Genomic DNA, 144,179 nt, shown 5'->3' with positions numbered 1-144,179 from the left:
TTTTCATTGCTCCATGTCTTCAGCAAAGCATGGCAACACTTATTTTTTTAATGGTTCACAGGCAGTATTATTTGACCTTATAAGGTTTTGAGGAATTGAGACATGAGTCAACACACAGTAACCAAGTCAACACTGAAACACAGTTGTCTGCAATTGGCCAAGTGCGGTTGTTTTGACACAGCTCATGTCATAACAGAGAATGTACCAGGCCGCAGCTCAGCTTGCTGAGCAGATTTCTGGGTGAAGAGTTTTGGGAAATATCCTTAAAAATATCTAAGAAACTAAATACCTAATTATCTAATACCTTGATGTAAAGCCTGAAGAAGTGAATGGTGAAATTATTGCACTGGATCTTGCTCATCTATGAATAAATATGTAAATAATATCAAAGTATGGATTTATATGAAAAATAACCATGTTTTTTGCTTTTCTTGTTTTACCCTCCAGAAAACAATTTAATCAAAACTAGTGTTTTAATCCCTGATTTCTCTGTGAAGTACTCAATATATTCTTCACTAAACCACAGTCCTGTCTGTGATATTCATTACTTCCAAGAGATGTTATTAAGCTTAGTTTCAGTAATGCAGGCATAATATTTAGTGACCACAAACAGTACTTTTTGACCCTGAATCCTATCATTCTATGACTCCTCGGTAGTTACCAGATGGTTTTGCTCTGTAACTGCTGAACATTTCACAGGATAAAACATTTTACCATAGGATCTAATCCAACATCTCTTGCCATTAATAAAAAAATATTCCTTGAAAGTATTTTTCCCTTTTTTGACATTTCTTGCAACATTGTGAAGGTGAAATGATAAAAAATAGAACACAATTATGAATTATTGTTGTAATTAAATATTATTTTTGACTATACTACCATTTATAATTTTGATTGTTTAAATACAATTTCAGTATTCTTAGATGAAGTAATGATTCATTTTGACATAGCAATGTATCTGCAAGTAATTTATAATTCTAAAGTATTATCTAAAGAATTTAATCTTGCAGAACAATAAATATAGCATTAATAGACTTGTCTAAAAAATAAATTGAGTTTCAATATTCATCCCGAATGAGGGAGGTAATTTTTTCTTATAGTTAAAAAGTAAGCAGAAAATAACAGGAAAAAAAAATGAAACACATCCCAGGATTTAGCTATACTTCTCAGCAATGCTAATTAAGATAAACTCGAGCAATACCCCGAGATAACTGTGATGACCTTATTACAGTGGAAAGTATAATATGACTAACTCAGGGGTGGGAGAGAGATTAAGAGGCCAATACACTCTTTATCAGAGAGCTATTAGAAAAGTAGTAACTGCACATGAATAGTAAATAAAGTACATAATCACAGTATTCATGTCCTGAAAAAATATTACTAGACACAGATAAGTCCAGTGTCTTTTGACAACAATTTAAAGCTTATTTTTGCTTGTTGTGACTAACATTCGGCTTTTTTCCTTGATTTTCATTTGAAAAACATGTATCAAAGTATTTTCTTTCTTTTTTTTTTCCTTTTTTTTTTCTTTTCTTCTTATTTACATATTCATAAAATAGTTAAATGGTTAGTTTTGGAAGGGACCTTAAAGATCATCTAGTTCCAACCCACTGCCATGGGCAGGGACACCTTCCACTAGACCAGCTTGAGCAAAGCCTGACCCAGCCTCTCCTTGAACACTTTCAGGGATGGGGCATTCTTATGTTTTCTTACATTCTTATTTTTTTTTCTGACATTCTTATAGTTTTTCTTATGCTCTCTATATGTTTTGTTACATAGCAACACTTCTTGTCTAGGACTTTCTTTTACTTGATGTATGCCACCAACTTCACAGGGTAAACAAAACCCAAGCACTTAGTGTGTGCTGATCAGGCCTCAGCTGAGGGTAAGCTGGTTTATAACAAAGTTTGCTACAAGTTCAGCTTAGGCAATGCTCAAAATAAAAATCAGCACTAATGATTTTCAGGTTGAAGCTGATGAATACCTGTTGTGGTTTAACCCCAGACACGAACCGAGGACCACACAGGTGCTGTCTCACTCACCTTTGACTTGGGAAGGTGAGAGTATTGGAAAAAAGGTAAAGAAGCATGGGCTGAGATAAGAACAGTTTAATAATTGAAATAAAACCAACAATAATAATAGTAACCAAGGATATAAAACAGAGGAAGGAATAAAACACAATAAACACAAGTGATGCACAACACAATCGCTCACCACTTGCTGACTGATGCCCCGCCCCACCCTGAGCAGCCGTTGACCCATTCCAGGTAACTCCCCCCAGCTTATATACTGGGCATGATGTGCTGCGGTATGGAATACCCCTTTGGATAGTTTGGGTCAGGTGTCCTGTCTCTGCTACCTCCTAGCTTCTTATGCCCATTCTCACTGTCAGAACATGAGACTAAGAAGTCCTTGATCAGGTCAAGTGCTACTGAGCAGCAGCTAAAATGCTGGTGTGTTACCAGCACTGTTCTGAGACTAAAGCCAAAACAGAGCACTGCACCAGCTACTAGGGACAAAATTAACTCTACCCCAGCTGAAGCCAGGACAACACCATATAAATGTACCAATATTGATTCAGACTGGTACAAGGATCAGTCTGGGTCTGGTCAAATCCAAATATATACCACTTGCCAATGTCAAAAGCGGAAGGTAGTGCTAGACCTAAAATTTTTTGTATGCCTTCAGAACAAACGTGATTGTTTACCCATAGCCTTCTTGAGGAGCCTGGTAATTTCTGAGCCTGCAAACACAGATGAGATTGGTGAAATCCAAATAGCTCATGAGATCTAGACACTGATGAGCTTATGTAGCTATGAAAGATGCCTGACCTGAAAACCTGGCAGATATGCCGTGCTTTTAGAAATCTGCAAAACAAATGGCAGATCCTGACTGAGAGGTTGCATCTACCTTCCTACAGGACTCTGGATACTAAGATTGTCTTAGTACCGAACATTGTACATTGTACATTGTCTTGTACCAAAATGGTACAGCTGTTACTAAAAACTGTGTGGAGAAATGAAAGAAGTCTGACTGCTGACCACTTATCAACATCCTTTGGACACATGACAAATCTGCATTATCAAATGTAACACTTTGGCTTCTGTGTAGCTTTCATTGATTTAATAAAACCAAGTGCAAGCTTAGCCAGCAGAGCCGTGTGAAGACCTTCCCATACGGTTTCTGAAGCTTCTGAAATGTAGCCTGTGATGCCAGAATAAATTCTGGGAGAACCCTATTCCGCTTCTTTGCATGCATAATATGTTGTGCATATCCCATTTCCAATGTATTGTGAAAAAATCATATGGTAGCTCTGTTACTGATGTTAGCAGTCATTGGGTTAAGACTGCCAGAAAGAAAAAAATAAATTCTTATACGCAGACACTTATATGCTGATGATGAGCCACCCTGAACAGGACTGATTTGCTAGCTTTATAATAGGCTTTGGATTGTATTTCCATTTGAGGAAAGGCAATAATATGCATAGAACAACATTTGGAAGGAAGAGATGAGTGGAAATGACATCCAAGTCAGCTTTGAAGAAACTACAGATGAAGAAGTCATCTCTCATTTCTACAAAGACATGCAAGTAAAATTTGTGCGGTCCTTACACAATCTCATTCTCATTCACATTAAAGCTTTTGCATTGGTATTGTAGACTGGAATATTGAGAGACTGAACATTATTTCACAGACATTTGTCCATTAGATAGCAACTACTCCTCAGAAGACTGCAAGACACTGCTACAGTCAGCCTGTGGCTGAGTGGTCTGAGAAGTTAAAAAAAAAAGGTTATTAATGGTTCAAAAAGATGAATCTTGAATCCCTGAACAGCTCCTGTGTGGCGTAACTAAGTATATACCTATACCAAGCTCAATTCATCTATTCTTATACCCCACTGTCTTCTTTGATCACAAGGCTGACAAACACTAAATATTGAGGATAAATACTAGTGAAGAAAATCAGTCTTAATTCATACATATCATTAGTTTTATTGCCACCAACTTAAACAATGATAATTTGATTAAGTACTTCAATTTCATTCAGGTACCTCTAATCACTTAACAAGAAAGACCAGATATCTTCAGGGATAAATTAGAGCAAACAGTTTTCTGCTTCTTATGCAATCTTTTCCATTCAAGTTCTGTAAAGTTTCAGTTTTATTTCAGTTTCCAAGGAAACAAGGTCACTTCCCTTCAGCTGATTTTGCAGATTCGTTCTCCAATCAGCTTTTCCCCTGTTCAACCAAAATAAAGGCAGTCATTTTAAAGTTAGTTGTATTTTCTGACAAAAGAGCTGTTGTGATTAAGTGTAATAACCCTTTGTAATGTCACAACTCTTCATGTGCCTTCAAGTCCTGTAGGCCCAACACAGTATTTAATTATTTATTTTTAGTTCTAAGACACATTTAGTGACCAGCTTAAAAAGCAATTTCCTCAGACACCCTCTGCAGAAGACTGTCTTTGCAGTATGTATATTACCCAGGAAAAGAAACATAGCAGTTAAAGAATAGCTTGATTATTTAAGCACTGCAAGACTTTTTCTATCACAGTAATATAATCATAAAGTTACTTAAGTGAGTAAAATTGCCCAAGTGAATGATTTTTTTCCTTTTAAGGCTCTACTGTAAAACCACAAACACTCAATTCATTTTATAAGCACAAGAAAAAACCATTTGTTTCCATTGCAGCTGAGTGAAAGTTATAATAATTAAAATGAGTAAATTATATGGTATGCATTAACATTTAGCACACGGTTGGTTACCACATGAATTTGTTGGTAAACAATAATATCCAATGAAATTGGATGTTAAATCTACCATAGAATAGATAATTAAACATGCTTTGCTGGACAATGTTGTGGTCCTAACGTGAAATGGTAGCCAAGATTGATAAAATAGCAGCGGTTTAGTGCCAAACTAAGGTCACTGAAGAGCATATTTTGCTCCTTTATGCAGTTTTTAATTTTGCTTGTGAATGTTTTCCAGGATACAAAGATATGTAGTAACAGTAAAAACCAAGAGTGGTCAATAATTCCCATTGTGTATTTCCAGAGGCAAATATGACCCACCATGCAAAGGTAAAATAAGTTTTCGCTGTGTAAAAACATAGCGAAATGCCTGATCATGTCACTTATTCTCCTGTATGCTTATGCAGGGATTTATATGAGAGCTGTGGAACTTGAGCAAACTATTTTCTCATAATCACAGGGCATTTTAGGGCATAATCAATTTGCACCCTGTTTTCACTCTTCATTTAGCTCCTGCTAACTTTCATACAATTTAACTTTTTCTTTAATATCTTTTCCCTAACCCTGTCCAGCAGATTACAAAATACCTGCTATTAAAACGCATTTTAAAAATACACATAAAGCTAAATTGACTTTCATTTTTCAATAGTAGACTGTCTTCGAAGTGTTTCTGTTGCTAAACATCCAAATAAGTAACAGGAACATTTTTAGACAGAGCAGCACTAATAGTTGTGCTGATAGCCTTGTAGTGGCTCAACACCTCATTATTAAATGTCAAGTTCCAGACCATTATATATGTAAATTTTAAATATATATATATAAAAAACTATAACTGCTTCAAAGTCTTACATGTTTTCATGTATGATTTGAAAATTATTATTACCTTCATCTCTGTGAAAACACTGTGAAATGTACTGGTTTCATGCACTGAACAATGGAAAGATCTCTGAGCAGTCTTCTCTGTATCAGCCTGCCTACACCTCCTCCAGTAAGACATGGCAGGTAACAGCCTGACAACTGTTTCACAGTGAATTGATTTTATTAGCATAGTAGAATATCCCACTCATTTTCTTGTATTTGTTTTGACTCATATGGTATTTTAGAAAGGAAATTACCAGAGTAATACGTTGGAACTGAACAAAATATTTCCTGCTTTTAAAAATAAGCAGCTTAACTTTACCTACACAGAGGCAAACCTCTTCACATATGATAAAAACCGAGGTATATTAGTATTAAGTGGAAAGGTAGCTCACAGAATGAAACGTGATAATTTCTGTGGCATCATTAACAGTCTTTGTGAACCCAGAACTTTACAGGCCTGTTAGCTTAGCTGATACCTAAGACTGGTTTTACACTGTGTAATACTGAAATTGTCCATAACTCAGACAAACATGAGGTGCTGACTCAGTACTTCTACTCTTTAGCCTAAATTCCAGCTAGACTGAGGTGTCTGTCAGCTAAATATTGCAGGATGTGCCAAAATAAAGAGTATGGTTTATTTATGTAAATGTCCAATATGTCATTTGAGATCCTAAAAGAAATCATGTTTAAACAAGGCTTCAAGTAAGAGCAGCATTTCTTCATTACAATGGAACCAGTCTTCTCAGTGTCACCTCTGGAACTGGTAGATGCTCTCTGTATCCAACTACCTTAGTTTATTCATCTCCTGCCTGTGGAAGTGTTAAGGGTTATGTATAACCCATATCTTCCTTCATAACTGAAAACTGTGTAATTACAAATAGCAATTGGCATAAGTATATGGGGCGCTGCCCACTCCTATTGATCTTCTAACACACTTGTAAGTTTAGTTCACTTTTGCTCTTTCTAGTCCCTAGATACCAGCACAGCCACAGCGGATTTGATCAAAGCTCCATCTTGTACTATATGACATTTCCAACTGGGATAAATGCTAAATACTTCAAGAAGAATGAACAAGCATGTTGTGATATTTGCTGTGTGATTCTTGTCCTCCTGCCTTGCAGTTATTTTTTCCTTAGGCTGTAAGCAAAACTAGTCATCTTTGACCATCATTTGCATCTTCCTCTGGACAATGTGGCAGCATATTTATGAATTGCTTTCCGCCTCTGTTGACCCTGAATTTAAATGTTGACAAACAGTTGCATTTCCAACCCTAACTATTCTATAAGTCTATGATTCTATGATTCCTCATCCCTCTCTGCACTGGTTTCCAAATTCTGACATTATTTCACAATTGCTAACAGGAATAATTGTTCTTTATTTACCTTCTCCATTATATACATGATTATACTGGGTTCTGCAGTGCATTGTCCCCCACTTACTTGTGTCCTGGAGTGCACGGTTATTTAACCCTTTTTTTTTTTTTTTGAGACGTCTTTCTTGCCACTGATTGCAGAGGTAGCCTAGGCATCTAGCTTAGAAGATGTAATTTACTTTTTCAACAACTGAAGACAAGATGAATGCCACTCAAGGTTTCTATGCAGTTTTAATTTGTTGCATTTTGCACTGCCACTCATCTCTTTACTCTTTGTCTTCCTGATTCTGCTTCTCTTGCTCTGGCATGTGAATTCTTCTAAAGCTGTTGTACTTATTACTGTTTTCACAGTTTTTTCCGAATTCCAGATATTATTTGAGCCTGCATGTTCCCGATGCCTGTGGACTTTGGTTTTGTGACTTCTTTGATCTAAGTATTTCTGCTTTATAGGATGTTTTCTATCTGCCTGTCTCACTGCTCAATCTGCTTGGGGTACCCACATCTTCCTTTCCTTCTTGTACTGCAAGCCTCTCCTAAATGATTTCTGCAGATTAATGCAGATTGACATGAGCTTTGCATGTGCTTAAATCTGTTTCTTCCAAGAGTCCTGTCTGTAGTTTTGGATCTTTAATTCCAATTACTACCTGATTTGTGATAACTAAAGCTGGCAAATTGCTACTGTTAACACTGTTCTTTTTAATTTAGGATCAGACAGGAATTCCTCAGAGAATTCTCCCTGCTTTTGCAATTTCAAATAAAGTCTGATCTCACAGGGATTTCATTTTATTCCTGGGTACACAATATACCTTAAAACTCCTCACTTTTAGATTTCAAGCTATCATTCTACTTTGTCATTTTATTAGAAGTAAATATTAATAACTTCAAGTCCAGCAAAATAGAAGGATATATAATAGATAATGATTTGCTTCTGGTTCTAGTTATCTCTAACATTTCTTTGGGAACCTATATGATGGAAAAGAAGGGCTTGTATATACAAGAGTATGCAAAGAAAGCATAGGATGACAAAGTAGTCAGAAGACAGGATTACGAATTGACTTTGACAAACTGGAGAAATAGTCTGAAAAAATGGAGCACAATAAGAACAAATACAAGACTTTGCACTCATGAAGGAATAATCAACAGCAGAAAACCGGCTGTAAAGCAAGCTGTTAGCAGTTCTTTGTGAAAGAATGTTAACATACATGTGGAGCTAACATGAGTCGACTGTATCATGCTGTTGTAGGAGAAGCACACAACATATTGAGAAACATAAACAAAACCAAGAAATGTTAAGTAATTCTTCAGTCAGTTCAGCATTGCTACATCCTTATCTAGAATAATGTGTCCAGTTTTAGACACAACACATCAGGAAGACAAAAAGCAACTCATTCAAGAGTTATAAAATCTGCTTTAGAGCAAAGAGATTGAAAATGAGCTTGTTTTGACTAGAGGAAAAAAAAAAAAAAAGGTAGGACATTATCCTAGTCCCAAAGAAAGCAAAAACTGTTTCACTTTAGTCAGTAAAGAAGCAAGGAAAAAAAACCCTGTGTTCCAAGTTAATGGGCACAAGCAAGATGACATGAATTTCAGCTACAAAGTGATTCAGGTTAGTTGCTAGAAGAAATTCCTAGAATTAAGGAGAGATAAAAAGAATAATATGCCAGAGGTTTTTATATGGTTTCAATTGCTCTCTGCCTTTCTGGGCAGATCAGACAAGCACATGTACAGATCCTACTGAGGGATAAGAGGGAAAAATTAGAACCTGTGCAAAACTTGTCCAACCCTATTTTTCTTAAATGCTGGATAAAAGGCAAGATAAAAGCCACCTTTTGTGGCTTTTTTCATGTCATTAAATCTAACTGTTCATGTGCATGTTTCAGTTTTTGCCAGGATCTTCTTCCAATGTTCTGCAGCAATGCTGGAGAGCTTCAGTCTTCTATGCCCTTCTTGCCAGAGAGTCACACTTACTGCCTAGCCACATCAGGCTGTCCATTTTTCCTAGATACATTAGTCTCTATACTGCCTTTTAGGTGGCTTATCGTTGCTCTGAACTGACAACCTAGAATTAAACCTTGAGGATCCATAAGGGTAAGATTTACAGCACCATTTCCACAAAACTAAAGTGGACAGGGAACTACCTATGCCTCTTGAGAAGTGCTGTGCACAAGATAGGACTGAAATTATATCCTTCTCCAGTGTTTGAATGTGTGACTCAGGGACTGGGAGAGGCTATTCTGTTTAGTCAGGATTGAGAAACATTATCTGAAAGATCCAGTGGTCTCTTTTCTGAGATACTGATGCTAAAACAATAGGAACGGATGCCCTGTCAGTAACAACAGACTCCTAGTGAAAGCACTTATTTAGAAAGTAGTGCACCAGGATTCAATCCCCTCCTCTGCTCAAGAAGTGATAAATTCACATTTTCCTTCTTCTAGGAAAGAAGACCTAACCACTGGGATCTAAGTCTAAGGGACAGAAAAAGGGAAAACAAATTGTTTTATTCCAATGTCTATTTAATTAAAGAATGTGTGGACGTTCTGGGACCAGGGACAGAATACAGACATGAGCTGGAAACAGAAAAGTAGCAAATAGAAATCGTACTGGAGACAGGGACTGGGTCCAATGGCTTCCTTTTCTTCACTGTGTACTTGAACTGTCAGACACTGCACAGTTCAGGGATAGCTCTGCCAGCCTCCCTGATCCCAGAATGGAGTGCAGGGAGAGCGGGCATCTAGGTGCCCAGGCTGGGACAGTTCCCAGTCCTGAATAACTACAGCAGCAGAATATGTCTATAGGGGCCAAAGAAGAAGATGTTAAATGATTTCAGGTGACTTTTGTGTTAGTTGTCATGGATCGTGTTTTTCTTGCATTACTGTCAGCCTTTAGTGCCCAAAATTTAATTAGATGGGACCTAAAACAAAATTCTTTTGAAAATTTGCATTCTCAGATAAGGGCACAATCACATTACATCTTAATTTACAATTTTCATTCATTCTTATCAAGTCAGTGGGATTGCATAGCTGCAATAAAAACAATATTTTTCTCAGTTATGCAACTGACCTGGCATTTGGATTTCTGTCTCTTTGTTCTTCCATATGTAAAAGTGGAATAATGATCCTTTTCCTAAAAAAAATTTGAAGATATGAGGATTTTGCATTCTTGTTGTTATGAGAGCAATGACAGAAGCCAACTACCAAATTAGTAGAAAGGAAGCTCCATTGATCTGGAAGAGTTCACCCACAAGGACATTTTCACATCAAACGAAGGGTAGTGGCTTATGCATCCAAAGTATAGCTTGAAAACAAGAGGTCATGCCACTGCATTTCTTTGTTTTCCTCATGATCTTTTTTGCTTGGTGACTTGCAGTATCCCAGAACTTTTGACAGACACAGTCAGTAAGGTTACATCAGCAGATGAAACCAACAATGGTCCTGGAAACTAAATGTGTAACAGGGCTTATGTCATTTATTGAAGTGTTCTTCCTATTAAGATAAGTAGGTTTATATCTGTTATGTATATAAAAGGATTTTTTTTTTGTATGTTACAGAAATGTGCTGCACATTAAAAAAAAGGTAGTTAGTTCTAGATATGCAGTATTCTGTGAAATGTTTTTTGCCATCCCAGGCATATTAACTCCCAGCTTTCAATCTTATTAGTGGAAATTTTCACAGTTATTTGCTTTCTTTTTTTTCTTATTCTGTTTATCCCACACCCACAGTTAGATGTTTTCCAATTGTGGAAAGTCCTCAAATGTACTGGAAATCGCTCAGGTTCTGGCAAACTAAAAGTAATCCTTAGAGACTGAATTTTCATGCACTGTGTGCATAGTCCTATAAATTTGCTCATTGTGCAAAGAAGTTTGACAATGGTGGAATTGTTTTATGAAGCACATACCATATGTTCAGTTCATAACTATGGAAGTGTCAGAACCAGGGCAACAAGTATAAGATTACTGCAACCCTTGTCAGTGTTACACACTTACCATATTTTATATACACAGATCAAATGGAGAATCTGTGTTTCATTCTTTCCCCCATGCACTACATTAATTATCCTGCTTTAATATTGTTTAAAGCAGCAGGTGGTCCTATTTTAATAGATTTCTTTCATGTATGTGTGGTGTTTAAGTCATATGTACACCCCCTGCTTAATGCTAGTAACTGGTGCTGTTAAATACATTAACAGAAAATGTTACCATAACACTAATTAGGTATAACACATAATGTATGAAAATTATTAGAGTAAAATCATTGCAGACCAAAAATAACATTAGGAACACCTTTTTATTTAATCTCTGGCTCAGATCAACCACATACCAAATTTACATGTCACAATGTTGTATTAAAATTAACCTGGTATAAACAGTCTGGTATAAAAGTATGCAACTCTTCAGCCCTGATGAAAGTACATAGCTTGACATAATTCATCCTGTTTGCCATCTAAAATGCGTAGGAACCACAGTTCTCTTCCCAGGTGATAACAAGAACATGCCATCTCAACAACTTGTTATGAACATGGTATTTAGTGTTCAACATCAGAATTTCATTAGTTCAGGACTCCTCAAAGCCTCAACCTTCATTTTCAATCTACAGTGCCAAGATCTAAGACATGGGTGGATGGATTTGTTATTTGCTGGTGTGCCAATTCTTTACTTCTGTCCTTTGTGCTTGTTTCTTTTTATTTAATGCTATCTAAATATGCACTATCTTACCACTAATTTTAAATGGTTCTTTCTGATATGAGCTTACAAATCAGTGTAAAGCAGAAAAAGGAGACAAGAGAAAGGAAAGGAAATTACTTTGCATCTTTGCCTCACTGTTTTTGCCTTCATGATTTTTTACATTAGGATATTTAATCTTTTCTTTTTCTGATAAATTCTTTCTCAGATACCTGCAGACATTTGAAAGACCCCTACATTTTTTTCTTTTTTAATGCAGAAACAGTCAAAGCAGTATTGGTCTCCTGAATAAGAACACTACAGTGCCTATTTCTCCCGGGAGAGGTACTGTTACTGGCTGCTTTGAGATGACAGTGGTACCTGATGGGTCCCAGCTGCTGACAGCAGGCTCTCTGACAGGGAGTACTTCATTCACTATGCAGGAGGTGCAAGTAACAGTGTGCCATTCTGACATCAATGGAATCAACCTGTCTCTAAGGCTGTCCATAATGGTACGTAACTGGTAAATCAAATTTTGATCTCTGCAGAGCTGAATGTAAAAGGGGAGAAAAATATTGAAATTTTTACCTTACCAAATGGAAGGAAAGAGATGGGCTATACCTCGGATTCATCTGCTTTACAAAATGTAAAGGAAAACAGTTACCTTTCAGGGCCTCATCTAGAATTCAGAAGTGATGTTTATACATGTTAATGTACCACAGTTGAAACTTCATGCCCAACTGTTACAATACGATGTATTACTTGTAGCAAACACAGTGTCTTCACACAGCTTTCTTTTGCTTTCAGTGTTATAAATGTCCACCCCCATGGGCCAAAAAACAGTGTCATCAGCTTGTTAATGGTCCTCAAGCTCATTAGTGGCAAAATACAGAGGCCTCTGGAGGGGCTGAGGAGCACAGGTCTTTGCAGAAGACCCTCGGGTCCCGTAGCCCTCCTTGCCACAGTGCAAGGAACATGTGAGTGGGGAGAAGAGATGAGAGCAAGCCCCCCCACACTGCAGAGACCCCGTATACGTGCTTGAGATGTATTAACAAGCAAAACAGGTAACTGAACCTCAGAAAGGTCAGTGTGCCTTTTATTCCAATTCAAAATATGACTTTAAATCCCCAAATGAAGGCAGATTTGCTTAGTCAGTTTCTGAGTCCAGAGGACAGATGAGACAGTCTCCCTCATCTATAAACACAGAAATAAAATAAAAAATTAAAAACATTTAATGTTTGTTTTATCCTCCTCCTGTTTTGAGATCTCAGAATAGCACAGTATCCTTTCCTAATAATACAGTAACGTCCCTCCCTTGCAACTAAAATATCCAGAGGTGGAAACAACTGGCAATTTTTTGTCCCTTCCCTTCATTATTTTAACTCACTCACTTCCTCTGGGAATCACAAAAGAGGAAAGCTGGGATTTTGCTAGGATTGTAAAAAAGGGAGTTCCAGCTTGCTGCATGTGGGTCAGGGGTCATCTTGCCCATCAGGAACAACAGAAAGAGGAGAAAGGACTTGCACGTGGTGAAACACTGTGCTGAAGAGTTAGTTACTGGGGATTCAGATGCAAAAGGATGCATTGATCCTAACACCAAATCTGTGCAAGTTGTTGGAATAAGAAATAGCAAAACTAGAGGAAACACATAATGGTGCTCCAGAAGAACTGAAGGAGGTAAAAGCAGAGACAGTAAGTTAAAGGGTCAGTCTAGGGAAAGGGATTAGTAACAGGGAAGTAATGAGCTGAGGAGTTTCTGGAAAGCAGGGGCCAGAAAAAAATGCTCTGCTGACTTTAGCAGAAGTTATACATTCATATGAAGGAGAAATAAAAGATTCATTGAAAAATTATTTCTGGAGGAAAGGCCTTGTCAAAAAACAGTCTGCAGGTAGACGATTCAAAAAAACAAGAGATGGAAAGTGCCAAAGGAAAAGTTACAAATAAAACTACAGTAGTGAACAAACTTTCAATTGTTTGCTTAACTCAGGTGTGGGAGGAACCCATATTTTTAACACCATACAAAATTCACATGTGGGTTGTGTTTTTTTTTCCTTTGAACAATGAAAACCAAATAAACAATCAAAAATGTCAGCTTAACTTAACTTCAGATCCAGGTTTGATTTTTTTAAACTCTTAAAAGACTGTGTGAATTTATATTCATTATTTTTAAACTTAGGTACTGTGAATAAAACATGAAAACTGCAAGAGATCTAAAAACTATAGATCTGCTTTGAGGCCAGAAATGAAATCTTTCAACTTTCTGAATCACCCCTGGAAGAAAACTTGTTGCTTAAATTTCACTAAATTCTGTAATGATTTTAGATGTCAGAAAATGATGACTGTGTAAGTAATCAGCTGTTTGTAGCAAAAATTAAAGGTGCATTTTCCAAAGCTAAACTATGAGGAGACAAAATATTTTTCATCCCTATTTTAAAACATGAACTCCCACACATATTATATCATCCATTAAAATAAATGGATACGGATTTATGATCAAAGCTATTTGAACTGAAAACAAAAACACCAACAAAACCAAAACAAAACCAGTTTTAGAAGTGGGCACTCTGGGCAACCTGTGCCAGTTCCTCACCACCCTCATAGTGAAGAATTTCTCCATAATATCTAATCTAAATGTACACTCTTTCAGTTTAAAGCCATTCTCTCTTGTCCTGTCACTACACACTCTTGTAAAAAGTCAGTCTCCAGATTTCTTGTAGGACACCTTTAAGTATTGGAAGACTGTTACAGAGGTCTCCTCTGAGTCTTCTTCAGACTGAACAATCCCATCCCTCTCAGCCTCCTTTCATAGGACAGGTGCTCCAGCCCTCAGGTTATTTTTGTGGCCCCCTCTAGACTTGCTCCAACAGATTAATGTCCCTCTCATGTCTGGGGCCTCAGAGCTGGACACAGTACTGAAGGTGGGGTCTCACAATAGTGGAAGAAAATCACCTCCCTCGAACTTCTAGCAACATCTCTTTTGGTGCAGCCCAGCATACAGCTGACCTTCTGGGATGGGAGCTCACACTGCCATAAAAGGAAGACATAAAACACAAACTGTAATTGTTGCTCAAGGTAGTATCCCCTTGACAGCAAGATAAGCTCAATTTGAAATTTGGCACCAGCACGGCATTTATGTGTTGCTGATTATCACTTATGGTTTGGTAATTAGAGAAAACACTCATCTAGGGAGGCAAAATTTCTCTATGTGGTGAGTTTGAGAGCAAAGGAAAGAGAAGGCAGCTCCACGTGTGTGAATGGAATGAGTGATAACCAGCTCTTTCCCCACATCTTTTCCCTCACATAGATTCACTTTCCAATATGCAAGCAACATTTAGCTCTGACAGGAGTACAATCATCAAATCGGCTGACTGCTTTCAAGAACTTGATGCCAAATATCCAGAGGATGCTTTGAAAATACAGGACAGCATTTGTGATAAATGGTAGTATCCCACTGAAGAGTAGGGATTACTCTGTAATAAATCATAAATACTTTTGCTACCCCCACTTATGATTTATGTCTTGATCAGTATCTATGCCGGAATTCGCCATTCTGTTATTGTCTAGAGGTATTACACTTGGCACCAGTCTAATACTCCTTATGCTATCATCTTACGCTAAGGTTTTGACTTTTCAGAAAAGAAAGAACATGCAGGAGCAACATTTGATCTCTATCCCTTTCATGAATCACCCAATCTTCTTAAAGGCAGTCTGTTCATTATATTTGACCGTTGCATTTTACCTGAGAGAGCACAGATCATGAACATAATGATGTTGCAACACAGAGATCATCAGTGATTTAACAATCCTTCAGTGTCTATGAACTTCAATATGAGTTTAAATTTCTTAGTAACTTCATGCATTAAATTTATCTCAAATGAGGACAAAGACAATAAATCTTAAAATTTAACATCCTCTTTGACTATCTCACACTGTTAAAGGTGCAGCAGTTCGAAACTGATATGCACTTCAAGTATGAATCAGTCGAGGAATAACCAAGAGAAACAAAGGCTGATTCCAGTTAAAAACTATTTTTTCATATAAAATGGAAGAAATGTGAAAGTGCGAGATTCAGCTACGTTTTAATAGGAGTCTCATTATGACTTTAGTGACTGCCACGTGATCTTATGTGAAAAATATTACTTGGTACATATTGGTATTTTTAATCCTTCCACTGTGGCTAAGAACGTGGCCTAAATGTAAAAATTTTGAGAATATAAACCTCAGTACTCTATAGAGAATATTCCAAATGGAAACAAGAGAAAGAAAAGAAAAAAACCCAACTTAGGGGGAAATCTGAATTCTAGTATCTTATATTAGAAATTTCCTAATATAGCTTTAAATTTCCCATATGAAAACCATAAAAAAATGTAAAGGTAACCATGAATCTTACTGTCTGGGTTGTAGGAATCTATACATATGGTTTTGCTGGGTCCAAACGAATCGTATCATTGACACATATATGGACCAAACATCTGCCCAACTAGTTGCGTGTGTAAATATATATCTATCTATCTTATGAATCTAGATAAATATAGATAAATATAGACGTATATATATCTATCTTATGAATCTAAATGGTCCACTGCTTAAAAAAAAATGAAATAATTTGCACTTGGGATTTCAGGATTCTGACACTAACAAAGGACTCAATATTACAGGATGCTCTGTATTGTCAATTACTATTTAGCTGGGATTCATGTGTGGATAAAGAGAAGGGGTAGAGATGGAAAATTACGTATATGCAGCTTCTGCCACAGAAAAAACTTTTCTAATTTTTTTTTTTTTTAGTGTGATACCTGCAGAAATTTTTGTATTATAAGTAGTTAGCTAAGTGACTGAACAGAACATTTTCCTTGAAAATCCTAAAGACTTTAAGTGAAGAGCTAGCTCCAATGAAAGTAATTGCAATACATCATAAATTCAATTACTACTTTGGTGTTAATTATTCTTTGTTAAAATTGTATGGTCTTCTCTCAGAAGGCACATATTTGGAAACACAAAGCAGACTACTTTGCTATTTTTATTATTTTTAAAACTAACATTTGTCCTGGGTTTAGCAGTAGCGGTCATTTTTTTCCTTCTTGGTAGCTGGTGCAGGGCTGTGTTTTGACTTTCGGCCTGGGAGCAGTGCTGATAACAATGACACTTTGGTTTGGCCAAGGACTCTGTGGGCCTCATGCTCTGCCAGGGAGGAGGGAAGCCAGAAGGAAGCAGAGACAGGACACCTGACCCAAACTGACCAAAGAGGTATTCCATACCACAGCACGTCATGCCCAGGAGGTAACTGGGAGTTACCCAGAAGGGCTGGGACAGCCGGGTTGGAGGAGGTATCGGTCGGTGCTTGGTCTGGCTGGGGATGGGGGCGAGTTATCGATGGCCTGGTGCTGAGGTGTTGTATTCTTTTCCCTTGTTATTTCCTTTTTCATTGTTATTATTGGTGGCAGCAGTAGTGATCTGTGTTATACCTTAGTTACTAAACTGTTCTTATCTCAACCCGTGGGAGTTGCATTCTTTTTGATTCTCCTCTCCGTCCCTTCGGGAGTAGGGGGAGGGCAAGAGGTGGGGGGAGTGAGTGAAAAGCTGTCTGGCTGGGGTTAAACCATGACACATTAAACCCAGTTCACTTTATATAATTAACAGAGAAAGAACCTTTCATGTAGTGAGATCATAATTTTATACTTACCAACCTTTCATTTGTTGTCATGAACATGTGCACAACTGTGTCACTGGAAATGAATGAAAAAGAAAAGAAAACCAATTTTCAAGAAAATCCTTTCTTTGCAAATTTTGCAAAAAACAATTCATGAGAAAGTGATGTGCAAATGGAATGTGGTTTAGATTTTCCCCTGGGAAAGAAATCTGATTTTTCTGAGGTGTATGGTGGCCCCTAGTGGCTCCTGCCTTCAGACAAAAATATGACAGATGCCATATTTTAAAAAGTACTTCTTGGGATGGTTTATTTCAAGCATATTATGTTAAGCTAAATGACATATTTATTAGCTCTGTATGTTTATAACTGCACTTATGTGCCAGACGTTAATTTTCTGGAAGGAAAGCTGCCTATAATAGAAATACATAGTTACATATATGTAAGATACATAGTTATACATATATTTGTATACAGGCACTATATGTAAGATACCTATAAAACAAAGATAGGCCTGAATCCAACCCCTTAATTTAAATGTTATTATAAAAAGATTAGATTGGGTTCACCCTAGAAGCTTTTAGCTCCAAAAAGCCTGCACCTCAAATAGCCATGTGATATTCCTTCATCTTATTATTGCAATGTAAACAACAGTTGAATAGAGAAAAAATTGCAGATGATGGGCCTCCAAGACCAAAGTATAAATTCTCAACATTTTTGCTTCAATCTCATGTAATCCAAGAGGTGCATAAAGCTGGGGAGCCTTGAGTCCTTTCTATTACATATCCTAAAGATCTTCACAGTTCTGATTTGGGGCACACAAACAGTCACCTGAGTCCTGCAGTGCTGAGCAGTGTAAGAGTATCATATATTGAGCTAGAACACATAAACTAGGTATGGATTTGCCTTGCTTACTTCAAGGGAAAAGAGGTTTTCTTCACAGAGTACCACTTGCCAAAATAATCTTCATGCAACATGCAGTGGGAACTACCTCTTTACTCTTAATTTCCTCCTTTTATTTCTTATTTCAGTTGGAAGGTCTCACCAAAAGTAAAGCCCTTGGTAAATATGGGAAGTCAAAGAAGCAAGTGTGACACCATTGGGCACCTTCCTGCTCTGTATGAAAGGATTCAGACTGATCTCTTAGCTCCCACAAATGGCCAACTATCCATTCTCTTCTGTGGTAGTGTGGAAGTGCTTCCTGTACTTACTGATGAATCTGATAGTTACTGAAATTCATCTTGGATGCCAAATGGTGTCAGAAAAGCAGCCAAAGCAACTCTGACTCTCATAGCCCCTAAGCCCACTGTGGACTTAGGACATGATGCAGTCATGCATTTTTAAAGCCCTCTCAGCACCGTAACAGCTAGGTCAAAGTGCCTGAAACACAAAACCACTAACATTTTTAGTATTGTTGGAATATAAACGTTTCCCTAAAACTAGGATTAAACCTTGCTGGGCTGAAGTGACATATACCTTGGCCCATTTAAGATATGTACAGGAAAGTCACTGAGTGGAGCCAATCACTTGGGGAATCCACAGTCATCAACAGAGGGAAATGGGTGCTCCTAGGGAATGGTTCATCAACTGGTTAGAGAACTTCAAAGGGATAATCTGAATAGGACATCAGTGCAAGTGTTCAATTAATTTTACTATTATTCAGCAATTTTTATAATTCACAAACAAACAGGATTTGAGCCCTGCAGGAGCAGAGTATGGAGGCAGTTAAGTCTATAGACATAATAGTAAATTCCCACAAACTTGTTATTGGTGTGAAGTTGGTGTCTTGGTAGGCTGAAAAGTAATATATCAATTATTTATGCATCCCTGTGGAATCCAATGAAAAAAAAGTAGTTAATCTGAAATAAATATATTCAGATTTTTCCTTCTGGGTGCAAATTATTATTATTATTATTTTTAAATCTGAGAATACTGAATCATACAAGTCATACAACTCTCTCCTTTACCTCTTCTGCCAGCCTAAATTGTATTTTACGCAGTTCTGTCTGGATGAGCACTGCTGGACACGTTACAGAACATCTCCTCATATGGAGATTTTTATCTCAAAAGCAGAGGCAACAAAAGCTATCATTGTCATCCCTTGGTTGTTTCTGTGTTCAGCACTATACACTGATGAATGTCTGAGTGTGTATCTTCTCTTTCAATCATGCTAACATATTGGCCATACTGCTCTGTCTACAACATAGGTCTTTCACATTTTATTCACTCTGAACTAAAAAAAAAGTCATAGGCAATTCCCAGGAGATCAGGGGAATATATGTGCCCAGGAATGAGTTGAGAATGAACTGGGATCTTCAGTGGTAAATATTTTGACCTTTACTTCTAGAAAACAAAAGACAAAACAAGTGACATCTGCACCTTTGAGCTTCAACAGACCTTACCGTACAGACAAAACTTAGCCCCTAGTAAGTGTGTGAGGGCTGTGTCTTTCACAGTGGTTGCATATCCAATGGAGCTCCTTACCTCAAGATACAAGTGTCCTAACTTGCCTCTGGATGCCCACCAGTGGTAGTGCCCTGCCCGGCAGCTGCGTGCTTTGTTCCTGGTCCAAGGCAGAAGAGAGGTCCCAGTGCCATGCCATGAGCTTGGCTACCTGCAGAGCTCCACACAGAGATCTGTGGCCACATCTCTTCTGCCATCTTCTGTTCTCCTTCCCACCTCCCCCCCCATGCAAATGGGCAAATGGGTCATGAGTATTTTGAGAAATTTAATAAGTCTGTTTACATCTGCTCAATTACATCACTTACTTACAAGATGAAATCTCTTCCCTTTTGAGATTTCTTTGGTATGTATGCAATCAATTATCATTGTAGGTTCATAATTTCATAGAATCAGCCCAACATCAGTTCATACTCTGTATCGACTTCTCCATAAAACTATCTTCCCCAAGAAATTCACAAACTCCTAAGCCCTCAACACTCTGTGATGATAAACAGTTGGCTGTTAAAGCAGAAAAATTCTACAGTTATTCTGAAATATGTGTTTTCTGCATATAAATATCTTTCACATTAATACATACTCTATCACCCCATATCACATCATGAGGAAAATCAGTAAAATATGTAATAATTTCAAAACACTAGAGGTAGCACCACATTCCCTGGTGTAGCTACCTAGTAGTGTTTACAGAAACAGTTCCAGGGATAGTATCCAAACTTTTTAAAAGAATGCAAGAAGACAAGTTTTGGATATGCCTTCACGAAATTAATACCACTTCTTGCATTTCAACATCATATCCACATAAAAAAATTAAATTGATATGGGAAAAGCTCAGATTTATAAACTCACTGGTAAAATAGATTTCTACTGCATACTGAGGCATATAATTCAAAACTGGTCTCTTACAGTATTTAGGAAATGTGGAATGTGTTTCTGGCATACTTGAATGGAAATTCAATCATTTCTAGTGAGCTTGCTCAGAAAAATAACTCCCTCCAAAGTGTTTGGGTGTGCCTGCTCATACATGAATTCTGTACTTGCAAGTGTCCACATATAAATGCCCAGTAACAGAGACCTACAAATCCTGCTATGACTATCTAAAAATAGAACCTATAGACAGTACTTATCAAAAAAAGCCTTTGTTTTTTGACAAATTTTCCCAGTTTCTGTGGGCAAATCCATGACTAGGCTTTGTAACTTCCACAGTCAGCCCCCTGTAACTATTGTTTGTCTATCTAAAAAGAGAAAAAAAAGTGGCTGAAAAGCGGGGTGGGGGGGGGGAAAGCAGGAAATATAACTTAAGCATATATGTTGAGGTTGTGATGGCTTATATCTATTCTAGTGGAGATATTTTTGTTTTGTTTTGCTTTTTTTTAATTTGAAAATGCTGTTAAGTCTTCCATAATGATATTAGTAAATACCACACAAATCCTGTTTCTCCCCTGCTTTTCACTTTAAGAAACTGTGACATAAAATGGATAAGCAGAAGGTGTCAGACACCACTTAATCACAATGGGAGCACAGTGACCTTCCTGCTGAGTGGTGTAATGACTATTCCAGGTGTGCCTTAATGGTGAATTAAATTAACATCTTTTCAACATGCTTATTTGAAATAGCTCCAGGGGGATTTTCTATTAGCTATTTCTTTGTCATTTTCTCCAAGTATCATTAACACTTATGCTGTATTAGCGTACAGTTTATACCTATCAGGAATTTTAAGAGAACTCGTGCAGGTCCATATCTGAGACAGCACCACTTCACCTACTTTTAACAGAGAAGCATTGTCTCAGGTAGCTGTTGGCCAGGGCCCACACAGCTAGCACCAAATCTCAGTCTGCGTTAAATAATTTGTAATACAAATGATGCTGGGAAGAAAATGATGATCACTATTGTCCACCATCAGTTGGAGTGCAAGGAAAATCACATGGACACTATTCTTACCTATGCTGGATACATCACCCTCACAATTGCTGAAGTAGTAGACTACTGCTGCACATGGTCAGCTTCATCAGTTCTGACAAACACATGCTGGCCAAGTCCCAGTAGGTGCTGACTCAGGCAAACAATATCCATGACAACTCACTGTTGTGTATTATCATACTTCGCAGCTAAAGATCTTATCTCATAAACAGTCAACATACCCACCCCCACCCCACCCCAATATGATATCTTCAGTAATAAGTTTTTTCAATATTGCCACTGTGAGCCTGGGAGGATTCTGATGATGAAATTTTTAATTCACCATCCTTAAAATGAAACTAGAATTTCAGAATATAACTGAAGGAGAAACTCTGATTTGGCATTATTTAAAAAGGTCAGTAGAATTCAATTTAGGAAGAAAGCCCTTAGACAGTTATAGACTTCTGTGTATATATGTAGATAGACGTCATTGATATATATATATATGTGAAATTACATTAATTCAACATCTACTTCTGCTATGATAAATGCACACAGTTGGGGTTTCAAATATGCTGATAGTTGGGGTTTCAAATATGCTGATAGATGAAACAGACCTGTTTTCCTACACACCTTGACTGCTCAAAATATATCTATGCTTTCATTCTGTGATCATCATCTTGCAACCCAAGCAACTGTATATTTCATTTAAATATCATATTTTGAGTGTTAGCACTAAGGAGAACAGAAAAATTTCTTCCCAAAAGCTTTTATGACCTTTAGGAGGTACAGGTCCTTCTCTCATCTCTCTCTTAGCTCTTGTGTAGCTCTTGTGTATCAGTGTACAGTTTCTTAAAAAACAAAATGAAAATAAAGCCTCTCCTGAGATATTAGAGTCTGCAAGCTGCAAATGATTTTATGAGTCTTCATATGTCACAATTGCTGCTACACAGCATCTCCACAAGTAGCAATAACTTATTTTTATCACTGTGGGAGGATAAAGGACAACAATGAAAAAACACTTTCTTCTCAAAAAACACTGCAAAGTATTTCTGTAATCTCTTCTATTGAAAGTATGTGTATTTAACATCTACTCTTTTTGAAGGTAATCTTATTATTCCTGTTTAGTCATTTTTCTGCTGCACAGTCTGTGAGATCTAATGTGCCAAATATGTCAGACGGTTGTATAACAACAAAGAAATCTGAAAATACAAGCTAGTTCTGGAGAATTAACACCATCTTTCTAAGCTTTCTTCTAGGTTAAATCTCACCCAAGTGCTGTGTAGCCTAATCTAGCCTGAGTCATGAGTTTGCACAATGCACATCTCCAGCGTTTCCTGACAGATACCTTTATCTGCAGGGAAGTGGAAGTCCTGCTTCCAGGGGTTTCTTTTTGTTAAATTTAATCCAGGTTCATTAAGATCACCACTTTGTGAACTGACAGACTATCCTAAAAATGTGCTTTGTTCTCATGGCAAAAGCCAGTCTTGGATATATTTAGCATGCTGTCATGTTGCAAGATGTATCATGAAAGAATAATAGGCAATGCTGGAGAGAGCTTCAGGTTATACCTGGATACATATGCCTTCTCAAGCTGCTCCTACTTCATTGTCACATCTAACTTGTTCTTAAAAACTACAACTCCTTAGCCTCCCTCAGTGACCTACTCCAGTGCTCCGAAAGCTCCTCTATTAACTATTCATGTAGCCTACAGGGGCATGGGAGTGATCTGAAATAATCATTGGCAGGTACAAAAAGCAGCAGGAAAACTGAAAAAAGCAGGTACAGCCAAGCCCTCACCAGTAGTACACTCATAGCCTGGAAACCTCCTGCCTATTCTCAGACCCTCTCCTTTGCCTTTCCATATAGACAGAGTCAAAAAAGCCAGCTGGAACAGCTTGCACTTTTATGCAAAAGATCAGCTTACAAAATACAGATCCATCAGATGTCTGCCAGCAAGGGTCTCCGTGTTCCAAGCAATCGTCACATAACAGATTTCAGAGAAAACAGAAGTTTTTAACAAGTAAATTCATTTTTATTTCTTCCAGAAAAATGCTGAGTGAAAATAATGAAATAATTAATTATGATTAACTGCCAGAATCTGAGGCAAAATAACTTGGGCCTTCTGAAGTACAAAATAAAAACAACCACCAGAAAGTTCATAAATAAAGCAAGACTTAGGGAAACTCAAAGAAAAAGGTTAATCAAATCAAATAATTCATTTGTCCCTTTGAAACAATTAGCCCTGTGCTTACAGCTGCAGTAGAGAGGCGAATAATCATAAATAAAAAGGAGGAACAATTAAAAATACATAAATGAATAACTTCTGCTGCTGTAATTTTCCTCAGTGCAGGCACTGAATCCAGACCTGAATTCATAATGGAAAAGAAATTAGTAAGCCAACAGGTCATTAAAAGAGAAGGGAGAAAATTTAAATCCATGCTTCTCATTAGACGTTAACTGCTTCACGTTCATACCAGATATGCTTTGAACTATGAAAGTAACCCTGCTGTTTACAGATGGAGATCTACACCAATCAACTCTGCAAAGGTTGTTTATTGAACATTTTCAACAGATTTGGACTTGGTCCTGAAACTGAAGGAGAAGAGTATTGGATAATACAGTGTGAGTGCTGGCTTCTGGTGTTTTCTTTTTCTTTCCTTCTATTTCTTCATTTTGCAAGGTTTCAAAGAGTTTCCGTATTTCTCCTGTTTATGTCTATGGAGTTTCTATTCAAAACTTGAGTAAAGGGACAGAACTTGCCTGAAAAGTATTCTTTTTTTTTTTCCCTCTATTTTCTTTTTTTCTTTACTTATTTTCTTTTTTTTTCCAAGTAAAAACTTAAATATGTTTACTGTCCTAGAAAACAAAATGCCCTTTTTTTGCACACAAGTCAAGATCATGACATCACCTTGTCACAGAAATGGGCCTGAGTTGCAAACATAAGTACAGATCCCACATCCCAAGTTCCTGGATTTTTTTTTTTCCTGGATGTTCTGTTTTATCCTTTTTTTCATATAGATGCCAAATCCGTATGGAAATGTTTCCAGAGATTCTCACTCTACATGCAAAACTAAGTCATTCAGCTCCTTGCTGTGTTTTGGTTGTTAGTGATGTCTTCTTTTACTACAGAAAACCCCAAGAATCCTAAGCTCAAATCTTAGCCAAGAAGAAGACAACAATATCACTTTAATATATTGCCTTCCACTTGCAAATCACCTTTTCAATCTGTAGATACAATCATGTGAATTTGGGCTTTAAAATCCTGTCCTGTTTCTATCTTTTGCTTTTCAGTAAAAATAAAAAAAGTCCCACTACTGTTATTTATTAGACGAAAAAGTAGGATTGTCCTGGGTTCAGCAGTATCAGTCATTTTTCTCCTTCTTAGTAGCTGGTGCAGTGCTGTGTTTTTGACTTTCAGCCTGGGAACAGTGCTAATAACACCGATGTTTTAGTTGTTGCTCAGCAATGTTTACTCTGACCAAGGACTTTCTGAGTCTCATGTTCTGCCAGAGAGAAGGGGAAGCCAGGAGAAAGGAGAGACAGGATACCTGACCCAAACTAACCAAAGAGATACTCCATACCACAGCATGTCATGCCCACTATATAAACTGGGGGCAGTTACCCGGAAGAGCTAGACCACTGCTTGGGTCGGGCTGAGTATGTCAGCAGATGGTGAACGGTTGTATTCTCTTCCCTTGTTATTTCCCTTATCACTATTATTATTGGTGGCAGCAGCAGTGGTTTGTGTTATACCTTAGTTACTGGACTGTTGTTATTTCAACCTGTGGGAGTTACATTCTTTTGATTCTTCTCCGCATTCCCCTGGGAGTGGGGGAGGAAGGGGGGAGAGTGATCAAGCGGCTATGTGGTTCTGGGTTGCCAGCTGGGCTTAAACCACGACAAAGATCTAGTAGGAAAAGGAAAAAAAAAAAGAGTGGAAAAAATTGATTATATAAAACTATAAAAGAAACATGAAAGCAACTGACAGGGAATTATTGTCTTGGTCATTTAGAATTTGTGGAGGAAAATTGCTGAAAAGATGTGGTGCATCTAATAAAACTTCAACCTCAGCACTGGTGGTAAACTAAGGCAATCAGCTTACGTCTTAGTTTTCTCTTACTTCCCAGACAGATCTCTGAAAGTGTAGACTCACACAAAGAACTGTTGAAACAGGCCAGCCTCACTGAGAAGAATGATCTGTGTGAGTTCTCTGTGTTTTTATAGGGGTTTGATTTTCATATATCAGCTGTGTATATGGACAAGTGTTTCCACAGTTTTAAGGCTCAATCCACTTGGCAAAACTTGCAGTCGGTGGTTTAGTGGGTGTTGCCATTTCTCCATATTTAGCAAGCCATTTCATGTGAAAATATTTGAAAATGTAAAGACTGCTTAATTTTTATAAAAATCAATGGTGATGTCTTTTCCAGACAGATAACTCATAAGCAGTCCTAAGTCTTCCAGGAAATTTCATACTGCCCAGGTTAAGACCGAATCAGGTGCCTTCACTTTTTCCAGAAAATTCAGGGTGTTTTTAAACACCTTTCAAAAGATAACACATCATCTACTTTTACTGCACTCACTGTATTTGTCATGGAACAACCTAAAGTAGTCATGAATTTAAAGGATACAGGAAAGGAGACAAAACACAGTCCATGTGACAATCAGAAGATGATATTATATTAAGAGTTTAAAACTATCATTTGCCAATGAAAGATTTATTTGTTCAAATACTAAAACAAACAGAACAACCAAGTTGTATGTAAACCAAGAATGTTTAGACTCACACATCTGTAGCAAGTTCTGCATCCTTACTGAAATTATTATGTCAAAAGATTTTTTTAATAAAATACCTCATATAAGTTTTAATTGTGTCTTTGACAATTAAATCAATTGTGTAATTGATTTTAGCTGAAGTGTATGTCATGCTTCACACAGCTCTACCTAGAAGAGACGAAAACTTAAAACTTTTAGATTGCTAAAATATTCTAAACCAATTCATTTAGGCATATGAAAACCAGCTTTTTGGTTTTATATCCTCAATTTTCAGGAAAGGAAGGTTACTAAAATCCTGTTATACATTGCTGTGCCCCTGGGATGAATGCCAACCAATGTCTCTGTCTCTTCTCTTTTAACTTTAGGACTTTGGAATTATATCTGTGAAGAATTAGGGAGAAACCTAGAGATATCAGTTTTATGTTCTCATCTTGTCTTCTATTTATTTTCTCTCCAAAGTGCTACTTCTGAATCATACCTATTTTCTCACACTGCTCTGGTGGTCCTGAGCTGATAGGAAAAAAAAAAAAGGTAAGCTTTTTTATCATTTAATTTTGGCCTACTACCATACTCGTAGCAATAAGTTAAGGAAAAACTCCAATATTTATACCATTTATCCTTTCTCCAATGTATTTTCTGAGATACTGATATTTAAAAAATAGAAAGAGAAAAGAAAACCCTTAGTTTATTTTTTTTAGAATAAAACCACCACACTTCTGCTTCCTGTAATAAATTGTTTCAATACAAAATACTTCTTCAGGAAATCAAAGCATGTGATGCTGAAAAAAGTCAATATAGAAACATCCTAAGAAGCAGTCTAAAAACCAAGATGTTATGTTCACTGAACATTACTCTCATTAAAAATAAAGTCAGAACCAAATGGCAAAACTGGCATGAAGTCTGTCTAGCCATACACTTTTTAAGCCTGGAATATAAAACTTCAGTTTTTCCCAAAGAATAAAAATATCAGTACAGGGTTTTTTCATCGGTATAAGTAGAGGTCCTTAACCACACACATGGTAAGAGCAGCTGAAACTGTAATACAACTTTGCAAGGAAAAGCACTGGTGTTTCTGTATTTCTATGAACATCTACCCTAAGTCCTACCAAATGCAGGCCTACAGAGCTGGCAGTGGTCTATATTTTTTTGAAAACAGTTTTTCCGCCGGTACTATTGGAAAATGGTGTGCTTTCAGGAGAAACTAAGGTAGACATGGGATTAGTAGGGACTGTCTGCTCAAATATCCTAATATCCTATTGCTACAGGTAACCTAGATAATACAAAAAGACAAGCAATACAAAGCAAATATACAAAACAAATATACAAAACAAATGTCATCTGGTCTAGAACAGGGAAAGAGATAAGACATGTGGTTTCATCAGCTGTGGTGTGAAGAAGCTCTGAACTGCAGATAGCCTGGGAGGTGGAATCCACACACCACAGCAGTGTTTTGAAGGCTATATTCTTTCATGTAGGCATATCAAGTGAAGGCTCTCTGCATGAATAATGCAAATCCCATATGAACCCACCCTATGTAATGCAGACTTGACTATAACCTTCTCAATAATCATGGGCTTAATGATGGACTTACTTCAGAGTATCTCAGAAAGCCCTCAAGTCAAATCATCCTGGAACAGTGCTCTTATTTTCATCCCTAAAAATGTGGGTTTCAGAAAAGCTTAAATTTGAATGAGTATAACTAGGAGCACTTCAGTGTCTTCAATGAAGTTCAGCACATTTACATGAGAAGAGAACTTGGTCATCGAACAGTCATCAACTCTTGAGCAAATGGAAAATAGTTTTCACTGGTATTAATATTTTTTTTTAATGTAGCCGCCTTCCCCACCCCTTATTTATGTAGCTGCAACTGAACTCACAAGGAATATTTTTTCTTTCAAAGTAAGAAAGATAAGACAGTTAGAAAATGAAGACTCCTTTTCCAGAAATATGGTAATAAAAGAGGAGAACTACTGGTTGGACAGAGCCTTGGGAGACATGGTTTAGTGCAGTGTCCCTGCCGATGGCAGGGGTGTTGGAACTTGATGATCTTAAGGTCCTTTCCAGCTGTAACTATTCTATGATTCTATGATTTCATGATTCTATGATAGTTCAGAGATCCTGGCTGGAAGTTCTTAGAGCAAATTGCCAAGGAAACCTCTCGGAAAATCAACAAAACCACTAATCCTCAGAGGCGACTGCATGGAAGTCATTGGATTTGAAGACTGTTAAGGGTCTCACTAACCTTGTTATTCTTCTGAAGGCCTTGTTTCCTTTCCCATTTCCCAAGTTACAAGGAAGGGACATTAGAAGATAAAACAGTACACTGCATTCTACTAAAGCACTGTTTTCTGGAAGGCTTCATATAAAACAGGCAAGAACATATTGTTAGCAATAAAATTCAAACAATAGACACCATTGTATGTTCATTCCCCTAGCTTTCCTCTTCATAGAGCCATGTTCAACTGCCAGCCAGCTATTCAAAAGAGAAAATTCATTAGAATATGCTTTATAATGCATCCACTGAGATCATATCCATTACTATTCTTGGTAGCTATTTTAGCAATATAAAGCAGACATCATGCTGACTTGCCCTTCTCCATTATGCTTGGGGGTCTATTGTATTATTAAAGCAGTGGAATGTAATAAAACCACACCTATTTTAAAGTTCATATAAAATACTGATCTCTGTTGGGTAAAACCTTTCATTTTTAATGTATTACATAACATTCCTGACTTTAGTGGCAGAGGTTACAATGTAGGTTATTTGAATTTATTTACAGTTTTCACATGAAAAGGGATATTTCTCTTTGGTTTCTGTAAAAGCAAGCAAAACTGTTGAGATGCCTGCATCTTCTGGGCTCAAAGAGACAAAATATTTGCTTAATAACAAGTTCAGTTTTCATTTCTTAACTGGCATATTAGTAAGTGAAATTTTCCTCTGTTCTCATATAGGAGATACCTTAGCTTCATTCAGGAAAATGATACAGGTATGCAGCATTTCCTGGGAGTCTGATTTCTGTATGAAAGTACATCAGCATCTCCAAGAGATCCCCAGGGTCAGGGGATCAAGCCTATGCTAATATGGTCATAGCATCACTCAAGTATAACTCTCATTAAAAGTGTATCCAGGGTTTGGGAGACTTTAGCCCTTTCTGACACTTTCCTCCTCTGATTTTTTCTGACCTTTCTTTACCTCCTTTCATATTTGACTTTTTGTTCTAGACCTGGTACTTGATACATGTTAAGGACAGACCTTGTTTAAAGAAGGCAAAGGCAGGAAAATGGAAGGGAAGGCAAGGCAGGGAAAGGTGAGGTAGAGGCAAGGCAAGACAGGTAAGGAGAAGAAAGTGAAAGAGAATGGGAAAGTGAAAGGGAAAAGGAAAGGGAAAGAGAAAGAAGGGAAAAGGAAAGGGAAAGGGGAATGACGAAAGAAAGAAAGGGAAAAGAAATGGAAAAGGGAAGGAGAAAGGCAAAGAAGGGAAAAGGAAAGTGACTTTTTATAATATTGTCAACAGTCCTTGAATTAAGGCACATCAAATCAGGTTATTTGCTGACCACTGATTTTATTAAGCTTTGTAACTTTCTTTTTTTTAATCATTTCTTTCTCACAGTTCAAAACTACTGTTTTTCTGGTTTGGTTTGGTTTTTTAGGCATTCTTCCTTTTCTCTCTCCTGGCATTACCAAAACTTTTTTTTTTTTTTTCCTCTCTTATGTTGCCTAAAGCAAGCTCTACCCAGAGAACTATTCAATAAATTAGGTGAAATGTCTGTAGGTATTTCCTGAATCAGTGTAAAAAAAAATATTATCAGAACCAGCAATGTACAGAAGAAATAGAAGCTAGATCAAGAAGAACTTGGGACAAGTTTTGGAGAAAAACTCTACACAGTGCTACAGCTAATAGCTATTTTGGAGCAGGAGGAGTTACAAGATGCAGATGGTTTGGTGTGCTTTAAAATTCAAATTGTCTGAAAGACTATGCAAATTTTTTTTCCATTTCAGAAGTGCTACTTAGAGGAATATCAGTAAGACACTATTGCACCTTCACACGAATTCTTGGTGGCTGTGTGTAGAGAAATCTGGTGAAGTACTATGAGTGCTATGTGGGCTCTCTAGGGTGAGGCTACCTTTATGTAAAACAGAAGAGCAGAGTCTAATCAGAAGTTGTAGCTGTACTGCAAGGAAAGTAAACATGATTAATAAAAGGATTAATTTTAGTAAACTTTTCAAACTTAAAAAACAGGAAAGTTATTTAATAGGCTATTCTACTAAACTTAGTATAACCACAAATATATATATATTTTTCTCTTCTGACAAGTATATTCCTACATATGCCAGGATTCTAAACGCTGCAATAAAGGACAGGCATTTTGTATTTTTTCATGTTATTTAATGCATTCAATCCAATGGGATAAAAGGATTTTTAAATCCTGCAGTATATGTCTGGTTCTTTACATAGACTAAACCCCATATAACTACATCTAAGGAATTTACAAGGTAGAGTGGGAATTTCAAAAACTTGTTCTGATATAAAGCTGTCATGTTCAGAGAGAAAGACAGTTCAGTGCACACATATGGTGAAAATGGGGCAGTACATCTGGAATATGTCCTCATGCTTATTACAATATGAAATACCACTTTTGTGTTGACTGTGAAAAACCCTATAACTTCAAAATATGCTTTGGGAGAAGATCATCTCTCAGAAAGAATAGCTTACTGAATGTGGAGTTTAAGTCCCAGAAAAAAATGGCAAGATGAGAAAGGAAATTCACAGTACCTTGTAAGATATTTGATCACCTAAACATTCCTTCTGTTCCCCCTCTGAATAGTCTTGATTTGCCATACTGATTACCTTTATTCCTATTCACTGTACGTTTATCATAATGATAATTTCTGTTTTTAAAGAACCTGGAATGGCAACAGTATGCTTAATTTGCATTTAATATTTTTTACAGTGCCCTTCTTGCAGAACATGATTTTGAAAAAGAGGCTGGTGGAGAGCAGGTCTAAAGAGCTCTGAGACAGACCTGTGTAACTAGTGCAATGGGGTCTCCTTGGGGGCGATGGTAATACAAATAATAATAAAATGCTAACAATTCTTCCTGCCAGGTTTCCTTCTTCAGGATATTACTACAGTGCATCTGAATGTGCTTTGACCTGGCCAATGCTTTTTACTTCCCTATTATGGGAGCTGTTTGTTCCTTCCTACACATTTGTGACTTTCCATTAAGAGATACTTTAATGATTGAACAGATTTAACCTTATTTTGCTCAGCAAAAGTCAATGAATTGCTGAAGATTCCTTTTTAATTCTTGGTTTCACAGAAGCTTCAGAGCTGCCAAAGGAAATACTACACAAAACTTTTCTTCTGAAATATTGGGAAAGCCATACCTTTAGTCATTTAGCTAAGTGTTAAGAAATCATTCAGATGCGGTCACTGTAAAATTTATAACCAGAACCTACCTTTAATTGAAACCTTACTGCAGACGAACAGTGGGCTTTCCACCCAGCCAAGTGGAATCTGCATATTCTGATTTATAATTCAATTTTTACAGTGCCCTTTTAGAGGAGACTCTCTTCTCTTTCCTGTCTGTCTTTGATTATTGCTGGGCTGGTGCCACTATCATGGTCTGTGCACCGCAAGACCAAATTTGAGTTTACGCAACACAAAAGAGCTGGTCGAGCTCCTCAGTCACTCCAGACTTGCATCTGACAGCACGCTGGAAGCACAGATCTTGCACAAACTGCCAATAAAAGCTAACCTTCCCAACTGCGTTCCTTTAAAAGCCACTATTGTTCTCATTCATGACTGAACAGCTCAGCCTTCATTTCAAATGAAAAAAAGAAGTCCAGGCTGCACTGAACAACTTCCAGACGTTTCCTCCACCCTCAGAGCATTCGAGTCCTATCACAAGGCTTTTTTGTGTGTGTAGTGCCCCTGAAATGAGTATGGTTGTTACTATTCTCTCCAACAGGACAAAATCTCTCTAGTTAATGCCAGCTCAATATTTCTTTGATATTTTAAAGAAAGTTTCTGTATGTATTACCATGCAGAACTGGAAGGACTGAATGGTAAATACATGCAAGGCATAGTTTTACTGGAAGACAAGTAGGCAATGGATTAAATCTGGCGGTACTTCAGCTTCTTCAGTAATAAGCCATTTTCATTGTGATCCCAGATTGTTTTTCTAAGTCACATTCTGGACTTCAAAACAATGCAAGCAATTATAATTTATTTTCATTTTGCTCAGTCTTATGCTAGAAAAACAAGGAGACCCAGGAAGATGTCATGACCTGAAGTGCTTTAAACACAAAGACAGTTGGATAACCTTTTTCACCTATTTCTTGATTATGTTTCTAAATTTATCCCTTTATTATAATTACTATCTAAAAATATGCTACCAAGTTCCAGTATGCTAGAAACCAAAGAGAGGACATGCTTTTTACCCAGGAGGCGTAGCAATGTAAAATGCAATGTAATTAGGCAATTAAAATGGTGAATTATAAAAAAAATCTGTCAATATATCTATTTAAAATAAGAAGTTGTATTTTACTTCAGCTGTTTTTTCTTTTTGACACATTACATTAGTAAAAGAAAAATGGTGATATAGATTATTTCTATTGCTTGACATAATTTTAGTTTCGATACATATAAAAAACCCCAAACAACTGGTTTCTCTGAAGTGAACTAGCAAGGATGGAACAGGTCAGACAGGATGTGGTGCTTTTCTTCCCATTGGAACACGAACCAAAACACTGAGGCCTCCCTCCATAACACAGGGGAAACAATAGGTAGATTCAAATACCATTATTTAAAAAATCCAACCGTGTCAGTAGGTATACACTTACGGGAATATGCAAAGTAGAAAGGCATATTCAGTCCTGCCTTCTGGTGCTTAAGTGCCTTTTACTGAGGGAAACCTCCTTAAAAACCAGAAGCCTCTGCTAAAGGTGAGTCCTGGTACAGGTTTTCATTAAGCACGGCCCATGGAGGATATAAGGAAAGAAAGCTTCTGTTGAGCACACTCCTGGACAGAACTAAACCCTTGGTGTGGGAACACTGAAAGTCTCCTTCCACTTGGAGGGATTCAGGCCCAATGTTCTGATGAAGCTGGGAAGGGAGCATGCCTCAGAACCCCCCATGAAGTTGTGCATAACCTCTTGAAGCTCACTGTAAAAGGAAGCATGGAGCCATACAGTGACAGTGTATTACACTTTTTGCATAAGGTTGCAAAGCCAAATCCATATCCCCAGCAAAGACCACTCCTATGAACTGCACAGACACCTAAGCAGGAGATCTGTACAGCCCTGTGGAGAGATACTTGAGCTACCTAGTAATAAATGCCAACATTAAGGAGCTGTCCCATGTCATTGCGACATCATGTTGTCTCAGATCACCAATGTTTGTCCTGATGAACTGGGCACCAGCTATTTCTGGGATCCTCCCCAAGCAACTGTCATCTCTAACATCTAATGGCCAAGTTGTTCAGTGTTTACATTGAAAATCATAAAGAAGGATAACCTGGCAGACCAGTTTTCCTTCATAAAAGCATATAAGTTGGGTTCCACTCCCTATTTGGTTGAGTATCAAATAAGTTTTTATGTAGTATAAGTAGCAGTAATTAGCCAGCAGTGCTATACCTACTGGACAAGAGGTGGTGTTTCAAATCCTGACAAGCAAAAAGGAAACTGAACTGGATCCTGCACAAATTGGATTAATTTTCTCTCCACTTACATAGCAGGAAATCCAGAATCCACTACTTTGGGCACAATATTATTTAGTCCAAATTCTCAGAACTTATCTATAAAACGAGTTCCCTGGACAGCATTAACTAAACCATACTGATTACTGTGTATTGCTGGGACAGTTGTGGACTAAATATACCTACGCTGGTTTGGCAGTGGAAGGTGCATGCCTGTGAGATAAAGTGGCAGATGAAGGAGAGTTTTGTGCATCTCATGAGCACATGATGCTGATGTAAATTCCTTCATGCTAAAGAGATGCAAGTTGGCTGGGAAAATAAAGTACGTAATGGGATGAATAAGATCTGCTATCCTAATCTCTCCAGAAGAATAATATAGTAAAGCATTGTCTACCTACATCTAAATTTAACATAAGGGAACCTTATTGTCTTTATTTAGTGGATTAATAGTTACCTTATCCAAACATCCCTTTCCCTCTCACTGTTTCCTTTTCTATTGCCTGTTTCTTTTCTACAGCTGGAAGGAAGCACCACTTGGTCCCACAGGACTGTCACTGGGTCACACTGCACTTGTCCAGTGCCCCTCACCCCAGTTTGAGCTGAACACACATATCTTAGAGGTTCCATAAGCCTAAAATAGAGGGGCAAGGGTAAATAAAGATTAGACACCAGGAACTGGGGAGAGAGGAAGTTTGTCATGAAATAGTGAGTTGAGAAGTTATTCCCTCCAATCCTCCCCTTGCTGTCAGGAAGGGGAGATGCTCAGGAAGGTTTATCATTTAGCACAAGTCTCTCAGCCCTTGTATTGCTGGAAATGGGTATCTGATGAATGCAGAGCTTAATTTCCCTTCACTATCACCCATACCCAGTTCCCCCCTAGGTGCTAGAAGGGAAGGAAGTCCCTCTTTCTTTTTCTCCCTGCTTCTCTTCCTCCCCAAACAGATGTCTGCTGGCCATTCTCCCATTAGAGCACCCTTCAGCAGCTCTGACTAATGCTCCCAGGTCACTGGCATGTGTGAGAGACCATTCTCTTTCAGAAAAACTCAGTGACATGGGGCCAGACATTCTGCACTCAAAACCCTGGAAGGCCCTAATGTGTTCAGCATGTGCAACCTGATTAACTTCTGACTACAGGGAAACATATAATCACCTGCATACAGTTGGAGGTAGTAAGAAGAGAAGTTATTAAACATGGTATGAGGGAGTTTATTACGAGTAATAGGATGGAGTTGAGAAAGCAAATCATTGAACATATGGAAAAACTGCCTGACAATGAGATCAACTCTAAGTATGAAAGGTTAGTGTAAGGAAGTGGTAGAAGCCACATTCAGGATTAGACTTAACACTAGAAAATGCACTGTGGGGAACACGCCTGTTCTGACAGAGAGATGTGCAGCCTGATGGAGTATATCTTTTTTCTCTGCACCTAGCATTTCCTGCTCTGAAAATAGGCCAATTCACAACAAAACCAGACTCTGTATTTTGAGGCTTCATTCCATGTCTCCTATGGTCAGGAGAAAAATGTTATCTTTGTAATATATGTTAGGAGCTACTCAAAATTGTAGCTGAGCTGAAAGTCACAAAGATGATGGGGAAGATAAACAAGGGAGATGAAGCCATCTTTGCACTTGCAATGGCCAAAGAAACAATCTTACAGGACTGTAATAGTTACTTATTTCCAGGTTTGCCATCTGTGCTTTGTCTAAAGATTTTATTATGCATCTAGTATTTTCTAGATGGAGAGGGGAGTGAAAGGAAACAGTGATGTGTGAGATTAAAAATGAAAGTCCTTAAAATTATGTCCAGGCTCTAGGAAGCTTGTTTTGCCTTTGTACATTTGTAGGAAATACGTTTTGTCTTTCTTGCTTTCAACATTAGGAGAAGAGAGCTGTCAGGAAAGTCTGTCTTGGTTATTTTTACAGCTACATGTCTATTGCTAAACACGGCATGTAGACAACTGCCAACTGGAAATACCCACCCACCACCTACGTGTTTATTGTGAAACCAAGGCAATAGCAGAAGGCACTGGTGCTGCTGTTATCAAGTCAGCTGGGAATACCAGCAATTCCCCCATCCTCTCAGCAGCCAGGCTATTCTGCAACTCTAGCTAGGTAGTGAAATCTTGTTTCTCAGCTGATACAAGTGTATATATGGGTCTAAGAAGGCTTGAATTAACTTCCAGACATTGCCTCAGGACACAAAGATGCATAGATTTTTCCAGTCTCCTTTTTTGCAATCTCCCTTCTTAATCCCACACAGCAGTTTCAGTGAAACCTGATACGTCAGTGGTGGGTTGCTTCCTACAGCTCCTGCTTTCTTCCTCTGCAGACAGTCTCAAATGAAGCAGCTAAATCAGGTTTAACTGTCTGGCATGCAAATGCCAGAAAAGAGCAGAGGCTTGAGTGGATATATTAATTGGAATACAGATTTTAATGGCTGAATAGTGCTTTTTAGGAGGTAAATACAGAAATAGCTAAAATTATTGTTGCAATTTGGTGGTTTTGGAGGACATTCTGGTTTTAGGACTAGAGATTTATAGTTTTGAAAACAATCTCTTGCTCTATTTTATGCTCAGTTCAGTTTTACATCATCATTTATGGGCTCTGGGGGTGCCTTTGTCCTCTTATACAACTTCTATGTACAAATCAAGAGTATTCCCCTGTACAAATACACACTCAAATGGGGCAAATTGCGCTGTATCTGTTCCCAACTACCTGCTTTATCTTGGAGTCCCCAAAAAACAATTACATGGCTAAATATAACATCTGTAGAATTTGATGCTTTTTCAGTACAAAATATTGGCTAAGAAATTCTGACTTTACCATCATTACTGTTGCAGACTTCAACAGCATTACACAAGGAAATCAAGTAAGGTCAGTTTCATTATTTTATCCAAATGATATACATTTTCATAAGTGTGGTTTTTACAAAATATTGTAAATAAAATATCATGGGGAGTTGATGGAGTGCTTCCTCATCAATATGTCCAGAAAACAATGGCAGGTGGATGCTAATAAAAGACCATTCAGAAAATGGTCAAAAGATTTCTGCAGCTGTGTAAATTCACTGATGTCGGAAACAAACAACATTTATATTAAAACTCATACATGGTTTTCTTGATAATACTTCTGTTCAGATGCATACAGAGCCAAAAAAATCAGGAAATACTACAAGTTTGTGTTTGCTCTTTTGTAAGTGAGAGAAAAGACCAGTGTGCGTTCATGTAATTTTTCTGAATTATGCTTTCAGTTGGCCTGTAAATGCAATGATTCTGTCTTCGCTTTGTGTAATCTGAAAAACCTTTCCCCATCTAGGTTCCAGATCTGGCCTCTGACATAGGTGACAGGATGGGAAATGGGTTCCTCTTAACCACTGCAGAGCACATTCATATAAGGTTGTCTAGAGTTATCTCAGCTGTCCTGAAATCTTTGGTAACTCAACTCCATCATACTTCTTACTTTTCAGTTACAGTAGATGTGTGTGAACACAAGCTACACAGTGCCTTTTTTCCTGCTGTGATTTCGTGTCATGTGGTATTACCAAGTGACCCATTAGAGAAGAAACAGGCTGTGGAGGTTAAGAGTCCTGGATGGCAGGCTGAATTTAAACATTTAATTGAATGACCCTCAGCAAGTCTTTCCATTCTGCACATTAGTTTTCCCTCACGGCTGTCATTTGTAATATCCAGGACACAGATTTCTGGGTGGGTGGCACTGTTATTAATTATTTGCCTGACTCACATCCAAGAGCCCTGGTCGCAGAGTAAACCCATCTGCAATAAACACAGTACAAAACTGACAAACACACATACACAGATTGTAAAATCCTGTGCTAAGAACAAAGTAACAATAAACCGTAATGCAAACAACATTAACATTAGCTGTCTTTCATGACTCTTGCAATAGGAATCACGAAGGAAGCAGAGCTTTGAAAATGAGACAAATTGATGAAGCATCCAGTAAAAATGACTTGATCACAAGTTCTCTGCTCACCAGCAGATTGTTTTGAGAAGCTGCTATCTGGAATATTTAAGGCAAAGCAGCTGTTCCAAGCCACCCTGCTCCACAGTAAGGTCCGCATAAAAGGCTACGGCAAGGATACATGGAGGCAGCCAGTGACTATATGATGTCACCCTGAAGCAATCAGACATGAGCTTAGTTTTATTTCATAAGGTTTTTTTCATTAACAAAGCCAAAGGTCATATTCTGTTATCCTAATCCTTCCCACAAAAGGATTATAGCTGTCTAGTTTATCAGGGTTCATTTTTTGCTAATGATGCCCACGTTTCCTTCTCTTTACAGTATGGCAAGACATTAATCTTCATTTTCTATTCATCGGTCCAAGGGTTGTTATACTTTATGCACGGAAAGCAAAGAACTGTCAGCATGATCTAATTAAATTCTCTTTCACTGACCCTTACAATGTTTAACAGCACCTCTTGCAGTCACATAATTACAGTAAATTGCAAGAATAGCATCCAAATTCAGTCAGATCTCCTGAATAACAGCGGCATTCTGCATTCCTGAACCCACATCTGTTAGCACTGCTGTCGAGATGCATTTGAAGAACCTTGAGAGAGTAACAACTATATACTCACAGAAATACTATGTAGAAAATCCTACTTTCATCATTGGAGATTTGTCAGATATCAGAGTTCTCATTGGAAAATGTTTGATTTTCCATTCAGAACATAGTACCTAGGATTTAATAAAAACAATTTACTGGATGTTGTCTCTCTGCTCTAGTTACTCAGTAACCAAATGTACACAAACAGAAATCAATTACAAACACTTCTGATTAGAGATACTCAAGGAAGTATCAATGAGTTTCAGAAAAAATTACTACCATCTTAGCGCCTTTAGAGGTAAGACTCAAGAACAGGTATATGAAAAATGAAATATCAAAGAAAACTTTAAGACTGTTTGTCAGTCTCACACACATGGAAAGGAAGCCAGGGTACCAACTATCCAACTCCTGGGAGAGCCCTCTCTTCATGTTCAAGAGAGTGCCACCTGATATTACAGTTCCAGACATCCTAAATGAAGATTTTTTCTTCTTGCTGTTTGTTAAGATTGCTAACTCTCATTTGATTCTCTACATGCACTATATGGGTAGGATTGCACAGACATTTTTGAACTGAAAAAAGCAAGGTTTTTCTTTATTCAAATGTTCTCTTTCACAACGCAGAACTTCCATGCAGTGACAGCTGGGATCATCATACATACCACCCCCCCAGCCCCCAAACTTTGTCATTTAAATAACATTGGTTTGCAATTGCACTTTCTGCAGGTCCATTTCTTGGCTATTGATTTACCAGAAATCCCTTCCCTCTCCAAATTCTCCACGCAGGACTGACCATTCAAAACTTCACTGAGCAAGTGAAGCAGAGGACCTGTATTACAAGTGTGTTTCACTGAGCGAAAGCAGCCATCCTTCTGATTCACACCAGCAAAGCTCTGTTCTCCATAAATCTGATTTCCCTAGACTTTTCCTGCTGATCAAAGTATTGCCCAGTGATAATGTGGAGCAGAAATGGAGGTTTCTTGGCTGCTGGATGCAGACACAACAGCACAGTTAACAGATGTTTTCGCTTTATCAGAAAATGATCTCAGCTTCCACCTCCTAAATTTCTCATGATAGGGGAAAATCAGACCAAACCAATGGAGCAGGTATTTGAGGAGTGGGAGGAAAGCTATTTTTCCTTTAAACTAAGCACCACAAAGAGCCCCAGCCAGCTCTGGCACATCTATCCCCTAAATGCTGTGAGATTTTAGGATGGGTAAAAGCTGTTTTCCTCTCTATCTTACTCCACAGCATGTTCAGGGCAGTTTTCAAGGCTGTTATATGCTTCCCCAGCCAGACATAACAGTTGGGCCTGGGGCCAAGAGTCCAGCTCATGATCCAGAAATGTGATTCTGATTTGGACTTTGTGACGGGTGAGGGAGCTGTGCTGAGCTTCCTTGGGGAAGAAAGGCGCTTGGCCAAAGCCTTTGTAACACAATGCAAGTGAAAAACCCAGAGCTGAAGAAGGCATAGTGGTAGAAGTTTAGGCCAGCCTCATATCACTTCCAGCACTACTATGACTTGCAGCTGTACCACAATTTTGTTGGACATAAATGCTAATACGTCAACACTGTGTTCACAACCGTGAAAGGGCACAGAAACCCTTTGACTTATGAACCAGAGTAAATGCTTCACACTGACCTCACAGCTGTTTGCCCCTACTTTGGAAGAAGATTAAAAACAGAGAGCAATGAAAGGGGCTCCATGCTGGTGTCCTGCTTATGCAGGGCTCTACCCCTTGAAAACTGCAAATGTGGGAGAGCAGAGATGCAGGCAAGCACCACTTCCATGAGCACTGGCTCTTTGCACACTCAGTGGGGTGTTAGGTGGATGGGGACAGAGAAATTCCGTAAGTCAGAGGCTTGGTGGCACAGCTGCAATTATTTGAGCTGTTTGCATTTTGTTCATTTTCTTGATTGTTATATGATTATATAAGTAATCTGTTCTTCATTATTTATTCCTTATCCCTCCAGTTTCCTCAGGACAGAAAGGAACAAGAGAAATTTAATAAGCAGAGAAAGGAACCTTATGTATTCCCAAAGTCTTCTGTCCTACAGGCTCAGGACTAGAAAAAGAAAGTTCCTGAATGTATAACTACAAACTACAATGACTGAAGAAGTAGTTAGGAGGCTGAGAAAGCAGGGATATGTGTCTCCCAGCTACACTGGTTTATATGGCATAGAAATAATCTCTGGTGCAGGGATGGAGCCCAAAAATCACTATGAGGCTGTAAACCCCTGAAGTTTTGCTTTCTTCCTTATTCATTTGTACTAGAACCTTGCCCCTCTAATATCACCTAGCTTGAAGAAAAAGCATGGTCATAGCTGATAAAGTAAATGGCAGTCTCTAAACTTCTGTTTTCACCTTTTGGGATAAGTAATCGCTCCATTTTACAAGACAGCAGCAGCAACATCTCCTTGGGAGGCTGTGCTTTCATGGTGATTCATGCCAACCTGTATGAGGGGATATGAGGCTTTCACTCAGTCAGACTGAGGCCTCTTGTGAGTGTGCCTCTGTGTGCTACCTAAGCTCAAAAAAGGAGAAGAAACTCATCCCCACAACAGAAGTATGACTATTGTTTCTAGCAGGAGCACTTACATGCCTTCTCAGATACACACCCAGCTTTTACCAGTTTGCCATTCCTTCAGTAATTCTTTCTATGTGAGTAACCATGTGCTCCCATTATAGCACTTCTCCTAAGATGTGAAAGTTTAACTGTGTTGGGGTGATGAGCAGGCAGAGTGGCATTTTGGAAAATCAGGACTCTTTCCTCAGTCACAATCTCTAGGAAATTCATGGCTCCACATCTGCAGGTTGTCTTTTACCAGAACTATCCTGTCAGGAATCACACTTCTCACACCAGTGAGATCTTGCTTGACCTTGTGGGGGTCCTAAAAAAGGAACAGATCTTTCTTTTTAATTTGCTGGGATCAGACAGGACCTGGTTACAGCTCTAGGTAGGATATGACGTTTCATGCTTTCAAAAATAAGACCTTTATGTAGAGCAAGTACCAGGTCTGGATTCATTTACACAGTAAGACTTTACATCATTCTCTTTTTAAGCTTATCCCATTGGATTTTTGAATCCCATTTGAAAATCTTTCAAATAATTACCCTATACTTTATGCTGATCTTAACTCCTGACCTGTACTGCTACCACCAGGCTACTCATTCTGCAAACAAGTGGGCACAGCAGTTCTTCTGTAGAAATGCCAGAAAAGGGATAGGCAGACACGGGAGTTAAAAAACAGAGCAGAAACTGACTTAGGACTCCCAGAGAGGTTTTGTTTAGCCAACAGCAAAAGCTGGTTATTAGTAATTAACCTGCAAACCCAGCTGCCTGCTTACCCAGTACTGTAATTCTGCTGGTGTTTTCTTCATCTCTGGCAACAGAAAAATATTCAGCATTCCTGTCTCTAAGTAATTTTATCTTCTCTCCCACTGCAGTATTTCTGTATAAGTTTATCCCAAGAGTACTGAAAAATAGAAATTCTCACATGGCAGCCAAAGCTTCTATACTTTGTACTGCTAGGCAAAGGTACCAGGCAGATACAATTACCCATAAGAGATATAGCACAGGTAGCAATAATATAGGGTCTCACGATAAAAACTACTACAGCTAATGAGGTTAAGCCATCTATTTATACTAGGAAGCAAGCTATAATTTACAGTTCTGGTACTGCACTATGGGTAACAGATACCTAATAAGGAAGCTCTCTTCTTACCATAAAATCTGTGGGAGTAAAGGAAAGAAGCCTGTATTATATATATATTTTTATATATATAGTTAATATATAAATATAACATATATAGTATTATAATTAATATATATTTTCATATCTATTCATATATTATATGTTAATATGTCAACGTATTATATATTATATTAATATATTAATATATAAATACATATTAACTATATTAATATATCATATAATATATGTGGAATAATATCTATAACTACAGTAATATATATGTTTAAGTTACCCACAAGATAATAAAACAGTATTCATCAAAAGCCACCAAAAGAGAGAGTCCTCCAGGGAGAATGCAAACTGCACATTTACGGCCTCCAGATCCAAAGAAGCCAGGGGTTCCCAGCAGAGCAATTAGCTTTGCTAAAGGAGCAGCAGCAGCCACCAGAAACAGGAGCCTTGCCTGTTGAAGTGAACGGGACTACACCACTGTGAAGCTAGGTGGGATGAGATGGGCCTGGCTTCCTCCCCAGCTCCCCTCAGACGGGGATTTCTCTGCAGAGCAGTCTATGCCATAAGAAAAGGCCTACTCTGAGGGCAGCAATGTGTTAAAAACACTTTAAACATATTTTTCCTTTCTAAGGAAGTTGCTGCTTCATTCAAGAAGAGGCAAATGAAATCTCTCCATTCAAGTCCTTTCAGCCTTATTCCTTCTTATTTCATTTTGGCTCTGTGACAGCTTCCCTTCCTTACCCTGTTGCTCTTTAAGATCCTGCCTCTTCCCTCAGCTAGCTGTCAGACTCCACTTTCTCTCTCTGGCTGCTGTTTAATATCTTTGTGCATACCCAAGACCACAGGCTCTACCCCACAAGTCTTTTCTTTCCCTTGGACTGTTCTTACAGACTCTTGTCTTACTGAAATACAGTGGAAAAAGACCACTCCTGACTTTGGCTCTGATATTTATGCTACCGTTATAGAAACAGTCTGCTGAAAGACAGGAGAGGCGTGCGGGTGTTTGGCTTTCCACATTGCCCAGCGGAATGCTTCGACACCTTCACCACAAACACACTTACTAAAAAAGCCCTTCCCAGCTGTGTGCCTGTGGTGAGCAGCTACTGACAGGTGGAGGCAACCGCTCTGCTGTCCCTTGTTCCTCCGGTCCACACTATGCTACTGCCAGCAGGCTTTACCCTCCCCAGCACTAGCTCATCCACCTCCTTCCACTTCATATGCTGACATGTCCTTGTAGAGATAAAAGTTATCAAGGAATCTTAAGTTCTAATTTCACTCCAGAAGGACATTTACAACAACTGGCAAATGCTGGGTAACCACCTGGAAAACGCTAAACCTGGAGTCCAGCTGAAATATGTGACTCAAGGTGCAAAGTCTCTCTTCTGGCATTCCAGCAGCATGAAAAAGGCTAGTGTATGCAGTCCTTCAGGAGAATTTTTACCCACTACTTGGATGTATCTGGGATATTGTGGAAAACTCAGATTGGAAAAGGTTTGCAGAAGCTCTTTGTTGAATCAAGGCACTGTCATTGTACCCAAGGGTGATGCACTTCCAGCCTGCTGAATCACACTTTTTAATGATTGCCTATGGGACCTGGATATGAAAATATTTTGCTATATTAGTAAAAGTTTTTCTCATCTGTGAAATCATGTGTTGAAGCATTCTTATGAGTCACAAAATCACTTTGCCCTTAATTTATCTCTCATCTATTTCTCTGGACACTATTTAAAGTAAAAAATCCCAGAAATCTTTATTTTGATTTATTTTTTTGTTGGGTTTTTTTTTTCACAGTATTCTGGTGCTAGCCCGAGTACCACACATTTTTCCATTCAAAATGCCTGATTTATACATACAAAGTTGATAATCAATCATTGTTTCATTCAGTTAAAAAGCAAACATTATGATGTTAACTCACTATGACTGGCTTAAGGGACATAGACTCACAGACATGGGAAGAAATTTATTTTGGTTTTGTGAAGTGCTTTGAAACTCCTGAACTATCAAGGAATAAATAATCTTTCTAATCAAATTACCATGTTAAAGTATAAGCCAAATTTACACGTGCCATTAATGTGATGATAAATACATCTTCAGTGAGTAAAGGCAAACTAAAAGGAGAGCAGAACATACCCACATTACAGGCTTCTTAAATCACACGCCATCCGTACGGCCTTGACTTAACTTGAATAGGGAGTCTTTAATAATTACTCAGTTAAACAACTGCATAGTTTTAATGTAAATAAACCTATAATTGCCACTTCTTAGAAGATATCAGAAAAAACAAATAAACAAAATTACCTTTGATTTTGAAAGTGCTCCTACTAGGTGGACTGTTTCTTGAGTGTTGTCTACCACACTTACTGATCCCAGTGACACTGTTACTTTCAGAATCACTAGAATTTGCAGACATAAATATCACAAAATATATATTTCAAGTTTGACATACTCAAATCTTGTGACTGAAATCTCAAAACCCTTGAGCCTCCTTAAAGTCCACACTTTATGTCTCAAAGAAATCCTTCATGCCCCATGAGAACAGACACACCCCCTCCAGAGGTCACTGCAGTCTCCTTTTGTCTAAGGTAATTTTGAAGCTTCTTGGCCATTTACCTAAATTGTTGGGGCAGAGTTTTCATCTCCTGGTTCATTTATATCACTCTTTTTTGAATCAGGACCATCAGGAGGAATCAGAGCACTTGGTGCATGACAGTTAATGCCATCTCACTCTGCCTTGCTGTGCTTTTATGCTATGTATTATACTTTTAAGATAGTGACTAGCAGTATTAGAAGGCAATATATAATGTATTCAAAACACCATAAGCTGAAAGTGGAATCATTTCTCTACACAGTATAAGCCCATTAAGATGTTTCTAATAGTGGTGTGGCTCTTTTTAAAGAAAAATACCCAAAACAACCAAAACAAAACCCAAACAGCTTTTTTACAACACACACTGGATTATAAATTCATGCTTTTAATGTGAGTACATTCTGTGATCCTTGACTAAACAGGACAGTTCATGGGGGAGTAATGCTTGCCAAGTTAATTAAAGAGGACCCCAAAGTCTCATCAATTCACACAGGAAACAAGAGAGGAAGAGTGTTTTGCTTTCCTGCACACAAATTAATTCTCTAGCTCCAAATTTAGAACTGTTTGGAACTATGCTTGGTTGAAACAATTGAATGATTTACTATTGTTTAAAAATAAGTATGATGACTCTGGCATATACTATAAAAGCACTTCTGTGGTTATTTTATTACTGAACTTGTTTTGGGGGGCTTGGTCTGCTTTCTGTCTGGTTTTCTTAGATGGAGAACAATTCTTCTCTTATCTTCCTGTCACCAAAAGGACAAATACCATTCAGGTTCAGTTAATCAACAGTGGTCAAATGCTTCTTGACTTTGATTTTTTGTTTTTATTATTATTTCAAAAGAGGGGGATTAAAGAAATAGATGATACTATTATTATTATATGAACATAAACTGATTGCCAAGTAAGCAAGCAGTATATCAGAAGAAAGGCATTACTTGCAAATGGCATCAGCCTTCCTCTGTTTTCAATTAAGTATATTCCAGGCCAATTCCCATGGCACAGCTTTCAGTGGAGGAGGAAGGAGATGAACTCTCTGTATTAGTAAACCCCAAAATATTAAATGGAATTATTTTGTTGACACACACCACCTTGCATGAGCAATACAGTAGTTATACATTTGGGGTGCTTGAACAAAGCTGGGTGGATGCAGAGAGGCCTGTGTCTTCACACCTATCACACAACTCTGTCACCTAGCCCAAAGAACAGACACAAAGCTGCTCCAGCCTTTGCCTTGAATGCCTTTCCTGCCCGAGGTAATGTCTTCTTTTTTGACTGATCGTGCTGTCCTGTCTGCTGTAATGAAAGAGTCAGCTGGCAAGCTGAACACAGTCATGCTTGGGCTTATGGCTCCTGGAAGGGCTTTCTTGTGCTGACGCATTCTGTTTCCACACTCCAGCTAGCTGTACGGGAGCTCTTCAGCCTTTATGAGTCATCCAGACAATCATGTCTGGTTTAAATGCAAGCACAACTTTACAAGACTTCGTTATTTGCCAGCTTGTCTCATCACCATAGGAAGAATGGGATGGAAATCAGTTTCTGGTGAAACTTCTCCATCTGAGAGAGGTGCATTCTGAACAGCATCCAGTACTCTTTGGACTCAGTGGACATCCAGCAGCATGTGAGCACACCAGCCGTCTGTCCTGCAGTTTGCAAAGAGCTGGGTTCTGCACTTCAGCCAGTCAATGAGGTAGCATTATTTCTACCATGAGCTGATTCACATTAAAATAAATTTTTTTTCTTCCAAACGAAAATCCAAAGCTGTCTATAGAGATGGCAAATCAGCACTAACTTCAAACAGGACTTGTTTGTCATGAGCAACTAGCATGCAGCAGTTCACAACCACACATAGTCCATTTCATAACTTCAGAACTCAATTAAGCCCAGAGAGGTTAAACAGTCCTTCCACAGCATTTGAGAAAACAAGCAACTGAACAAATTCCTTAGCTTATTATTTCAACTTTGGTAAAGTTCTGAGAACAATTAATTTATTACCTCAGTGTCTGGAAAACTTCAAAAAAGAACAAACAATCTAAAAATAAATGCTTTATTTTTTAGCAAAATAAAATCAAGCATTGTATATTGATTTTTATTTTTTTGTTTACTTTTGAGGACAGTTCCAAAAATGTCATTTGGGATGAATGTGAATACTGGTTTATTATTTTGACTCTATGTGGTCCTCCATGAGCAGAGGGTGTGAACCAGATGACATCTGGATGACCCTTCCAACCTCAACCAATCGATGCTTCTCTGAAATGGTAAAATGAATGTCAAAGCTATGTCTAGTGAGTTTCCTTCCCACCCTCCAAATCAATTTACCTAATTTGATCTTTGAAGTCCTGAGTATTTCTGGTGTAACATAAAGCAGAGAGTATGAGATTCAGATAGAACTGAGAAAATAACACTTCTGTTCCTGAGATGCCGCTATTCTCTAGTTTCAAGTACTCCCTCCAGCCTAGAAGCTGCATCTGCCTTAAATCAACTACTTCATGGGTGGTGGAGTTTTTTTAGTTGGTTTTGGTTTTATTCTTATAGACGTAAGAGGATACAGTATCAAAAGAAATAAGTGTTAAAGACTTTTATTTTGCATAGTCCCTTTTCCAACTCTAAAAAATAAAAACCCCAACCAAAGAAAGGAGCACTGCCTGAATACGAAGAAACAAATGCAATGTAGACATATTCCTCCCCCCCCCCCCCCCCCCTTCTCACCACAGGTAAACATTTGTTATTCAGTGTTATGTTTTATGTGAGCAGTTTGTAGAAAATATTTTTTTCACTTACTTCCAGACACACTTGCTCCCTTATCTGGAGACCTTCTTTTTACAGTCAATTACACGCACCCCTATTAACTGACTTCCCCCTATTCAAAACACGCAAAATGATGGAACAACTGACATTTACAGGAGAAACTGTCTTTGATCCTTAAACTTTGTATCTTAAGACCTTGTTTTAAGAGTTTTAACATAATCTTACTATGGGAAATTCTTTTAAAGACTCTAGCATGATTGGCAGGGCTTTTTCTCTCTTCTGTTTGTCTACTCCTCATTCAGAGTCTTTCATGTGACTCACAATAGTGCATTGTTTCAATCTGTAATTTATTGCCGCAATCTTCCATTACACCTTGAGAAGAAACAGGATCAGAGATTTTTTTCGATAGAATTAACAGAAGTGAACTCCACTGAACATCACCCTCAGGGCAGCAGGGAAACAAACTTGAACATGAAGCAAGCACTTCCAAAACAATACAGGAAAATACAGCTCTGGATGTCTTTAAAGGGAACTAGCTAAAAAAAGCCAGTAAAATGCAACAACTTTTTGGCAATATATGAAACTATATTGTAACTCAAACCTGACTTCCAAGGTGGGTTGTATTTTTTCCTTCCAATAAATCATGTATTATGGCCCTATGCAGAGGTTAAAAAACCCAAAACAAATCGAAACCCAACCAAACACACGTTTGGACAACATATGTTCTAAAAGTCATTGACTGTTCCTATAATATTCCTGCAGTTTTTCTCTGTTTAGCTGCTTGAAGCTATGCCAATCTAGTATCAACTAAAAAGATTTAGAGAGAAAAAAGTTATGGACTGAATTATTTCGAGTAGGATGAGATCTCCACTTGCTGTAGGGAATAAAGTAGAAGCTTAAAGACAATACAAGGTAAACTTCTCCTCTACTGAATTTTTATTGTCTTAAATACTATTATTATTGACTGCTAGAAATTAGAAAAAAACCCACAGACTCATAACAAAGTTAAATAAGGAGGATATGTTTCAGCACTGCTCATGATTTTTGCACTCATATGATAAGGAAATCTATGTTTTCATTTTTAATTACAATGACAAAATAATCACTCCACTGTTTGAGCAATGAATCTTCTTATTTTATACTTGGAAATTTGAAAAATCTTTTGCAATTCTTGTCTATCACCACAAGCCCAATGAGGTTTGTTTCCTATGCTGATAGGTTATTAATGGAGGTTATTTCACTCCACAAATCCTATTTTTAGAGTAAACTTATTACATACAAAAAGCTATATTTTCTGCAGAAAACCTAGAAGCTGAAAACTTGCTTGTATTGGCAACTTAACTCCCCCTTTGACATCCATATGTACTGTTTAATAAACATATAGCAACAAAAACAGTGAACAAGCTCCATATTCTAAAGCTGCAATGCCTCCTTCGCTTAAAAAATGTGATGTCACATACTGAACTTCAAGCCGTTTCATGTAAATACTTAGTAATTTTTTATGCAAAGAAAAAGAAAAAAAGATATGGTTAAGGCTATTAAATCAGCTACTCCTTCTCCATCCAGGTAAACACTGCTTTTGGGACAATACTTCAGATTTCGCACTTCTATCAAAGACTTAGACTTTAAATTCATATAAAAGGCATTTAGAGTATCAATAAATGACAACAACCAACAATGTTTTCAGAGGTAAATGACTCTCAACATGTCTCATACCATCAATTTTACGACAAAAACACCCTAATAAAATCTAACACAAAACAGAGAAGCTGTGGAGCATTCACCATGACTTGGACTGCAGTTTTGAGAAATGCCCATAGGTATTTTAAGCTTCACTGTTAACACTACCTATTGCTGTAGCTACATTTTTTTCTACTACATAATTTCTGGCATGTGAGCAGAAGAGAGGAATGGGTACCAGCTTCCTCTTTTCATTCCTTATTCAATAGCTTCCAATTTTAATCCCCAGCTGAAACATGGAAATCAGCTCACCTTCCTGATATCAGGTTATTCAGACATTACTCTAATTTATAATTTTAAAATATTTTACTTAAAAAGCCTTGATATATTTAAATAACTTGTTCTTAAATTGGATGCACAGTTTTCCTTTGACTGCCAAGTCAGTGTATTAAAGTATTAAAATTTTAAATTAATGTACTAGTTTCAAACCTGTCATATTTTGCAGGTAAGTAATCACCAGCTGTATAAATAAAATTTAAAATAATTACTGGCAGAATACACAGTATCCAAACAGACTTTACAGACATTTTCACAATCCCAAAATTGATTATCTCATAAGCAAGGGTCCACATGAAAACCTGACTCAAGTGTAATGGTTACTCATGTACTAATGGCCTGCTAAATAAAATAAAAAACAAACAACAAAACTCCCCCAAAACAAACAAACAAACAAAACAAAACAACAACGACCCCCCCCCCCCCCCCCCCAAGAAATTCCATTTCCTTAGTGGCTGGACTAAGAAATTAAAGAACAGACTCCGTCACACTTGCTTAAATGACCCATGTCCACACTTACTTTCTTGCATCACCAAGATTTTGTTGGGGGTTACATGAGTCACAGGAGCTTTATGTAAATACTTTTCAATGGGTTTGAAATATGCTGTTCGAGTTTTGTGTTACTTTAGAGCAAATTGCAATAGTCTTGCTCCCTGGTGGTAAATACCTGCAGGGAGAAGGCCTTCCACTACATTCAGTTATTGAAAATCCCTTTTCAAACCAAGTAACTAGAAGTAGTGCTTTTGATCCAAAGTTCATTTCACAGCAGGGCAGTATTTTTGATAGATCACTTGAGTTAATGGGCTCACTCGTTGCTATGTGTTTGATGGCAGACTGGCAGGAGGAAGTAAGCATCATGAGACGAGTGCTTCTTTAAGAGAGAGGCTAGTAAGAAAGATCCTGAGTCTGAATACACTCAAACATAAATGCATTCATCTGGAACAAACTTTGCTGTTTGATAATGTATTTAAGTATGTTCCCAGGTCATGTTTGTTAACATAAAGACAAAATATTTTACCTACTTCTATTTACTCAGCTGTGCTTAGTTTTTGCAAAATATGTTGCTAGAATAAGCAGAAGCTTGACCAAGAACTAAGAGGAGAATGTTGAGTAATTTAGTCAACATGCCTCAAAGTAAACTGTTAATCCATGGAAACAAGGCATACCACTTGTGAGAGTTTTACTATATTAACACCATGTACCAGCCCTGCTTCAACTAATTATTTTTACAAGCATCTTGATTACAAGAGGTTCCTAAATTAACATAAAATTTCTTTTTAACTGAAAAATTAAGTCCAGGTCAGAGCAGGTCAGGTAGGTATCACACACACAATTTGAATCACTCCGTATTTATGACATTAGTTCATCCAACTTCAGAAGTATCAAACAGTTGAGATTTTTGTATCCTAAATAAAAGATTGAACTGTCTAATGCTTAACTCCTGAAGAAATAAGGACTTACAGAGAGCTGCCATCGAACAGCTCAAAGAGTTTTTCCTAAGGCTAGGTCTTAATACTTGCTAAGCTGTGTAGCTAAACTCTCACAAAGCTCCTGAAATAAATACTTCGTTCTTCAAGGTGACAAGACTTATGTTTAGGCTCTGAGGGAAGCCTGACATACTGCATACTCGAGCAAGCTGCTATTTCTTTCAAGTGATTAAAGCACAACCCCCTACTCTGCACAGCTTACATTTGTGCAGAACTGAAAATTAAGAGGATGCTGACTATAAAGAGCTTTTCCCCTTTTCCAACCACAAGGTTTTTAGTCTCAAGGATTCTCTAAACTAGACTAATTTACTAAAATTGCAATAAACTCTGTCTTGCACAACTATCTCTTTTCTATACAGTACTGTGAAGAGCAGCAGTTTATAGCTTAGAAGCCAGCATAAAGCTAGAATAGGCAGCATTTCCTCTACAACCTTTAGAGCAAGCACATGTACAAGTACATACTGTTCAAGCATACGAAGTTATTTACTGGCTTAAAGTCCAATTCAAGTGTATTTGGTTTCTCTCATCCATTTGCCTTCTTTATTACCACAGTCCAGAATGTGGACAATATGCTGGAAACTAGAAGGAATAAATAAAAAACTGATAGGTTAAGATGAAACAGACAACAATTTTCAAGGTATCTATGACTTACTCTGCTAAACTAAGTAAAAATTGGTGCAGTGGAGACAGCACCTGCACAGCACCTTAGAATTTCACATTCTAGAGGTAAGACAGGCCTGCATTTGAGGTGCTACAGGTTACACTATGAGTTTTAAGATTTCCCTCAGAAACTTCAGTGGCCTGTACCCAAACTACAGATGCAGCAGAAGGTGCTTGGCTGTTAGCTGTCCCAACAACTAACTCTTACTGGCACTTAAACAAATGCAGCAAATCAGATATAACTGTCACATATATCCAAGCTGGTATAATAATAGCTCTATTTACTGCTGAAATTTTCTGTTGCCACAGTTTGGAATATTCCTACACACGACTAGAAAAATATCTGGATACATTTAAAGAAATTCTAACAATTCAGCTGGTTTCAAGGATAAATATGAAGTTTGGCATACATGTGTGTATGGCTCTTTTTTTTTTTTTTAATAATACCTGGAAGGAGGGAGCAGAAGAGAGAAAGAAAAGATAGATAGGTTTTTCTACTGAAGACAGTAAAAAGCCTTTTACTTCCCCCCCCTGTGAAAAGCTGTCTAAACTCTGAAGCTGAGATTGTAGCACCTATCAGGAGTTCACACAAGGAAATACTCAGTATGTGAATTAGATACCAGTTCAGAGCACTGGGCAAGATCCAGAGTTGCAACAGTGCCAGTTGCTTTCAACCATTTCTTATCGTATACTGTTACTGGTTAACAGGTGGGTTCTTGTCAAATGCCATTTAAACAGTGCTAGGAGTAACGAACCATGGAAGTGAGACAGATTTGGGAGTAGCGAGTAACGCTATGTGAGTGTGATCCAGACTAAGTTACACAGCAGCAAAACTTACCTGTCTGGCATGAGTGAAAAAGCATATTTAAAATATGCCTTTGCTGGATAAGATCTGGAGTTGTATGCACAGTCAAAAAAGACATATAACTCATGCTAGAACAAGTGAACAAAACCTCTACCACATGGCAGAAGGCTGAGGTAAGAACAAGATGCCAAACCAAATTCTTTACAAACATCCTGGATACTTGCTAACATCCAAGAATTTGGTATGTTTTAACTCAGCAGTTCTTTTGATTCATGTCAAAGACATGACTAAAAGCTTGCCAGGGCTCATTGCAGTGTTCCCTCACTTTCCATTAGCACATGACATAGAGGTTTACAGGAGAAAAATGTCAATGCACAAAATCTAGAATTAAGCCAGGCAGGAAGCTTTAGCACAAAGTTCTGTGCTTGGGGGCCCCCCCCCCCCCCCCAAAAAAAAAACTCACCTATTCCAAACATAAGATATTTTCTTATGCTTAAAGAAACAGACTGAAATGAATGTTCCAGTGTTCAGGTCATTAAGTTGTGAAAATGTCAAAGCAATTAGGGTCATATAATCAAAGTTTAATGAGAAATCTGAGTTAACATTCTTCATTATTGGTGTACTGAAATGAATTTGAAAATACACTTTTTGGTGCGTCTTCCATGCCAACTGAAATATGTTCTACCACTTGTGTCTTGCTCTGGAAAGACTTAACTCCTGAAAAGAAAAAACACAGTTGTTTTTTTACTCCTCTCCCCTTCACCAATATTTTTGATGAGTAACCTCTACCTCCTCCCAACACAAATGGAAACAGACTCAGTTTAAACATTTAAAAAGATAGAAAGGTTTATTAAATGAATTCAAATCTGACAGATATTACATAAATTAAACAGCAATAAAATTTTACTAGGGTTTATGTACAGATCACAGTGATTTTCATTGTGCAATGAGGGCTGACTTTGTAACTTTGAACAGTACTTATACATGTGAGCTACAAGCAATCAGTAACATACAACGTTAATCCAAGTTAACCTTGCAAGTCTAGCAGTTCAAACTCATTAGGCAGTACACAAATGCCTGCTACCACTATCACCAACTACTATGCAACATAGTATTTATAAAGCAGTCAAGGTTTGCGATAGAAAAGTGCAAAACATGGGAAGTCTGTACACAGTACAGTACAAAAAGGAACCATGCTACAGTCACTGAAAGCTGAAAAATAGTTCTATAGCACAGAAAACACTGCATCACAACTCTTCTGAATGGCAAGCAGATGGGCTGCGGAACAGCCAGATCTTAATTGCTTTCAAAACTGCAAAATCCCTGTTCATCCATTTCAACATAGTTTAGTACCTATATTTGATCCATTAACAATGACTTTCTATGGTGGAAGATCACATTAGGTAAAGCTCAGTAGCACACGTATTCATTGATCAAGCTAATTTACAGAAAAATCTACAGCATATTCTCCATTGAAATCATGAAGCATTTATATTCATTTGGTTACTAGGCAATTCAGTTTATAATGCATGTTTATCACTTAAAACCTCCAACTGGGTAATTAAAAATATATATATATATATAAAAAACTCAAAAATAAAGGTTGCTTTTTAATGTTTAACATTCTTGTTCACCAAAGCAGAATACCAAAGGCCCATGGGCTCTTGCAAGAAAACAGTCCTTATGCAACAGTCTATATGCAAAAACACATTAACAGATGAAACCAGAATAAAATGAACTTTAGAGAATACCATATTTGAACAGAAAATAAAAAAAGTGTTCTAGTCTATTAAAAAACAACGACAACAACAAAAAAACCAAAACCCACAACTGAAAAAACAAACCAAACAAAACCCAAACCAAACCATAAATCTTGAGTCCTTAGTGCAGTTGCCCATCTGGGAACTTCTGTGTGAGTGCTCAGACAGAACTACACTAGTGGGCCACAATGTCCCAGCAAAGACAAAATAAAACATACTCGCTTGTGCAAATAAATAAAATGGGCTGGTAACAGTAACTCATAAAGTTTAGGACTGCTGAGAAAATAACTGATCACTTGATGCTTCAAGAACATTTTGGGTTGGTTATTTTATTTAAGTAAGGATAAAAAAAACTGAAAGCAGTTTTGTACCAGAAAGCATGTTGACGAGGTCAGTAGTTAGGCATATATACACATGGCTCTGGAAACAATGTAAAGTCAATGGATTAGCATTGTTAATAAGATTGTATTCATTCCTTTAGTCTCTGTCAGAATGTCAGTGCATCCACTGCCAGCAATGGATAAGATTCATGAAAAAAAAATCCACTACCTCTGTTGTTCAAGCATTGAAAACTTCTAACTCATGTAGCATGTAAGTTAAATGCAACTTCATTTTCTCGCTTTGAAGACTTCTACAGTGTGGTTTTTAAATTTGGGAAAAAAAAATATTTAGCCCACTTGCTTGTTGCAGTAGGTATATTTTTAAACAAGAAACTGGTTTTGTAGTATTCAGAATCCATAAAACAGTTAAAGCTCACACACGCACACACATAAAAAAGAGCTAAACTGTGCTTGCTCCCATTAGATAAATTCAGTCATGTTTTATGTGCTTCATTTTTTTTCTTGATTGATATGGAATAATTCACTCCACAGATACAAAAACAGTGGACCGGACTGATTTTTTTCAGGAGAGCAAGGTATTTTTACCAGGTTGAAATGATCACTTTCGATGGATTTTCCTGTATTTCATTATACATTCCCACACAGATTTTACTGAGTGGCACGTGGGGTCATTAATCTGTGGCGCTTGCATAACATCGAGATGACTTTGTGACACTCCAGAATTACCAGTTTGAAGTATCCTCATTTTGCCACACATTGTGCATATTTGCAGTCTCTTCAAAGTAAGACTTGGTTTATGAAGAAATAGATCTAGTAACCTAGAAATTGCAAGATCTCAACAGCATTTCTGTACTCTTTAGAGTTACCTAGAAGAAAACGGAAGTCACTATTCCACAAGGAGACTCCAGATGCAGATCTGTCACAATATTATAAGCATGGTAATTTAATTACAGATTAATAGAATACTTCATAAGCACTCAGGCTTTAGTTCAGAAAAATAATTTTTAGCCTATGTTTCTTGTAGCATTTCAGATAAAAAACGTGGAGAGCAATTTGTAGAAGCTTTTTGTATGGTCTACTTATACAGTTTTATGTAGAGCTATTGTAGTGGAACTTCAGTGAGCTGAAAGGCTTTGGAAAAAACAATGTGGTATAATGACTTCACTAAAAGTTATCAAAATCCACAACATCTGAGACAATGCCATTACTTTTTGAAATCCAAGCACTTCAAAACCAGTTCCCCCATATTAACACAAGTATCACAATATGTAACATAAAAAAGTCCTAAAACAATATCCTGACTTTTACACAATCTACCTTCATATTTATGTGTATTCATATACATAGGTACATACATCTGCACATACTGATATTTGGTGCTACTTAAAATGAAGCAATATTGCAAATACTTTCTAAATACAGTGTACGCAAGCTGCTAGAAGGACGTTAGTACAAGGTGAAAATAAGAGACTCCTTCCATCTAAGGTTTGAATTCTGCACATACGGAATTCCTGTCAGCAGAGATTTTAGGACATTTCCAAAAGCAGGAGAAGAAGAATCAGGCTCTAATATATTTTCAGTCTTCCCTCTGATAATTCTGAACTGCCAAGCACTCAAAAACATCTATTTCAATAACGGAAGAAGTCTTTTATGGCTCATACTTTACATTTGGAGAAGAGAGCAAGCTTGAGAGATAACAACTCCACTAAGAGCCAGTTAGAGCCCTTTTATCAGTATGCACCGAATTGCATGTTTACAGAGAGCCTTCATGTGAGGAATCTCATTTCAGACAATACATAAACACTCAGTATCTTGGTTTGTAGAGACATCACTGCAACAGAACTTTATAAATCAGCCATTAAGATGCATCTTAAAAAGCAATAAAACATGCCCTTGTCTTTCTGCTTTCAAGTACTATGGTTGCAATTGTGAGGCATTGGAAATTTTAGGTACAAATATTTTTTAAAACTTACTTATATTTTTACAAAGAATTATAAAATGTATATAAGATGACGAAAAACTCATTTATCCTTTTAAGATTTTTATTCCTAGAGAACTTCTTGGAAAACATTATTTGAAAAATAAAAATCATAGACTCTGCAAAGTACAAAAATTTACATCTTTGCACAGTTCCTGTGCTTTAGTTGTACTGTATTCATTATATACATACATACTAATTTGTGCTTTTAATTACACAAGTTTAGTATAAACTTATAAAATTAAGTCTATGAATTAACTATGCAAAAAGGATCTGGGAATAGCAGGAAACTTAACTAAACCATAAGTTAAAAAACAAAACAACAACCTAAAATACACCATTTTAGTGAGTCTACTTCAGAATAGACTATCAATATTACAATTTACTAATATCAAATGTTTACAGCAAAAAATTATTCTTGCCAGCCTCCAACTCTTTAGATATTTACTATACACTAATATGCATATTTGAATGCAGTATCATTCTTATCCACAAAAATTCGTCATTTACATATGAACTCCATCTTTCTTCTGACTTGCTGTTAGCACTTCAACTTCCTTCCAGTTTCTAAGACAAAATATAACAAAAAAGGAACACAAAATACAAAGAGGAGCATGTGAATTGAATGACAAATATCAACCTAGTACAGTTGTAAGACAGAACTTAGTGTATAGAATTAATCTGACAATCGTATTTCTCTAACTAGTCTTCACTCTTACTAGGAAAATCTTGAATCAAAACCAATCGGATTTCCTTATCTGTCAAATCAATCCAGATATTTGCTTTTAACACCATTTTGAAGGTTTTAAGGACAGAGGGACTTAAATATCTGTACACAAGTAACTCTTCATCACAGAACACCAAAGCCTGTGAGATAAATTACCTTTGTCATGCTGTAAACCTGTTTACCAGTATTTTATTTCAACTGTGATTCATGTTCATTTTTTACGAACTGTAAGGAAGTATTAACTGGTGTTATGGAGCAGATGATGTAATTTCTGACAGCTCTCACTCACAGACCTTCAATGTTTTGAGAGGACTCCCAATATTTGGACATACCTTATCAGTGCAGAAGTCACATTCAGAAGTTCTTGAAAATTTCTAGATCTTTAGGGGCTACCGGAGGTATCTTGTTCCAGTCATCTTCAGGGTAAGCCTCAAAATTGGAAGTATCCCCATCATTGGATACTTTCGGCACTATGGGAGGCTAGTCAGAACAAGCACAACAAAAATGTTAGCACAGTTTCCTCAAGTTTCCTCAGTGAGTTTCTCTCCATCATATTAAAGCAGAAATTCTGTAAAAGACTGATAAGCATATTTAAAGAAGTTCACCTTTTACACTAATAACAAATGGCATGAGAGAAGAAAGCTTGCAGCAACAGAGACATGTTCCAATGCTTTGTCTATATTGTGGTTAAGACACTTATAATACAGATACCGATTTTATTTAGCACCCAAATTCTAGCTGTTTTGCAGACTGAACGTAACTACTGAAAAAGATTACTACAACTAAGTTTGAAGGCACCTGCCATTACAGCAAGATCTGCCACTCTCCTTCCTCACTCCTGTAGCCTATAAGCAAAGGTGTGTAATCACATCAGGTTCCTTTCAGCTAACAAAGAGTCTTGATAACAGTGGGGGAAACTGCTTTCTAATTGAAGGGAAAAAGCCTCATCACTTTCAAACTGATTCATTGTTTTTAGAGGTGTAAATGACTAATTTGTGTCTACCTACTATGCTTTTTCCTAGCCTAGCAATAAACTGAAGCATGTAAAGAAATTGCTGCACTGTAAAAACTCACTTCAAAAGGATGTCTGTAAAAGCATCTTAATTCTAATGGAGCTTTATAAGGAAACTTGGAGGTGCTAAGAGAAATATTTGTTTTCTACTTCTTTTCTCAGAGGACCCTTTGAATTTCTAGTACTGCCCACCAGCTTCACAGTACCAGGGTTTTCTTCCCTGTATGTATGTAGCATCAAGATTACTCTGCCTCTCCAGCCACAGGCAATGAAATAAAGCTCCTTTCTGGAGCAGGGGTTAATGCAGGCTAAACCCTTTTTCTTTTATCAAAGGACATTCATCTCTCTATCCCCTTCTCAGTAACAGAGAGCTTAACTACTGTCATGAGTCTAACAAAACACTTTTGGCTAAGAAAACTTTAAGGCCAATAACAAAACGGGCTAATAAAAGTCATACCACAGACAGCACTATCAAATACAGCAAACCCTTACTCTGCATCTTCTCAAAAGGTGAGTCTGGTTTCTTCTAGCTCTGAGATCTTATCTGATCTTTTGGGCTTAGTTTTAAACAATGCCATCAGCAGGTTTTCAGTGGGAAAGAAAGGGTCCCTTAAAAATGGTACTTTTAAGTTTCAGCCAAAAGCAAAGTCCTACTTCTACCTGCGCAGTCACAGTATACTGTGATGTTTTAGAAAACATACTGCATCTAGTCTGCTCTAGAGGACTATCTACTCCACTGTGGGCAATGCCTGATACCCCCATCCCCCTGTAAGCATTTTGTGCAGGAAAGCCCCACACCCACCCTGCCCCTCCCCCCCCCCAAAAAAAAAGGCAAAAAAGGAAAATCCTCTATTTTAGATTAAGAGAAGTATTTTCTCTCTTTCAGCCAATAGTATCTTTTATGTAATACTAATATTTAAGATCTTAGCAGGACAGTGAATCAATACATCACATACAGTAGACAAATTAACAGATTTTGCAAGGAAAATGGAGCACTGTACCCATTATTTCATATTTTTAATCTCTTTTTCAGTATAAAATACAGACAGATTGTGAAAATTAATTCTGAAGAATATAGCTGCCTCTAGAAATAATGAAGTAAACTTCTGACACAATTAAAATTCTTGCTCTGATGTATAATTAAGCAGCATCTCGTCTTTTAAGATCTTACTGGAACCATCACACAGATTAAGAAACAAGTTTTGGATTCATAATAATCTAAATGCCACGGTGACTTTTTTTTTAACATGAAAATGCAACACACGGGATGTTTTCACCTGAGACTCTCGATTTGTACCTCTAACATTCAGTGTTTAATATTATGTGTTTGTTATTTATTTGGTAATACAGGAGGTTGTCATAACCCTCAGAGTTTAACTACTTACAAAACATGTTATCATTCAGTCTGTGTTCTTTTTGGATTTGTGTGACCAGAATTTACAGTAAATAATTTGAAAAATGTGACTTCATTACAAAAGATCTACATAAAACTAATAATCAAAAATAAAATAAAATCCATGTATTTAAAGAAAATGTGGATTTAAGGGAAGAAGTTACCTATAACTTTGTATTAGGATGTCTACAAAAACACATCAAGATCATTTTCATCTCTTATCTACGTTGCAAGAACTCAATTTATGATATCCAGCCAGAAATTCATTGTGAGAAACTAATGCAAAGGAGAATCAAACATTTAATTCATATTTGATTGACTGCATATAACAACCTATGCTACCAAAAAACACTAGTAAGAAGTTGTACTATAGCTTTTAAGGAAGGAAAGAAAGAAGGAAGTTTTAAAACTTTAAAAAGCATTTTACAGTGTTGATAGCTTTTGCAAACATCTGCCCTCATATAATACTAGAATTTGATGCTGTTATGAAGTATGCCACAATCACATTCATAAATCCTTTCTCACCTTCTCTATTCCTCCTTCTCCCATATGCTTTATATTTTATTAAAGAATTTACCTGAATTGAACTTGGCACAAAGATGTAAAGCCCAGAGTAAAACACTTGCACAGATATAAGGGCAAAGAAAAAATCAAAACAAAAATCAAACCAGTAAGTCACCAATCCCCTCACACGAAACAACCACCTATAACAAATAACTTACAAAATTCTAAAACTGAGAATTAAATGTTGTGTTAACTAAGCTTCAGCAAAACAATGAAGGGAGTTTTTATAGACATTTTGCATATAGACAAAAATGCAAGTGGGCAGTATTATAATTAATTCTGCAGTGTAAAAGGGAAAAAAATGCATATAATTATCGATGTGTTCACATGCACACACACCCATACACACATCTGAGCACACAGATGGAATAGGAAACAAAAAACTTCAACAGATCAGCTTAAATGAACAATGATTTCTGGTTGCAATATCCTATACAGTATTTTGCATAATTTACCTTTAGTCTCCTTTGAGGTACAGCATCCCAGTCTATAGACCTGAACCATCGATGTCTCTTCACATCATCTGCTCCATTCTTTAAAGAAAAAAAAAAAATAAATATTTAGTAAGCTGTATGTATGCTAAACCATGTATTTCATCATAAGAACTGTGGTATCAAGGTAGACTACTGGCCTGTGCAACCTTTTTTAATTTTCTTAGGTAATAATCATTAAAAGATTCCACAGGATAAATTTACATTTCCCTACCAGGCCCCTAACTCCAGGAAAAAGATCCACATTTCTCTCTCTCTTTTTCTTTTCCTTTTTTTTTAAAGCAGCGTTCTTCTGACTCAAGGAAGATTGCAAAACCATTCACTGCAGTTCTCTTCACTTCTGTTTCCTCCAACATTTTAGAGAATGCCTCTAATTCTTACACTAATTAAAAGAAAAATAACTGAAGTTGATGGTGTCTTAAATAAAAATCGCATCTGGCAAGCACACAGTTGTATCCAGTATTACATTTAGTGGTGACAACAGGAGGTTTTCAGTACTGTTACAAAAGTATACATACAAAAGCATTTGTTTTCATTTTAGATATATGGTTAAAAGTGTATCTGTCTTGTAATGGTAATTCTCTCTGGGATGACTGTTTTGATTATATACATAAAGAACAAAAATGTTTTGCCTTTGTTTTGTTTTGTTTCCCTTTTTCTCTTTCTTCCCCTCCCCAGGGCGAAGCTTGATTCAAGCACAGGTTCATTTCTAAGTCATTAAACACTGGAGAAAATCAGATGGTTCTCTGTCTCAGGCCTGATCACAGCACTATTTAATGCACATTCAAAGCTCATAACACATGAAGCTCCATGAAATGAAGTGTACCATACCGCTGGTGGGTTGTTTTTTTTTTTTTTTCAGATTTATATGGAGTGGGACTATCCACATGCACATCCAAAAATTCAAAAAGGAGAGTATAATTTCTCACCTAGTTCCCCCTCAAAAGCACATCTCATTGAATGCTTCACCAGAAAATGTCCAATAGGTTTTAAGTCTTTTTAAACCAACTGTGATTAAGGAAAAGGATCAGACTTGAGACTGACTTACTGCCCCCACCCCATATTTTGCTTCTAATTAGAGCTGTCTTAGATTCTAACATTTTAGCCAAGTGTAGGGAAAAAACTCTCAACAAACCAAACAATCACAGACTTAAAAAAGGCAAAAAACCCAAACCAAAGCATAAAACCAAAAAATCCCAAACAAACAAAACCAAAACTCAACAAAAAACCCCAGCCAAACATACTGTCCAAAATCCATGTTTGAATAAATCAAAGTTTGTTTTTGTTTTTCTTCAAAATTGTCAAAAGATACAAAAGTTTTCACTGGCTGATATCTTTCTAAATTTTTAGCTTATGAAAGTTTGGGTTTAATCCCCCTTCTGACTCCCCAAAACACTACAAAGGATTCTGAAAGATAAGAAAAACATTTATTTCCTAGCTTTTCTTACCAGTCTAAGTTCATGCCATAAAAGGCTCTGAAAAGGACCTTTGGGCAGCAGGTTCTAGCACCTATGCTTATATATAATTGATCATTGTACAAAAAAGGAAAGGTGCAACCTCCTGCCCAAGGAAATGGAAGTTTTAGCTGTCTCTGAATAACTGAAACATTACACAGGTTAATTTAGGTATCTGCAACACTCTAACAAAGCTAACAAGTCAATGAATAAAGGACTAGTGTGGTTTAGCTAGCCTGTTAAAGCAACTGAGTTAGTTCACATGCAGCTAACTTCTCACTGCATTACCATCCATAGCTACTGCACAGCTGCAAAATCAACTAAGCTTCTAACACAGCTGTCATCTTCTATGCCTTACGAGTAGTACCAGATCAGGACATCTCACAGAATTCACCAGATTGCTTTGTGTTCCATCTTGACATACAACAGCTATAGCTGTATTTCATGGGTAGGTTGGAATGCTACCTGAGATGCGAGCAGATTTTTGACTAGTAAGCTATTGCCTTCAGAAGTCAATTTGGTACAGGATTCTTTTTGGTGCAAGACTATTTGACTGTGGTTTATCAGCCCCATCACCAAACTACCAGGACAACGACCATCGTGGTACAACAACCCTTATTCACCTTAAAATAATTTTTAAGCTTAAAATTTTATTAGTGCTCCTTCTAGGATTAAACCGCTCCAAAGGAAGATTCAAATAAGCTACAGGATTTAGCACCAAGTCTTCAAATTACTCAGTAAACAAGTAGGGTTTCTTAGTAATGTATGGGATAATGTGTCTCAATTTCATGCTTATAAAAACAAAAGCCATAGAAGAACTGTTCTAAATCTTTCCTACAGAATTCGTTCAAACTTGTGCTTTGTTCTGTGTTACATTTTATACTGACCTTCATATTTCCTAATCGTCTTGTCCTGTCAACTACAAGCAGCTTCTTAATAAGGTCTCTGCAGTAAAGAAAACATGTTCTCTGTTAAACAAAGGTAATTGATATTTTACTGTTGTACAAAATGTTACAGAATATAAGCATACTTCCCTTTGACTAGCCAATACTGTGTATAATTAACTCATTCATTTCCTTCATATTTTAGACATTTAAGAATGAATAATAAAAAGGAATAACTTGTTCTAAAAAGGTCTTGCAGAATTTTGGAAGTTCCTTTTAAACTCTTTCAAGAAACAAAGGAGAAAAACTCTTTCTCCCCCCTCAAATAGCACCATATTTTTCTTTGTATTTTTGTGTTTTGCTGGGCATTCAAAATCTCAAAATTTATCTCAAGCCTATCTGGTGAAACACAACTGTAACACATACAGAATTCTGTGACTGCTAAATATTCAGAACTATGGAAGAGCCAGTCATTTGCTTAACATCTATAAGCTTTAACTTAATTGAAAATCAAAAGCCTCCCCTGAAATTCTAGTTTATTGAACAGTTCTACATAAATCTAAATAAAAATTTTAAAAGATGAATGTAAGTTTAGAGACATAAAGGATTTCAATTTTAACAGTAAAGAGCTTTAAATATTAAGCACCAAAAATACTAACATAAATCAAAGTGAGTATCACACAGCTTGGTTACTTATCTGTTGAGAGAAGAATCTGGCTTCACATTTCTATGAACAATTATTTTTACCTCAGAGATTACTTTGCTACTCACTTTTAGAAAAACAGCATTCTGGCCTCATTGCATAAAGTACCAGTGACAGAAATGAACAAAAGTTTAGCCATCTTTCTTCCTTCTACAGCTTCAAATAGACCTGAGAGATATAATACTTCACAAAAGATCTACAGAGCACAGCTAATTCCAATTTTTAATTTGCAGGAGGTTAAAAAAAAACCACCCATCAGCTTTATTGAAAGAAAATGTAAACATATTAATGACACACCTGCATCTCTCCATCCCTAACTTTAACATCTACTAACTCAGAGAAAAACAAGTATTCTGTCACCTAACCTTGAAATCACAAAAGTATATACATGAAGAATGTATGAATTGAGAGGGAATGTGCTAGACTGTTTGAAAAGCTGTTGTATTTGGCAGAAATGTAGTTCTAAAATTCAACTGGAAAAATATCCAACTGGCAGATAAAAGAATAAAAAAGTCAAAGTAGAAAGCAATTTTTAAAATTCTTGGCTTCCTTCAAAATTTTAATCTTAGAAAATACCATTAAAGGATGACCTTGCTCAGTGATACTGTGTTGTCACCAAAGATGGTGAATACAGAAGAAAAAATGCCCATTTAATTGAAACAAGTAACAGATAGTTTAGTCATTCTGTATTACATAGTTTCTAAAGAATAATTTAGAAATGATCATGTTAAAAAAGTCCATCAGACAGATACATTGTATGTGGGGACATTAAAGCCTTTCTAGACCAGCTATCATTAAACTGCTGTAGCACTCATGTTTGACTCCGTATTTTCCAAAACTGTCTTTGCTAAGAAAAGCTTAGAAAAAGAAAAAAAAAAAAACAAAACCCAACAACTCAAAAAACAAACCAAAACAAAAAAATACAAACAAAAATTTCCCAAAATAACTTATAAACTCAATAGCTGTCAAAGAAATAGGTGGAGCATAATAATTATGTTTTATCAGAAATGAAGTAACACAAAACTCCACAAACAGTTTTATTTTTTAATTTCTAGTTGATTAATTTATCATCAGCATCATGACAGAAGCTGCTTTCCAGAAGAGACCTGAAATAATGGTTAAATATGTCAAGGACTTTGTGTATATAGGACAAAAGCCTTAGAGAAAACATCTGATCATACTGCAAGGCAGCTAAAAAAAAGGGCCACAGTAGTGAAAAATGTGAGGAGATGTTGGCTCAGTCTAGAAAGAACAGCACTTATGCAAGACACATAGCAGCACACAGCAGGAGGGAAAGCAAAAGTTCGAAAGGTTAAAAGTGTGGGAGGGTGATGGAGGCAGGCAGGTAGAAAAATACCAGGTTTATGTAGTACATCTAGGTAGAAAAGTTTTCTCAGAGTTCAAAATGGAAAATACTTTTGCTGTGCATGATCACAGTATTAAACTTCAATTATAATAAACACTATACAGCACTAATACTTCAGACATAGCCTGAATGGGACAGGACCCAGGATAGTCTTCAACCTTGCTGAGATATCAACTGATAGCAAGAAGAGAAAGTAAACATGCTAAGAAGTAGCCTGTCTTCTTAGGACAAAATAATCTTGGCACTTGCTTTAAGCCAATGGTGCAGCAATGTCAAGACTATCCAGTTCTGCATATTTTGATTTTAAAAGAGGGGTTGATGTAACAAGAAACATTATGCTAACAACTCACTGCATAAAGCAGGTGAAACAATGCAAATGAATGAGATCACCCAAAACCAAAGTGTGAACTGAGGAAAGCCAAAGCTAGAATCTCATGAGACCCCTTAAAGGCAGGATACAGTGGGAATGGGGTGTAAAGCACACATTGAAAGAACTGAGTAAGAAAAGCTGGGAAAGAGGTGCATCAACAACTATGTTAACTAATGTATCCTACAGTTCACTGGCAGTCACATCTAGATTGAAGAGCAAAACCTACCTATGCAAGCTTACTACCATAACTAGCAAAGTTCACAGCATCAGACATCTTCTGGATAATAGAAATCAGCGTTGGTCTGTGAATGTTGAGCACAAATAGAAGCTAACAGCTTCTCTACTTCTAAATGTTTTCTCCATGTTAGACAGGTTGCTAATGATAATAACCTAATTTGAGCTGTTCATCTTCCAGGCATATTCTTATACTTTAGTGCGCACAATGTTATGTGAGATACTCAATTTTCTTCCCAACACAGACTGGGTTAGGAAGATCAGACAATGAGACTACACTAAACTGAAAATAGTCTCAAGATTGTAAGGGAAAACTCTGTGAAGAGCAGACACAAATATGAAACAGTAATCGGCATATGGTGATATAGATGTGTTACATTCTGCGCACCTGATGATTCCGTGGAGGCTTAAAAAATTACCCCCAAATGATTATTTTTGTAAAAGAATTCATAAAAGGCCAGCAAAAGTTGCACAGATCTCATTAGATTTGCTGCACAACATTTTATCTATTATCTTGTGGTGACAGTAAGTGCGTGCCATCTCTAAGGTCACTTCATCAAACACTTCAATGATTAACCTGGGAATGTAAGAATAATTTTCTGTCTTAACTCAATCATCTCTGCTTCTGATTGCACTTCCTCTATTCTAATGTTTACTAAAAAAATCAATTCTGGATTTTTTAAATGAGAAAAAAAGCATTTCATCTGCAATATGCCCATAACAATTGCAAAATACGATGAATAAAATGCACATATTAATGTTTAATACTGCATACTGAACTGGGGCCCTGCTATCAGAAGTGGAAGTTGACTTTACACTGGAACTTGTGAAATATCAAGAGTTAATTCAGGTAGTTATGTTGAGAGTGCTTTAACTGGTACATACGCATACAAAGGAACAGTTTAGTGTTCGCTTCCTGCTCTCCAAAGTATTACTCATATTAAATTATCTATCTCCTCATATTTCTCCTCTTTTCTTTCTGCCAGGCATTAACCTGATACCAATAAGCTCTGTAAAAGCTGAACAGCATTTAATATTCTAAAATATGCAGAAAAGTAACAAATGCAGATACAATCTCAGAACCATATCTTCAGTCTGAAGCCTACCAAAGACATAGTTTTACTTGGACTGCAAGAATAAATGTAATCTAAAATATTTTCCAGCATGGTGTTCATTGTGATTTAAGCCCAGCCGGTAACTCAGAAACATACAGCTGCTTGATCACTCTTATGCCTTCTTTCGCCCCCTGCTCCCAGAGGGATGGGGAGGAGAATCAGAAGAATGTAACTCCCACGGGTTGAGATAACAGTCCTGTAACTAAGGTACAATACAAAAATACTACTGCTACCACCAATAATAATAATGATAAGTGGAATAACAAAGGAAGAGAATGTAACCGCTCACCACTCACTGAACCAATATCCAGCCCAACCCAAGCAGCGATCTAGCTCTGGGTAACTGCCCCCAGTTTATATATTGGGCATGACATGCTGTGGTATGGAATACCTCTTTGGTTACTTTGGGTCAAATGTCCTGTCTCTGCTTCCTCCCGGCTTCCCCTCCTCCCTGGGAGAGCATAAGACTCAGAAAGTCCCTGGTCAGAGTAAACATTACTGAGCAACAACTAAAAACACTGCCGTTATTAGCATTGTTCCCAGGCTGAAAGTCAAAACCACAGCACTGCACCAGCTACTAAGAAGGGGAAAAATGACTGCTACTGCTGAACCCAGGACAGTGCTTTACAAAACCTACAAAGATCCTTTAGAAACAGTACTGAGGAGATGTATAGAGTATAAAAGTGTTGGGAGTCATGGACTTACTTTACATATAAATCCAAATGCCTCGGGAAATCTATTTTGCCAGCAAGAATCTTCTGATATATACCAAATGGATTGTCATCAAAAAATGGAGGAAACCTATTTTAATACAGCAAAATTTTAGAGGTTAGAAAAAGAATTTCAAAAAAGCTTATAAACAGTATTATGTTACAGTAATTTCCCTCAGAAATCACTGATTACATAGTTATTTTTGGTAGGACATCATTAATTAAATACTAGCTTGAAGAATAACCTACATCTGCTATTGCAAAATAGAAAAAAATAATGCAATATATTGAATACAGAATTAAAATTGATGTATTACGAGAGAGGTTTTTGTTACATTAGCATAGAAATTAATCAACTATGAAACATATTTCAGTGTTAAAATGTTTTGCCTTTATCTATAGAACCCAATGTTACACTTTCCAAAACAACACTGCCATTTTTGATCTTGCCCTGTAACTGCAGACATACCCTTACATATCCTTATTCACTAGTTTCTAAAGCATCCTCATATTAATAGATTGTTCAGTTCAGTTCATAATTCTGCTTCTTTAATTTACATATATATCTTGTTAGAGAAGCTTTGAAAGATACAGACTGTTCAGAACCTGAAATCCTCTCAAAGTGCAGCTGTCTTTCTGTGTGGGACAGATAAAAGTACTTATCTCATAATATTCCCAAAATGATCAAGATGCAATTAAAATTCTAAACTTATAATTGTCTAGAACATTCATGAAGTTATGAGCAAAGAGTACGTGTTTTACAGATCCAATAAGAATCAAGAGTATTTTCTGTTGTGCTTCCTTTACTAATGTAACACATCCCCTGATAACTGCAAGAGGCTTAGAATATTACAGTTGGTATAAGCAGCTTAGCCCAAGTGCCAACAGTTTTTCAAAGTGGCAGTCACCTTTTTAGAAGTTACCACCAGAAACCTGTTAGGGGAATGAAATAACTAACTACTCATTCACTAATCTCAGTCCCACCTCACCTTCTATAACATGACCAAAGCATCCCTTTTACTATGCTTCTGTCTCAAAAAAAACCCTACAGAATAAAGGCATTTTGAGCATCAACCATATTAAGAACTTCCAGCCACTATTAAAATCCAATGTTTAAAGTATTTTCACATCTCCATCAGTATAGTTAAGAAAAGCTGTCTGTGTGTATAAGGATAAAAAAAGTACTACTACATTTTGTATATTACTATGGTGTAAAATCAAGAACAAGTATGTATAAGTTTTTGCATACTTACACATGGTTATATTGCTCTTTCCTTTCCCACTTTGAAAAACTGAAATTAATATGTCTAGAATTCCTGTGAGAAATTTAGCTCACATTTGGCTCTATTATTAGTTTAATGGCAAGACTGCTTAAAGTGCATTTGAATTGTATGCAAAATGAGAAGAGCTTTGAAAGATGACAGTTTTTTTACAGACAAACCAACTTGACTTTGAAACTACTTGTAAACATCTATTTTCAACACAGCAAGGATTTTACACAAAACAAGTATTGTGCTGAAAGCTACCTAATAAATCAACAAAACCCCCTTGAGTTTCAGACTATCTTCACACTGTAACACCAATACAAACAGCTGCCTTTTTGCCACGAACAGAAAAGCAGGAAAAAAAAAAAATATCTCTGCATATGGGACAACAGCTGCAAACCATTCCTTTTGCTAACTGTTGCAGAACAATGGCATTGGCACTGGTCTCAATGATAACATAGTTTTAGCACTGAATATGGGAAGTCGTAAAACCCCAAGGAAAACACACATCTCAGAGAATGCAAAACTGTAGACAGGAACAATTAGCTACCTGAAATGACAGACCAGCACATCACATCTGATCACCAAAGCAAAACCAAAAAACACAAAGCCTTCATTAAATCAGAAGATTCAGTTAGCTACACATCTGATGATTGCACAATTATGACCTAATGTTAAATAACAAGTTTATTTTCCTTTATGACAGATTTTAATAGAATATATTTACTCAGAGATCTTTCAATTATTTCTATTGACAGTTTGTTTAGCTTGTTTAGATTAACCCTATGAATTTGGTACTACTCATCTGTGCTGTAAAGATTTCTTCTCACCCATGGCTCTCCCTGTTCTTCAATATTTCATGCTTTTTATTCTTATTATATTTTACTATCTTAAACCTAAACAGACCTTGCCTTAAATATAGTGTGTGAAGATTTAGAATTCCATGGCCCTCTAGAGATTAAGTCAGAGAAATAAGACACTGCAGAACATGAAAGTGTGGTTTTGCTTGTTTGTTTTTAGAGACCATTTCCTCACACACATATCTATCAATTATTTTCAATTGCTTTTGGGGTTCAGAGAGTAAATTCTGCAAATAGCTGCCAAATGTCTTCAGTAACTCGCAGATAACAATTTAGTCTTGAAGTCAGGTTTTGTTCACCTTCAAATAATTTTCGTGTCTTTGAATTTCAAGGGATTACGTTACCAAGGACTGGTTTTGCATTAAAAGTCTTGATAGGAAATATCAAGCCACATCTTGAGTTGGTGAAGAAGAGTCATAAAACACTACTGCCAACTATAGCAAAAAGCTGATAAAATGCTAAAAGCATATACCTGATGTCACAACCTGCCCTCCTAAAGAAATCACACATAAGCCACAATCCCTACCCTTCTCAACCTCCCAAACCCCAGAATCTTGAAAATCCTAAGCAAGTAGTATCAATTTAAAACCCCTCAAAATAAAACAAAATAAAATAAAATAACATACACAAAAAACAAACAAAACAAAAACCGAACCAAAAAACCCGAGCAAACTTGGATGGAGTCCCTGTCCCAAGCTTTGGATAAGGACTCCATCTGAGCACTAAAAAGTAAAAAGCAGCATCCAATCATTATGAAGAGCATGTCTGCACTGATACTGTAGCAAAAAACATTACAAAATCAGTGCAGCAGGCAGCTGCTCTGTCAATCAGCCCATATAAGAACTCAGCTGCCTTCTAGAAATGTGTACTTTGTTTCTATTTATTAAGAGTCTCTATAACCAAACTGTTTATGTTAAGTTGGGGGGAATCCAAATCTTATCCCTTGAGCCAGATAGCGTCAGGACACAAAGAATCTCACATAGAAATGACTGCACCTGCTCCCTATTTTTATGAGGAATATACACCAGTCATATTTCAGCAGAATATATGTAGCAGTCATACTTCAGCACCCTGCAGTGTTGAGGCCTCAATGGCTCCAGAGACAAGATCTTACTTGACTAACACCTGTAGTCAGTATGTTAACTTTGGAAACCATGTTTCTCTTACTGCTCTAGCAGGGAAAATTCCATCAGCAGCTCTGTAAGGTGCAGAAAGGAAAAATGCACAATATCCACTTACACGGAGACTACACAGACCAAACAGAGTGGTCCCACCAAAACCTGTGGCAGGAACATAAATAACTCAGACTATAGCTGGGAGACTGCAGCACCTGCAGCCATGTGACAGCATCAGACACTTTTTATCTGCGGTCTTCATGCTGTCTAGGACTAAGATTAGTGGTAAAAAGGCTGCTGGGAATCTCCTGCTCCTTTCATCCCTCTGAGGAGCTCCTTGACCAGCTTGGGCCACTCACCCTTACAGGGACAGGAGGCAGAAATGTGAAGCTTGGCTTCTGCATAGATCAGCCTATGTAAATAATGACTTTTTGTTAGACAAGGCAGCCAAGTCTGCCTGGGTCAGTAGGGAACTATTAATACATTGTTATGCCTTTTCTGCCCAGAAATTGCCTTGAGATTCAAAGTCAATGGATATGCAAGCCTACAGGATATTAAGAAAGCAAACAGTGGGCAGCACTGCTGTCTTGGGATGAAGTTTTGATGCTATTGGGTGGAATTCTTCAGAGCAAACACACGCAATGGATTGGAGCTCTCAAGTGATTGCCCACCAGGGGAACTGTCTGCCTGGGCAACTTGACAAGCTTGTCTAAACACCAGAAGTCCCCAAAGTTACCCTGAACTGACAGTACTGTACAGAGAAAAGAAAGAATAAATCCATGCAAAAATGTTGTTATTCCAACCACTCTGTAGGGCTGCAGATCCAGAATGAAAGGCCAGAGACGCAATTCAACACACACTGAGGGAGTGAGAAAGTATAGGGGCCTAGTACCAAAAACATTCTAACAACTATGAAACTAAAACTGATGTTATTGATACTGATTATACTGATACTGTGTTTATTTCAAAGCCATAAAAAACTTGCTTTCAACAGCATTTGTTCTGTTGCATTGACCACCATAAAACAGATTTCTTTAAAAATTCCCACTCTTTTTCTAAATACCTTCAAATGATATAGCCAAGACGAAAAAAGAAAAACATGCAGATGTCTTGTTTAGTACACAAGCAAAATTACATGTTCTCCCTACCTAAACCAGTCATTTAAATATTATTCAAAATAGCATTTCTTTTTTTAAATCAGAGCAAATTGACAGTTAATTTTATTTACCCAACACTTAAAGTCAGCAGCAGTAAATTATATTAATGTCAGAAAGTCGCTATTCAGTTTGAATTTGTATCTTTCAGAAACACTGCTTACCAAGCAAATTCCAAAACATAGACAATTTTCCCTGTTCCTTTTTCTCTAGCTGTACTAACTTAGGAATGCCATCCAGAGGGACCTTGACATGCTTGTGAGGTGGGCTGATGCCAACCTCATGAAGTTTAACCATGACAAGTGCAAGGTCCTACACCTGGGTCGGAGCAATCCCAGACACAGCTACAGGTTGGGCAGAGAAGAAATTCAGAGCAGCCCTGTGGAGAAGGACTTGGGGGTGCAGGTCAATGAGAAAATGAATATGAGCTGGCTTCAGTGTGTGCTTGCAGCCCAGAAAGCCAACCGTATCCTGGGCTGCATCAAAAGCAGCGTGACCAGCAGGTTGAAGGAGGTGATCCTGCCCCTTTATTCTGCTCTCGTGAGACCTCACTTGGAGCATTGTGTGCAGTTCTGGTGTCCTCAACATAGAAAGGACATGGATCTGTTGGAACAAGTCCAGAGGAGGGCCGCGAGAGTGATCAGGGGACTGTAGCACCTCCCATATGAAGATAGGCTGAGAAAGTTGGGACTGTTCAGCCTGGAGAAGAGAAGGCTGCGTGGACACCTCATAGCAGCCTTCCAGTATCTGAAGGGGGCATACAGGGATGCTGGGGATGGACTCCTCATTAGGGACTGTAGTGACAGGACAAGGGGTAATGGTTTAAAACTTAAACAGGGGAAGTTCAGATTGGATATAAGGAGGAAATTCTTTCCTTGTAGGGTAGTGAGGCACTGGAATAGGTTGCCCAAGGAGGTTGTGAATGCTCCATCCCTGGCAGTGTTCAAGGCCAGGTTGGACGAGGCCTTGGGTGACATGGTTTAGTGTGAGGTGTCCCTGCCCATGGCAGGGGGGTTGGAACTTGATGATCTTAAGGTCCTTTCCAACTCTAACCATTTTATGATTCTATGATTCTACTAGTAAGTCTTCCTAGTTGCCACAATGCATTTCGGATGACTACAGCTTCCATTGCAAATATGATTTCGCTATGCTAGAAACTAATCACAGGAGTTTCAAAGAAAACTGTTTAGTCCTCTTCTTCACCCTTTAAACATAAAGGATATTGAACATAAAAATCTAAACTTCAACAAACCTGGATTTCCAAAACAGATGAGGAAAAGAGCAGCTGTTAAAAGTCTTAGACTAAAAAAAACAAACAAAAACCAGACAAACAAACAAACAAAAAGGCAAAAAGCAAAACTGACTATCAAACTAAATAAAAAAAAAAAACGTAAAAAAATCCCCATAACAGTAATGATACATGTTCTTTTGTACACCTTCCCAATTCCTTTCTTCAGGAAATGAAACTTGTGTATCAATAACAAATTTAACCCAAATTTGCTATTCTGAATATCATAAACACAACTAGCGAAGAATCCTGTATTACTTTATTATATAATATTGCTGTGATATAGTAATCATTATCACTTACCCTGACAGCATCTCAAATACAAGAATTCCTAGAGCCCACCAATCCACAGCTCTTCCATGGCCTTTGCTTTGTATAACTTCTGGTGCAAGGTACTCTGGAGTGCCACAAAGCGTCCATGTCCTGGGAGAAAAAGACGACAGAAAAAAATTAAACAAGCAAACAAACAGACTAACCTGAAACTGAAATAGTAGTAATAGAAAAAAAACAACAACAACAAAAAAAAAAAAAACAAACCCACAAACGAACAAAACCAAAACAATAAAACAAACAAACAAACAAAAAAAAGACCTTTACAAGACCTAAAAAGGATTGCTTCGATGAGGATCTTCAATTCTCCTATAACTGAGATATAAGGAAATTAAGAAACTTCCTGGCTGCAAGAAGTACCTGTGCACAGTTTGCTGACTGTTGGTATAGTACTTTATCCATTAGGCTATTACATTGCCTTGACAGCTTTTGTCACCCTGTGACCCTGGGATTTCATGCAGTACTTCTGACAGGCTCAGCAGAAGGCAAGCTTATTAGCATATTCCAGCAACAATATGATTTTTTTGTTTGGAAAAAACAAATGCAAGAGGAGGAGACAAAAAAGTAGTAGCTTAAATCAGTAAAAAGCTACAGAGATATGCAGGATTCCTTTCACAATTTAAGCAATATTCTTCAAATGGTATTGAAATGTTGCCTGTTATTACTTTAAAAAGAAAACATTTTATATATTTGATTGTTTAAAATATTTACAAGGTGTAAATTTTTTAGACATAGCTTTCTTAATATAAGCTCCGGGTATAAAACTGTTCTATTGCTACGTAACTCAAATGTGCGTTTCAAGTTCTCTAAATTCAAGAAATAAATTGAAACTAAGCAGTTAATGTTTACATTTCAAGAACTGATTTTTCCTACCAGTATTCTGCTAAACGTAACAAATCTTTTTCCTAAACCTAAATAGATAATCAAGATGCAACTTATGGAATGTCAGACTGTCAACATTTTTTTTATATTGTTTTCTTTTTTGTGTGTTTGGTTTTTCACAACTTAACCTTGATTCATAAAAATACTTAACATCAAGAAAGAGAAGCTGTACAGTCAGTCAAGACTTTAAATGAAGGTTTATGATGCACAGAGTTGAATTTCTTTAACCTTGGTTTTAATATGATTTTAATATGGAAAACCTTGGTTTTAATAAACTAAATTACTCCAGGTAAACTGTCAGAATGTGTTGGACAACACTATGCACGGTTCTTGAAAATGCATTCATTAGTGTAAATAATACACATTTAATTTTCATCGTAAAAAGGTGGCATATTTTTTATTGCTAGAAAATAGAAACTTCTTGCAGTTCAAACATACTTACGAAAATCCTTATGTACAGCACTGCTTTACACACTACTGCCATCTAGCAGTTGTCCAGATAAGGACAGGGTAATTAGGAAAAAGCAATGCTTTGTTCTCTTAAAACAAAACAACCCCTGTATTACAGGGTTTTACATGGCTGTATTACAGTCCATTGTCCTAATATTTTTTTTTATACTAATTTAGACAGCTCTGCAAATAAAACAGCTAGCAGTTTTACTCTATTTGGGGAAGAAGGCACATACAAATGAAGTAAATACAGCAGGCACATATGTTTTAATGGACAAGCTAGATGATTTACAAGGCAATGTCCCCCCACGGTCGTCCTTTCCTCCCCCAAAATTGCTACAACTATGAAACCCCAAATTCAGCAAAAATGCAGTCCTTGGTGGTTTTCATCCCTTATCAAGGTCATTTACATACAGAAAAAAAACTATTAGTCTAAGATTTGACCATGACTCCCAGGACCTCCATAATTTGCTAGTAACAATGTATTTAAAATGATACTCAATTCACGGCTTGAATTCGCGAACAAAGATTTGGGATGGGCATTACCCGTGCTTACTACAAGCCCGCTGATGACTAAAAAGGCCAATGTGGGAATCCGGTTGCAAAAAGCATAAAGAAAGGTCTCCTTGGGTGGTATAGGCAGGGCACGATTCTACGTTGTCTTTTCTCCTCTAGACTAGTTCTGCGTGTGTTCTCCAAGAAGACAACAGCATTATGTATGGTGTGTCTCCAAGTCTCCTGATTGGAGGCCAAAGTGGACCACTGATAGTAGTCAATATGGCCAAGGCTAAGGTACTGTTTCAGGGAGTCCTTATATCTCTTCTTTGGGGCACTTCTCTTGTGGCAACCGGTGCCAAGTTCCCCATAACACATGATCTTAGGGAGGTGATGATCCTTCACCCTAGAGACGTGCCCTGCCCAGCGCAGCTGCAATTTCAGCAATATGGCCTCAACAGTGGTGACTCCTGCCTGTTGAAGGGCAGTAACATTTAAGACAGTCAGTCCAATGGATGTTTAGAATTGTATGGAGGCAGCGCTGATGAAAGAGTTTGAGGAGTCGCAGGTGATGACGGTAGATAACCCATGATTCAGACCGATATAAAAAGTAGACAATACAATGGCTCTATAGACACTAATCTTTGTACTTCTCTTCAGGTGTTTATTGCACCAGACTCTTTTATGGAGTCTTCCGAAGGCTCTATATGCCTTTGCTATTCTGTTGTCTATCTCTTTGTCAATCGTGGCATCCAAGGAAATAATGCTTCCCAAATGGTTGAACTGCTGAACTGACTTAAGCTCTGACTTGCCAATGGTAACGTGGGGATGGTGATAATCTTGTGGTGGAGGTTGGTAGAGAACTACTGTCTTCTTCAAGCTGACTTCCAGCTCAAAAAACTCAGCTGCCTCTGCAAAGCAAGATGTTAAACGCTGCAGAGCTGCTTCTGTGTGGGCAACAAGGGCGGCATCGTCAGCAAAAAGCAGTTCATGAAGAAGATGATTTAGGGTCTCAGTGTGGGCCTTCAGTCGCCTTAGATTGGATAGGCTCCCATCAGTACAATATCGAATATAAATGCCGTCTTGTTCGTCCACGTCTACCATAGCCCTTTGGAGCATCATGCTGAAGAAGACTGTGAATAAAGTCAGTGCAAGAACGCAACCCTGTTTCATACCATTGGTTATTGGGAAGGGCTCGGAGAATGCATTGCCATATCTGACTTGGCCTTGCTGTTCCTCATGTAACAGTATAGATTAATAACAAGATCTTTTCTTTCAAGCAAAAGGAAAACACAAATTAAGGAAATGCCAGCATAACTTGAAGACCCCTAGCTGCACTAGGAAATACAATTTATTACCATCAGTAGGTCATCTACTTAATTTCAATCAATAAATTTATGTTTATTAACTACACAAAAACTTGGGGAAAGCTCAAATTCTTTATAAAGTTGTGCATTTGTGCTGTAAGATCATGACTTCCTCATTTGTTAGCCATTAAACAAGCTAATATTTTTTAAAATTAATCAAGCAAGATGACTTCATCTTTTTACAGAATTTAAGTTTTTTGGGGTTTGTATTTTTTTCTGGTTCATTTTTGTTTTTATTTTTGTTTTGGTTTTTTTTTTTTTTTTGACGTTTGTTTGTTGGTTTGTTTGGGTTTTTATCATTACTATTTCATGACTGTTGCATATTCATCAGAAATTCCAGATAATCTTTTTGAAGATAAATTAGAAAGCACAAAAATAAGAATAAACCGTGTCATTCAAACTACTACAAAAATAAGTCTATTGCCCTGGGTTTTCAAGATAAAAGCTGAAGGTAAGCAATAGTTAATAAGTTTGAACATTTAATTTGAAAACATGAAAATAAACCAAAGAATTTACTCTGGTCACTAAGGTAAGCTATAAATAATATTTGCAGGACTGTTAACAGTATTATTTGAAGAAGTCAAGTCTTTATGTTTAACGTATTTTAGCATTCTACACCATTCAGCTTAAACCTCTGAAGTCCCTGACAGGCTTCTCACATACAAGCTGGAGATTAACAACAATGTACTTTCTGGCATTCTTGTCTGGAAGTTTCTCCGTAATTATATTCAGTGGAGGTTGCTTTGTTTCCAGCCCGCAAACAGTGACACTTTGCAAACAAGACTTGCTGTGTTTTGTTTTACTGTTTTGTTTTCTGTTTTGTTTCATTTTCTCTCTTCAGTTCACTCCACAGGCCAGTCACGAGGCACAACCATTTTCAGTAACAGTGCAGAAGTACCTCCGATGCCTTTATGGTTAATCACTTCTCAAGTTTCTAGGAAGACTTTTACAGTTTAACAACTGAGGGATTATTTTTTTTTTTAGGAATTTAAACTGAACAAACAGAACTTAACACTCCTAAAAAAAAAAAAAAAAAAAAAAAAAGAGTCCTAACTTTACCTAAAACTTTCACAACAATCTCAGAGAAGTCTATGCATAAAATATATAAAATTCCATGAAGTTTAGTTTCATGTGTCTCTGAAAGAATGCAGGAATTAAAACAAATTTAGAAGGCCCACAAGTGAGAAATATCAGAAATATGTTTAATGGATATACATTTATTCATGGTGGATATGTGGTCTGTGCTTTCCAGAAAAAGAAACCTCTAAACATGTACTGGCTATAAAGTTCAAAGCAAATTCTTTCTACATTCTTCAGGTAACAACAACAAACATCCCCTCCCCATCTTTTTTTCTTGACTGCCCTTTTTTTAAGGTAGTGGCACATCTATTTTATGTGAATATACTTACAAGAAACTGAAAAGTCTTCAATTAAGCAACCCCAAGGTAGAAAAGAAGAAATAAACAGCAGCTGAGCAAAGACACTGTTTTGAAGAAAAACTTAGAATTTTTAAGAGCACATTATGACTGAAAAGGGAGGAACAAGGATAAACAAAAGGACAAATCAATAAGGAACAGGAGGAAACAAGAAAACTTCCTGGGATTTCCTCTTTCTCTAGGTTAAAAACTTAGAGCCTAGCCCTTCAGAAAATGTACTAAACAGGTAAATGTGCAGGCTACTTCCCACATGGGGGCAAAAGCTATGAGCCAGCCACTCTCTCTGAAGAGCTGCTTAACTGTAGATGGATATGGTGAACACCTTTTCACACACTGTAATGGGAAGAAAAACATGTACTGAAAAATCTCAATTAAGCAACTACAGAATCATTCCTGGGACATATTCTCTATCAAGATTGTAACTGTATTTTTGAAGGTCTTCTGCAGACCATGCTTTATTTTACATATCATATCTTGTCTTCCCTTCCCTAGGAATACATTTGCTGGTCCTAAGTGGAGGGCTTCCTCACAGCTGTTTGAAAAACATATAGACTGTTTTATTTTCACAATTCATATATAGTATATATATATATGTATACAGATATAAACATATTCACATACTTTCATATAAGGTTCATATATACAGACATTTGCTGTGCATAAAGATGACAAAACATGTCTTTGCACTTCTCATCAAACAGTCTATGAAACAAAATAAGTGGATAAATTGCTGACAACTGTGTACCTTTACAGTGAAAAAAAAAAGTGTTATGAAAATGACTACAGCTACGGTGAAGAATACAGACTGAAACCAAGAAAACCCAAACCCCAACACAAAAAAAAAAAAAAAAACACCCAACAAAACAACCCAAATAAACCAGATTTGCATAGGTAACTGCTTGTGCTCTACCTGGTTAAGTCCTTGCTCCTTTCAATTTTATGTTCTCTATTACCTGTTGTACAATTACAGGTAAATCAGCTACAAATACAAAACTATTTTAGTGTTCTACGTCATCTATGATTCAATTCAGAACAAACTGTTCAACTTCACTGTTCCCCCCCCCAGCAATATAGGACACACAAAACCCCCACCCAGTTAAAAGAAGTAGCGATAACTTCTTTTTATGTCCTAAAATGTATTTGAACAAATTTAACAGATTCATCTCCCGGATTGAAAACTATACTCTGAAGTGAACTAGCATTTTATTTAATGAAAGGCTACATCTGTTGTGCCTTAAACCCACAGAAATCCAAATTAAGAATAACCACTAAGTGGCAGTATCTACATGTAAAAAGGAAGTGGTAAGAATTTGTATGAAAATATCTCATAAAAAGATCATCCTACTTTCTTACATGGAAGTAGCCTTACCTCTTCCTGCAAAAAAGTAGTTTCCATTTAAAAACAAAATAGCAAAAAATAAAACAAACCCATATTTTTACACCTATCTGCTTGACCAGTGGAAACGGAATTCAGTCAAACATGTTGATATTATAACATTATTGTTTCAAAACAGACATTTAGACCTCAAAGGTGAATAGAACCAGTGTACTTATTAGTTGTCTACCATTCTCATGTGCCAAGGCAACTCAGCACTGTAAGAATGTAACCCACAGCAAAGCAACCTTTATGACCTCCGTAACGTGATTTGATCCCTCAGATCTATCTTCATTTCAAACTGATTTTCTAGAATTTCACACAGACACTGAGCTGTTGCAAAAGCAGCATTAAACAGGAAAACAGATGACTAAAGAGGATGAGCACCTATGTAATACCTAACTCACTTATTAGGCTGCTCAGCTAGGACGACCAGATATAGCCTCCTTCAAGAGGTGGCCCAAGGGCATAATACTACAAAAACTTGTCACACCACTTTTCTAACATGAAAGGCTAGTTTACCTTCCCCCCCCCTTTTTTTTAATCCCAGTGACAGCTCTTGCTTCCTTTTAAGAACATGTATTATAATCTCAGAAGAGTAGCTCAAATGGAGAGAACAGAAACCACTGGGGGAAAAAAAAACAACCTCTGCGCTATCAAAAAAAGCTTGCATACACTAGTGAAATGGTCATAAGGCTGACAGTATTGTAGAAGTTAAAGTGAAATAAGTCAGTTCTGCTACGTTTGCTTTACTGTTTCTGTCTAGATTTTGCAGTTTCATTTTAGCAACAGGCTAGTAAAAACAAAATATCCAGTTTTCAAATTATTCCCATATTAAAAAAAAAAACACTCTCTGAAAGGAAAGCAGAAGAAAACATGAATTACAAAACACTTAGCAATTCAATGTGTATGGAGCATTAATGTCCCATTTAATATACTGATGCACAGATCTCAACATTTTCTAATATTACTTCACTGAAGTCCTTTTTCATAAGATGACCACTGAAAAAAATACAAAATTATTTAGACAAAAATATTTTACTACAGTAGCTTATCTGTCATCTTGCTCCTAGTTATACCTAAGGTGCAATATTGATTTTCCTGCAGTCCTTTCAAGATGATAATATCCTTTAAATTAAGGTATTTGACACTTGTGAACTGCACGGAATATTAGGTGAAATGCTCTGAAAGCAAGGTTTTTTCTTCTGTTCAATGTGCAAAACGTAATTACTATAACAAAAGCCTACTTACCTATCCACCAGCTTTTTAGCAAATCCAAAATCAGTAAGCTTGATATGTCCTTCTTTGTCTAGCAATATATTTTCAGGTTTTAAGTCTCTGTAAACTATTTCTTTGGAGTGCAGGTATTCTATTGCACAAATAATTTCTGCAGAATAAAACAGTCCTGTGCTGTTGTTGAAACGCCCCATGTTGCGCAGGTAACTAAAAAGTTCTCCTCCTGGCACATATTCCATTAACATATATAGAAAACGTTCATCGTGGTTGGTCCAAAATCTGTAATAAAAACATTATTTTACTGAATAAATTATCTGTCCAATTTGCTTTAGAAGTATATTTCTGTAAAATTATCACTGCTCTATGTACATAATCAATTTATGATTCCTAGTCCACAAATATTAAAACCCCACGAATCTATGTAGCAGATATTCAAGTAGCTGACTTAACCTGGAAAGTAAAGCAGATAGTTCAGGATGCAGAGGCTAAGAAAGAAAAATCTAACTGAAAGACTTTGCTGCATCGTACAAAAACAGGTCTGATAAGCAGCTAGTAACTGACTTGGTACACTGCCAGTCTGCTAAGAACAGACAATTCTTACACACCGTACCTTTCATTTAATCAAATATTGCCAAAGTGATGGTGCATAAGAAGAACCTTTGTAAGGATGTTTATGACAGTGTGTTAAAAAACAAGACACCAGAGAGTTCTCCTTCCCCTCTCCTATCCCCTTCTCCCTGGAAACATTCAACCTCGACTAAACTATCAAATCACAACGCCTGCTCTTCTACAATATCTTTAACAAAAGTCATAGAAACCCAAAAATTATCGCAAAACAAGATTCCTTTCTATACTTCAAAATTAACCTAATGAAAAGTATCTTCCATTATTCAGACTATTACCTTTAATTTAAGAACTATGATTGTGGTACTCATTACTACAGTGCACTAAAGAGCAGCTAAGGAACAAGGAAAATCTTTACACATGGCTTTCAAATTCTTCATTGCAGAATACAGAATCTTCCTTCCTACATTCCCCAAAACTAAGCTGTTTTTCTTTCTATCCATATTGAACAACTCATACACCACAAACCCAAATATTACTTGATACTTAGGAAGAAAATAAGTATGTAATATGTAGAATATTCTACAATTTTAAAACAAACAGCTATCTCTATTACTAAGTTAACAGATGAAGAGCAGCGTATCCCTACCTAGTTTAGTGATATAAGAATAGAAGTTACTTTAGCCTCTAGTAACTGTTTCTGCAGTATCTTAAGAATGGAAAGATCAAGTATCTTTTTGTTTGGGGTTTTGGGTCTTTTTTCTTCGTTAGCTGGTTCATGATTAAGGCACAGAGTCTCAAGAAAGATAAGCAGAGCAAACTGAGCTCCAAAACCTATGAGCGACTTTTGTTCAGTAATATTTGCTTTCTTGATATCAGCACTGAAGCATCCAAGAAAATGAGACAACCACGCATCAGGAACAGCTCCCCCAGCTTTTTGCTTTTATGGCACTACTTCCATATTACAGTCATCAACATCATCAACTGGCTGTTGATGATGTTCATGGTATCTTTATTGATTGTGTAAAAAAAAAAAAAAAACAAAAACCCGCACTCTTGAAATGTATTTTAAGTAGTAAGGCAAAATTGCACCTACAATAAACAAAGAAAGAGGAATCAGAATAAGCAAAACAAAGCAAACCACCTATTAAAACAAAACAAACCAAAGAAACCCCAAACATGCACAGGGGAGAGAAAGGGCAAAATCTGGCAAAGAACACAGAGGATGAAAGTGGAAAACCCAGACCATTAAAGACAGCAGTTTTACTGCAATTAATTTCTTCAAGAACTGGCTTTTAAAGGTTTGTCTATCAACAGAAAATTTAATGCATTATTTGGCATACATAAAAAATAGCAATAATTAAGAACAGCAAAATAAAAATTCAGTATTTGCAATATGGATTGCTTTAAGTGGTATTTGACTACAAAACCTGAAAATATTACAGAAGCTGTGGTTAGAATTACAATGCCATGCAACATTGTGATTCAGCTTCACTACATGAATTTTAGATGCCATTGTGAACTCTTAAAGACAGATAACCTATTTTACCTTAACAGATAACCTATTTTACCTTACAGAACTGCAAGACATAGTTGATTTTATTAATTCTTGTCCTCTTGGGAAGAAAAAATAAAAAAAAATATCAAAGAGACATGTTAAAATTACAGCACCATATGAACTGCTGCACCCATAGAGGTATGACACATCACTCAAACATGTCAGCAAAGTTGCACCTAAGAGTCTCCAGTGACCAGCTCTTGCAGAAGCACCAAGAAAGCATTTCCAAAAAATAGTTAAAAAAAAATAAGTAGACAAATAACTTCAGTATCTCACAAAACCCAGGACCTCCTTATATGTAGCAAAGGCATTTCTCAAAAGTAACAGGAAAAGGAAAAAAAGAAAATCTTGTCTAAAAGCCTTTATATGTAGGAAGCTACAGGGAAGAGGAACACCAGAAATAAATTACATGCAGTATTAAAATTCTCTACCATAAAGTGCTAAAAAAACCCAGTATTATTATGTACTGACACATATTCATTGTTTTGCAACAAAAGGAAGATACTATCCATGTTTAAGATGGTGATGCTAATTGAAAATATAAAAAACAGACCATGGAGATAACACAGTTAAAAGGCATTGAAGCAGAACTATATAGGATATTTTTTCCCTTTTTGTTAATCAATTATAAGCAAAGAATTAATGGAAAAAAAACATCCCTTAGGGATGGGAGGAGGTGGCTGAAAAAAAACTGACAGCAACACAAAAAGCCAGAGAAAGTTTTATTTGTCATATAGTCAGTGACAATTGGCCATCAATCCTTGTTTAACCTAAAGCATCCAAATATTAACATGATTTCTATTTTAACTAACTCATTACAGCTAGGCGGCTTTGAGGCTCCTTTGCCAAGGAACAAAGGCATCACACAGACAACTGCATGAGCATAGATGCAGCAGCATCTCATTGAACACATGAACAGAAAATGCAAAGAGCTAGAAGACATGAAAAATGTTTGCCTTGCTCAGAAGTGAGCTTCTAGTCAGATTGTGTCCTTTGGTTATTTTTAAAATCTGACATTGTGGAAATATGACACAAATGAAATCCAAGAAAACGTATCTGTTTGGAGTTTTGGTCACTTCTGTATAGACGTGAACCCTCAACATCCCTGTCTCTCTTCTCACCCGTTTCTCTGTTCCCATACTTGCTGCACTGTTCCAGACGCACAGATGTACTGGGTTGAGGGTTTTGCTTGTTTGTTGATTTTGGTAGGTTTTTTTTGTTTGGTTGGTTGTTTTTTTTTGCTTCTTTTAAAGAATTTATGTATGATATACATATCATATGTGATATACGTGGATGTATATTATAAAACCTTGTTCCCCCTGTTCCATCCAGTCTAAACAGATGTACTCAGACCCTTTATCTTGCCTTCCTGTGTGCATATGAAACAGCACATATCTTACAGCTCATCTTAGTGACACTATGACACAAAGGATTTCTGGACACTGGCTGGAAACTAACATGATGCTGGAAAAAGCAACAGCACACCAATGTAAAAGCCTCCTTCTGCAGGTCTCTTTCCATCTTTCAGATGACTACCATGCTTTTGCCTTTTCCTTTTTCTTATCATAGCTTCTTAGCCCTGGGAAGAGGTTTGCACTCCCTGCAGCTAGACATTTACTAAAGCTAATTTTGTCTAATTTTATGTAAAGCTGATTAAAGCAGGTAAATGCAAAACAAATTTTAGTCAATGGCTCTGTATCCATGCATGAGAAAATATAGATGGAAGTTAACTGTGCAGTTACCCAGAGGTTTAGCTATCCCATTAATAGATATGGACTCATACTTTTGTTGTGGTGCTGTGAACAGTAAAAGTCTGATGCCTTCTCTCCTTAATAAAGGAATCACTGGGATCATATGAATCACCATAATTCCACTAAAAAAAGTATTCTTCATAAAATGTGCTTAAATCATGCTTCTCAACAGGTTCCATCACTTAACCTCAAATATAGGAATCACAATGCCCAAGAAGTGATGCAGTACTTAAACTCTAAAAATAAAAGTTTGCAAAATAAAAATTTGTACAAGGTTTCAAAAAGCAGATGCTTAAAACTAATTATAACTTTATCTAGGACATATATATGTAGAAATACTTCTTTTCTCACCATTCTAATATTAAGAATGATTCTAGAAGTCATTTTGATGAGACAATATTAACATTTCTTCATTAGTATTTTCCTCTTACTTAAGAGGATATCTTCTGCAGTATGAAAACAAGAGACAGAGTAAAGCTTATAATAAATCACTGCTTAAATGTTTAAATTATGCCTCTTGATTTTAAGTTCTTGATTCTTCTGTAATAAATAATTCAGTCTGAAGTCTACTTTAGTCTAGATTACATAATAGAAGTTAAATGCTTGGTGTTGTTTAAGTACCTAAGAACTTGCAATGAAGTTCTGGAACACTTTATCTGCACTTTGTACATAAGTTAAATGAATTAAAAAAAAAATGAGCAACTCACAATCTGATCAAAAAGGGGTGGTTGACTTCTTTCAAGACTGACTTTTCATTGTGCACATGTTGCTCTTGCTTCAGTCGAATGACATCAGGAATGCTCATTACTTTCAGTGCAAAGTAACGTTTGGCCATTTTTTCCTTCACCAGATGAACACGCCCAAAGGTACCTGTGCCTGAAAAGTTGAAGAAGAAATGTCAGCTTACTGTAAAAAAAGGAAAAAAGGTAATTTACTGTATTAAAATCTACAGGAACTCAGTTCCTGTTTTGGGTTTTTTCCTCATCAATACATCGGTATTACATTTTAACTGGTTTTACACAATGTTTTTCTCGGGATTTCTCAACTTTTAATAATAATGATTTACTAAAAATAATGGTATTGTCATACTGCTTTTTGTTGAATAGATACCAGAGACATTTCTTGCAAAGAAGAGAAGAGGTCCCGAGAAAGGGTAAAGGAGATGTATAAACAAAGTAAGGATGTAATATGTAGGACTCAAACATAGCCAATGAAATGAAACAAGCAAAACTGCTCTCAGGTGCAGACGAAAGGCTAGGAAACACTCTCTTCGATTTCAGAGATCAGTTTTAATTTAGATCGGATGGCAAGGTGCATGGTAAACTCAAAAGCATTCAGCTGGTTATATTCACAGCATGTGGCATAAAAGTGAAAACAAAACAGAACAAAACACCAACCAACCAACCAAAAAAGTAAAAGGAAAATATGACCAAGGATATATGCCAGGGATTTAATAACTCCTCCACACACAAAAAACCTACTTAACTTTCCATATATTATTTATTAAAAAAAAGGTAGTTAAAAAGTCAATCAGGGCTTAAAATGTAGGCACTCAGAACACGATAAGCACGGAATATACAAAAATGATGACAATAAAAAAGAAAAAAAAGAAATTAAATATTCATCTACCAAGGTTCTGTGCACAGTTCTGGTGTCCTCAACATAAGAAGGACATGGAACTTTTAGAACAAGTCCAGAGGAGGGCCAAGAGGATGATCAGGGAACTGGAGCACCTCCCATATGAAGACAGGCTGAGAAAGTTGGGGCTGTTCAGCCTGGAGAAGGCTGCGGGGAGACCTCACAGCAGCCTTCCAGTCTCTGAAGGGGGCCTATAATGATGCTGGGGAGGTATTCTTCATTAGGGACTGCAGTGATAGAAAAAGGGGTAATGGGTTCAAACTGAAACAGGGGAAGTTTAGATTGGATATAAGGAAGAAGTTCTTTACTGTGAGGGTGGTGAGGCACTGGAATAGGTTGCCCAAGGAACTTGTGAATGCTCTCCATCCCTGGTGGTGTTCAAGGCCAGGTTGGACAGAGCCCTGGGTGACATGGTTTATTGGGAGGTGTCCCTGCCCATGGCATGGGGGTTGGAACTAGATGATTTTAAGGTCCTTTCCAACCCTAACTATTCTATGATTCTGTGATTCTATGACTGAGAATAGATGTTTGCAATGACTCAGGTGAGGAGATTATTCCCTTAGATGTGCACAGAGAGGTGAAGTCATTCAGCAGGATAAGAGTGATGGGAAAAAATACTTTGCTGACCCTTCTAAAAGCAAATTAAAAAATCTGCTTATAGTTTTGCATTATTATATTACATGGAAACAGCAGATCTGAGCCACGCTTTTTTTGTACTTAATGTATTCCTTTTTGCAATTCACTCTTCAAAATATAAAAGGAAAATAAAAGTACACTGCCTTTTAAGTAATGTATTATGTATTTCTCTGTTCGATACAGTAGTCATTAAAGTTCCCTATAAGCACATTGCACTCAAGACAATTATACATGACTGAAGTGAGTATTTCTTTTAGTTTGAAGTGAACGTTAAAACTAGCACATTTAGCCACACTGATATTTGTACTACAGCACAGTGTTATGCATTTGAAGACAAACGCACATGTCAGCTTGTTGGATTGCTGCTCATTGTTTTTTCATTCATTAAGCAATGCCATGTAGGCTCCTTTAGAAAAATAAAATAGATACTAGGATGCTTGGCATTCAAACCAATTTCCTAACTTGTAAGAAGTCACTGTCTTGTTGAGAAGACTTGGTTCAGTATTATTAACCAATATGTCAACTGATTTCCGATCGCTCTGGACAGTTATGTATGATCAATCTATACTACAAGACAATTTTCTAATATGTGTAGTGGGTACAGAAAGATGACTAAGTAGGTGAAAAGAAACAGATTTTTGAGGAGGGGCAGGGAGTTTTGAGGAGGGGCGGAGGGGTGGGGAGAAAGTAAAGGGAAGATGGCAGTGGAATGCAGACCAGAAAATTACATGGGGAGGGAAGGAAAAACAAGTAAGTTTTTGCTTCCAGTAGATTCAATAAACTGGAGAAATTATTTTTTTAAAGTTTGTTTTCCATATGTGTATACTTACCTAAACCATTTTCATTTAATTAAGTTATTCTTTCCAGTCACTTGCAATATTGGTTAAGAGCATGCCCTTTACTAACAAACAAAATACTCATATTACAAACTCGAAACTAAAAACTTCAGTGATCCAGTTTGATGGAACTTGCAGTTTCATTACCAACACAGCTTTCAAAACCAGCTTTCGAGATAAAACTTCTCACCACACAACCCTACCAAGGATTACAATTGTCCAAGCACAAAAGATTCTATCAAAACAGTTTTACATTCCCACCCGTCCTGAATTACAGTTCTTTAAGCATGAAAACAGTACACAGGTCTTAGATAAAGCCTGCTGTTACAGTGAAGTAAGCCATCAGGTTACCCTGGGAAATTTATCATGCAATTAAATCCTCTAGCAATGCAGACGCATTACATAACTATACATTATTTGCACATGACAACCTTATTTGCATGGGTATGGGCTTCTGAAAAAAAAAAAGAAAAAAAAAAAGAAAAAAAAGGCCCAAAATCTTTCAAGCAGAGCCACCTGTTAAAGCTATTTAAAATAGTGATTATTTACATCTGCACTGAATGCATAGACAAAAAAATTTACTTAGGTTAATTCAGAATTACGAGCTGAAATTTAAGTTCTGAGTAAAAACACTGTCAAGAATAAATAGTCGTACTGCACACTGACAGTAAAAATCATCTTACATTTTGAAGACTAGAAAATGTGGACTCAGGGAAATTAACAGCACCAACCCGCAAAGTAAATGCTGGGTTTATACACATTTTGATACTTGTATGAACAAAGTGCTTCCATAGACATATTTAACAGGAAAATCAGAAGGGAACACATATCTAATTGCTCCTAAATCTCGAGTGATCTCGTATTTTATGACTTGTTCTACGTGTCCTAGAAATTTTTATTTTAGAATGCTTTAATTTTTCCTTATGCTATTGGTCTAACTTTACAAACGGTGCTGCTCAGAAATAACAGTAATAATAATAGCAATCACAAGTTCTATCCATTTTCAAAGAAGGACCTGTAAGGGACTTATTTAGCAAGAGTTCTAAATTTGGAAACACGGCCTCTTTAAAAATGTCTCTGCCAGGAACAGCAAAGCCTGGCAGGCTATTCCAGAATAGTGGCAAGCACCTGATCTAGAGAGCCTCTGGGAAAACCAGAAGACCACACAGACAGGCAAGAACACACAACCTCCCTAACCAGTTTTATTGTTGAACTGATTGCAGGCAAGTCTTTTTCAAATGCCTTTAGCCCAGTTTCAAGTAACTACAGAAATCAAGATGACAATACAGACCAAGAAGCCACCTAACATTTGTTTTCAGACATCTCATAATAAGAAGTTTTTTCCCATTCAGGTCTTCCCAGAAAATCCACCTGCATCAGTTGGTAGTGAGAGTGTTCAGACATACAAATACCACCCTCCTAGCACTGCTGACAAAAAAATATGCTCTCTAAAAGCCCTAAAGAAAAATAGCAGCAATGTTCTGGAAAGATAACTGGAATTTACTTATATCATTTAAGCTGTTCAGTCAAACTTCTCTCACTGGAAAGAGCAAACAGTGAGCACTATGTATTTTTTTGAACAAGACAAAAAAGACTTGAACCATGTGGGGGCCATTAACAACAGGGAGCAGGGGAACCTGCTGAAACTTAAACACAGTTGTATGAAGTAGGGAAATGGGATTTAATTTATGCGCTGGCACAGCCACATACAGGACTAATTCTTAAGCTTTTTTTTATCGTTATGCTTTTAGCCAGTCTTCACATAACCAGGTAAAGTTTGCATACAAAGATGCCTGCAGTTCAAGTATCTCACTTGAAACTTCTGATGTGGATCTTCTGCTCATGCTTTTAGCCATTTCTGCAAATATTTTAAAATTTCTATTCCTTGCAAATAAATGCAAGAGGCAGAGAAGGACACAACGGTCAAGGTGGGAGGCTGCATGAAGTTGCTGTTATGGTTGTTTAGCACAGTCAAGAAAATCTCGCTGTTTTACAAAAACAAGACTTACTGCTGTGACCAGTTGGATATTCTGCCCCTCACATTCATGGGAAGAAAACTAAAAAAAAAATTAAAGCAGCAAACTGGCAGCATGTAAAATGGAACCCCAGCTCCATAAATTTGAAATAAAGTTTTTGGAAGCAGAAAAAGGCAGGGTAATGAGTCTTCTATCAAGGTATTGCTGCCTTCTGCTCCCCAGGAAGCAGACACTAAGCTCATGGAACAGCTTCTGCTAATCCCCAAGAAAGAAGTGGGTTTTTTTTTCTTTTGCCCTGATCACCTCAGGGCTCAGCTAAATTTGACCTTCTGTGACAGGCAAGTAAACATTCCTTGGGATTACCTTAAAATAGAAATATTCTGTACTTGTCCATATTGCACATAATAATGAAAGGAAATAGTGTTTACAGATTTGCACAATACTCTGCTAACATTTATTTAATGTTTAGTTCAAACCAAGAGAACTGTGGGGAACTGTATACTGTTCTGTACGACTGCTAGCCTGCTGAAAAAAGAGCAATGACTACACACACACATGCACACACACGTAAACCTACCCATCTCTATTACAGCACATTTTAGAGAAAACAAGAAATGTACTTATATCAGAAAATCATACCTCATGAAAAGTCATTAGAAGGTTTGAAGGAGGATTTGTAATTCACTTGCACAGTCCCTTTCTCCCTGCTAAGGCAAATAGCAAATGAAAGTTTCTGGCTACCAGTAAAGAAAGCAAGTAAAGTGTGGCTGTGCTATTTGCAACCTGCAGCACAATTCAAGATTTTCAGGACAAAATGGGCAAACAGAATAAAACATATAAAATGCTAATCACTAATCCAGTATAATCTGTTTACAACAGAAACAATAAAATTTGGGGATTCTTCTGCATATTTAATATGGTTGCAGAACTTGAAGGAATGCCAGCAATCTTCTCAATTAGGTAACCTTTTCATGTTAAACACACATAAAGGGAGGAGACCAAAAACTGCAGAGGACCAGGTTGGCCTAAGTATCAAACACAAGAAGTGCATTCTCAGTCTTACAAAACAAGTTGGATTCCCTAATGCCATGCCAAAAATACCTTAGACAGTTTCCAGGATTTTACTGTCTTTGAAGCCGGGTAGAAAAGACTAAAGAATGTGGGAATATTTCTGATGCACATTTAGATACTTTTGACACTATGAAAACCAATCCTGCAACTTCTGATTGGCTAAAACAATTGAGTAGTCATGTAGCGACTGTTTTGCTATTGATGTGACTAACTTAATACTCTGTTTGCCTCCTTATTTGCTCCTACTAATTAGGGCCAGCTGTTCCACCTTCCCATCCTTTCAGTACCCAGCTCTTTCTTCAAAGCAAGTTTGCCTTGTCCAGATGGCTACTATCTGTTTTAATGAAGAATAAACTAAGTCATGTGAGATCCATGACCCTGAGGCCTGTTTTCTGAGTCCCAAAAGGGTTGGCCCTGACCTCCACAAGATGCCCAGAAAAAGCATTGTGTGTATTTGCTTTTATTTACAGTTAGAATAAACATTTCCTATCTTGTCACATGTTAGTCTATAATGGTAGCCACAGGCGCAAGAGACTTGATTATTCTGAATATCAAGAGATAAACTATGTGAATTGTATTACTACTGAATGTCAAATTTGTCTGCCATTTAATCTGTCTCACCTTCAAATGCAACTTGAGCAGCCTAGCAATACACGTCTTCGACAGGGGAGCAGGGCTTGTCAGTAACTCTTGACAAAGAAGGGGAAGAAATGGCACAGCAAAGGAAACCAGCCTGCTCAAATAGACTGGTAATCAGAAGATTAACAATTGAGAGAAATATATGGGGAAACCACTTGACAGGAGCAATTGTGGGCTCCTACAACAGAAAACACGGCTGGCATATGAACAGGGCAACACTGAACAAGGATAATGATTTTGGTCACCATAGTAGCCAAGTTCACCTTTTTTTTTTTTTTTTTTTTGCTATTTTTAAACCAATAGACGCCCGAGTGTCAACTAAAAATCCACTGCAGACTGCCACTCAACCTTCTCAAATTCATTGTCTTCAGTGGTCCACAAACCAGCTGTGGATTGCCCACCGTAACCCTCAAGACCACTGCTTCCGTGCTTCTGTACCACTCTAGAGGGTTCTGATCTAAACATGAAAAACACACCAGAGAAAAAGAAATTCAAAGGAAGTTTCACAGGCTGCCCGTTGTTCTGTCTAGAGCTGTACCTCATGCTATTTGAAGAAGTAAATGCCAGAAAATACTTTTTGAAAAGCTTTTTTATATCCTTTCATATTCATGCCTAAGGAAACAGGCTGATTAAAAGAGCTTAAAAGCACAGAAAGTGGAGATGCTTTGTGTAGAGTTTGCCCTGAGCAGCATCCATCATATGCAGCTGTGCCAGAGTAGCTTGCTTCTGTGACTTTATTCATTTATCCATTATGCTATAATTCAGTTTACACGAGGAACTCCTTGGATAGAGAAAATGTCTTTCTACTTAGCAGTAACGTGAGATACTACACAACAAGAAATATGCCAGCCACATTGCAGGCAAGACCATTACTTTTCAGTCTACGTGCCCCAGAAACTTTATTGCCACTAGTATACCAGTGGTTATCTCTTACTTCTATTTTGGATTCTAGACTTATCTGTCATTAACCCATTTCTCAACCAAAAACTCAGTATCATTAATTCTTTATCCCAGCTCAGGTGAAGCTGAAAAGTAGCAATGAATGTCAGAAGCACAGCCTAGCTTTTGACTCAAAAGATGTTGCTTGGAAAAACATCCAAACTCTTTGCTGCCTCCAGATTCCAAACATCTGACATTTTTCAGGTTCTTTCTTACTTGCTATACAGTAAGCCTACAACAATACAACACTAAAACTACATGTAACAATCTAGAATTTGGCATAGTGTCTTTCCAACTGTGCACAAGATTTGGTATGCCACAAGAATACCAAACAATTGTGTCAACAACTCCAGTGGTTGACCCACCCATTTAAATCTTTCTAAATTACAATCCTTAAGAATTGAAAAGACAGGAATCAACAACCTAATTAATACCTATCAGTCAAGCTTCCTGTTTTTCACATAGCTCAGAGACACTTCCCAATTTCCAAAAAGTGCCATTCAACCGAACACCCATGATGAGAACTCTTTTTCTAATTCTAGATATTTTTTTCCTGGCTCACAACTTACTGGGTGTCTATACAACTACTACAAATACCAGCATGCCTTTAATCAAAATAAGCAGAATCCTTGAAAGTTTCTCCTCTTTATTTTGAAATACCAGGGACCAATAAATAAATGAGACCAGAAAGTCACCAGCCTGCTGGTGATAAAATGACCTTTAATCCTTTATTTCTAAACAGCTCTTAGAACATGGAATTTAAATACATGTCCATGTCCCTTCACAAAACTTCAGCATCCATAATCTTCAGAACAATTCTTATAAAACTAGTATTTACCCCCTTGGCTCTTCTGTGGTATTTCTGTAACTCCTCCCATGCTTTCCACTATTTATGATTTGTGCCACATTGATATAAAGATTATGAACAGACAAATGGAAGAAAAGTTTTTCCTCTGTATTGAAAACAGGACATTACAAAGCCATTATTATTCACACTTTTACCTACTTAAATACCACACATGAAGAGTTGGAAGGCCTCAACTGCAAAACTATTTTTTGGGTTTTTTTTTTTTTTTTTTTAATAATTAAAATAGCTCAGTAGAAACCTTTAAAGATATACTCTTTTTTTTTTTTTTTTTTTTTTTTTTTACCTAGAAACTAAGCGCTATACCACTTTGGCTGAAGTACATTTATGAGGCCTGTTAAATCATATCAAACCCCTGCTAAAAGTAAAATGTATTAATCTGTATTGACCTGAATGAAAAAGACATTGGTCTATCACATTTTCAGAAGACAAGTGCAGTTAAGTTAAGAATCATTTAACTATCTGTCTAGCAATAGAGTCCAAGTTAAAACAATACAGAGTATTATCTATTTCATCTGATAATTAATTAAAGCATTATCAAAACGTGACACTTTTTAATAGCTGGAAAAGAACCCAGAAATTAGAAAGTATACTAGAAAGAGAAGTCATTTTTGAACTTCTCAGAATTATAAAAAGTCACTAAAATCCTTTTCACAGAATTGCTTCTTTTTGGTGGGGAGAGATTAAAATAAGCACATTAACTGAGACCTTTCTGGAATGTAAATATTAAATAAAATATTCTCATCTAAGAAAAGTAAACAAAAATAAAATTGATGACTAATAAGACAAACACAAATGCAATAAGCCATCAAAGTTTTAAAGAGTCACTTTCTTCCGCAGAAGTTCAAGTTGCATGGAGTTCTGATACAGATCATATATTACATCAAGCAGCACAGACTAACTTTAAAAGCAGCTCCCTCTGAACTATGTGTGGCTAAATAGGGGTAGGTACCTAACACCTGATTAGGCACTTTCCTTTTCAACCCAGAAATATGTGTCTCTATACACATCTAGGATTTTTACATAAATCAGCATATTTTTGTCTTGAGACTCTTGATGTAAGTCAATCCCATATTACTGCAAAGAAAGTATAAGGCTTAATATTCCTGAAAGTGTCCTTTTAAAAAGCAAACAAGAAAATCTTGTTAAAGTACAAAGGTTTATTATTGCTGAACGAATGTAATAAAAGCCACATTGTTTGCACTTGACCGACTTCCTCCTTCACCAGTGCTGAACAGAAGCCTTTGAGGGACTGGTACCTCTTACAATACATTCATTTTAATTACATTTTACTTCTTTCTTCATCTAAAGTAGTGCTAAAGAAGAAATAAATCGAGGGAGACATTTCACATGCAGTGTATAAAACCTATGTTTATAATTATTTTTGACACAGATTATCCATTTACTCCTTAATATGGTGCTTCTACAATGCTTTTAAAGTATGAGGTTGAGCAAATTATGCTGAAGAGCATCTGGATGAGACAGATCAAAAATTTTGACCTAATTTAAATGTATCCAAGCATGTTTTAGTTCTCTTGTATGTTTCAGAAAATCATTAAATAGGCAACTAACAGAAAACTGTTCAAGATTACCTATTCCCTGCGATTTTGCATGTTACTGCAGAATTACACACAGAAGTCCCTAGTCCAGAAATATATTTGTACATTTACGTACAAGTATACTAGCAAAATTGAGATTTAGCTAGGACAGGTTGAAATCCAGATACTAATATTCAGAAAGCAAATTCTATCAAATTAGCAGTGAAATTAAAGTCCAGTGGCAGCCAATACCTACTTCTCAATTTCTTTTTTAAAGTGTAACCTTTCTTCAGACTTTTAATTTTAAAATTTCACTGAACTAGCGCTACTAGGAGGAAGGCACAACAACCTACCAAACAACCCAGGGAAACCAGCCAACCAAACACACACAATCCCCCTTGGACACTGACGTTGAACATAAAGCCTGTCCACTGAGTAGTAGTTAAAGGCCTTAAAGCACCAGAAAGTTTGTTCTTCACATTATACCTTCAAACCTTATTCTTTCAAAGATCAAAAATTGCCATCGATGGCCATGCAGCCCCATATCATCTCTTTATGGCTGGACATTAAAAGATACAATGGATATGCATCCCAAAAGGCTGCCTCTGTTCTCGGCGTGTTGTTATTTATGGTGGAAACTTATAAAAAGTCTTTTTACAATACTACTTTTTTTTTTTTTTTTTTTTTTAAGTAGTAAAATGCAGGCTAGTAGTGTACAAACAGTAACTGACCAGCTTGACTGGACCCCAAACACAAGGCAAGAGACAGAATTCCTCCATTATTTCAGCAAACAACAGCCTTCCCCAGACACCTTGAGTTGGAACTTGCTCACTTATTAAACAGCTTACATTTGGACCAATCAGGTGAAATCCTTGTTTACCCTGCACTTGAGCTGTTATGCAGACAAAACCAGAAAAAGATTCCTGAAACAACTAAACTCTATTCTGAAAATTTTATTTAGTTTGATCTTTGTTTTGAATGCGTTTTACTGAATACTAGAGGCTTTATTCTAATATTCACAAAGAACTTACAAGTTGTAACTACAGCAAAATGAATACCTTCCCAAAATACTCAAATAATTCCTTTGCATCTCTAAGCTATGACCAGTGTGCTGGGCCATTGAGACCCTGTATTCTGTCTTCTGTAAATTAAGTTTTACAAAATAAAATCAAGCTACAAGCCAGTAAGAACCTTCTCTTAAAACACTATTTTGATCTGGAACAAGCACTGCAACTAAATCTATTTTTGGTTAAGGGTTAATATACTGAGAATTCATGAGTGGAACAAAGTATTTCTCAAAGGGAAGGGTTTGTTTATATTCATGTGATATTCCTGAGAGACTATAGAGTAAAGATGCATATAGAAGCCTTCCAGTATCTGAAGGGGGCCTATAAGGATGCTGGGGAGGGACACTTCATTAGGGACTGCAGTGAGAGGACAAGGGGTAATGTGTTAAAACTTAAACAGGGGAAGTTTCGAGTGGATATATGGAAGAATTTCTTTACTGTGTGGGTGGTGAGGCACTGGAATGGCTTGCCCAAGGAAGTTGTGAATGCTCCATCCCTGGCGGTGTTCAAGGCCAGGTTGGACAGAGCCTTGGGTGACATGGTTTAGTGGGAGTGTCCCTGCCATGGCAGGGGGTTGGAGCTAGATGATCTTAAGGTCCTTTCCAACCCTAACTATTCTATGATTCTATGACTCTATGTATCTAGAATTTACTTCACATATTCATTACTCTTCCAAATACTCTCATACTATAATATACAAAAAATAGTGTGGCACTGTCCAGGATAAGGCGATGAAGTCACTGTTGTTTGGCACTAGAATGGACATAATATTCTCCATATAAAGATCTATTATGTGAGAAAGAGGAAGCAAGTCTAGAATATGCAAATCAAGTTATATCGGATATGGAAGTAGAATAAATACACTAATACAAATATCAGGTTTCAAAATCCCAGTCTCCAAATTCCACTCTCAAATATCAATTAAACATTTCAGAAGAATATCTCTATAGTGCCCTGGCATTACATCACCAGTAGAAGACTGAAAATACTCTCTGTATTAATATACAGTGTTACTGAAGACATGGCAATGTTGATTTAACATTTATGTTTAGTGTAAACGAATACTCTAGCAGAAAGGGACTGTGGTCTTTAAACTTTTTCATGCTATTCAGGACTGTATGGACCACTGCACTGGTTTTGGTTTTGTTTTTTTTTTTTTTTAACTCTATAATGCAGAAAATTATGTTAAAATTCAATTACAATCCTGCTGTTTTCTAACTTCAGACTACAAAACTACTGAATCACAGAATAGATTATTCCCCCCCCCTTTTCTTTTTTTATACAATACAGCTTCTTAAACAGAAAGAAAAGACACTCTACTAACAAGTTTCCACAGTTAGAAACGAATTGCCCTTGTTAGTTTCATGTGCACACTTTCTTTCCCTCCCATCTTCCAAACTGGGATCTATTCTCTCACCAACGCATACCTCTGAATATCACAGCTAAGAAACCCAATCAAGACAATAAGACTTCAAAAAGAAATATATAACTGTATATAACTGACAATTATTTAAATGGACAAAGGTGAACAAGGATGAGAGAATTTGAGAACTTATGCCAGAGTACACCCAAAAAGCCTACAAAAATTGCTTTCATAAAATAACCTTCATTTTCAAAGTGACTCTCCAGAAACAAACTGCACAAGAAAACATAAGTCAAGAGGTGAGTGGGTCACTACAGTCAATACCAAAGTAAGTTTCAAGAGCCTGACACAAAGCATAATAAACATAACAATATAATTAATTATGCAGCAGTAAGTATAGACATTTTGGCTGATACCAGATGGCAATTTTGTGCTGGAAATATTTTCTGCACGATTTTTACCCCCCCCCCCTTTTTTTTTAGCATAAAATCATCTAAGGTAATCCCTATTTGCATGAGATATATATTGCTGATTTCCTACATCTGAAAACACAGGTGGGAAGATGCAATATGTCACAAACAGACACAGATACAGGAAAATCTAAACAGATTTTCCCCATCCAAAAGCAAGATTGTTGTACAAGTTTATAGAAATAAATCTCATTTGCAAGGACTATTAGCTGCTCCTGAACAAAATATTTAAGGAATTAATATACATAGGTATAAGAAAGAATTTCTCAGATTTGAAATTATCCATGAATCACAATATGAAACAGAATTCTTTATACAGTCATAGAATCATAGAATAGTTAGGGTTGGAAAGGACCTTAAGATCAAGTTCCAACCCCCCGCCATGGGCAGGGACACCTCACACTAAACCATATCACCCAAGTCCTCGTCCAGCCTGGTCTTTAACACTGCCAGGGATGGAGCATTCACAACCTCCCTGGGCAACCTAATGCAGTGCCTCACCACCGAAGAGCAAAGGACAAAGTTCAAAATTAAACACTAGTGAAATAGGGAAATAAAATACCATACAGAGCATATGCTTCAATCATACACTGGCCAAGGCTTTTAAGATTCCTCAAAGGATGCTTTGTTTGGACAGGTGAGCACAATTCAGCATACTTTGCTATAAGCTTATCAAGCTGCAGTATTCACTCCTAAATTTCCAAGCTAATACAAACCATGGAGAAGAGTTAAGCTAGTTACTTCTTGGAATATTGTATCAAAATGCAGATAAACAATTTCAAACACATTTTATACTTACAGCATTTTATATGCTTCTTTAAATTTTATACAATCTTTCAAAACACAGACCTCAAGTGTCATTTCTGATGGCAACTTTCAAATTTGTGTTCAAACTCGATTTCTAAATTGTTTAAGAGTAGGCCTTTCTTAAACGTTATCTGTCAATCTGAGGATTGGCTCCATTAAAATGAAATATTAAAAAGTCACCTCATCCTTACACTGTAGGATTTGAACAGCACAAAATAAAATCCATATAAATCCAAAGGAAGGGAAAGAGTAGGCACATACATGAATGAGGACATATCCTACACAAATCTTTGCATAAGACCTGAGAACTTGCCATGAATGTTGAAAGCCCTTCAAAACCCATCAAATTTAGTTCCATTTCTGAATGCACTGACAAAAAAAAAAAAACAAAAAAGAAAACAAACAAAAAAAAAAAAAAAACACCAAAAAAACAAAGACTACACAGCTCTTCAAATGTATCTGAGTTTGGACTGACAAAATCTCATCCTTACTAAGAACCAGTGTTCAAGACCGACCTCAAATTACAGAATCTCAGCTTAACGATTCATTGCATTCATCCACTTAGAATCACAGAATAGTTAGGGTTGGAAAGGACCTTAAGATCATCAAGTTCCACCCCCCCTGCCATAAGCAGGGACACCTCACACTAAACTGTATCACCCAAGGCCTCGTCCAACCTGGTCTTGAAATGGAACTTAACTTGATGGTGACTAAACTCAAAGTAGTACATTGACAAATCACTTAAGATGTGCAGACAAGTCAATGGAGAAGTTAAAAACTGCGTTTCAGGACAACCATTTGGACAATACACTGACAGTACACATGGACAGCTCTCTACCCTATGTGGGCTGGTTAATGTAAAGAATGCCTCAAATGGAAAGCAAAGCTTTAAAAAGGAAACAAAACAAAAAACCCTAAGCCCCCTCTGCATTTTCTGTGACAATCAAAAGCATCAGGAGATCAGAACTTTGTGATCTAAAAATGACCTATCCATGCTTAGTGTTACACGGTTATATCTATTCTCACGAGCCCCTAGTCTAGACGAAAGAGTTTAACTCTTACACATAGTGTATTTAGAACACTGCATGGAAAAGAATTCTCAGCACTAAGGATTTTATCAATTGCTCTATTCCACCGGCCATGAGGACTTATTTCTCACACTTTAACTCATAATGATCTGTATAGTTACAAAGAGTATCCAGTATGCTATATAGTAGCAATTACAGTGAAGACTAGTAGATAGACCTTACTAATAGAAACACAATTTCCAAGCCCTCATATCACAGTTACAGTTATGAGCTAGTCAGCCATACAAAGCCCTTTTTACATCCCCAGTGTTCTCATTTTCCAGTCACTGAAAGCACTTTATCATTAATACTCAAATCTCAGAAATCAAATTCTTTTCTCATAATATTTTCTTTCAGATTTTGTTATTTCACTCTGCTATCTTATGTGTGTCTTCATGATACATTAAATTTCTTAGCAACATATACCCATATATATGGATATATGGGCACTTTTACATACATATATTTACACACATACACCTATTTACCCAAACACAGGATATTTTGTTTACTACTATAGTTGCTTCTCACTTACACTCTCTCACATTCTCTCACCCCATAAAGTCTCAGAATTAATTACCTGAACCTAGTCTGATATCTTTAAAAACAGGATAATAGTCTGCAGTAAAGACAGTAATGAACAGCAAAGCCAACACCACTTTGATAGGATAGATTACATTACAGCTAACTGAATTCATGAGCTGCACAGTTCACATGCCAAGAATATCTGACATGCCCTTGTAGACTGTTTCTCCAAAATCATAGCACCACTGCTTACTAAGAGGTTCACGCACTATTATAATTGAATTAGCACACCTTCCAACAGATATATTTAAAATTATTCATCTTACAGAATCGTCTTTTCAATATAACCTATAATTCAGGACTTACTCTTACAGAAACAGGGCACAAGCAAAAATGTGCTAAAATTAGAAGGCAAGGCAGGAAATAAGGATCAGAAATTAAAGCAAAGTCAACTGATCTGGTCAACATTTCATATATAACCCAAATCAGTTGTAACTGAAAGTTACGGGTATCCAACGGTTATTAGTTTATCATCCATTGACAGGTTTTACAGAAGATGAAATGTTAGGTTTTCAGGAACAACAGTAAAAGGCATACTTCTGGCCTGAAGAAAGATGAAATATGCCAAACAAGAAAATTAGGCATATTAGATATTTACTGCTTTATGACCTGAACCACAATTTGTTTCAGATGCTTATATGTTTCCTGTGAACAAGTAACAGTCTCAGAAGACCAGGCAGAGATTGATGAAATTATTATTTCATACATAAGAGATCCTCCTAAACCAATCAAGGGAGAGGAAACTAGCACTGCACTACCCAAAACATACCTCTTCAGGAGGTATCAGAAGGAAGCTGTGCCAATGACTAACGCAAATACCTTCTTGACGTAAAAATTAAATGTTACCTTTAATAGGATTTGCCAGTAAACAAGTTAAGCACCATCAATGTTTAAACAGACCCTAAGCACCTGTTTTCACTGTACTGCCTTTTTTAGTCAAGTTTACTAAGTTCCTCAGTCTTTAAAATGAGATCTGTGCTCAACATGCAACACTCTTTAGAGGTGTCTGCACTTTATGGTACAGTAGTTCGCAAAAAAATAATAAAAAAAAGTCTTTGTTATAAAACTAAACCAACTCTGCAATGAAAGGCTCTCCAACGCAAAGTGATCAAACAGTACGGCTTTTTTCCTGCTCTCCGCTCTCTCTGCCCTCCCTGTGTCCTAGCATTTCTAGGGTGGGTGGGTGGGTGGTTGGTTGGGGTTTTTTTTCCTTTTTTTTTTTTTTCTTTCCTATTACTACAATCATTGTTTAATTTTACATCAAGAATCATATTTCAGAGAATCAAGGGAGGCCAAGCAACAAAGTTGTGTTTGTTCTCAAGCAATGCAGCTCTTTAGCAAAAATTAAAGCAAATTATCCAGAAATCACAACTGGTCTAGGAATATCTGGAGTTCTGAATCTCTCCCTAGCCATTACATCCAATTGCCAGCAGATTATTTTTTTTCCTTCTACAAATACTTTAAATGCCCAAACACATAAAAATTAGAGAGGCTTATCTGTATATTTTATTACAGGAGATAACCTGGCAATATTAAATCAAGAGTTCACAACTTCAGGATATCAGTGAATCCAAAGCTGGCTTATTTCTACATAAAGCTGCTGGCATCACACAGTATTAAGCAGCAACAACTACAAGTCCAGGTATACCAACAAAACCAAGCACTAGTAAATTTGTTTCTTCACATACAATCATTTATAAAACCCAATCATGCTCCTGGTCAGGCTTTGCCTCTTTTCTACTTGCTTTGCTCTGAAAAGAAACATTATCATGGAAACACAAACCTACCTAAACAAAATGCAAGGGCATCTTAAACACAGCATTAAGTCCCCTTGTCCTACTCGCTTTTTTCAACATCATTTTTAGGTAGGAACTCAAACATTCTGAAGTAAAGGTAAAGCCTCACCTATGCATTCATCTCAGTTACTGCCTGCCAGCCATGTCCGACTGTTCACTTTTGTAGTCCACATCTCAGTAGGAACCCTCTTTATTAAAAAAGTGAGTAAAAATTAGAGTATTTAAAATTAACACAAATGCATAGTGTCAAAGCATTTCACTTGCAATTAGACATTTAAGATCAAGATTCAAATACAAAATTAATGTATTGCAGACTTTTACCACCAAAGTACACTCCTAAGAGGAAACCCCTCCAAGCAGTATGAAACTAGCATATGCTAAGCCAAGAAATCAATAACTATGCAATCAACTCCTGCTTCAGCTTTAAGTTATATGGGTTTATCTGCAGACCATCAGAAATAAAATAGATTCCTCAGAGACTGACTAATTAGCCACAAAGCCAGCTGAGTTTCACATTTCCCATGTCACAATGTTCCTTCTCTATTCACTGTGTATTACAAGCTTTTCTCAACAGATAAAGAAATCACCGATAAGTAACATCACCTGCAGTAAGGTACAATTCATACATATTTCGTGTTAAAGAATATTAAAAAACCTTGCTACACAGGATTTTTGAGATTACGTTTCTCAATATGCCTCTGATGTCAGTCAGGCTGAATATTTATGGAATTACACCCTAGCAACATCTTAGCCTTAACTTCTGCTCACAAAATTAAATCATGTACACTTCCCTCTCCACCCCCCCAGGAAGGAGAGGAGAAGCATAATTCCAAAATGTCCTTTAGATTTCAGGTCTCAAATACTGTTATTTCACAAAATACGTATGATCCACTCAAACTGCCCTATCACAGATTTCCAGAGCATTGTTTTCCCAGAATTATCTCAAATCAAGTCAACAAGGCTGTGCTCTGCCTTAACCCACATGCAACAGTGCAGCAGGAGCACTGAAAAATTTAGGCCTATCTAACAAAGGCAGAAAAATCATCCCCGCTGCCACCAAAATAAATCTTTTAACTTAAATAGTGTTGCAGATAAAGAGCCGAGATAATTCTAGAAATCTCTTCACTTCGTTTAGCATGAAGGATACAGATTATTTTATTAAGCACTTATAAGGGATAGCTTTCATAGGCTATATAGCACCAGTGATGGATGTTCCCCGATTTGTTTCCACTTTCCAGCTGATGAAGGATGTAATGCATACAACTGAAATTAAAAAAAAAAAGCAAACAAAAAACCACAAACTTAAAAGAAACACCTTTCTTCCCCCAGGAGAAATGTATTTCCAAGTCTTTTACAATATTTTGCAATAACACTGGTGTTAGTTCTTTTTTCTTTTTTTTTTTTTTCAGATTCTTTCCAAATCTCTTCTCGGTTACTTTGTTTTCCTTCTAATGGTTCTGTGTTGTAGGACGCACTGTCTTTCTCACAGCTTCTTTCCAACTGCCCTTTTCAGAAGGAAAAAAAAAAAAAAAAAAAAAAAACAAAAACAAAAACAAAAAAAAACCCAACCAAAAAAAAACCAAAAAACCACAAGAACAAAAACTTATTTAAACCAAGTAAAATTTTCCACTAACAGATCCAAGGAATCTATGTCAATCACTTAAAAAGGAGGAAGAACAATGTTGTTGATTCAGTATACTTTCCATATCCATTACTTATGAGTGCGACAACTGGGTGGGTTAAATAAGGACGTACTGCAGAAGTCTTCATAGGCCCTTGAAAGTCACAGAAGTCAGGAAGAGTTAAGTGTCTTCAGAACTCAAACTGAGAGTACCAACATGCAAACTGAAACATTTTGACAAAATAAGGGACAAATTCGGAAACAGACTGAGGAGCAGCTGTCCTCATTGTTCATTCTCCATGGACAGACAAGGAGTTACCCACTGATTTTCCTGAAAACAAATTTTACAATGCATACTCTTAAGTTATTGTAAATTTATTGTGAATTTATTGTATATTTATTGTAAAAGTATGCATTGTAAAATTTTACAATGCATACTTTTATTTTTGGCAGGCCATGCAAATTAAAACTGTACAGACTATCCTCTCCTGCACCCAAGGAGCTGTAATGGTAAGAAGCCAATAGCAAGCTGCAGGTAAGAGGTCTGAGGCTAGAAGCCTGTCATCAGTTTGGGGGGAGACGGCTAGAAGAGTCTGCTATTGTAGCACCCAGAAGTTTCACATAAACACAGCCAGCTCCAAGTCTCTTGATTTTTATACTTGCCATCTTTATACCTATTACGGTGTATTCTAATTCATAGATCAGCAAAGTAAAAAATCTTACACCCAGTTCAGCTTGCTCTTGAAGAGTCTATGGAGAGCTCTCTTAGCATCTACTGAAACAATTTTGGAGCATTTAATTTACTGACTGGAGCGATACCTGAGAGGCATACAAAGCAGTACTAATTAGACATTTTGTTTTAATCCAGAGAGCTCCCTGCACCTTCAACAATAATGTCAGTGTCATTACAGTAAATATTTCAGATCGCTCAGAGTCTCCATATTCCCCAACACAAACAGAAACATTAAGCAAATGCCAGAATGCTGTTTAGGAAGTTACATTTTAATGAAAAACCATACCAAAACTCATGAGCAATACTGCACACTGGGCATCTTAAATCGTCACTTTTAATTATTTTGGTAATAAGCCATTAACTCCTTTGCAAGAAACATGTTCGGAAAAAAAAAACATGCCTTTTTAGCCCTACATGCTTTCCTCTTGTATTAGACAAAGTCAGAGATTAAACAGTCACATTTTCCATCCAAAATAATGTATTGCACTGATAGCTTTAGTACTTTTCAAAAGTATGCATAATACAATGCCAAATGTACATAAGAAAAACAAATGCATGTCTACATCACAGGTTACAACTCCTAATAATAGTTTATATTACATACCTCTTCTGGCTGGATTCGTCTTTTTGAATAAATAGAAATCATTACACCTGAGTTTTTGCAAACTGCATGGTAGAATCAAATTAACAAATACCAGGTATGTGACCTTTCATGAAAGAATTAGCTCAGAATCAGCCCTTTAAGGAAGTAAAAGATACCGTAAGGAAAACAAGTAATTGCTACACGAATAGTCTGTAGAAACAAAAATCTGATAAGTGCAACAGATAGCCAATTAAGAAGTGTTGCATCCCAACTAGAAGGAAGTGCAGCAGGAGGGCCAGGAGACAACTTTGGACGGATAAGGAACTAATGAGGAAATTTCAAAGGAAAAAAGAGGTTTATAAAAGGTGGAAGCAAGGACAGGCGGCCTTGGAAGTGTACACGGATGTTGTCCAGAAAGCTAGGGACCAGTTTAGGAAACCTAAGGCCCAGTTAGAATTAAACTTGGCTAGGGATGTTAAGGATAACAGGAAGGGATTCTATAGGTACACTGCAAATAAAAGACAGATTAGGGACAACATGGGTCCTCTCCGGAAGCTATCAGAAGAAATAGCTACCCTGGATTTGGAGAAGGCTGAGGTTCTGAATGACTTCTTTACCTCAGTCTTCACTGGCAAATGCTCTAACCACACCACCCAAGTCTTGGAAGACAGATGCAGGGACTGTGAGAATTAAGACCTTGGGCCCACTGTAGGAGAGGATGCGGTTAGATACCATCTTAAGACCCTGAATGTGCACACGTCCATGGGACCTGATGAAATCCATCCACGGGTCCTGAAGGAGCTGGCAAATGAAGTCGCTAAGCCACTGTCCATTATATTTGAAAAATCATGGCAGTCAGGTGAAGTTCCTGACGACTGGAAAAAGGGTAATATAACCCCTATTTTCAAGAAGGGGAAAATGGATGACCTGGGCAATTACAGACCAGTCAGTCTCACCTCTGTGCCTGGCAAAATCTTGGAGCAGATTCTCCTGGAAGGCATGCTAAGGCACATGAAAAACAACAAGGTGCTTGGTGTCAGCCAGCAGGGATTCACTAAGGGAAATCGTGCCTGACCAATTTGGTGGCCTTCTACGACAGGGCTACAGAACTGATGGACAGTGGTAGAGCAGTTGATGTCATCTACCTGGACTTGTGCAAAGCGTTTGAAACTGTCCAACACAACATCTTCGTCTCTAAATTGGAGAGACATCAATTCGATAGATGGACCACTCGGTGAATAAAGAACTGGCTGGATGGCTGCACACAAAGACTTGTGGTCAATGGCTCAATGTCCAGCTGGAGACCAGTAACGAGTGGTGTCCCTCAGGGATCGGTGTTGGGACCGGTCTTGTTTAACATCTTTCTCCGTGACATGGACAGTGGGATTGAGTGCGCCCTCAGCAAGTTTGCCGATGACACCAAGCTGTGTGGTTCAGTTGATACGCTGGAGGGAAGGAATGCAATCAAGAGGGACCTTGACATGCTTGCAAGGTGGGCTGATGCCAGCCTCGTGAAGTTTAACCATGACAACTGCAAGGTCCTACACCTGGGTCGGAGCAATCCCAGGCACAGGTACAGGTTGGGCAGAGAAGAGTTTCAGAGCAGCCCTGCAGAGAAGGACTTGGGGGTGTTGGTCGATGAGAAAATGAACATGAGCCGGCAGTGTGCGCTGACAGCACAGAAAGCCAACCGTATCCTGGGCTGCATCAAGAGAAGCGTGACCAGCAGGTCAAAGGAGGTGATCCTGCCTCTCTACTCTGCACTTGTGAGACTTCACTTGGAGTATTGTGTGCAGTTTTGGTGTCCTCAACATAAAAAGGACATGGAACTGTTGGAACAAGTCCAGAGGAGAGCCAAGAAGATGAAAAGGGAACTGGAGAACTTCCTGTATGAAGACAAGTTGAGGAAGTCGGGTCTGTTCAGCTTGGAGAAGAGAAAGCTGCATGGAGACCTCATAGCAGCCTTCCAGTATCTGAAGGGGGCCTACAAAGATGCTGGGGAGGGACCCTTCACTAGGGACTGTAGTGACAGGACAAGGGGTAATGGGTCAAAACTTAAACAGGCGAAGTTTAGATTGGATATAAGGATGAAGTTCTTTAAGGGTGGAGAAGCACTGGAATGGGTTGCCCAGGGAAGTTGTGAATGCTCCATACCTGGTGGTGTTCAAGGCCAGGCTCGACAGAGCCTTGGGTTACATGGCTTACTGGGAGGTGTCCCTGCCCATGCGGGTGGGTTGGAACTAGATGATCTGAAGGTCCTTTCCAACCCTAACTATTCTACGATTCTATAAGAAGTCCTATATATGCTAACAGAAAATTATCATAAGACTTTTCCATATTCTTACTCTTCCTATATCAAGCTGTAGAACTGTAGAACTTTGAGTTCATATAAATTTAAATATACATGCATATATGTGCAAAATTTTAATCCAATAGAGAAAGCTGTAGGTGATACTCAAACTGAATATCTGGGAAAGAGATAAGAGCAAAGAAGATTTTACATAAGAATTACTGTTTTAAACACCATAACCTGTTGGCATAAGGGCTATGAAATACACTGCACACCAAATAAAGAACATAACCACTCTACTTATCCTTTGGTATTAAATAAACACTTTCCAACAAATAGAGAAAAAAATAAAAATCCAGATATTTCATAACATACTCAAATTTGGATTTACTTAACTACAGTGTTGATCAAATTGAGCTGGACTCACTGCTCCCTCAACAAACTTCAAAGCTGAGGGTCAAAGCAAGACTTTGGGAACGACTCCACTGACCAGATAACTCAACAGACTGACATTCCATCACCACTGGTATTATATAGACTTATGTTATACCATGCAGTTTAGTGACACAGAAATGATGCTTCCTTCATTAATTTTAATGTGTTTCAGTTACAAATAAATAAATAAAATGCATATGCTGGCAATCTGTCTGAGGTGAAGCATACTGAAGCAGACCAACTGGTTCCCTGGAGAAAAAATGGAAACACATTTACACAGAAGTTACTGTTAATGAATGAATAGACTAGCAGATAGAGTGCTCGAAGCTGGGATGGGAATGAAGAAAGAGGGCAGAAGAAAAAAGGCAGCCAAGTGGAAAGTTTTCATGAACAAATGCCACAGATCATCATAATTTAAGATTGGATAGAGTAGCTGCCAGAATTCACCAAAAGAAAATTTGAGCATCTACACATTAGACAAGCAGCTCTGCAACACGAACATCCTCAAACTGTCTTAAAACAGGTATAAATACAAATCCTACAGCATGAGCATTACACAGCAGCTCAGGCAGGCTTAGTTTACTAACTCAAAAGCACAGCACTTTAGCAACAAAACTAGCAGTTGTACTGAAATGAACTAACAACAGTTTAAGTCTAGTTTAGGTATGTCTAAAAGGAGAAATGTAATCGTGTATTCTACAATGTAGATATGCCCAGCAGAGCACACTCTGAATATTTCTAGCATGCCAGGATTTGCAGTTTCAACACTATTTTCCCTGCGCCAGCCATCTTGGGCCTTTCAGTGAAAGAGCTTAGGTATTGCCATCTTGGGCCTTTCAGTGAAAGAGCTTAGGTATTTAAGTAGAACAGTTATGTTGCTTGAATTAAACTTCCAAACCACCAAATTCAGAGTTCAGTAAGACTGTGGCACTTAAAAATATCTAAAAACAAAAATACAAATTAATCCTCATAATGAGATTGCTATTTTAATATTTTCAGAGTGCTCTTTAGAGTAGAACAAGATGTTTTCTTTGAGTTCAAAGAATCTTTCCAAAATGTTAAGTCTGCATTATTTTCAGAACATTTTATTTTTTTTAGTATGTATCATCAATGGGTTCACGACAAAACTGCTCACAGAAAGGCTTTATTTTACACCCTGTTCCTCTAAACCCTTAGAAGAAAACAAACACGACTCACTGCTTCAGAGGTAACATCTTCTCAAACATCACCCCCTGAAGATCCTCAAGAAACAAGCCTTTTATTTGCCAACTTACAGTCTTACTATCACAACTGAAATTATTTCAACACCCTTGAAAAATATATTACTTACATGAAATAAAATAGTAAACATGACACAAAGGACGATAATTTGAACATTTCTTTTACCACAATTAACAAAGCGAGGCTACAATTATCCACGGAAATACAATAATGAAACTGACAGTGTTTTTTTATTATTCTCTCATTCTGTAACAACCCACTCACTTTTCAAATATAACGTGTTTTGTTAACCGATGTCACAACTTATTCAGCTGTTTCCCAGGTGAATTTCCTTAGCACTTTAAATGTACACTGGAACAGGCTGCCCAGGGAGGTTGTGGAATCTCCTTCTTTGGAGACATTCAAAACCCGCCTGGACACGTTCCTGTGTAACCTTATCTAGGTGTTCCTGCTCCGGCAGGGGGATTGGACTAGATGATCTTTTGAGGTCCCTTCCAATCTCTAACATACTGTGATACTGTGATACAGTCTCTATAGTAAAGAAGACCCTGTACCAAGGGAAAATCTCTGATCCACCTTCACTACTTAAAAATAACAATAAAGCAATATGTATTTAAAATGAAAGCTGAACCACTGTTATGATGTGAAGTGCAAAGAGTGGTTAAAAGAATGCTGTATCATATACCTCTCCCGCCTCTTTTGTTTTTTTTCTTCTTTTCCTAAAAAGGGACATATTTGTTAATTCATTTGAATGATAATCTTCTGATGTGAAAACAGACATACAGTCTAATTCTGAGAATTGCACTTCCCTAACACCTGAATATCCCAGGTGCACACTAACACATAGCACTTCAGAAAATTTTTATTTACCAACATCTTTGAAGCTGCTAAAAAAATCTCTAAAACTGTGTAGAAATGGGAGAATGCTTTCTAAAGTAAAGACATTGTGCTAAACTACTCCCAAGTATTACAAGCTAATGCTGAAGATGTTTTACACTGATAAGTATCAACAGTAAGGGAATTCTATTTTTTAACCTAAATTGATTTGCTCAAGCACAGTTTAAGACAAGCCCTTGCAAGGTAAACACAAAGTTTCCATCTCTTACTTCTCAAATTTTACTCCTTTGCTGTATACATGTCTATGTAACACTTTTGTTTGTTATTAGATACAAACTCCATCACCCTTTTCTTTATAATATTTGTATATTGCATAATGCCCTTAAAATGGACCAAACCAGGATTAAATACACTTTGGCCTGGGATTTGTTTGCCTAAGTTTTCATATTGTAAAAGCCAAACCATAAAGACATCGATCTTCCAAACGCTGCTCTCCCTGTCCACTATAAACAGTCCAGACATGAAAACTCGGGAACCTAAACATAGAAAAGGTGAGTCAAGCCCTAATAACCTACATGTTGTCAACTATGGGTACTTTTAAGTTCATATTTCCTCTCTTTGAAGGAGCTGAAAGAAAAACAAGCAAACAAACAGAGATACTTATTTCTCTTCAAGTTTTCTATCTTTTTCAGGTTGGGCTGACACATAATAATTTATGGAAGAATTTTTCAACACTGTCTTCACCTGGAACATTACTTTTATTTAAGTATAAAGTTGGCAGGGGGAAGGTGTGGTGTTACGTGCTTTTGAGTTTGTGAGAGAGGAGTTTTGCACGCTTCTTATTTCTGAAATATCAGCACTAACTGGGCTCCAGATTATTTGATTATTTGCATTGCAACAGGCAATTTTGGGCATCTCTGGCTATTTATAGGACTTAAATTATTTATCTTCAAAAAGTATATTTAAGAGTCAAAACTCATTCTGTAACACACTGTTCAAGATCAAAACATCAGAGAAAGAATAGTCGATTTCTTTCTGCAATGAATTAAGTATCTAAATAAGATTAAGACGAAACAGGCAAAAAAAGCAGGTGTCAGACAAACACTAGCTATTTACTTCAACACTGGTTTTAAACACTGAAGACAGAAAAGCAGAAATGTGAACTTTCAATTTTCACATGTTCAGACTTCTTTCATATACTCTCACTTTCTCTGACCTTTCTGAAATATAAAAGAGAGTATTTGTTCCAATCCATTTTCTTCTAGCCTAATGAGAACAATAAACTTATGGGAAAGGACCTGTTGCTGCCTACTCATAAACATGCTACTGAAATTCACCTCAGCAATGGGTAGCAGGAAAAGCAAGAGAAGAGAGCTGAGTCACACCTGGTCATTTTCTCTCTAGAACATCAGCTATAACAATACTAAGGATTTATTTTGAGACAAGTATGATCTTGTGGGAAGGAAAAATGGAGCAAGAAAGGCTGAAAACAAAATCCAAGTCATTTGGCTTTATGACTAAAGTCTCAAGGATGTACAAATGTAATGGTGAATTCAGGACACCATTACAGTCACAACATTCAGACTATGTTTTCTTTCAAAACTTGTGGTATTTAAGAACACTGCCAAGTAAAATCATTATTATTTATCATTTCAGTATCAAAAAAAGGTAACAAAACAGACAAAACAGGAAAAAATGCTCACATGCCCCTTAGGATATAATATTGTAAATAGGTGAGGACTTCAGTAGTGAAACCAAAAATAACACTTGGTAAGAAACAGAACTAATCCGAGCCTAAAAAAAAAAAAAAGAAAAAGCCAACAGTGTTCCTTGCTAGTAAAGAAACACTTGGCTATTCTGGTGCAGATTTTTTTTTTACTTGGACTACACACAGGGAAAAGTGTCTGTAATGTCATATACAGGAGCAGTTTCCTTCTTGCAGCATTAGACTGCAGTTCTGTACATCCTGTCCTGCTGATATAATGCCATTTGAAATGTATTTGGCTAGCATATTTTGTATGCGAACACAGTGAAATTATGTATTTAAAAATATGTTGTGCCTCGTTTTTCCCATGCACTTTTTAAAATTTTCCCATGCTCATAAAGATTAAAATACTGGTTTGCCCAATTTTCTATTCTGCATTAGTTTAGTGTAAAGCACTTCATGGGAACAGCTGTTTAAAAGAATCTTTTCACATGAAAACACTATTATTAAAATATTTCAATCAACTGAATAGATTTACAAAACACAATTTGCTTTTATAAAGCCTGCTGTGGACTTTGAAAAATGGGCAAGAAACAGGTCTCACAGGAGAGGCAGCAAGAATAAGTTTGTCATCTTTCCCCTCCTGGAGCTCTCTTCCTTCCCCTTTCCCTATTACCAAATATTTAATTTAGGAATGTAACAACTGTTCTCCCAACTTAATCTACTCAAAACTGAAGAATTATCTTCTGGTTTTCTTGTACTTACTTATTAGTCGGTTTACCTGAATTACTTCTTCGTGACAGCTTAATTAAAAATTTAGTATCTCACTTTCTGGATATATGTCAGGAGTCTGACTGCAGCCTCTCTGGCTACTGGAATAGGAAGGTTGCTCTTGCTAAATGTTCATCAAAAATAAAATAAGATAAAATTAAATTAAATTAAATTAAATTACATAAAAAAAAAAAAAGATTACTCAGAAACTATGCCACTAGCGTTCACAGTCTCTCTCTCCCACCAACCAGATCTACAAAGAGTTTGAAATAGGTTCAGATAAGTATGGGTGAGCCATGAACTTCCAGCAGTTAAGCTTCAATGACCATGTGGTCATGACATACAAGTTTTGCTTCTGTGCAGCACAGAACTACCTCAGTATTGGCACAGCTAAGTATCTAAATTCAACTGACATTCACAGAATATTTCTGAGCAGCAGTTTCTGAGTGTGCCATACAAACATTCATACTTCAACTTCCTCTGAAAGGAAAATTAATTCAAATAGAGAAGTGGACAACCAGACACCTTCAATAGCTCCAGAGCAAGAGTAGTCACCTTTCATGTAAGAGGACTAGTTAAAAAATAATACACCTCAAACTTTCAAAGCCATGTATTCAACCCTCAGGAAGTACCCTCAATGAAATACTCTTCCTGTTCAACCTCTCCTAGAGCCGGAAACCAGCATTCACCCTGCTCCTGTGCCATCCCCAAACCTGTAACTGCACTTCATCAACTAAATATTAGGATACTCCCCCCAAATGCACACCTGTACCCTAGTCTCTGCTCACAGTTCTTTTAATTAAAGGGCCTACAAACACCAAAACAAAGGTTAAGTCCAGGGATTTTAGGGGGAAGTAAATGTCCTATCAATCCTCATGATATACTCTCTCTTTTTTGCTGCTTCTTTCCTCACAGTGAGTTCTTAGCTAAACGAGGCAGTGTTCAACACAAATCAGAGATGACACATGCAATCCAGCCTGCATTATGATGGTTGGGCTAGTCCTCTTAGCCTATGAAGGATATTTAAAACAGTAAAACCACATCCTGCTTCCAATTACTTTTTTTATTATTATTTTTACACTAACTTTATTCCATCCTCCAAGAGGAGGGGCCTAAAGTCAGGGATGACCACAGTCTCACAGACACCAGTGTAGTTTTGTTACCTTAATATTACCCATGAACAGCTGTAACAGAATGGAGCTCAGCTCCCTATTTTGCCACTTTCTCAAGTTCACAGTTTCCAGGGCCATACTGTTTCTAAGCCTGGGTATGTCTATAAGCAACAGTGATTCTCTAGCAGAGAAGACACCAGAACTTCCTGTCCTGTATTTCTGGATATCCCTGTCTCTACCACAGACATCTCCATGTATCTCAGATAGAGCACACAACTTTTGAGAACAAGAGCAGAAAGAAAGCAGCTATTCTTATCCCTGCAATCAAGCTGCAGACGACTCTAAACTGCTGTAGTGAAATTGATGACAATACATTAATCTCATCTATCTGTGCAGGAAGATCAAAATGGATAATAGGGTTATACTGACTTAAACCACTGCTAAAAAAAAACCCCTTCAGTACATGTGCTATAAACCTAAACTGCATTTAACTTAATTTAAAAAGGTTTAAGACAAGCAAAAATGAGTTTTCCATGCTAAACTACACATCTACATACTATTCTGCACTGATTTAACGTAAAGCCCATTTAACTCAGGGATGCAATGCAGCATTCTAGTAGGTGCATGCAGAGCAGTCCAACCTCACAGTTACTGGCTCAGATTTCAGATGCTCTAGAGACATCAGCAGGGCACTAGATCTTTTATACACTGCCACACAGAGGTATGTATACATGTGTTCAGTTTCAGTATCACTTTGGAGCTCCTGTATTGCTTCCTGGTCAGGAGCTAAATTCCTTTTCTCCTCATAGCCTTCTACTGCAGTGCACAGGCATCTCATAAGTTCATCTTAAAACCAACTTACAAGAAGTCACCTCAGTTTCTTTGATAAGGTGAGGCCTTCTATACTTTTTGTGCACATTTTTATACCCTCCAAGTTTTGCATTTTGTCTTCTTTCTCCCTACAAAACAATCAAGCTACATTTCATAAGAGATGGGAAGAACAGTCACCTTCTCTGAGTTACTCAAGAAAAGTAGAAACAAAAAAATCAAGCTGGGGAAGAGAGACGGAAGGGAGCCTATTCTTTAAGTATTCTGTCAGTGCCGTGATAGACAGCTATCTTCTCCTTTTACATTCTTTTTCCTCCTCTGTGTCTTCATATGAAGTAGTTGCACTTTTTTACAGTCTCTTTTTACACTTTGTGGAATCACAACTTTCCTCTTCCTTAACATTTTAGGAGCACCTCAAAGAACACTCTAAAAAGATACTCTGTATAAAACTGACACCAAGATTAGTTCCACATTTCTTCTTCACTGGCCTCAGGAATATTTCTATTACTATTATGCTTTCTTTAAAAATTACTACTTTTCTGCAGCCTGTGCTTTACTTGAAGTCATAACCATCTGTGATGACAATTGTATCCACAGCAATTAGTCATGATGCAGCAAACACTCCTAGCGAAAAAAGGACATTACCAGCCTTTCAAGCAGTCTCTTCATAATCTGTTAATTTATCAATAGAATGCCTGTTCACATTTCAAACTGGAAAATTATCTCAAAAAAACAATGCACCTCAAGAGAAGATAATGCAGTCTTCATTGATCACAACATTCTCATGCCTTTCCATCTCCATTTTTAAAGACCTATTAAAACCCACAACTTCACTTGTGAAAGGGTTCAAATCACACCTTTCTGGCTGAAGAGATCTTAGGGAAATTAAGCATTACAGCACTCACTGAAATAAATCTACCGAAAATAATTTCACAAGCATAAAGAAAAAAAAAACAACCAAAAAACTTCATAGAGTTGAACATACAAGCCTTCAAACCAGGTGCAAAAATATATGCAACTAAATGTCCCTATGTTCAAACACAATGCACAGACAGAGTGGATATGAACAAATGCACATCATCACCAGTGTCTGAAATGCCAATTTATTAAACAAATGTGTTTACTCTGGTTAGAGGCAGCTTTGGTAAGTGTGGCAGATGGAGGATGCAAACCTTGCCTTGTACCAAAATTCTCTTGCATCAAGATTCAGGGCAACGGCATGTTGGGGATGTTAAAGATACTTAGCTGTATTCAGTTAACTTGTTTGATCTCTTCACTGGCCTAACGACTACATTTAAGTGATGAATTTTTTATCGTGATGCAGGTAAATGAAGTTAAACCAGATGAATCAGGTCTTCAGGCTTCAGTCGCGACTGTCCTCGTCTCACAGACGGGCCAAACCCGGTTACCGGCTTGTTCAGCTGCAGATCAAAAACACGACCTTGCAGCCGGGGACGCCGACACCGGCTCCGCTCCCGCACGGCACCGCCGGGTAGACAATGCCCCCAGCCTCCGCAACCTCCAGGCACTTCTCCACAACTGCAAGGGGTTGCGGCGCGTCTTCCCGGCCGCGCACCGCCACCACAGGCAGCCCCGCGGCCCACAGCACCTACCGGCCCCTTCCCCAGCGTCGCTGCTGCGTGTGTGAAGAGAAGGATAGCCCCTAAAGGCACCTGCCAGCTGCTCAACAGCCGACGGTCCAACCCTGCTGCTTCAGAAGGGGCCCACAACGCCCAGCAGCCGCGGCTCCGGGGCGCGGCGGGGCAAAAAAAGGGAGGACGGGGAGCGCCCAAAGAGCTCTCGGAAGAGGAAGGAGACAGGCAGACGTGGGGGTATCCCCTCCCGCCCGGCACAGCGAAGGCAGACACCTAGGCAGCTCCTTTGTTCCTTTCCGGTCCCACCGCCTCCCGCCTTCCCGCACTCACCCACGGTGGCCAGGGTCTCCAGGTCCTCCAGTTTGTAGGTAGAGGGCTCGGCAGGCAAGCCGGGACCGGCGGGACTGGGAGCCGGCGCGGCGGGCTGAGGCGCGGCCAGCCCCGCTGCCGCCGTCTCGCCGCCACTCTTCGCCCCCATTTTGGCTTTGGCGGCGCTGAAGGCGTCCATGGGGCCCCCGGCCGCTCAGCACATGGAGAAGGGCGAGCCGGGTCGGCGAGGGGAAGGGGGAGGAGAGGAAGCCGCGGGGACGTAAAGTTTCAGTCTTCAGCAGGCGGCGTGACTGCTCCCCAGGGCTGGAGCCCGTTCCAGCTGCCGCCACTGAGGGGGCGCGGAGCCCTTCAGCATCGCGGTCAGCCGCCGCGCCGCCCGCCACTCGCAGCAACGACCGCCACGCTCACAGACAATGGCGAGGGTGAGGCCAGCCGAGCCGATCCGTGCAGAGCCGAGGCGCTCGGAGCCACACGCGGACCAGAGGGGCGGGGTTTGCCTTCCTGCCGCTGCGGCACAGTCCCGCAGAGGGCTGGTGGGGCGGGGACAGGGTGGGGAGGGGAGCGGCGCTGCCGCACGGCGGGAGCGTGGAGGTTCCTCCCGCCCCGGTCGCGGGTACAGTACGGGAGATAGGGTCTGGTAACGCCGGTGGCGTTTGGCCTCCCTTCTTCACCACTGCGTCCCGCCGGAGAGGCAGCTGCGGTGAGGAGTGGCTGGGCTGAGGTGGGGTGGGTGCGTGGAGGAGGCTGCCCCCATCCTCCCTCCGGAGGGCAGGGTCCCGTCTGCTCTCTACAGAAAGTTACTGTCCGTTACAGAGCCAGTTGCTGGCCCACCTGGCTTCACGCGGACATCTCTGAGAAGAGGAGGTCGTTCCCCACGCACGGGAGCTCGGGTATTTAAGGGTTAGCCACCTCTACCGCACGTTTCAAAGGGTTTCTCACAAGTTATTTTACTCCCTGTTTTCAAGTAGGTGTGGATGTCGCAACGGCGTCGGCCCCTCAGTGTACCCTGCTTCAGGTAGCAAGGTATTTCGGGGACAGGAGCTAGCTGGCGGGTGCGCTAAGCTGAACTGAGGAGGCACCTAACGTGGCAGCAGTCAAGTACCCAATATAGCTCCTTCCGCAGTGGCCAAGAAACTGTTGACGATTATGATGTACGACAGGGAAAAGTGGTGTGTGGGCCAAGTCTCTTGGAAGCCTTCAAGTCAAAATTGGGAAGGAAATCCAAATTTTTTCCGTGCCTTGTTCTGTCCCAGTTTTACACTGTTCACAGCTCCCACCCTATGCTCAATAAGCAGGTATCTGTAAAGCTGATGTGTAAATCAAGTCACACAGGTGACATTTTGCATCTCCTTTTTATTAAATGTGAAAACACTGAAATATAAGGCCTACTAGTTTCTGTGTGGAGTAGATATTTCTCATAGTAATGAGAAAATGTATAAAATGAGTATAAAAAATATTAATATGAGTATAATACATATAAAATGAATACAAAAACGTAGGTATATAAAAATGAGTGTAAATACATAAATTATATATAAAAATTAAAATTTTATGTTCTTCTTCCCCGAATTTTAAGAGCTCCATACAGTCTTGTTTACAGCCACAATGATCAAGGGTTATAACGTGCATTTTTATCTGTTAGCTTGTTGACATGAAGGGTGATGACTAATTCAGAAAAATGCTAGGTCATCTCTGCTTCCTGTCAGCCTGTGAAAAGAGTCACCAGCCGGGGAGGATGACGTCACTTTTGCTACAAAATTTCAAATTTCATTTGTGTTCTCTTGGGAGTGCAGTTTGGCACTTCTGGTTTGCTTTAACAATTTCCTTTTGCATTATGTTTCGTACATTGTATACAAAAATTTTTTGTGATTCACGCCTTGAATAGAGTATTATACAAATTCCTGAAATTGTAAATTATAAATGTTTTGTCAGGCTGTGAATTTAGTTCCTGTTTCATCAAAACCAAGCAAGCCAACAAACCTCTCAACAATAACAGTTGGAAAATAAATGTTGATAGAGTGAGGAAATCTCAGTGTATATGAAATGTAGCTTTGGGTTTTTAGCTAAATAACTGCAAATTGAGATGATTTTTTAGGAAAAGGTACAAGCTAATTGTGATCATCATTTTCAAGACAGTTCCCTTAATGTCAGTCTACCCAAGAAGTTCAATATATGATCTTCCTGAAATCTTTTTTCTTTTTCATGAAAACTATGAAATCATTCAAATTCAGAAGAAAATGCTCAAATGTTAAAAAGGACATAAAATACTTAACAGGAGGTATGAGTTGATTTCAACTGATATTTCTGCTTATGCTACAAACTTTACTTGGTGATTAGATTACTTGCATTCAAGAATTTAGAACTTTCTTTAAAGGGCCTCCTACTGAAGTCCTTCGGCAATTGGTGGCCTGTAAGACAGCTTACATTCAAAAATGCATCAAGTTTTGTGAACACAATGTTAGCACCCTTCAATGCCATGTCTCTTTTCTTACGATTAAAGTTTGCTTCTTACCTTGGTAGACAGGCATCCAAATCATTTGCTAGTTGTAGTTGTAGTAATATAATTGCAGTGTTTATATTTAGAACATAAACATATTATTAGTGGGCTTTATCACTTCTGTATCCTACTTAGAATTTATCTTGCAGATACTGATAATTAGTCACAGTAATTCAGGGAAAGAAAATGCCGTTCTTCCTAAATACAATGAGATTGAGAATCAAAACTCATAACTTCATAAATTGCATGTGGAAGTAGAGCTGGCCACTGGGTTGCAACAGTGGATATGAAACTTAGTTTCTTGCCCAATTTGGCCACACTTCATAGGAAAGTCTGCTGCCCCATCCTTTTTTCTTTCTGAGAAAGGAATCGATCATTTAAATATCTCCATGACAGCAGACAGAAGAGTCTCTCCTGTGGTCTGAACAGGTTTGCATTTGTCTACCTGAAAGCATTTTTTTTTCTTCCCTGCAAATATGTAATTTTCCTTATAAATCTTGTTAGAGCATACCTTTACCATCACAGTAAAACTACTACAACAAGTTTGCTAGAGAACCTGTTCAAACTTGTAGGGAGGAAATGGAGAAGTCCTTCACTGGTGCTTATTAATAATAAACAGCTCCGTATCTTCTCTTTTTGTCACACAGTGCCTAAAAACGTGGGACTGCTCTGAGGAGGAAGAATAACTAGTAAAGATAATTAGTACTGTTATGTATTTTTCATTTGCTTTGTTTTGCTAAAGAAGTTCATGATCAGGCAAGTTCTGTGAAGTAAACCAGCACCCTTTCGTGCAAGAAATCCCTGCCTGTGACAAAGGAAGAGGGAAATTGTTCCACCCATCTGAAGTAGTTCCTCCACCGCATGGAAATAAGATTGTTTGTATAATGAACAGTCACACATCATGCGAATGGATCTACACATTCATGAAACAGCTATCACACTTGTAATATGATTATGTTTAATCTTCTTTTTAAAAGCATTTAAATGATTATGAATATAGTATCTGAATCCAAATGGGAATTTAAGCACCAGGAATATAATGTGGATGCCTACATCCAAAGCCATGATTCTGTCAAGTCTTGCCAAGTTGATGTGTTGCTTCAGAAGTTCACCAACTTAGCCAGTTCAAACATGGAAATGCCGTTACTAGGGTGTCTAGACTTCTGCCTATTCTGAGCAAGTTTGGGCCTAGCTTCTGCCGAAACTAGATTGAGATCTGGAAACAAGACATTGCTTTGCCTGCGTTTGCTGAGGAACTTGTTCTGTTATGCATTCGGAAAGCATATCTCACATACATGCAAAGCAGCTCCTCTCATAAAATTAAGTTGTGGCCACCTTTTTAGAAAAAAAATGTTGGAGGAATGCTGTGTTACCCGGTAAGAGACACTAGCATACCAGCGTGCTGGGCAAGCTCTTCAAGACAGATGGTGGAATTTTCTTCAGATGGAAGACAGAATGAAGTAGCAATGCACTAGGACATTGTTTTGTTCATTCTTTTCTCCAAAGAACTAGTTATGTATATTCATACTAACAAATCTCATTTTGAATACTCAGCATGCTGCTTACAGTCACTCAGCAAATGGAATATCCAGCATTTTTGATTTTAATTATATGAAAAAAATTCTCATTCCAGCCTCCTTCTTTAAATTACTGAAGGCAACTACAAGACAGATTCTCCCATATTTTGTATTTCTACTTCACAAATGCTCCTTTTTTCCTGTGCTCATAATATGAAGTGTTTGGTTCGCTACTCTGCGCAATGCTGTAAAAGTTGTAGAAGTTAAATATAGTACAAGTAATTTATTTATAGAATTTATGGTGTATAACTGTGGCGTGTTTTTTACAAATTGTTGTGAAATAAAAAAAGTCCCACAAATTATTAAATTGGTATGAGGGTTTTGTTTTTGTTATTTTGCAAGACCTGCATTATGTGAACTTTATAACATTCAGTGCAGTTAGAATAGCAAAGCCCATGTGTTGCTACCAACTTCAGGGAGCTAAGCTGTTTCATCAAGGAGTCCTCAGGTAAATGTAATATTTCTGTGCCAATATTTAGAATAATTAAGGGACTTTTAAATGGAGTTGCATAGAATGTCTTTTCTAAGGCACACACATCTAGTGCGTGAACAGAATAAATCTTTTAATTAAACATATTTTTTTTTATTCTATTTGGCTTCTTGTTGGAATCTTCATACCCAAGACTGAGGACTTGTGTGAGGAAAAAGATGTAGATAGAATTTTCCCGTAGTCACAGGCATCAAAGTGAAAAGGATGCCAGGCTTAAGAGTCCATTGTATCTTTATCTCTTTCGTGTCAAGTTTTCCTCATGTCACAATATATGCAGGCTTCAGGCTCTAGAAAGGTGTGGTTCAAGCCTATCCAAATCCAGGTTGCCACAATCCTGTCTTCCTCCTCCCTTTCTCCTATCAGCAGTTCCACCCACAGTCTTGCTTTTGCATTTGACATTTAGGTAGCTCCCTGGTAAGCAAGTTCAGTAATGAGTTCTGGAATGTATTTATAAAGGTATTGTGATTTTTAGCCAGATCAGTTCCTCAAACTGTTGCCACTCATAGGTTTTTAGGACATTCAGCCCTAATCACTCAGCCGTGGGGATTTCTGAGACAGGCTGCACTTCCATCAGTTTGGTTCAGCTTTATCCTCCACTTCCTTCTCCTTATGCCTTTGCTGTCCCTCCTATTGCCCCTCAAAAGAAAAAAATCAGCACTTTGAATACTGCATGAGTGTACATGGCTGCAGCTGAGGTCAGTTTTCCCCACTAATGTATTTTAAAGAGATTTTCATTCAGTGTTCTGCATGAATAAATTGCTTCACAGTAGCATTGGAGCTGGCCGGTGGATTTTATTTTTCTTTGTATATTGTTTTTGTGTAGTATAAAATCTGCAAACCAGTCAACATGAGAAGAAGACAACAGTGCAGTGAGTGCTGGACAACACAGAATGTAAATGTAGATGAGTTCAGCAACATACAAGCAAAATACCTAATGACATAACACACCTACTATACTTAGCAGCTGATCAGTCTTTGAGCTGATCATGTTTCTAGTCTTTGTGTTTGCTGGTAGGAAATGGATAATTTCTCTGGACAGATGGAGTGGATCACTTATTCATAGTTCTGTTAAGGATGGGAACTTTTAGAAAGCCAAGGTTTGGTTCAGAGTCATGCTGTTATCTAGATTTCAAACGGATGTAATTTTACAAACTTTATAGAGTTTAAGTTAGGATTATTTTATTGGATGTAAAATCCAACAGCTGGAATTGAGGCTAATAGCATTTTATGAGATAGATTCAGCTGGCACACTGGCAATCAATTTACTGGAAGTCCGAGGAGAATGAGGAAGACAGTGGCTTAAATCAAGAGGACAAATTCATTTAGGACGAAGAGATGCTTTAAGTCATGAAAGCATTCTTTGCCATGTTTGAGCACAGTATATTTAGGAATCAGATCATGGCCATCATGAGGCAGAGAAGTTATTCTTATCATTAACAAATTCACTTTGTTAAGACTTACACCAAGTGTTTTGGAGAGTTTCTCAACATATTTATCTCTTTTTGCCTTGATTATTTTTCTTCATCTATACATCTACTCATAGGCACAAGGATATTTCTGATGACAGAGGCTTTGTATCATGTATAATCTATACACACTTAGGGTTGCTGTTGGTTGGTTTGTTTGTTTGCTGTGATTAGTTAATAATGACACACTTGACGTATTAAAAGCTAGTTGTTCAGATACTGCTTCAAACCTAGTACAAATTAACGTGAGTCTTACACTTACTATGTACAAGATTAGTTAATAACATGATTTTGTAAAAGAAGAAAATATGTTTGGGAGTCTCAGTTTACAGGAAAAGGATCTCTAGTTCTGATGTTTCCTTCTCTAGATTTTAGTAAATTTCTCAAAATGTACTTATTCACATTTCCTGTGATGTCTGTATCTATATATATAAAAATATTACAACTTTACTTTGTCTTAAAAATTGCTTCGATTACCGTAACTTGGATTCCAATTTTGGACATTACAATTTAAACGTAGCAAATGTTTTCCTTGCCATTAATATTTTTAATATTTTCCTTACTTTTTAGGTGTTTTCTTTGCCATTAATACATTAATATTTGTAATACTTTTTGTATTAAATGCTGGGGATGCCATTTTGCATGCATATGAACATTCATCTTGTGCCAAAGTCTTTCACTGTTTCTGACTAGCTTGTTTCCTATTTTATTATATTTGCAGGTAAAGGAAACTACAGGAAGAAGAGATGTTTAGAAGATTGTGCTGGAACTGCAGATAACCCTTTGTAGCTGCTGCTATCCTTTATAAATGTGATGGGCAATCCTGCTCATGCTAAAAACAAGAAGAGTTTTGCCACTGATTTCAGCAAGGGCATGGAACTGACTGCTCATCAGCACACCACAGAGCAAGAGAGACCTCTCATGAGTTTCCTATTGAAATGGATTATGAGGTTTTGTTTTCAGCTATGGTTTCTCTCTTCACAGTCCCCACCTGCTCCAGATGGGCTTCTCAAGACAAGCGCTTGTGTCCACAGCCTCTGTTGAGCATCCTGCTTCTCCATTTCTAGCCATGCTTGAGAAAGGGACACAGTAATCCCCTAGAACTCCTCCTTTTAGTCTGATACTGCCATGCATAAACAGATACAGAAGAATAAGGCAATGATCTTTCGCTTAGGTATGGTATAGTGTATACCATTTCTTTTATTTGTGCACCCTTAGTATTATGTATTATTTTGAATATACTTTACATAATGTATCTGTAGTCTATTTAATACATCTGTGCTCACTTTTTTTTCACATACAACTTTAGTTCTTGTTGCTGTTCTGCTCTCAGAGTTTTTGTGTCTGCAAACCAGAAACAGAAGGGGTAAAAATAGGATTTGAGGTGGGGAAGAGGTCAAAAACTATAATAATGCTCTTTCTGCACTTATTTCAGAAAGATTTTTTTTCATTTAATCAAATTATTTTCTTTTTGAACATTTCTGTTTTCCTTTTGTCTCTTTCTTGTACGCTACATGTGTCATGAAAGATCATGGTCATCACAGGTCATCACAGATACATATACTCTACTAAATAACCTATGACTATATATAATTTAATACTTTTTGTTTGTTAACTTTTTTTTTTTTAACTTGGGCTGGGTTTAACTACTTGGTAGGTTCTGTAGCATGGGGATAAGGTTTTGATCTCTATTTGGTTACTCCTTTTTTGTGACTGTTATTCTTCAGATACTTCACTGCCTTGATCACTTTATCAGTAGTGCTGCTTTCATGTTATAAGCTGTTTACATACTATGGGTTTCTTATCTGCTTCTGTTTTTACACGCCCTTTCATCAGGCAGCCAGGCAGTCTCCTTGCTTAGAACACGGTTTGTATCTCCCACTAACACGTGCACAGCTGAGGTTACTACTCAAAACTGAATAGAAAACTGTTCCAGATGGTTTCATCTTTTTCACATCTTCTCCATCAAAAAGGATACCCAAATTCAATGTACAAAAGCACAGCATGTGAGAAATGACAAATGTAAATAATAAATAATAGCAGACATATAGGCCAAAGAGGAAGAGTGTTCCTGTTTGACAACTGAGTGACATGCAGGATGGGTAAGGTAGTGGGAATCAGGGCAGTACTTCCAGGTGGCATGACCAAGGAAGAGGGCTGCCAACCATTTGTTTTCAGTGTCTGAATTTGAACAGCTGGAACTTGGGAATATAAAATAAAAATAAAAATAAAAATAACAATAAAAATAAAAAAGAAACCCCCCAAACAAATGTAGGTAAGGGGATACAGGGATTTCAGAAAGAAACAGTACTAAAGAGACATAAATGAAGAGCTGGTCAGGGGAATGCCTGGCAAGGTGTTTCTGAATGAGCGTATTCTCTTTAGGCTGGACAGATGCCCACTTCAGTTTTCTGTTAGTGGTAATATCTGACTGTGCCACCCTAGCTCACCAGAGGATGTCACATAGAATGAGAGAGGATCATAACAAAGGGGCATGCAGTCAGATTTTTAGAGGTTAGGAAATCAAGAGCTGAATATGTGAAAATCATATTATGATGGTATTACAGATAATAGAGTAACAAGTCTAGACTGGAAGATGGAGACTGTTTATTAATTACTCTTCTGCTCTGTTTTGTAGGATGGAATAACTTACCTGGCCATTGATATCCTGTTCACGATAAATATTCAAGATTTTCAACAACTGAGTCTGCTGTTCTACTAAAATTATTTCATTTATAGTATTTGTTAAAAAAAAAAAAGGACAGAACAAAGATGATTTGCACATTTGATAGAGATGTGAAAATAATTGGTGATAATATTTCTGAGATTCAGTGAGAAATGAAAAGCACTACTAACATTTATTTGGCAATATTACAAATATTGAATATCTTAATCTCATTACAACATGGATTATTTTTATTTCTTAAAAGTCAGTAGTTATCTGTTGAACATAATTTGACAACTTTGATACTTCTTTAAAGTTTTTTGACAGAAAGGTTTTATCTTTAGATAAAGTTTCCCCAGGTATACTCAGGGATTTTTAGCAGGATACAATCTTTAATGGATTTTAATGGAATAAGATGACAGCTTGAAGGTTTTCTTGGATAAAACCATTTAAAATTTATTTCTCAGTTAGGCCTTGTTTCATGAAAACAAATAAGCTGTGTTTCAGTTTAAGCTTATATATGATTTGAAGTCAGTAGGAACTAAAGAAATATTTAAGTGCTTTGTTGACTAACAAAAACCTAAGCACATACTTAACAGCAAGTGCTTTACTGGATTGAAACTTACAGTTTAAATGTTTTCCCCAGTTGTGGTGACAATAGAGTGAAAGAAGAGTGAAAATTTACCTTTGATCTCACTGAACCATTTAAATTGCAGGCATGGCTGTTTAGGAACCGAATCAGGCCAATTTAGCAGAATGAAGATTCAAACTATTCTTCTTACGTGTAACACTAATTTCACTGGGTGTGAAATTGTTTTCTGCTAATCCAAAGGCATAAAATAAGAACAGAGCAAGGAATGCCTCATAAAAATAAAGTGCTCCACTGATGGTTTATTACAGTTGGTAGTGATATGGCAAAGGGAAAAGGTGTGCTGATTACACAGGTTTGCTGGAAACTCAAAAATTCACTTTCAAATATTTCTTTAGCATCTTTTGCAAAGATGTACTAAATTTTAGTTTCACAAAGCTGCGAATTTATTGAAAATGGAAATATTGATGCAAAGGAAATATATTAGGAATGTACATTTTTGTGTTTTTATACATTTGCTGAAAATATGAACTCATTTTTTGCCAAATGAACCCTCCAGGGCAGTGCAGCAATAAAAGCTATGCTAGCTAATACTAGCAAATGATTAATCATTGACACATGTAAACCTCTGTGATAAGGCCTTCCAAAGAATTAAAGTATTTTCTGTTAGTCCACACATGTTAATATAAAGAACTGAGTTCCCCCATATTACAGACAAGTCATTAGAAGTGATAGTGCGTTAGACATGTCAAAAAAACCCCAACAACCCTGCAATGATATAAATATCCTGAAAAGATTATTTATTGCATGAGAGGAAGGTCTGCCTCTGTTCTGAGAAGTGCTCCTGCTGAAGGTATGACAACCATTCAAGACCACTCCTTTGCAGTGTAGTCTAGTGAAGTCTAAGTAGAGAACTGTTTTAAGATGGGAAAACCTGTATGACCTCTGGAGCCCCTCAAGACCTCTTGCTATGATACAGAACAATTTCTGGTGGTATCTGTTTTTCCTTACTTAGAAAGTTTTACATCATTACAGTAAGGAAGTGTTCATATCAAAGCTTTTAAGAGAATTTTATATGTTGACTCCAAAAAACAACTCAAATTATTAACTCACTGGCTTATTATTTAGGTTTTGCTTTTTTAACATGTAAACATTAAGACAAAGTAGTCTATCGCTTATTTAAGTCTATTTCAGTGTTCCTGTTTTAATCTCTCCTACAAAGACAAGTTGAGTGAGTTGGGGTTGTTCAGCTTGCAGAAATAAAGGCTCCAGTGAGACCTTAACAGCAGCCTTCCAATACCTGAAAGGGACCTACAAGAAAACTGAAGAGGGACTTTTGACAAGGGCATGTAGAGATAGGATAAGGGGGAATGGCTTTAAACTGAGAGAGGGGAGATTTAGATTAGATTTTAGGAAGAAATTCCTCATTATGAGGGTGATGAGACACTGGAACAGGTTGCCCAGAAAAGCTGTGACTGTCCTGGAAGTATTCAAGGCCAGGTTGGGTGGGGCTTTGAGCAATGTGGTCTAATGGAAGTTTTCCCTGAAGGACTAGAATTTTTCTGTGGCATAAAGAAAAGCAAGATTAAGCAGCACTAACTACACTAACATAGTACTGAAACGAGAGTTGCAGAGCCCGGTGCACTGAGAGAGGAACTAATAGTCGTCCATCAGTGAGTGGAGGTAAGAGGAGACAAGGGCTAGTGTGGTGTGGGTAAAGCTAAGTCTTTACCTTTGACATGCAGATTAGTAGTATACAAAATCAAGATGGAAGTGCAGGTGCCTTATCACCTCAGCTTTTGGGGCAAAATGAGATTTAGGCCAAGATAAGCCTTCAGATGATTGTTTCTTTTCCCCTATCCCCTCCCACTTTCCTCAGTTCCAGAACCTGCCAGTGGTCTGGCAAAGTCATGAGGCTGAAAACTGAAGTCATAGAGTTTTTTTCAGCTTCGCCAATTCCTTGCTTTGGTCATTTTTTACTGCTGTAGAAGTAGCTCTTCCAGAAAAACATAAGAGGTGGTCAGGAGTAGAGGATGTATGTGAGCCATATGCGATAGTGCTGCAGCTGTAGAAACCCACATAAGATGATGGTGATCTCACAGACATATTTTTCCCAACCTATTTCTTGCCATTGACTCACTTCAGAATATAGTGGTGTCACATCACCTGTGTTTCCTACTGAATCTACATAGCATCTAAAGCTGTTTTATAAGACTGCTGTTCTTAAAAACAAACAAACAAACAAAAAAAAACAGACCCCAAAACCTCCCCCACAAAAAAACCAAACAGCAAACCACAAAAAGCCAAACCAACCAACCAACCAACCAAAAAAAAAAAACAAAAAAAGCAACCACCACCAAAAAACCAGCTTAGAGTTGATTATCTGTATTTAATTACGAAATTGGCTGTTGGACCTATGAAATAATCTGGTTCATCAAAATTAATGAGAATAGTCAGGAAAGACACAGTGAAACCTGTCTTTAATGATTTGTAATATTCTTTGAACTTCTGAATTTTAAACTGTAGTGCTTGACAATATACTCTGTAAGTTGATTCCAAGTGAAGTGATTTCATTGTATTCCTATTTCTTTTGCATTTTTACAGAGCATTATTTACATTTTATAACAGACATGCCTTTTTTGTTGTCTTTTTTTTTCTTATTTTGGCCTTATCTTCACAAGTATTTGAGAACCCATCTTCATGCACTTGAAAAAGAAGTCTGACATTCTAATGTCTATTTATGTTGTTCTAATCTTATCACTGCATTCTCTCATCAGCGCCAAATTCAACCCAAGATTTTGCCAATCTTGAATTCTTTTTATCAGTCATAGTTATTTATTATCTGCCTTTGAAACACATTGCCACAAATATTGGACAGGTCCCCATATGAATTTCTCAACAGTTATTATCAAGGTGCTATTATCTTTTCTGATTTTTGTCACTTTTTCTTTCCTTTTTCCATTATTTCATTTCTCTATTTTTCCTGTCTTGGGCAATCCCTTTTTTTCTGTAATTGCATCTCACCACTTAGGACATAAAATATGTGAAAGTTTGAAGACCAGACCCTTTGCAGCTGTAAAATACATCATAATTTACCTGAGTTAGGTTTTGTTCTTCTTAATGTTGTATTTAACATTTCTGTTTCTCCATATTTCTCCCTGTCTTTCATGTATTTCATCATTCTGGAATACAAACAGTATGTTTTGGAGCTCTTGCTGTTTTTTGTTGTTTAGTAGACTACTAACCTACTTGCCCTCCATTCTGTCATATTTTTATTTCTGTAAAACATGTAACAATTTCAGGCATATTTCACTCATTCTCACTCACAACTGTCTTCCCTTCTGCTGTTTTAGCTTTATTTTACCTGCTGTAGTGGTATTTCTATCTGTTTATGTTTTGTCTGTGTGTCTGTAATGATTCAATGTTTTTTATTATTCTGCAGGGATGTACATATTTAGCATATTTCCTATGCCATCAACCTTCTCTGTCCTCATCCATTTCATGGTTATTTTATCAGCTGAACCTTTTCTTTAATCAAAAACTTCCCTTTGAGAGGATTAATGGGTTGCTTGATTATTGCTATGATATATGAGCATAAGGTAAATACAACAATAGAATTTCTCTAAAAAGGATAGGAAATCAGGAAAAAGTTGGCATTTGTTTTCACTGTGGAGTGAAAGGTAAAACAGAGTCCATAATTATCCTAACTTGGGATTTGGAAGCAGTGAAGTTATGCAAGTACCTTGCTGACAGGGCTTTTTAACTCATGCAAGGATGGCTAATGTGGCAATGCTGCTTCTATGATGAACCAGGTGAATATTAATGCTATTGGGACCCGTAGTTGTGGCCTTAGTGTGACAACACTTTTAAGAAAACATCGGTGCAGACCATATGGAAATAAAAATTCAGCTGAAGAAACATGCTGACAGAGTGTGATATAAGCTATATATGATTTTATAGTCTGCTGCTTTAACTGCATCTCTCAGCCCAAGGTATCCATTTCCACTTCTGGCCTCACTGTGCTCTTCACAGCAATACCAGAGTCACTTCACTGCTAAGCTTTGTCTGTCAGGAAGCCCTGGAAAAGGCCCTCAGAGAAAGTGTAAAATACTGCAAAATTAAAAGAAATAGCTTCAGGCTTCCTGACTTTTTTTTTCAGGTTGTGAACAGCCCTGGTTTTGATCCCTGCATCACTAGCTCCAGAAAATGGGCTACTCAATAACCATTTATTATTCTCTGGGTGATTCATGACATTTCTGTACCAGCTTAAGGAGGCCAGATGATGCCAGAGAGACAATCAAGCCAGTCTTCTGTGCTACAGGGGAAGCACTGGGAAGAACTGTACATGCAGGGTCTCCTCCCAACCTGCCTCTCAGAAAAAATCAGGCAGTTCTAGAGTTTCAGAAATAATTCCTGTATGGAGTAATGGAAGATTCACAGAGTAATGGAAGATTCACAGATCAAATGTCCCGATTTTATAAGTGCTGTTCACAGTTTATGAGAACTGCTAATTGATAAGCAGAATTTAGCCTTTGTGTAAGAAAGACTTTCCGAAGCATCTTCCTTAGGGCTGAGAAGCACTGGACACTTTAATGTTCTCCAGCATATTCCCAGGTCCTTATTAATATGAGAATGAAGCATGCTGTGTCAAATTGTTCACTTGAGAGCAAGTCCTTTGATCTTGTTTGACATTTAACTAGAGCTTAAAAGTCAAGCTGGTTTAGGCAGCTACAAGAGCATGGTCTACACTCTTTTCATATTATTTCTCATTAGATATTCTTTCTCCCACACTTTATTCTTTTTACTAGCGTTTAACTTTTCCAGTCTTCTAATTATATTCTGCTTGAGTGCATGCTGTGTTCCATTACCTCTCTTGCTCTCTTTTCATGCTTGTTAGACTATCGATTTTAAAGATTATTGGTTTGGATTGCAGTAGAAAGCAGACATTGATTATATGAAGGAGTGGATATGGCAGTGAATATTCTCGTTTATTGCCCAGAGACTAACCACTCTTCTGGCTTTCCCAGAAAATAAATTGGTTTAAAGTAATTATACTTAGATAGTGCTTTATGGTAACTACTTCTGAGAATTGTTTTTAAGGATGTCTAATCTTAAGACTGAAAGTTCACTTTTGGCTCCTAAATTGAGATCTGAGTTTCATTAATTCTCACACTCTGGTAATTTAACCCAAGACAGTTGCTGCATAGTCTACCAAATCAGAAAATCATATTTTGGTGTCCTTATGTAGACATAGGAAGCCAGGTTTATATTTGGTTGAATTTGAACATCTCATGAATTTTAGCTTTACATTTTCATGAAGAATTCACATTGGGTTTAAGTTCTTAAGTTTGTGGTCTTATCTGAAAGGACAGAGATTGTCCTGTATGTTGCTCACTGGAATTAATTAGGAGTGACAACCACAAAAATACCATGATGGTCCATCATACTTCTTAGGTTTTCATTTTATTCTCTGGATTGTCCTCTTTCCAAATTAGTGAAACCGATACAGCTATTTTTATGCTCATGGTCATTCAATAAATCATGAAGAGTATTTTCTACCTAATCTTATGCTGATAATCTAACTTATGTTTTCTCATAAATATTACTTAGCCCTCTTTTTTTATTTTAGATGAATAATGAAAAATATTTTGTTATATTTATGTCCATGTTTGATCATGTATACAATTCTAGGACATGCTACACCTTTAATTTATGTACTTTTTGCCAGATGATTCCATGGTCGTTAGCATGCCTTCAGATTGCTACTGTAATTAGTCACCATGTAATCTAGAGCCTAATAATCATACATAAATTCCCTACTAATTACCCTATAATCTACTATTTGTTGATTAGAAGAGCATGGGATGAGTATTTCTACTATTATTAATCTCAATTTACATGATAATTATAGGGCTGTTACAATTTTTTCTTGTTTACTAGCTTCGCTATGTTGTACGATATTTTGCTGTGTTAAGAAAATACTGCTTTTTAAGTTTATCCATTTTAATCCCCATTCAGCCAGCTTCTCCTTACTTGCACTTCTAAACTGCATTGTTCTTGGGCTGGTACACATGCAGGTCATTACAATAGGTCATCCTTTGTTTTCTCTGAAAAGTGCCCTGGCAAGTTTTGAGGCTTCAGGATATAAGTCAACATTTATGTGAAATAGTTACAATGCTCTTGTCTAGTTTAAATATAGGGCGAAACCCTGCCCGTGCTGAAGGAAAAACACAGGGAACAGCTGGTCTGTGGATCAAGAATGTACACATACCTGCTCTGAAGTTCAGGAGGAAGCAGTGTGGTTGGATACTTGGGTGAAGATGAAAGGGGCAAAGAATAAGGTTAATTTAATGGTAAGGTTTTACTATAAACTGCCAAAGAGAAGGAGTAGGTGGATGAGGCTATTTTTGTGTAGCTATGTAATGCATTTAAATAGAAGGGTTGTAGTAGATGGTTTTAATTAAATTTGTATCTTTGAAAGAGTAATTTTGCTTTTCACATACATAATAACGTCAGATGGATACAATATTTTTATTTTAATAAATGGTTAGTGCTGACAGTTCTAGATGTGATTCTAATGAGCCAGATAATACCACTTGAAAATCTAAAGACAGAAGATACGATGATGTGATTATGAGGTGTATGGGGTATAAGAATGCAGGGATAGAAGAGGAGGAGGATAAAGACTGATAGAAGTATATTTCAACAAAGGACACAGGAAATTTAAAATGCTGTTAGGTAGTATTTCTTGAGAATATGGAATGAAAGAACTATAACTATCAGGGTAGAAAGCTATAACTCAAAGAATCAAATTTTGCGACAGCAAAATACCTCAATAAAAAAAAAAGTGAGAATTTAACAAATATGATAATTAGAGGAATTATATGAAGTCAGTAAGATGAAATCCAATAAAGAAAAATGCATATTAAGGCACTTAGGAATAAAAACAAACAAACTGAATAAAAATGGTGAGTTGTTCCTCAGGCAGAAGAATTACAGAAAAGGATTTTGAAGATATTGCATACAACAGCATAATAAATGTAAATCAACAGTGTGATGTGGTTAAAAAAAAATCAAATTTCAGTCTAGGGGGGATTAGTGGCTATGCATAACACAGGTAGTAATTACTTTGCTTTTTCCAGATCTAGTGACGCCTCAGTTAAAATGAAGTGTCTAATTTTAGAAATTGCTCCCTAAGATAGATGTAGGCAAGTTAGAATGAGTTCAGAGTAGGACTAAAAATGGTAAAAGAGTTTGACACCGTGTTCTCTGAGGACAATTTGAAAGCACTGAGTTAGCTTAGTCTAGAAAAATAAGATCGCTAAAGGATATATCCTGCAGTATATGCAGGCTGTTACACAGTGATGCTCAGTTATCTTCCATGTCCACTGGAGGACAACATTAGCTGAATTTGCAGTAAGAGAGGTGTAAGTCAAATGAAAAAAAACAATATTCAAAACATAATGATAATTAGTAATACAAACTGCCTAGTGTAAAAATATGTGTATTTCTATTAACGAAGGCTTTGAAAGAGAGAGTAGGTGAACATCTGTTAAGAATGGTCTACCCTTCTTCCGTAGAGGGAGATGAACTCAATAACTTTTTTGTTCTTGTGCCATTCTGACATTGCTAGGGTTCTTTTAAATTAATGGAAGTAACACCTTGGACTTTTGAGAGGATTTTACCCCTTGAATGAGTTGGATGTAGCTAAGCATGGAGCTATAAATGGGTAAAAAGTTGAACCCCGTGAATACTAGCAAGCTAAAGGTTTAATTCAAGAAATAGAAAATGCAATGGCAGAATGCATGAGTGAGCTTTATGCCTCCTTAATTGTTACCAGTTTTTATTCTGGATCAGTGGACCACAGGACTTAGTGTATGTTTCCCAGAAACTAGGCAATTAGATGGAAAATACACTGAGTCTGCAGTATGAAATCACGTAGCTCAGCTACACCATAGTATTTGAAATTTTCTGTAATTATAGTTCAGATTGATGCTCACAATTTTAAATAAATAATTTGCAATTAAATGCCTTCTTTCATATTCAAAATATACATTCCCATTATAACTGACTCATTTTAATAAATTTTTATTCTTGTGGGTGATATGTTATAAATCTGTTTTTAATCATTTGTAACAAATGAAGAAATTAACATAAATAAATGAACAAATTCAAATGAAACTATAGTGATCAGATAATATTCTAAATAAAAAAATCTCAGCCACCTTAAATGTAGAAGAGAGACTGATTTTAATGAAAATTCTTGGAAAATTTAAATGGGAGCCTTCCTTTTCTTACATCGTTTTACTGTAAAAAGAAAATTTTACTTACATCTCCCTATAAAATCAATGTCAGTCATGAATTACAGAGAAGTCATCACTCAAGATCTATCTTTGTACAGTAGAATGCTCAAGCACATAACCAGTACTATAATTAATACAGTGATTTAATTGTTGATTTGCTCTGTATTAATAGAAAAATGGTAATTCCACACAGTGGTAGCCTTTATGCAACTCAGTGATATATCAATGTACTCTTACTGTGTAAGATGTTGTGAATGATCACAGTAAGATACTTATCTAGAGTAGATTTCCTATTAACTTCTGTTATGTAGAACAAAACCTTAGGCATGTATATTTTTATGATAACATAATTGAGCCTCATTAAAAGCAACACACTCATTAGTAACAGGGTGTGAAAAAAATTAAGAAGTACCTTAAATTGCTGTAAGATCTATTTCTCACAGGCAACTCAATCCATATATATGGTGGATTGTTCAAATATGATAGCAGTATTTGGGATTTTCCTTCTTTTTGAATATTTGCTCATGGAAATAGAGGTAGTCCATTGTGCTGTTTCACTCTTCTTTTTCTGCCCCTTTCAAAATCCACCCATTCTGTGTTTTGAAGAGCCATATACAACCACTGAGGAGATTTCTTAGATTTTGTCAGTAAAAAATCGAAGATTATATCCTGGGATAAACAAAGGAACTCACATCAGTTCGGTCACTGCCCAGGCACTATTGATGATGTAAGTACCACCTAAAATTAGGCTTGAAAGTTACAAAGCCATTTTGCTTTAAAATCTCATAGAGTCCATGAAGAGTGGTTTGTAAATTAGGCCTCTTTGAACCAGAGGGTCATTTTATGAAAATCCCTTTGAGTCTCTGCCTCAAAAATAGAGATGCAAAATCCTGGACTGTCAGCTGGAAGGAAAGGAGGAGGCTGTGATACACAGATCAGCTGAACGGGGACAGAGCAGGGATCATCAGGGATTAATCTGGTTGTTAATGAATTGTTTAGACAAGATTGACAAACTGTGGGAGTGAGTTGCAAAAAGGGAAAATAATCATCATGCAGCCAATAATGGAACGGGGAACAAATAGGTAAGCCACAGGGAAAAGTCTATTGTGGAATAAATTGGAGAAGATAGAAAAGAGTGAGTAAAGACTGCAAAAGGTTTTGCAACCACAGTCACATGCATCTATGCAGAAATTAAGGTTGCAGTAGATACTACTTAAGTGTTGTTAACCCTCTTGTAGCTCCCGAATCTGCTGATGACCTATACAGACCATTACCATGATGCAACTGCTTCTGTTTTATTTTGGTTTATTTCAGTTTACAATTTAGAAAATTCATACAGAGAAGGACACATTAAGGAAATGCAAAGTTTTCACGTACTTAGAATTAAGAAATGCCAGACGGAGGCTTGCCTCTTATGTTCAGGAATTACCTTTATTTGCATGATCACAGGACTTGGTCTCATAGGCCTGCTCATCACAGAACCTTAAATTTCATTTTCACTGCAGATGGAGGCTTTGAAATATCAGTGTCTCACATCCTATAAAATAAACACCATCTACTCTGTGTACTGCAATTATTCACTGAATGTAGCAAAATAGTAATGAACATGTAATAACACCTAGGCTAATGCAGGTGATGTAGTGGGAGCTTGAATCAAGGTGGCATAGCTGACCTTAATTTAGTTGCTTGATTTTTTTCTGAGAGCTTGATTTTGTCCATTGAGTTCTTCTAGTCAGGGCTGTACTTTGCCATGACCTTAGCTTTAGCACTCTAAAATTGCCTGTGAAAAGCATGACTTATCATAGGTAAATATCTCTGCAATCTAACTGGTTTTTGTATCGCAAAGAGGAAAATTAGCTTTTAAAAGCTGCTTTCTCATCCAAGTTTCACTAGAGCTTGTTATTCTCATTTCTAGGCAGTTTTATACTGATATTTCTCATCTATTTGTGATTTTCTTTTCTGATTATGTTCATTCCTGCTTGATAGTAGATGGTTCTAGACAGTTCCATTTTCATGATATACATATTTTATTCAGTCAGGATTTCAGATTTCTTTTTCAGTGCATTGTCTCCTTGCCATTGTGACACAAGAATATTTTTCTCCAAATAAAAAGTTTTTTTGTTTCTCTTTTGATATTTTTAGCTATTTCCCTTCTCTTTATGTATTTCCCTTCTCTCTCTATTCCAAACCAACCTAAAATAAAGCTTTTCAAGGAGGCTATAAGCACTTTGTCTGGCAGAGTCATCTTGCCTTGCTGCCCGATTTGTGTTGTTCTTGAAGCTTTATTCCTGTGGTCATAGAGTTTTTCTGCTGGCACTTGGTATGTGCAACTTGATTGTAACTAAACAATAAGTGGCATTATTTTATTCTTATAAAATGTTCATGAATGGAAAGCAGAATTTTGATTCAGTTGTATTCTGTATCTTTTTTATTTTTTTTTTGCCTCCCCTCCTTCTAATATAATGGGAGCGAGAAACAATCTATTTGTACATTTAGGGAAAAAAGTCCTCACATTCCCCCCCCATCAATTTGAAAAAAAATATCATTGATTAAAGGAAGATGCAGCAGAATTGAATGAAACTTCAATTAAAATGTAAGAACAAGTAAGAAGTGTGTAGGTGAAGAAAAAAAGATGGAAGAAACATGGTGAAAAGATTAAGATGTCTCATAGGGAAGTGAGAAGAAGGGAAAAGAAGAGTTTGAAGGACTCTGTGTCAATGTCTGGAGGCCTCCACCTTTGCAGTGTGCAACTTTACCTTTCCTGAACATTTCTTCTGTACACAAGTTGGGGGAAATCTGTCATGATGTGTCCTTGGAGCTGCTGTGACACTACAGGTAAACCAGAAACACAGCCTAACAAAAAGGAACTGGTCTCTGGAAGTTGTATATAGCAATCCTGTCCAAGGCTAATCACCCTTCTCTTTCAACTGAATGTCTCTCTGCCCTTCGGGAATGCTGTTGGCCCGGAAGTGTAACTATAATCCCAGAAGTCTGACCCTGGCATGAGTTAGTCCTTCATTTAGGGGTGCCTATACCTAACACAAAAACTACTTCATTCAACTCAATTCCCACAAATATAAGAGTTGCAAAGGGTGTGACAGGGCAAATGTTCAAATATGCACTGTGTAATGCAATTTCACTCATGTTACAAAAATAGCTAAATGTAAACCCTGCAGACAAAAGATTATTTTAAACAGTGCCATAATTCATCTACTGGTAGATTTGCTGTGTGGGAAGAAAAAAGATGACTGGGACTACTGTGATAACAAAACACAACTGAAAAGGAGACAGGCAAACAGAAAGAAGCTGACTTGCTAATTATCACTATTAGGAAACTGTTAGTGAGTTGTCTGTGTGCAAAATGCTGCTTTCAGTGGGTAGGGTACAGTTTATTCTTCACTGCTTGCTCCCTCCTTTTCCCCCTTTTTGCTTAAGCAAACCAAACAAAACCAAATGATCTCCAAGAAAAAGGCAGCATATGTTTTTAGTAAATAAAACTGTTTCTGGCTTTTTTTCTCTCTCAGACATGGTAGCACATTGTGGAGTAACCTATTCAACAGTTGTTGAGGAAAGCATGGTCAAAAATCTGTCAGAAAACAGAAAGGTGACTGTGGCATATTCACTGCATGCTGCAGTATTTGCTGCATATTAGAAAGCTGTAAAGTTTTCTATGGTGGTGAAGAAGGTTTAGATGGTGTGTCTGTGGACCCAGTAATAACCTCTCCCTGGAGCATTATCTATCTATTGATGTCACTGAAAGTTTAGATACAATAGGTAAACAATGGCTTCTGACACACATTAGGTTTAAAATACATGGTAGGCACTGTGAAATTAAATATCAGGGTCACTCGGTGTGCTTTCTTTCTTGTTTTCCATTTTCTTGCACCACCCTGTTGAATAGGTATCTGTTCCTCTAGTATTACATTTATATAAAATATCATTTAGATTCAGCAGCACAGTCGCATTTGAAAAGCTAAAGGAAGCTAAAGGTTGGCAGTTAGGGTTAGGGTCCTCAGACACCTAAACCAGCATAAGACAAGGTTAGGTTTTCAGTATTGAGGGACCAGATCAGAAGAGATATATTTTTTTGTTCCCAGACTTTGCTGGCCAGGTAGAGTCTTACTTTAAATATTCAGTAAAAAGATGTGAATGTCTTTAACCTCACACAGCAAATGTTTGCCAAAAGCTGTAGGTACATCGAGTGTGAGCGATTACCTAGTAGTGATCCAGCAGAATCAGTAGTGGGGTGATCGATGTTAAGAGAATTGTCACCAGACTTCAGCAATAACATCCTGACAGGATATACAAGTCAGTTTATGTCATTTCAAGCCATTGTTCCAGACTGTAAACTCAGAGAGACATGGCTGCATTGACTACACACCCATTTTATGTTTTAAAGCACTGGGACTAGAGGTGTTTTAAATATAAATTATGAATGTGGGAGATGGCAGTATAAAGAAGCACCCTGACATAGCACAGCAATGTGCCCAGGTCTGTAATCATACTATACACATTCCCTGACAGTAAGACATAGTGCAAAGTGGGTGGGCTGTATCTGCAATCATTACCCTTGGCTTTATGTGAACAACAGAAAAAATAATATTATTGTGACCAACCTCTCTGGTCCTAATGACATTGTGGATCTTGTGGCTAATTATTGTCAGGCCACTGATGACTTTTTTAATAAGCTATACAAAGTTTTAAAGAACTTCCTCACGTTTGTACAGTGTTGTGTTGTCCAGAAACCAAATCTGCAAAGTCAGACATTTGGCTCAGTGAAGGTCCTGTGACCTTAGTAACTGGTGATTAAAACAAACCTTAGAACAGGTTTGTTACCTGTCTGAGCATGGATTTAAATCACTGTTGTTAGATGTATAAGCTTGACATTTTAGAGCTGCAGATGTTTTTGTTTTTTATTCTCCTGACTTTGTGTTGCACTATGGTATATTTTGGATCAGAACTATAGTAGTGGACAAATACCAGGTGACTTTTTCATTCCATTAATTTTTTGCAACTCGGAGTGAGCAGGCCAGTGTACCAAAGCTTATTATCACCTCTGACTACTCCTAAAATTATCTGGTTTGTAGAAAGTTTTAATGGGTAGACTTAGACTATTAAACAACATTTCATAGTTAGATATAAATTGTACTGAATCTTGTATTGAGATCTGTTGCTTTCAAGTAGAGGAAGAGACAGCATGTACTAAGCTGGAAGGTGTTTTGGACTAGATGGTGTTTTGTACACCTGCAGGCCTGGAACAAAGTAAAATGAAGTCTGATCGCTGATACCAAAGAACAGGAAGCACTGTGTTTTGATGCATACCACATGTCAGTGTCACACTTTTTAGCCCTTTGAACACAAAGTGAACTGCTTCCACATCTTTCTTGGCCTGGTTCTTCTGGCAGAGGCATAAGCAGGCAGAGACAGGATCCTGACCTTTATGTGTTTCTTTGTGAGAAGGCTCTGGCTGTTTTCAATATTAGCTTAAAATGAACTTTGTGGGGGGAAGTGCCTTGAATTCTGACCTCTGTGTCTTTTATAGGATTGCTGTAACTCAAGAGATGGTGTTCAGTTTATTACTTAAACCAGGAAAGACTAGCAAACTCAGAACCTCATGTCAGAATTTAGAGTGAAGATATGCTATTATTAGACATTTTTGTATTCTCTTAGCTACGAGTATGTTGTCATTCAAAGCTGATGTTTATATTCAAACTCTTATCGGTGCCAACAAAAGCAACCTTGCCTCTTTAACAATAGAAACCCTGTTATTACATCTTGATGAGTGCCAGAAGAATGTCTTTCTGCTGCCATTGCTCAATTGGGCAGGAACAAGCAGTACGAAAGGAAAACGTGACCCATCACAGCTTATCTCTTTATGTGACTGTATCAAGAAAAGGGATGTTTTTGCAGCCTGACACACAAAAATACTCCAGCTCTCTGCCTATTGTTAAGGAGTTGTCAGCGCCATGGTAGCTTAGCTCCACTAGACTACTGCCCAAAGAATGTTAGCTTTAAGGGGTTAATGCAAAATGAAAGATGTGGAAAACAAGATGAAAGAAATGAAAGTAATTAGTCAGAACAAATGATGCTGAGCTCTTTTCCAAAAATGGCAAATTTAATATTACTTATTAGCAAGAGCAGAGGTATCTCGGTGACATTGGCTTTGTGGTAGGAGAAATATAAATAGAAGCAGGCAGTTATGAAAGCTGTTGAAAGGAGAACTAGCAAACACATGAAAGACCTTGGACTCATGTAATCTGATTACAAAGAAGTAAGAACCTCAACATGAAAGCTAATGTTAATATTCTCAAAATTAATTAACAAAATAAAAATAATTAAGATGGAATAGGAAACAGGCATCCTCACTAGTCTGCTAACCTAATTTGGTTAGAAGAGCTGTTTGTTGGGGTTTTTTAGTGTTGTTTTGATTTTGGGGTTTTTTTTTGTTGTTTTTCTAAGTGAAAGAGTTATAAAAGGCAGAAGGATAAATGGACTTATTTTCTTTCTTCCTTTGTCTGATATGGACTGTAAACCAGATGTCTGAGGACCCTTTCTTATTCGGATCACCTATCTGTTCAGTGGGAAATGGTTCTAAAAACCTCATTTTCATTCTGTTTCTTGATGAAGTGTATCACTGCGGTTTTCTTGGGAGCAAGGAGGAAGATGGTGGACAGAATACAGAGTCTTATTTTTAGGTCACTAGTTTGTTTTGGCACAGATCAAAACTGACAGTCAAGTCCTTGGTTGTCAACCAGCCTTTTGAAACTTTTGCTGAGGTTTGAATCTGATGAATCCCACCCTTAACCACTACCTACCCTCTGCCCACATTTCTCATATCTTGAGGCAAGATCCACCAATTTCCTAGGAAGAGCAGAGGCTTGCACAGAGCAGGGAGCTTCCCCACTGTGTGAAGAGGTAATGCATTTTTATCAGCCCTTTTTGAATGTCGTCTGAGTTTTGAAAAATCGTTTAACTTCAGATGCAAAGCAACAAAAACGCTTGGAGTTGACATGCTTTTGGCTGAATCTTTGGCTGTAGATTACTCTGGCACAAAAGCAAATGGCTCAGATGTACTAATTAGGTTGTAGGGAGAATGTTCAACTGATTGGCATTTGTGGATGTGGTGTGGTTATGCTCATAGGAGGTATGGCTTCAGGTTTTTAAGGTACTTGTTGGGTTTGGACTAATAAATTATTCAAATGAAAGGACGTTGAGCACATCAGTTTTTAATGCAATAAATCCAACGTCTTTTGCCAACAATAAACTTACTTGTAATATAACAAGTAATAATGTGATGTTACAATATTACATTAAAGAAAAAAAAAAAACCAAATACATGACATGAAAGAACCTACATAAAAATGTGGGAAAAATATACACACCCCAAAGCCCATTGTAGAAAGAAGTATTAAAACAAGTATCAGAATGAAGAATGCATAGGTGTCCAATGGATGGAAATTTACTATAGAAAAACAGCTCTAGTTTTCTCCAGTGATGAAGGACTGGCAGACACATGAAACCTTAGACAGGAATAGAACCTAATGTGAGGGGTGTGCTCTATGTATTGTGTTGCTGAGAAGCCACAATGTTTTACCACAGCCTAGATTTACTGAGAGTCAAGCAATGGTCAGCCTAAGGTCATGTAAGGACTCCTGCATTCACTAAACCACCTCAGACTACAGGCAGCCAACTAGCTCCTGAAGACAGCTTCTCCTAGCTAGAAATCTGAGGGAAATGCAAAAGTTTACATTGCAGAGAGCTTGAAATAATTAAATATTGATTAATTAAAATTATCAAGCATTTGCTAGTTCACTATAGTAAAAAGATCCATGAAAAGTTCCAAGATTTTCTGCTAAAAGTGGTGTTTGTGATAGACAGCAGGAAGCAGGCACATGTGGGCTCTATATGCTTCTCCTCAGGTAATCCTTATACTGCATCTTATTCTGGATTTGCAGTACCTTCTGATTGCTCTGACTAGAGAGGACTTTACACCTTGTGCTGGGTGATTGAGGCAGTTAAAACTTGCTGCTGGGATAGGCCCGTGTGTTCAAAAAGCAAAACTTTTAGGTTTTGTGTTCTGCTTCCTGTCTTTCATAGCAAACTCAGGAAAAAATACAGGTGACAGGAAAATCTGTGCAGCAAGCTGATATTTAATAAGTTGCTGTTCACTTGAATGAAATGAAATAATTACCCTCATTAGTGTGATTTGAATTTTGTTTCATTCATCCTGTAAATAATTTCGGCTGATTAGATAAAATTAATTCTGCTAAATAAACATAGAATTTAGTTCTGCTAAATTGAACAGCGCTGCTAGGATATAATACTTTATATTTTCATATATAGCTAATAAGAATTTTTCAGCTGCAAATATTACAAATTTTGCTATACTATGATTGCACTTTCAGAAGGAAGTAAATGATGCTTGTGGGCATCTTTGGCTGTTGTTGCCTTCTAATAGAGCTGCAGTACCCGACAATGTAGATTACAAAGGACACAGCTAATTTACAGTAAATATTTTGCTGATCATAATATGTCCACTGTATTCAAATAGATGTTTCTTCTCAGAGAAATATTTGGGATATGACCTCCAAACTGAGTGATTAACTCTTTACACACTGAACCCTTAAAACCAAAAGGGGAAACAAAGTTTGCTTTGGACTTTTGTCTCACATTTCCATTGCTAGAAACAGTGATTCAGCATCAGTACATGAAAAGCCATCTTTGCATTCAAGGGATTACCAGCTGAAATCCAATTGCAAGTTTCTAAGTCATTTTCCTGTTAAAAACTGTTGTGGCCATGTAATCACATTAGTTGTTGACTGGCTTCTATCTGGGAAAGGCAGAATGTCATGATTGGTGCAGAAACTTGGCACATGCTAGCTCAGGCCAAAGAGCATTTTTAAATGGATTATCCACAGAACAGCTCTTGGTACAGGATCACAGAGGAATCCACAACTTTGTTCACCAGTCTCTACGCCTAATGCATTTTCATGGCTATTCAGTGGAGAACTACTGAAAAGCGTTTTGTAGAGCTGTTCTCTGTCTCTTGTGTATGTTTTTTGGCTTTAGGCTTTCTTTGCAGATATACAATGGATCTGCTATACCACCAGATAATCTCTTTTTGGTCTATCATTGTATAGCTGAAGGCAGGAAGAGCTAAGAAACTCTATATTTAAAGTATGTAAACATTTATGCAAAACATACGTATGTATTCACAAAATAGAGGAAAAGTTGAATTCATCATGCTGTGTACAGTGCTGTCTAGAAAATAGATGCATGTTTTAGGCTAACACAGATCAAAGATACAGAACAGATTGATTCATGGTCATGCTGTTAAGATATGAGAGTGACTGTTTATTTACAGACATATTTCCATCCATTAATCCGAACCAGCTTAGTACCAAAACCAACTCTACCAGCATATATTAGCATATTCTAATACACCTCACACCGACCTAGCTCTAGTATTCCTTTGTAATATCAACTCTTCCAGGGTACTGAATCCAGATGGCATCAGTCACATTCTCCGATTTTTATGGTGGTGCTTTACATTTGAGGTAATCTTCAAGCTCCTTTCTCCTTTTCTGGTTCTGTATTAGTATAGTTTTACCTGTGGTCTTCATGTGTGTTAACCTAAATTACATATCTTGATCCTGGCAGCACCAGATACATTCACTTCCCAGGCCACACCTGTAGACCTGGAACTATAATGAGAGAGCTTCACCAGTCCAAAATTTTCTGCATATGACTTGTACTTCAGAAGTGTGGTATGAGAAGAGTCCTTTTATTCAAAGGAGCTCTAACAGGAATTGGGATGCAGCCTGTCAGAATGCCTTTTCTCCAAGGCATGGAAGGAGAAGAGCAAAATTACATGGGAGACACATACAAAAAAGAAAAAAGCAGGAGAACACAGGGAGCAGAGTAGCAAGCATACAGAACATAGCAGGCACACAGAAGGCCACTGTGCTGGCAGAGTTTTGGCATTGCATCTCTGCTTCAAAAGAAATGCGCGAGAAGGGCATTTTTAGTTTCTTTAGCAGTTTACTTCTTGAAAGATCCTTTATTATGGTAACTCTGTGATCACTGCCCTCTAAAAAATTACCCAAAGAATATATTTGGAATTACCTGGTGAACTTTGTTCTGTGTTGCCAGCATATTTTGTTTGAACTTCATGCATGAACATGCCCATTTCTCAATAAGACTCTCAATTTTCTTTCTCTTCTCATATAGTTCTGCAGCTGCTTGAGAGAAAAAACAGAAAGAGCTGTTTGGTCTTGACACTTATGAATGCCTTGTTCAGTCACAAGCAGAAAAAA

The 144,179-nt window shown here is 37.3% G+C and overlaps 1 protein-coding gene across 1 annotated transcript; it reads right to left on the bottom strand.

The window, feature by feature from the left end:
* Positions 1-55,764: 55,764 nt before the first annotated feature.
* On the bottom strand, positions 55,765-116,813 carry PRKX (protein kinase cAMP-dependent X-linked catalytic subunit). The gene is made up of 9 exons (XM_061366532.1): positions 116,277-116,813; positions 85,630-85,798; positions 81,065-81,328; positions 73,782-73,901; positions 67,792-67,887; positions 63,302-63,359; positions 60,925-61,002; positions 57,833-57,980; positions 55,765-57,340 (listed from the first exon to the last, which is right to left on the bottom strand). Exons 1-8 carry the CDS (start codon positions 116,452-116,454, stop codon positions 57,855-57,857), a joined length of 1,089 nt encoding a protein of 362 aa, XP_061222516.1. The 5' UTR covers positions 116,455-116,813; the 3' UTR covers positions 55,765-57,340; positions 57,833-57,854.
* Positions 116,814-144,179: the final 27,366 nt, after the last annotated feature.

This window comes from Neopsephotus bourkii, unplaced genomic scaffold, assembly GCF_033783945.1.
Source record: "Neopsephotus bourkii isolate Nb327-2 ecotype Australia unplaced genomic scaffold, CSIRO-AGI_Nbou_v1 NB_1346, whole genome shotgun sequence".
NCBI lineage: Eukaryota > Metazoa > Chordata > Aves > Psittaciformes > Psittacidae > Neopsephotus > Neopsephotus bourkii.
This window is presented reverse-complemented; position numbering and strand designations above follow the sequence as displayed.

What these genes read in the sequence shown, in the direction of transcription:
- PRKX (XM_061366532.1), bottom strand. Translation starts at nt 116,454, where the DNA reads ATGGACGCCTTCAGCGCCGCCAAAGCCAAAATGGGGGCGAAGAGTGGC. An exon ending in GCTAAAAAGCTGGTGGATAG is followed by an intron (nt 73,902 to 81,064) that starts GTAAGTAGGCTT and finishes TTTTTCTCCCAG; the next exon opens with GACATGGACGCTTTGTGGCA. An exon ending in GTATTTGAGATGCTGTCAGG is followed by an intron (nt 67,888 to 73,781) that starts GTAAGTGATAAT and finishes GTATTAAAATAG; the next exon opens with GTTTCCTCCATTTTTTGATG.